The sequence below is a fragment of the Onychomys torridus genome, chromosome 1 (assembly GCF_903995425.1).
Source record: "Onychomys torridus chromosome 1, mOncTor1.1, whole genome shotgun sequence".
NCBI lineage: Eukaryota > Metazoa > Chordata > Mammalia > Rodentia > Cricetidae > Onychomys > Onychomys torridus.
In genome coordinates this window covers 6,820,617-6,962,850 of record NC_050443.1, presented here as the reverse complement: position 1 = coordinate 6,962,850, position 142,234 = coordinate 6,820,617, and the positions used below count along the sequence as shown (strand labels likewise).

General features: G+C 40.4%; 3 protein-coding genes and 1 pseudogene across 4 annotated transcripts; 3 read left to right on the top strand and 1 right to left on the bottom strand.

The window, feature by feature from the left end:
• The first annotated feature begins 4,476 nt into the window (after positions 1-4,476).
• On the top strand, positions 4,477-33,992 carry Znf606 (zinc finger protein 606). Of its 2 annotated transcripts, none has more exons than XM_036189757.1 (7): positions 4,477-4,870; positions 6,113-6,192; positions 7,476-7,532; positions 8,016-8,107; positions 23,180-23,306; positions 23,580-23,675; positions 30,095-33,992. In XM_036189757.1, exons 2-7 carry the CDS (start codon positions 6,162-6,164, stop codon positions 32,068-32,070), a joined length of 2,379 nt encoding a protein of 792 aa, XP_036045650.1. In that variant the 5' UTR covers positions 4,477-4,870; positions 6,113-6,161; the 3' UTR covers positions 32,071-33,992. The 2 variants fall into 2 exon arrangements, with proteins under 2 accessions (XP_036045650.1, XP_036045660.1); XM_036189767.1 differs by having other exon boundaries at positions 4,484-4,635.
• A 6,674-nt stretch (positions 33,993-40,666) lies between these two features.
• On the top strand, positions 40,667-54,373 carry C1H19orf18 (chromosome 1 C19orf18 homolog). Its single transcript, XM_036189837.1, has 7 exons — positions 40,667-41,183; positions 41,291-41,383; positions 43,928-43,969; positions 45,856-45,951; positions 48,452-48,554; positions 52,830-52,990; positions 53,997-54,373. The coding sequence occupies exons 1-7, from the start codon at positions 41,063-41,065 to the stop codon at positions 54,149-54,151; spliced, it is 771 nt and encodes a 256-aa protein (XP_036045730.1). The 5' UTR covers positions 40,667-41,062; the 3' UTR covers positions 54,152-54,373.
• Positions 54,374-94,461: 40,088 nt separating this feature from the next.
• On the bottom strand, positions 94,462-95,407 carry LOC118585337 (annotated as a pseudogene).
• An 8,333-nt stretch (positions 95,408-103,740) lies between these two features.
• Positions 103,741-128,062, top strand: LOC118569286 (zinc finger protein 551-like). The gene is made up of 5 exons (XM_036167001.1): positions 103,741-104,008; positions 119,994-120,166; positions 120,741-120,779; positions 122,775-122,898; positions 124,365-128,062. Exons 1-5 carry the CDS (start codon positions 103,741-103,743, stop codon positions 126,152-126,154), a joined length of 2,394 nt encoding a protein of 797 aa, XP_036022894.1. The 3' UTR covers positions 126,155-128,062.
• Positions 128,063-142,234: the final 14,172 nt, after the last annotated feature.

Here is a 142,234-nt window from a genome sequence, read left to right as displayed (position 1 = left end):
AACTTATTTAGATTGTAATTGATAATTAAATACAGATCAATTAGTCTTATATGATAGTCAAACTTATAGTCATGTTAAGTTTTCTAGGTATACACAGATATATTTCAGATAGACAGGTAATCTTCAAACACTTCAAAGGTCTACAGAATATGGCATTTAAAATATTTTTAAAATTTAGACTTTCTGGACATTGAGACATGTCTGCTCCTGGCAGCACCAATTTACTTCAGAGAGGAAGATGGGCATTGAAGACACTTCATATGGAGTTTATTTTTACCTTGGCAAAAATAGCCATTTGGTCAAGAAACTGTTCTTGCCTGGACTGCTAGATCAACTGGACATGCAGGACCCATAGAAAGGTGGCCATTGAGCTTTGCTTGACAAAATTCAACCCTTCAGGTTCCTGCTTCACAGAGGAAAGTGCCAGACATTCTACAGGACACTGAGAAAAGTGACGGAGAGACTCCAGCCCTGTGTGCTAAAGACAGATGTCTCAACTTTACAAAGGAACATTAGGTGACTGTCCAGACTGACAGCTGTCTCTGTCTACCCTGCAAGACTCCCGAAAGTTGCTTGCATCTTTCTCCCAGATCTCAGGTAATATTATATCCTTCTGAGGTCTTTGATGTGGTTGAAGACTAGATAGTTATAATTTCCTTAGTTATAATAAAAGATAAGTTAGATATAAAACCTTAGACTCACAAATATAAGATAGATAGGATATCTTGTTTAATATTGTAACTGTAATTCTTGCTTAATAATTGTTTTGTTATATGTAATTTTACTATGTAAAAGTTAAAACCTTCCTTTAAAAAACAGAAAGAAAAGGGAAAGTGCTGTGGATATTGCTCTGTGTAAATAAAATGCTGATTGGCTAGTAGCCAGGCAGGAAGTATAGGCGGGACAAACAGAGAAGAGAATTCTGGGAACAGGAAGGCTGAAGTGGAGAGATGCCGCCATGACAAGCGAGATGTAAGGTACTTGTGAGCTATGAGCCATGTGGCAACTTATAGATAAACAGAAATGGGTTAATTTAAGATATTAGAAGTGGATAACAAGAAGCCTGCCACGGCCATACAGTTTATAAGCGTTTGAGTGATTATTTTATATGTGGGTTGTGGGTCCACAGGGGCTTGGTGGCACCTGGAGAGAAGATCTCCTACTACACTAAACTAATAAAGGAAACAGGTGCCTTAAAATAATCTGTCTCTGATAAAGCTTATCTCAGGCAAAAATTAAAAGCATGTTCCAAATCTTTCTCTCTCTCTCTCTCTCTCTCTCTCTCTCTCTCTCTCTCTCTCTAACAATAATCAATATAAGCAGAGTACTAAAGCATTGAAATAATATGGTCACCAGCTTTTAAATTTCCCATGGCTGCTTCTCAATATGTTAAAACATTTTTCTGAGCTCCAGAAAAATCCACCTGGACAGGTCAGCAAGTTCCGGAATCAGCTTAAATCCAGCTAGGCAGGTTGGATCTGCTTCAGATAGTTGCAACCCAAACTTTCCTGGTCTCAGGACTCCCTCTTTCACCCTGGGGACCTCCCAAAAGGAAAATAATAATAATAATAATAATAATAATAATAATAATAATTCCTTTTTCTGAGCTTTTTCTCTATTTCACCAGCATCCTGTCAGACACAAGTAGCCAGAGTCCCAGACCGAGAGGGATGATGGACAGGTCTGAGGCAGCAGACAATAGCCTACCATCCCAGGATGTCCACCATTCCAGGATATCTGTCTACCTCAGAAGCCCCCTTCCCAACTCCCTACCCCCCAAGAGTCAACCTGTAGTGGGTAGCCATTCCAGCCTTGGCTTCGAAGTTCCAACCACCCTTGAGGCTTCAGTAATGGTCACGCCTACAAGGCGGGGCTAAGAGAGGATGCTGAAGACCCAGGATCAAGAGGAGAGGCTTCTCTTGGTTCCAGGACCCTGGACGCTGGAGGTAGGACAAGCAGAGTTCTCCAGAGAACACTGCCAGATTGTGCCATACCTTTCCCAGACCCTGCAACCTATCCCTTCATTTGTAAGCTACCCCACAAAATAAACCCCCCTTTTAACTATGTGGAGTGGCCTTAATAATTTCACCAATATCAACCAAGTCAGCTGGAAGCAGTTTTTCAGGGAAATGACACCCTATTCCTGTTCATCCACTTTTTTCTAATATGAAAAATGTCTAGTGTGTTAGGATTCTACTCTCTCCTCCAGCTGCATAACTGCACATGTGCAGTTCAGTAGCTAAGTAAGGGGTTTTACATCTTACATCTGTGGTGGTATTGTGTTCCCTGAAATATTGTGTGTTCCCCGAAATAAACTATCTGGGGTCAGAGAACAGGACTGGCCACAATATTAAACATGAAGATAGGCAGTGGTAGCACATGCCTTTAATCCTAGCATTTCAGAGACAGAAATACCTCCGGATCTCTGAGTTCAAGGCCACATTAGAAACAGCCAGGCAGGGTGACATTCGTCTTTAATCCCAGAAATCCAGCCTTTAATCCCAGGGAGTGATGGCAGAAAGAGAAAGATATGTAATGTGTGAAGACCAGAAACTAGAAGCATTTGGCTGGTTCAGCATTTGGCTGGTTAAGCTTTTAGGCTTTGGAGCAACACAGTTCAGCTGAGATTCATTCTGGATGAGGACTCAGAAGCTTGTAATCTGATGAAACAAGACCAGCTGAGGAACTGGCGAGGTGAGGTAGCTGTGGCTTGTTCTGTCTCTCTGATCTTCCAGCAGTCACCCCAATAACTGGCCTTGGGTTTGATTTTATTAATAAGAAATTATTTTTTGAGCTGAGGATTGAACCCAGGGCCTTGCACTTGCTAGGCAAGCACTCACTGAGCTAAATCCCCAACCCATTAATAAGAACTGTTAAGATTCCTGCAACATACATCATTTGAGCACTGCATGATTACATAATGCGTGTGGTATGGTCACGCAATCTGTACATGTGTGGTGTAGCTCCATAAGCCCACATGTGCATGTGCAGGGAAATCCTTAAAAAGCTAGTCCCAGACTTCTCCCCCCTCTTCTACTCTCCCTGCTACTCTCTCTCTCTCTCTCTCCTGCACATGTCTTTTACAGGTCTGGTCACTCTCTTCTCCCCCCACCAATAAAGCTCTGATACTGTTTTTTTTTTGTGCCTTGTGACATGTCCTCACAGAGTAACAGTACCACATTTAAAATCAACCGGGAGGCTTACTCCTTTTTTGTCTTCCCTTTGAGTGCCAACATTACCCTTACAAGTCCAATATTACACTTACAAGACCTTTAAATGACCTTCCATCTGGTTTGGTACTGTCTCAGAGGTATGCCTTGCTCATAGCTCATTGAGGTCCAGAATTCTAAGTGACCCCTTGAATTCCCTTCTCTATAGCAACTAGTTCATTAAACATACACACACAATGTCACCACTTCCCCACCTAAACTTTTCAGTGCTTCCCTCAAACTCTGATCCCTCAAAGCTGATCTTCTTGGCTATGCATGCAGTTCAGTTGGTATAGTACTTGCCTAGCATGACCAAAGTCTTGAGTTATATTCTCCACATTGCATAAAACTCATCATGCCTATAATCCCTGTACTCTAGAGGGGCAGGCAAGGGAGTTAGAAGCTCAAGGCCATTTCCTCATCCTGCCAATCTTGGGCATTCTCTAATCTTACAACTTTAAGCCATTTATCTTATAACTTGCTCTTTATCTTTCCCATACTCTTTCCTCTTAACACAGAGAACCATTCTAAGCATCTTTCATTGGTTCATGTGTTTTCTGGAACCACCACTGCTTTTCTGTGATTCCTAACTTCATGTTGCTGGTGCATGCCTAAACCATTTTACTTGCATTTCTTCAGTGTGGTCTTGCCCTCCATATATATGCAACTTCACGTGCCATAAACAGGTCTAACTTGGCAGAGGTTTCTTGGGCTGTTTACTGTTTTCAATTGCTGCTCAATAAATACTGACTCAGGGAAACCCCACAGAGTAATTTGATAATTTAGACTCCCATATGGTTTTGCCACCTTGAAAGAGTGTTGAGACAATCCTTGACGTTCTTCATAGGTAAGTGGGACTTCATAGGCAGGAGACACTCAGAATTAGGTTCTTCATCTAAAAAACTAGGTATAATAACAACCACGTTCTCAATCTTTTCAATATTGAAGTAAATGCTTCCTAGAGATCATTCACCGTCACCAACCTCTGACTTCCAAAGTGGCTACCTTGAAATGCCGTTTTACTGAGAGGCAGACTGAGCTTCCTAGCCGGCCAATCTATTCAAGCTCTTAGGTTCCTAACGGTGCCACGTGAGAGAACCACTCTCCCTTCTTGGCTTAGGAAAGACGCGGAACCCAACAGTCTGGGTGCTGCAGAAGCCGGACTTTGGATGGGGCTTCTCTGAAAAATGGCCTCGGCTGACTTCCGGTAGAAGCACGGACGCGCGGTTCCTTGAAACTACAACTCCCAGTAGTCCTCGCGTTGCTCCCTGGTCGACTCCGGGGGGTGCGGCCGCCATTGTCCGCTGCCGGCTTAAGGCCTTCTTCTGGACCTCAGGGGTGCCGATGTCGTTGTCGAGATACAGGCGGGTCTTGGGAACGGTCACACAGAAGCGGCGCCTGCAGTCGGGGCTGGCTCAGTGCCGGGGTGCGTCGGGAGCCTTCTCTTTTCTCGCCGACTCGGTGCCCTAGTTGGCCTCGACCCTCAGGCTCCGGGGTCTGGGTGCCGGGTTCCTTCAGGCTGGGAAAGGCCGGCCCGAGTGAGCCGAGTAAGCCAGGCCTGGGACGTTGTCCCCGTGCAGGACGGAAGCCAGACGCCCAGTGCAGCAGCCCCAAGCCAGCTAAGTCGCCCCGCAGGGTCGGGACCGGGGGCTGCGAGCCAGGTAAGGCGGGCAGCTCGCTGGAGAGACCCGGTTGCGGAGGCCAGGAAACGCAGTAGCGGCCAGCAAGCTCTTACTCCTTCCCTTCCAAGCAAAGATGCCTGAACGCAGGCGTCCAGCCTATCTTGGGAACGGCCCGGGTTCTTTTAAACTTGAAGTGACACGGAGGTGTGTGTGGCGTGTGGTGTGCGTGTGCGTGCAGGGTTCTTGCAACTTGCTTGCCTTGAGTTTTGGCTCAAATCCTGGGGTATCCAAGTCTCTGTGAGCGTGCAACTGGTTAGTACCAAATATCTCTCCGCGAGGTTCCGAGTCTCACACAAAGACCCGGCATCTGTGCATTTGTAGAGTCTGACTCTGGACTTTTGTCTCTGACGCTACTCCAGGAGGAGACCGATAGTAAGATAGGCGTGAGTCTGAAAAGTCTTGTAAGTGGTTTTTGTTGTTTGGCTTTAACATTTGCATAACGATCACACTTTATCCTAAAGTGTGGGATTCAGTGGATTTGTTGTATAAACTGTGTGCAGCTGTAAACCCCCGCCCCCATTACAGAACTTTTAATTACCCTCTCCCCTGCCCCCCAGGACCCCCTGGCACACATTTAGGAGTCACTTGGTTTCTCCCTTCCTCCAGCTTTAGGACATTAATGTATGAGCATTGTATGCAGGTTTTTCAGCTTTTTTTTTTTTTTTTTTGGTTACATCAACCGAAGAGTTCCATCTAAGTGGAATGACTCTTGGTAATGGAATGACATACACATTTTCACTCTTAACCAGGATTGGTCACCTACCCCACGCCCCTCCCAATCCCGCTCTATGGCATTCATTTCGCTCCAGTTTTGTTCTTTTTCTTGTGTGTGTCTGTGTTGACTATGAGGTTGTTGTTGGGTCTCCATCTTGGCTTTACAGACAGGGTTTCTTACTGACCTATCTGATTTCATTCTATTGATTGGTCAGAAATCCCCAGGGATCCTCTTGTCTCTGCTTTCCCAGTGCTGGTATTACTTGCTGTCCACTCACTGCACCAGGCACATCTGTTTAACATGTGGAACTCAGATCCTCTTGCTTATGGCAAGCTCATCTCTCTAACTCTTCTCTTTTATGTTTGAAATGTAAATTACATTTAAAAGAATCATGCTTCTCAGAGGTCTTTTGTTACCTTTGTGGGTGGGTTCTCTTTGTTCTCACTGGCTCTTGTGTGAGAAAGGACCAATTTTGTCTTTTTTTTTTTTTTCCACTTTGTCTCTAGGTTGGTAATTTCAGTGCTGGGCAGAACCCTGGTTGATTAATCTTCAGGGATGGCAGCCATCAACCCATGGCCTTCCTGGGGTGAGTCCATATCTTGATTTTTCTGTATCTTCCTTACAACAGATTTCTTGTCACTGTAGGTCAGGGCTGAGAGGGGACTGCTGGCTTTGGGAGATAATAGAAGGTCTAGTTGTCTCAGTACAAAATTAGAACTGATTAGGGGTTAAGGGGACATTAAATCATAAAAGACAGCATAAATATTGTATATTTAAAAGTCTGCTTCTGGAAAGGGCCTCTATGAGATATTCCAGTAGTTTATGGGACTCATATAATACATGCAGTCAATTTTTTTTTTTTTTTACTTCTCCTGTGTTTTTCACCTTTAGTATTGTATTTCATTTATATAACATTGATCTGTTTTTTTAATTTATATTTTTATTACATATACAGTGTTGTTGCCTGCATATATACCTGCATGCCAGAAGAGAGCACCAGACCTCATTATAAATGGTTGTGAGCTCCCATAGTGGTTGATGGAAATTGAACTCAAGACCCATGGAAGAGCAGCCAGTGCTCTTAACCTCTGAGCCATCTCTCTAGCCCCATTGATTTTTTTTTTTAAACAATGTTAATAGTGCTATGTGATTGTTTTATCTTTAAGATTTCACATAGCTATTTAGGCAGTATCCTATGTACATAAAAAGCTGATAATGTTGCATCTTATCAGATACTTATTGAGCCATTTAAAGGGTTCTGTTTTTAATTGTCTTGTTGTTAAATCATATTCCATAGGTAGGTGTATTTCCTGTACAAATGGCAGGTTGTGTTGGATTTGTTATATGCCCTTGTGTTATGCAATAATCTTTTTGTACATTGTGAAGCTGTGTCTTTGCCAAGGTGCCTTCTGATTTGTTTAATAAAAGAGCTGACTGGTGGGTAGCTAGACATAGGTATAAGCGGACAGCCAGACAGTAGACCCTGGGAGGAAGAAGGGCAGAGTCTTGGGAGTCAGAGGAGATACCATGAGATGCAGAGCATGCAGGATGAGAAGTATGTACATGAGGTAAGTGAGCCTTGGAGCATGCAGGATGAGAAGTATGTACATGAGGTAAATGAACCTTGGAGCAGCACATAGATTGATAGAAATGGGTTAATTTTAGTTATAAGAGCTAGTTAAAAAATGATCCTAAGCTATTGGCTGAGCATTTATTAAGTCCCTGAATGGTTATTTGGGAGCAGCTGCTAAGACACAGAGAAACTCTACCTACACCCTTGGACTCTGTATAGGACTCTGCTCCTTTTTTCTTTTGTTACCTTTAGTCACTGGGCTTTAGTCACAGTCATAACCTGATCCTTCTCTGCAGGTACTCTCATGGAGCAGTCTTGGGGGATGGCAGCTGCTGACTCTGCTGTTTCCTGGGGTGAGTCACCAACCTGTACCCTGAACTGTGTTGTCTGCTGTGTAATATCTTCTTCCTTCAGGGATCTGCCGTAGCTAGGGTCAGAGCTGGTGACCCAGTAGTTCTTTAGAACAGGAGCTTGTAGTCCATCTCTCACTCTACAGAAAGAATAAAGAGGGGTCAGAAAACTGTTTTCTGGTAAAGTGGATAAAGTAATGATGACATCTCTAGGACAGATAACATGAGAATTAGTGTCTAGACACTTAGGGCTTAGACCCAGAAAGGCTGTGAAAAGTACTTCTCAGGGATGGTGCCTCATAGCATAGGTCAGTGAGGAGTCACATGTTGTCACCTTCTCTGAGTCCCATTTCCTTCATCTAAGTAGCTTTCTTCCTTACCTGGGATGGTAGGAGCAAAGGCAGGGCATAGCCTTCCTCATTTCCATAGGGTACATGAACTTCTGACAGGAAGAGGTGCCTCTATGACTTCTTTTTTCTTTCCTAGCTCTGTGCCCTCAGGATCCAGCATGGTACATAGAGGGAAGCCCTGAGGACAAGGGAAGAAGGGTGGCTGGGCTCCTAGCAGCCCAAGTCCAGGTGAGATGGCACTTCTGCTTTTTCTTTGTTTGTTTGTTTGTTTGTTTGTTTTTTTAAAGATTTATTTATTTATTATGTATACAGTATTCTGTCTGCATGTATCCCTGCCGACCAGAAGAGGGCACCAGACCTCATTTCAGGTGGTTGTCAGCCACCATGAGGTTGCTGGGAATTGAACTTAGGACCTTTGGAAGAGCAGACGGTGCTCCTAACTGCTGACTCATCTCTCCAGCCCCTCTGCTTTTTCTTGAAAGGTCACTGCGTTCCCAAAGGATGAGTGTCCAGGCTTTCTCGGCTACCCTCGTTGATGTGGTTCTTAATGTTCAGCAGCAAGAGCATAGGTCGAGGAGGCAGTCAGTTAGCAGTTCCTGAATGAGGTAGGGGAATCCAGTCAGTTCTCCATGATACAGAGCTTTGCTGTTGCTCTGCCTGTCCACAGAGCTGAGGTACAAACTATGTCATCACTGGTTTGGGAGAGATGAACAATAGCCATTTGACTGGCAGCTCCTATCCCTTTACCTCCTGTTCTTAACTCATGTACTCAGAACCAGATTCAGGCTGATGTTGTGTAGTATACTCCGTGCTTGCTGTGAGAACAAGAACAGATGTGAGCCTTTACCCTGAGGACCTAACAGGCTACTTTCCAAGGTGGTTCACTCAGGTAATGACACTTCACAGCTTTCTTGGGGCTACACATGCTCTATAGGATACAAGAAGCCCAAGACATGGAGGGAAGCCTCTTGTAGCTCAGTCCACTGATATCTTGGGAGAAGAGACAGAGTCTGCATAGAGGTCAGTAGGGGTACAGGATTGTGGAGGCGAAGCTTATCTTGAATAAGTCAAGAGGTAAAAGGAAGGCATCAGATAGGTGTGTCCTGATAAGCAGGGGTCTGGCCTGCCTGTTGCTCCACAGGTGTGCTTGAGAGCCGGGGTGTACTGTATGACTGGTGTCTGCATGCAGACTGATTTTAGGTAGGAGAGGCTAGGAAGAACCCAGGTGGGCTTGCATGCCTGCTGCAGAGCTAGGAGCCTCAGAATTGTTGGCAGCAGGAGGCACTGTGATCCAGAATGTGGCTGGAAAGGTGTGTGGAGTGGAGAGGTCATGAGAGGCAGGCTGCTGTCAGAGAGCTGCAAGGGGTTTGGGGACTATGAGAGCACCTAGGGCAGCTCCCCAGAGAGAGGACAGGAGGACAGTAGTGTTGTGTGGCAGTAGTGCCACTGCTTTCCCTTCTTGCCTGGGCTCTTCATCAGAAGCAGCCACTTGTCTTTTTTTTTTTTTCTTTTAAAGAATATAATAACTGTTGAGATATCTACATACTAGAAAGTTGATCTACATCCTTAAAAAGTTGTACAGTTCACTGGTTTTTAATATAGTCACAGAATGGTGCTTCCAACCTTTAATTCTGGAGCATGTTTATCACCCCAAGAAGAAATCTTGTATCTATTAGTAGTCACTTTCTTTCTCCCTACTTCCAGTCCCAGCAACCACTAATGAATTCTCCCACTCTGGACTTGCCTCTTCTGGGTATTTAAGTTAAATGGAATCATAACATATGACATTTTGAACCTGTTTCTTTCTCTTGACGTATTTTAAGAATTATTAAATTAAAAAGCCTTTTAAAAATTACATTTATTTATTTTTGTATGTGTGTGGGTATACCAATGGAGGTGTGCTTGAGGGTCTGAGAACAACTTTGAAGAGTTGATTGTTTCTTTCCATCAAATGGGTCCCAAAGATTGAATTTAAATTGTCAGGTTGGGTACAAAGTGCCTTTACTCACGGAGCTATCTTACCAACGTCTCCCCCTCTTAAAAGATTTATTTATTAATAACAAAAGTTTTTTATTTATGTGTATGGTTGTATGTCTGTACACTCTGGTCCATTGGTAGAGCAGCCAGTGCTCTTAATTACTGAGCTATCTCCCCAGCCTCTTAAAAATTATTTTTAGAGAGAAAGACAGAGAGAGAGAGAGAGAGAGAGAGAGAGAGAGAGAGAGAGAGAGAAAGAGAGAGAGAGAGGGGGGGGGAGGAGAGAGAGAGAGAAAGAGGAGTGTGTGTGTGTGTGTGTGTGTGTGTGTGTGTGTACACCCAGGTACCAAAGGGTGCCAGTGGAGGGTGTTGAGTCCTCTGTAGCTGGAGTTAAAGGTATTTGTGAGTTTTTGTGAGTTGTCCGATATGGATGCTGGGATCAGAACCTTGGTCTTCATGATAGAAGAGCAAGTGTATTTAAATGCTAAAGTGTGTTTAAACACTAAGCATCTTGCCAGCCTCCATGCATCAGTTCATATTTCAAAATGCTGTAGAGTTTTTTTTCATGGTTCAGGCACAGTTATTTTTTTGTTTGTTTGCTTGTTTGTTTTCAGTTTCTTAAATCTTGAAGTTTCTGAATGATAATTTTTAGAAATTAATTTTTTTAAAACTTAGTCAAATTTGCACTTATTCCTTTTACTCCCTGCTATGAAAGGTAGGAAAAAGTAGTTTGAATATTTTGGTCTTTTACTTGTAAGTTAAAATAATGAAGCAATGAATCAAGCAAAGATGAGATACTAAGATTGAAATGTTTTAAAGTAACATCTCTATTTAACTTTATGCCTTCCCTCAAATTAAAAAGAAAATAATAAAACCTCCTACAGTTTCAAAGCTGACAGGTGAGCTGCATTGAATGTGTGCTGTCACCACATGGCAGTACCGCTGTCCCCAAGAAGCAGAAGGGCCTGGATGGAGTGATGCAGGGTGATGGTTATCTGGCATCAGAACTTTGGTGGCCAAGGCTCACTGCTGTCACAATGTGAACACCATTTTTCAAATCCTATAACAAAATCACCAGCAGTGAAGATAGGCTAAGATAGATGGGTCCCGAGTAAGTGTCAGAGGAACAGAGTTAGCTAGATCAAATGCTACGAAGAAGCCTGAATAATCACTGTGCTGTACTCAATGGTTCTTACATGAGAGTTTCTGAAAATGACTAGTTATTGCTGAGAAAAATAAAACAATTAAAATAACAACACCTTGTAATGTCTGAAGAGTTGTGATTTCTTAGAACATGCTTCTGACCCTCTCCCCAGGTCATTGCTTTGGAATTCTCCCTGTTGGAAACTTGGACTTGGATTTTGATTGTTTTTGTTTTTGAGATCAGGTCTCACTGTGTAGTCCTGATTAGCCTGGAACTTGCTATATAGACCAGACTGACCTTGAACTCAGAGAGATTCCCCTGCCTCCCAAGTGCTGGGTTTATAGGCATTCATACCTATCATCATGGCCAGCTATGACTTTTTAATTAAGCAAGATCTTGAACCCAGTGGACCTGCTGTCCCCATATGGCTCTTTCTAAGTTAAATAATTACTGAAATAAAGCATTTACCTGGTGGAAATATCAAAAGCTGCCATCTCTCAGCTGAATTCATTCTTGGAAATACATCAGTAAAATTTCATCCAGCCCGACCCTAGATCCTGTTCATTCAAGAAATAGGGGAAATAATATTAATGAAATATCCCAGTTTGCTTGAAAATTTCCACCAAAATAGGAAATGATCTCTGTATTGATCCACTGAGAATTTCTGCATGACAATATATTATGCTTGGCAAACACGAGTGGTGTGTACTAATCATTCATGTGTGAAGGTTGACTTTTTGTTTTTTCTGCAAAGAGCTTGTGTTAAACTACCAGGGATGGTAGTGCGTGCCTATAATCACAGCACTTTGGAGGCAGGAGAACTATGAGTTTGAGGCCCTGTCTTAAAAAAAAGTGGTTGGGGCTGGAGACCTGGCTCCATGCTTAAGAGCACTTACTGCTCTTCAGAGTACCTGAGTTTGATTCCCAGCATCCATAATAGATGGTCCACATCTACATGTGACTTAAGCTCCAGAGCATTTCTGGATCTGGCTGGCACTGGCACACAGTGGCATACATTCACACAGGCACACATGCATAAATAAAAATAAATATTAGTCCCTAAACAACAACAACAAACACACGACTGGCTGGTAAGATGGTTCAGCAGGTGGAGTGCTTACCATCCAACAATACTTGGTGGATAGAGAGAACTGACTCCACAAATGTGCCATGGCATATGTCCCATATCATACACAATAATAATAAAAAATTAAAAATGTAAAATAGCCCCAAACAAAATAAAAAGTATTAATAATGAAAGGCCATTTGGGAGGCCTTATGAATGCTCAGGTTCCATGAAGGAGTTCAGATTATTAGCAGTCTTTCTAGGAAGAAAGCTAAGACCTAGCATATCAGCCTTAGGCCCATGGTTTAAATGTGTGGTGAGTGTATAAACACCCTAGAAGTGTTTTAGTATGCCTGGGTAGAGGCACATGGTGCATACAAAGTAGTATATGCAAGAATGTAAGAATTTGAGTTAGACATCTCTGCAAGTCTTTTCACCATATAGAAAATATAAACTGGGCCTGTGAGCGTTACCTGTGTTCAGCAGTCCCACCCTAGTGCCTCAGGCAACACTGAACCCTGCATTTCCTCCTTACTCTTGGTGGTGAGAACATCATTGGAAACTGATGCCTACTGCATAGTATCACTTTCAGCTTCTGTGTTTTTCATTTGCAGTTCTAGACAAAAGATGTTTGTCTTCTTACCTATCCCTGAGGTTGGGCCTCCTGTGGTTCTGTGACCCCTACATGGTATATTCATCAGGAGGGCTCCCTATCTTTACAGACCTAGTTTGATATTTCTTTTTTAATTCTGGATTTTTTTTTTTTTTTTTGACAAGTTCTGCAATTGCAGAAAGAGTAAAGAGGAATTCAAACACCATCTCTGAACAAACAGCTCCTGTAGCCGGGTGTGGTGGCACATGCCTCAAATAATGTGACTAGAGAGGCAGAGACAGACAGATCTCTTAGGAGTTCAAGGCCAGTCTGGTTTGTATATTGAGCTCCAGGTCAACCAAGGATATACAGAGAGACCTTGTCTCAAGGAACAAATGAAAACAACAGAACCAAAACAAAAACCCTTCCCCAACAAAACCCAGGAATTGTTTTACTGTATTGGCTTTATATTCACTCTTTACATAGTCTGCAATCTGTCAGAGCAACTGAACATGGATGGATTCCTTGTATACGGAGTTCATTTTTATGTGTAGAATATATAGGCAATACAACCTATTGAAAGATTTTTGAAAATCTTTGAAAGATTTTATTTTTTTACATCTTATTTTATGTGTATAGGTGTTCTACCTGCATGCTTGTTTGTCTACCATGTGCATGCAATGCCTGTGGAGGTCAGAAGAGGGCAGTGGATCCCCTAAGATGAGTGACAGCTGGTTGTGAGCTGCCATGTGGATGCTAGGATTGAAACCATGTTCTATGCAACAGCAACCAGTGCTATTAACCCCTGAGCCTTGCCTTCAGCCCTACATGTAGTTTTGGAAAAGCCTACTTGGATAAATTTTGAGATCTGTTCTCATTGGTAGACATAAACAGGTCAGGTTGATTTTTTTTTTTTTTTTTTTTCTGTACTGTCAGGTACTGCCCTTAAGTGAATTGCAGCCTAATTGTTTTATGGATGGGCTTCTAAGCCCTCTACATCTGTCTTCCTTGCCATTTTAGCCAAAACTGCCAATGTTCCTGTTATTTCACTTTGTGTACACATGTGACTGTTGCTTATATATGACCCTAGTAGAATTTTACTGGGTCTTGGGATTTAGGGTCTATTTTTCTGATGCTAGTGTTTGTCACCATGATGGTCTCCAAATGCTGAAGCCACTACTCAGCATCCATTCTGAGAGAGAAATATCCATTTTCTTGGATCTTTGCTAACACTTAACGTCAAATCTCTCTCTGTCTCCCTCCCTCTCTCTTCTTCCCTCCCTCCCTCTCTGTCTCTCTGTCTCTCTCTCTCTGATTATTGTGAGGTCAAAAAGGTGCATTACATTAGTTTGGATGTATTTGATTGTAGCGAGGTGGTATTTTTTAGCAGGTATTTTCTTCCTTTTAGCCTCATCCTCCTTAACTCCTAGATTCCTAGCAACCACCCTTTGCATCTGGGTCTTGAATATATACGAACCATCATATATATTTGATAATATGTGTTACTGTCTATTTGTCTTGGTATCTTACCAGTTAAAATAATTACTGATGTTTTGTCAAATGTATGTCTTTGTTTATCGCTGATGGCTTTTCTATCTTTTAAGATACTCCATATTCTTTTTAAAAGTAGTTCTAATCAACTGTCTCACTTATCCAGAGGGCCTGATCCAGTTCCATGGGGGATGTTTCCACTAGTTTGGCTATTTGTCCCTGTGCTTTTTCCTATCATGGTCTCGATATCTCTTGCTCATATAATCCCTCCTCTCTCTCTCTTGCCCATTTGATTTCTGGAGCTCCACCTGGGGTTTGGCCATGGATCTCTGCATCTGCTTCCATCAGTCACTGGATGAGAGTTCTGTCATGACAGCAAGGGTGTTTGGCCAGGTGTTTGGCCATCCGATCACCAGAGTAGGTCAGTTCAGGCTTCCTCTCGACCATTGCCAGTGGTCTTTTGTGGAGGTATCTTTGTGGATTTCTGGGGACCTCTCTAGCACTCTGCTTCTTCCCATTCCCATGGGGTCTTCATTTATCATGGTATCTCTTTCCTTGTTCTCCCACTCTGTTCCTGATCCAGCTGGGACCTCCCACTCCCATAAGCTCTCTTTCCCCTGACCCTTGCCCTCCATTAACCCCCCCCCTCCAGTTTGCTCATGTAGATCTCATCCGTTTTTCTGTCATTGGGGGATCCCTGTGTCTTTTTTTGGGTCCTCTTTACTAGGTAGCCTCCCTGGAGTTGTCAGTTGCAGTCTGGTTATCCTTTGCTTTGCGTCTATTATCCACTTAATGAGTGAATACATACCATGTTTGTCTTTCTGAGTCTGGGTTACCTCACTAAGAATGATTTTTTCTAGTTCCATCCATTTGCCTGCAAACCTCATGATGTCATTGTTTTTCTCTGCTGAGTAGTATTCCATTGTGTATATGTACCACATTTTATTTATCCATTCTTCAGTTGAAGGGCATCTAGGTTGTTTCCAGGTTCTGGTTATGACAAACAATGCTGATATGAACATAGCTGAGCAAATGCCCTTGTGGTAAAATTGAGCATTCCTTGGGTATATGCCCAAGAGTGGTATAGCTGGGTCTTGAAGAAAATTGATTCCTAATTTTCTGAGAAACCACCACACTGATTTCCAAAATGGCTGTACAAGTTTGCATTCCCACCAACAGTGGAGGAGTGTTCCCCTTGCTCCACAACCTCTCCAATATAAGCTTTCTCCAGTGCTTTTGACATTCTGACAGGTATAAGGTGGTATCTCAGAGTTGTTTTGATTTGCATTTCCCTGATGATTAAGGATGTTGAGCAATTCCTTACATGTCTTTCAGCCATTTGAGCTTCTTCTGTTGAGAATTTTCTGTTTAGCTCTATAGCCCATTTTTTAATTGGACTGTTGGTTATTTTGATGTCTAATTTTTTGAGTTCTTTATATATTCTGGATATCAGCCATCTATCAGATGTAAGGTTGGTGAAGATCTTTTCCCATTCTGTAGGCTGTCATTTTGTCTTGTTGACTGTGTCCTTTGCCCTAAGTGAGACAGTTGATTAGCTTGAACTATTTAGGAGGCCCCAGGCTGTGGGATTGGGACCTGTCTTTAGTGCATGAGCTGGCTTTTTGGAACCTAGGGCCTGTGCTGAGACATTTTGCTCAGCCTTGGTATCAGGGAGGAGGGGACTGGACCTGCCTCAGCTGAACTTACCAGGCTGAGCTGAATCCCCAGGGGAGACCTTGCCTTGGAGGAGGTGGGAATGGGGGGTAAATTTGGGGGGAAGGCTGTGGGGTGGGAGGAGGGAGGACAGGGGAATCTGTGGCTGTTATGTAAAATTAAATTAATTATAAAATAAAAATTTTTAAAAAAAGGTAGTTCTAGCGCCAGGCAGTAGTGGAACACATCTTTAATCCCAGCACTCAGGAGGCAGAGCCAGGCTGATCTCTTGTGAGTTTGAGGCCAGCCTGGTCTACAGAGTGAGATCTAGGAGAGGTACCAAAATGACACAGAGAAACCCTGTCTTGAAAAACAAAAACAAAACAAAACAAAAAGTAATTCTATCCTTTATATTCTTTCTCAAGTCTTCTGCTGGATATTGGGTTTCCTACATAAACTACTGTCTGATTTTCTTCCTATGGGTCATATTCTTTGTAGAGTTGGGAGTCCAGGAATCTCTTTCTGCCACCACAGAACTCATTCTCCACTCATTTCTGTCCTGTCTCTTTTTTACAGTCTTTGAATCCTTTTCTTCTAAATAAGTCTGTCCTGAAGCTTCCTGTTCTGTTTTGTATTATAACCGCTTCAGGCTGAGAGCCCGAGAAGAGGCCTTACAGTTGTTTGAAAGCTGGCTCAGTATGGTCTCTGGATTTCTGTCTCCTTGTCCACCCTGTTGTGTCTCTACCTGTATGGCAGATGTTCCTACCTTCTATCTATCGTCATCAAGAAAGGTCTGTGGGACTTCTTGAGAGTCTTATTGGGCTACTGCCCCATAGTTTTGCCTCCTGATTGCTGCTTCCTGCTTTCCTGCCAGTTTCACTGGTTCCATGGGCCTGTGGGCTAGAATCAGTTACTTAGTTCTGCCTTCAGTTTCCTTAGTGCGAAGTGACAGGCATTCCCACCGTCTTTGCCAGACTGAAGATGTTTCTGCTCGTTAGTCAGTCTGATAACCTCCCGTACTCTTAAGCCTAGGGGACCTGTGGAAATTTTGCTCATGTGTTGAAGTGCACTGCTGCTGGTAGCACTACCTATTGGATAGAGTGGCTGGTCAAGCTGTCCTGAGCATAAGCCTTTGCCCCAGCTGTTCCCAGGCTGATTTCTCCTGTCTTTGCTTGTAGCCAGAAGTTTACTTTGGTCCTGCAGAATCTCTCCCACCTGCGTCCTACAGCTGCTTGGTCCCACACACAGGCTTATATTATTTTTAAACTATGGCCATGGCAAGCTTCTTGCTAGCTAGCTCTTATATCTTAAATTAACTCATTTCTATAAATCTATACTTTGCCACGTGGCTTGTAGCTTGCTGGTATCTTTACATCTTGCTTCTCTTGGTGGCAGGTAAGCAGCATCTCCTTGCCTCTCCTTTTTCTTCCTATCTATTTTGATTTTATGCCTGCCTCTAAGCTGCCTTGCCATAGGCCAGACAGCTTTATTTATCAACCAATCAGAGCAACACATTCACAGCATACAGAAAGACATCCACAGCACTTCCCTTTTTTCTTTTTAATCAAAAAGGAAGGCATTAACTTTAACATAGTAAAATTACATATAATAGAACAGTTATCAAGCAAGAATTAGTTATAATATTTAGTTTATTTGTATTTGACAAAATTAAAGAAAATATTTTGTCTTATATTTGTGAGTCCAAGGTTTCATATTTATCTCTTATCATAACCAAGGAAAACAATAATTATAAATATCTAGTCTTCAACTACATCAAAGACCTCAGACGGATATAGTATTACCTTAGTAAACAGGAAGAGCATTGTAAGAAACTTCCAAAAATCTAGAATGGCAAAGACAGCTGTCTGTCTGGACAGTCATCCAAAGTTTCTTTGCAACATTGGGGCATCCATATTCAGCCTACAGGCCTAGAGTCTCTCAGTCGCTTTTTCTGTGTCCTGTAGACTCTATGGCAATCTCCTCTGTGAAGCAACATTTTCCATGTTGATACAACATTTTGTCAAGCAGTCCAGGCAAGAACAGTTTCTTGCCCAAATGGCTATTTTGCCAAGAAGAAGTATGTCTTTGATGCCCATCTTTCTCTTTGAAGTAAATTGGTGCTGCCAGGAACAGATATGTCTTACTGTCCAGAAAGTCTAAAGTGGGCTGCCATTTTGTCCTATTGATGGTGTTCTTTGTCTTACAGAAGCTTTTCAGTTTGATGGGGTCCCAGATATTAATTGTTGATCTTACTGCCTATGCTATCAGTTTTCTGTACAGGAAGAAATCTCCTATGCCAGTTCATTCAAGGCTATTCTCCACTTTCTTTTCTATCAGGTTCAGTGTATCTGGACTTATGTTGAAGTCTTTGATCCACTTGTACTTGAGTTTGTGCAGGGTGATAGATATGGATCTATTTGCATTCTTTTACATGCCATCCAGTTAGACTAGCATCATTTGTTGAAGAGGCTTTCTTTCTTCCATTATATATTTCTGGCTTCTTTATCAATAATCAGGTGTCCATAGGTGTGTGGATTTATGTCTGGCTCTTTGAATCAATTCTGTTGATTAGTGTTTCTTTTTATGTCAATACCATGTGTTTTTCATTACTATAGCTCTGTAGTAGACCTTGAAATTAGGGATGGTGATACCTCTGGAAGTACAGCAAGTGCTTTTGATCACTCAGCCCTTTCTTCAGCCCCCTAATTAAAACAAACAAATGAACAAAAAACAACAAAAGATCTTTAAGTAGAAAAATAGAACATAAACTGAGGATTACCTTTACCTTTCTGTTGTTGCTGCAGCAGATTAATATAAGGTGAGGTGCTTAGAACAATTTTATTCCCTTGTTTTGAACTCAGAAGTCTACAACGGGCCTACATAGTTGGAAGTACTATCATAAATAAGCCTGTAACCTCGGCACTAAGGGAGGTGGAGGCAAGAAGATGAAGAATTGAAGACCACTGGGCGGTGGCAGCACATGCCTTTAATCCCAGCACTTGGGAGGCAGAGCCAGGCGGATCTCTGTGAGTTCAGGGCCAACCTGGGCTACAGAGCGAGTTCTAGGACAGGCACAAAGCTACACAGAGAAACCCTGTCTCAAAAACAAAACAAAACAAAACAAAAGAATTGAAGACCAGCATCAGTTACATACCTAGTTCAAGGATTGAGTTTGAGGCTAGCCTGAGCTACATAAGATCCTGTTTGAAAAAGACTAAAAACAAACTCTGCAAATCAAACAAGACATCACCACCACCATGTATCCAGGATGAAGGGCTGTGATCTTTATGGAGGCTCCAGGAGAGATCCCCCCCCCACCCCCTGCTTTCTTTGGTTTGAATTCTTCCTTTCTTGGACAGTGAAGGCAATACTGGGAATTTAGCCTAGAGCTTTGTGCATGTTAGGCAAGCACTCCATCACCAAGTAGCATCTTTACCCTTCTTTCTTAAAACAAACCTTTCCCACTTCTGCTTCCATCATTATATTTTGGTTTTCCTACCTCTTTCTTCTTCACATATATGACCTTCTGATTACAATGGATCCACTCAGACAGTGCAGGTTACTCTTGTCTCTTAGTTATATATGTAAGTCCTTTTGTTGTTAGGGTAACAGATTTTAAGGGCTAGGATATGGACATCCTTCGGCTCCTATTCTGCCTTCTGTATACACTCATGTTTAATCACCTTCAGCAACATCTGGCTTTCAGTTTCTGCCTTCGACTTGTTCTAACATAGCCTTTTTGTTAAGCTGTAACATTTAAAAAACAAATTTCAGAATTGTATGATCTATCTGTATTTCTAGGTATTTGTTTTAGGATAATTAACAGTACCTTTATCTCACAGCACACCCAGCAAATGTTACCTAATGCTCAGTTTACATTCCATTTTTTTTTTCTCAGTGGTCCCCACCTTATCATAGTCTTATAGTTGGTAGAATCAGGGTCAAAACAAGGTATTCCCATTGCTTATATTTTTTTTATCTGAAGAAACTGATTTCTTACTTTGCCTGATTTTGCTTTCATGACGTCAGTTAAGTGTCATCTCTTCAGTCCCAGGTAGTTGGAGTAGAGGCCTAAGTAGATTCATTTGGCATTTTTAAGAATATTCTTGAGTGCTGTTTAGTCCCGTGTGTGTGTGTGTGTGTGTGTGTGTGTGTGTGTGTGTGTGTGAGGGGGGGGGGGGGGGAGAGGGAGAACAGCTTTTGGGAATTGGTCCTCTGCCTCCACCACTTGGGTCATAGGAACAAGCTTGTCGGCTCAGTGGTAAAAGCCTTTACTTGCAGAGTCATTTCACTAACATTGTGTTTGTTTGTTGTTGATTTTTAAATAAATATTACTTCATTGTAATGACCTCACAAAAACACCACACAGTATTTAAATAAGCACTCGCCCAGTCCCAAACTCTATGTATTCCAATGAACAGTTAGAATAGCTATCCTGAAGCAGTAGAGCTTTGCTAAGGGTAAAACACACCTTAGTTTCGAGACAGGCTCTCTCACTGTCTGGGGCTTGCTGATAGGTTAGGCTAGCTGGCCAATTAGCTCCAGGGATCTGCCTATCTCTGAATCCCCAGTGCCAGGTGCTGTCACACTGATACCTGTGTTACACATCTCTCAGTCTTCTATCGTCTGGGACTCGGTGGTTATTGATAGTTGTCACCAATGGCTACTGTTTGATTAACAGGGTTTGTGAAATCCTCTAATGATTTAATTTGTCTATGTCTGATTATTAGACTTTCTGTTCATTTTTGAACATATTTAAAGGGACAGGAGGTGAATTTGTGGGAGCCTGCAGGGTTGACAGTTGCTAGAGTGTGGGTGTTGACTTTTTTAATTATGTTGAAGCTATTTTGGAAGACACTCCTCCTCCACCCTGCTAGAAACCAGCTTTCTAGAAGATGTGGAGTCAGCAAGGGTTGGGGATGAGGGTGGATATAGACACAATCTGGGGCTGAATTAGGATGACTGCCCAAGTGTTTATTGAAAAAAGGTTACGCCTTTTATACTCAATGGTTTAGCCATAGGCAAGATTGAAAGCAGACTCAATGATTCAGGGATAGAAGTGGCCATTAACTTCATTAGAGCATTTTTCCTGAGACAAAAGCAGTTAAGTTCAGCAAGTATCTAATGCCTGTTATTCTCAAAGGTTCAGTAACTCCACTAGGACCCCTGTTACATCAGTGGAAGGGCCACAAGTTCTTCCTGACAGAGATAAGAAGAATGACTGCTTTTAGCAAACAGGAATTTCCTCAAGCCACTGAGGGAATAGAGGCCTTTATCCAAATGCCTGACCTTGGACTAAGGACTTCTGGGGGGCAGACACTCAACTACAATTTAAGAGCAATTTTTATCCCTCAAGGGGTATGATGGAGCATAAACACTGAGCTGTTCTCTAATTGCCTTCCCTTGTGTCTTAGTATTATTCTATGGGCCTATTCTCCCTATACACTCCCCAAAAGGGAAGGTCCTGATGTCTTACTCTTTTTCCATTATAATGTACCATTCTGATTTTTCTATACTTACTAACTTCAGATGCAGAAACAAAATGTTTCTTTATTCAAGCCAAGCCCAGGCAGGGACTTTGTCCAACACTCCTAGCCCTTACAGTGAGTGAAGGAGGAAGCCTTGAGCACTCGTTACAAGGAGTTTATATAGGAAAAGTTTACATGCAGTGGGTTGCATTTCTCAGGAGTGGACGAGGGGCCTAGGGGTGAGGTAGTTCTTTGAAGTTACTGGCTGAACTGTAAGTGTGAAATTACTAATGGCCGACAGGATGCAGGGTATCTATAGAGACAAAAGTTTTTACTCCCTATGGCCTGTTTCGCTAAGTCCAGGATATTTACATTTAGATTTTTTTGTCCCAGTCCTATTTTTACATGAGTCCAATCACTCTGATCAGCTGGGTTCATTACTCCTCATATCCTGTTTTGCTGAGTCCAGGATATATACATTTAGGTTTATTGTTCCATCTCTATTTTCACATGCGTTTAATCTCTGGTCTGCTCTAAATTACTGGTTAGCTTTTAGATTCATTTGTAGATCAGCAGATACATTCAGATGGGTGCTGACTGTCAAGAGGGCTCCTGATTTTACCCTTCAGGGTCAGGCGTGTCCAGTTATTAAATCTCTAATTTTCCCGTTCCTGGTCTAATCAGGAGGGCACAGTGGGGATATCTGGGTACAGAGTTATCACACTATGTGGTTTCACTGTGGTGGGGAATTTTTTTCCAAATAATTATTTTGTTTAAGGAGACTGCCATTGTATTATGCTTTTTCATCCTTCAAAACCCACACAAAATTTCCCAAAGGAAAAGGCATAAGGGAACTCTCATAACACATACTGAGAATCATTAAAAATGAAAGTTAACAGGTGCTAGAGAATTGTGGTCTGCAATGCTGAAATGCTGGAATTTTGTCAAACAGCAATGCTCGCCATGCAGTCAGTCCACACTACCACTCCATATGGGTTAGGTTGTGTGAGACAGACAAGGGCTGGAAGCCCAGGGTAGTAAGCATGGCCTCTCAGCGTGTTCCTTTTATGACTGTGTTAAAGTTCATTGTGCTTAGATTTTTACACTTCTCTGTCAATTTGTAGAAACAACAGGATCTTTGAAGGAAACAGATCTACAGCAAGAAAAGTAGAGATGGTTTCTGAGAAGGAAGTATGGTATGTTCAGCACTTTTAGGTGCTTCCTGTTGGAAAGGTGGAGGCAGAAATCCACGTTCAGGCTTATCAGTCTCAAAGTAGCAGGGATCTTGGTGAGAGCTTGCTGAAAAGATTTGTCAGTGTTTGTTCATCATCCCTAGATTGTCAGTATAGATCAGCAGCAGTCATGGACTACAGTAAGACTGAATGTGTCAGGGTGTCTGCAGGAGTTGAGTTTTGAGGTTATAAGGAAGTCTGCACCAGAATCAGACGAGAGTTGGGTGTTGAGGGATAAGGCAGTCTTTGCAACAGAATCAAGTTTTTGTGTTAAGACAGTCATCTTATGAAGGTAGAATAAATGCAGTTCTGTTGATTAGAGTAAAAAAAAAAAGTCAATATATTGAAGGATAGGCAGCAAGGGCTGGCTTAGATCAGAGGTTTATAAGATCAGGGTTTTTTTTTTTGGTTTTGGTTTTGGTTTTTGAGACAGGGCTTTTCTATGTAGCTTTGGTGCCTGTCCTGGATCTTACTCTGTAGAACTCACAGAGATCCCCATGCCTCTGCTTCCTGAGTGTTGGGATTAAAGTGAGTCTCCACATCTTGTTAGAATCTTGATAACATCTAGTAAGTCCTTTATATCTTGTCTCTTCTCCTCAAAGGCTGTCAGCCTCATTCTATCCCTAGAAAATTTGGAAAGGTTTGCCTCAGGCTGAGAAGGATCATGTATCTTTTAGGAACCAGTGACTTTCAAGGATGTGGCTGTGGCCTTCACTCAAGAAGAATGGGGGCAGCTAGACATTGTTCAGAGGACTCTGTACCGTGACGTGATGCTGGAGACCTATGGACATCTACTCTCTGTGGGTAAGGCAGAAACTACCCAAATAAATACAGCTGTTTCGTCTGCAATGTCTTCAGCTATAATGTGAAAGTAGTATGATGTGTCTCTAAAGGGCTAAGATGATCTTGAACTTTAAGATTCAGAGATAAAATTCCTAATACTTACAAAATACAAAGGGAGAAGGATATGCATATTCCACTTAAGAGAGCAGTCACAGGAGGAAGAGGCAAGGGGAGATTTCTTTGGCAAATCCAGAGCTTTGTCACCAAAATTACATGTCTTTCCTCCATCTGTAGGGAATCAGATTGCTAAGCCTGAAGTCATCTCCCTGTTGGAACAAGGAGAAGAGCCATGGTCAGTAGAGCAAGCATGTCCTCAAAGCACTTGTTCAGGTGAGGTGAAGCATGGGCATTATTAAATGAGGAACTTTTCTCAAAGTTCTCCTTTTTGATAAATGGTCTAAGGGTAGAGGAGTTCTCTTCTAATACTTCCAGAATCTCCTCTAGGGAGCTTTCTTTCTACTTCTTTTTCTTCCTTCTTCTTCCTCCTCCTTCTCCTTCCTTTTTCCTCTTCCTTTCTATCTTCTCTTCCTTCTCTTCTTCCTCTCCTTTTCTTCCCTCCCCTCCCCTTCTCTTCCCTTCTCTTCTGTTCCCTCCCCTTTTCTCCCCTCCCCTCCCCTCCTGTCCCCTCCCCTGATTAAGAGCAGAGCCTCTCTCATAAGGTTGCAGTTGTGTGTTGAATTTCTCTCCCTTTCTGTCTGCTTTGTGCTTGGTGTTCATATTTGCTGTACTTTCTCTAAGATAAGTTTTCATTTATTTACCTACTTAAAAATTTGCTTTTTCAGTTTCCAAATTGTAGTCTATGGCTTCAAACACTTAGAAAAACAACAAAGAAACAAAAATAGTTTTTGAATATTAGCCAGTGTATTCACATGATTAAAAAAGTCAAAGCTACATAAAATGTATAAGTTTAAATTTCATGTATACTCACTATTCTTTACCTATATTATTATTACTTCCCAATACAGATAATCTTTTATTCTTTTTTCCCTCTTTTACCATGTTTTTGTTGCTGTTGTTATTGTCTTAGTGGTTGTGCTGAGGATTACAGTTAACATCTCTATAATAACCTTACCTGGATTAATACCACTTTAATCTTGTTAGTATTAAAAACATTCTGCTTTTGTGTAGCTTGGCTTCTTACATATTTATGCATTTTATGTTATCAGTATACATTTGTAATTAATGATGTTTTATATTTTTCATTTTCAATTGTTAGAATTCTTAAAATTTTAAATTATATTTATTTGCGTGGAGGTGGGCTGGGGTGGGATAGGTAAGTACCCATGTGGAGGTCAGAAGATGATTTGTAGGATCAGTGTTTTTCTTCTATCATACTAATGTTTCAGGTTGTCAGGTTTGGTAGCAGGAATCACTGAGCCATCTTTCTAGAGCTGTTTTATCTTTAAAATCAGATAAAGAGTTGTTATAAAGAAAAAATGTAATTTTGCTGGGTGTGGTGTCACACACCTTTAATTCCGAGCACTTGGGAGGCAGAGGCAAGTGGATGTCTGTGAGTTTGAGGGAACCTGCCCTAAATAGTGAGTTTCAGGACAGCCAGGACTACATGTGGGGGCAGGGACAGGGGACGGACTCTGCATAAAACAGGAAAAAAAACCAAAATGTGATTTTGCTGTCATGTTATTATGTAATTTCATTATTAGTGTTCTTTGAGTTATTTCTGATTTTTTTTCCATGTCAGACTAAGGAGCTTCTTTTAGCATTTTTAAAAAAATTATTTTTATTTTTAATTTTGTGCATGTGTGTGTGCATGTATGCACTATCATAAGTGAGTCCAGGTCCTGTGGGCCACAAGAATATATCATAGAGATTCAGCTGTGTATTAAAGCTGAACTTTGACCGGCCAAGGGTCTGTCAAAAGGCAAGCCATTTATTATGAATATTTGGTGTTACCCAGCCTTTAATATTCCAACTGTCTTCTGCAGTACCTGCTAAGTTACTAACTGCCCTGATGAGTTTAGGAGACAAGCTGGCTGGAGACGCATAGCTTTGTTTTCTGTGCTAATGAAGCTCAGACCATCCCCTTGCTTTGAGGAGGCCTAGTGGTTCTCCTGAGCATTTTGACTGAGAACAAAAGAGGTTTTTACATATCAATGTGAGAGATAAAACACATTCCTGAGGAATCAGGAAAGGAGGTGCCCAGGGAAAGAAAAGGCAGGCATTTTCTGTAGAGAGACAGAACAGCATGGCAAGAGAGAGGAGAGATGACAGAGGTTCCGTAGAGGGTAAGCAGATCTCCAGTAGAGTTTTCTGAGTGCCAGGAGTGGAGAGTAGCAGAGATGGAGAAAGAGGGTACAGGGAATAAAGATGAGGCTAAAAGCATAGGAGTTAGTTGTTAGCTGGACTATGAGCTGGGGACCTGGACGGAACTGCAGTTATAGAGACCGGATTTCATCCCAGAGAAATAAAATAGATGGATATAGAGCTTGTTATGTATAGAGTTATTCCTTCCTTGAATGCCTGGTGGAACTATAGCTGAATTGATAGAATTTTGTCTTAGAAGAATAAAGTTAACAGACATAAGAACATAGTGTACGTAGATTTTTTTTTCCCTGATAACCCACGCCAGACATAGCATAGGTAAGGGTTAAGGTTAGGGTTAGGGTTCCCTGGAACTGTAGTTATAGATGGTTGTGAGCTGGGAATTGAACCTGGGTCTTCTGCAAGAGTAGTAAGTGCTCTCACCTGTGAACCAGCAGCTTCTGTTCGCATTTCTTGTGGGGGAGGTTTGTTAGCAACAAATTCTAAGGTTTTATCTGGGAATCATTTGATAATCTTAATGGGTATAAAGTTCATGGTTAACTGAATTTTTCATTTTAACTTCCATAGTTTCTAAAGAGTAATAAGTTATAATATTATTGAGGATTGCCTGTGTGAAGAGTTACTTGTCTTTTGTTGCCTCCTGGATTCTTTTTTTTTTGATTTTGACAGTTTAATTAATTATGCATATTCATGTGACCTAAATTGTCACGCTATTTTTAATTAATTTATTTACTTTACACAGTTTCCCTTCCCTCCTCTCCTCTAAGTCCCTCCCTCCTCTCTCCTCCCCTCCCCCCATCTACTCCCCTATTTCTGTTCAGGAAAGGGCAGGTTTGCCGTGACTATCAAGAAAACATGGCATATCAAGTTGCAAGGAAGACTAAGCACCTCCCCATGTATTCAGGCTGGGCAAGGTGACCCAGTATGAGAAGCAGGGTCCAAAAATCCAGTAAAGGAGTCCAACACAGAGTGCCTAGGTTCTGTGGTTGTCAGTTCAGTCTCTGTGAACCTCTATGAGCCCAGGTTAGTTGATTCTGTGAGTTTTCTTGTGGTGTCCTTGATCCCTCTGGCTCTTACAATCCTTCCCCTCTTCTGCAGGATTTCCTGAGCTCTGCCTAATGTTGGTCTGTGGGTCTGCATCTCTTTCCATCAGTTGCTAGATGAAGCCTGTCTGATGACAATTGGACAAAGCACCAAGCCATGTGTATAGCAGAACAATATTAGACATCATTATATTGACATTTTTCCCCCCTCCAGTCATGCTTGGTTCTACCCAAGTTTCTTGGTCACCCAGTCTGTGGATCCTGGTGCTCCAGGTAGTGTCAGGGGTGGTTTTATTCTCTGGGCATCATTTTTAGGCTAGACTGATCATTGGGTTGGCCACTCTCTCAATCTTTATGCCACCCTTACCCCAGCACATTTGATAGTCAGGAGAGACTATAGATTGAAGGTTATGTAACTGGGTTGGTTTCCCATTTCCTCCTCTTGATGTCTTCCCTGGTCATAGAAGATGGCCAGTGGGCTCTGTATGTGTTGTTGCCAGGAGTCTTAGTTATAGTCATCTTTGTAGATTCCTGTGAGATTCCCTTGTACCATGTTTTTACCTGACCTTGAAATGTACCCCCTCTTTCAGTACTCTTCCCCCCTTCCCAATCTGATTGCTCATGTTTCCATCCTCACCTGTCCACAGTCCACTTGAAATCTTTTCTGTTTTCCCTCCCCAGGGAGATCCAGGCACCTCCCCTCCCACAAACACTTCTTATCTGGTTTCTGAGTCTGTAGATTGTAGCATAGTTATCCTTTATTTTACAGCTGTATCCACTTATGAGTGAGTTAATACCATGTTTGTCTTTCTAGGTTTGGGTTACTTCATTCAGGATGATTTTTTTTCTAGTTCCATCCATTTTGCCTTCAGATTTCCTGGTGTCCTTGTTTTTAACATATGAGTAGTATGCTCTTGTGTAAATGTACCACACGCTCTTTATTCATTCCTCGGCTGAGGGACATCTATGTTATCCAGCCATTACAATAAAGCTTCTATGAACATAGTTGAGCAAATGTCCTTTTGGTATAATTGAACATCTTTTGGGTATATACCCAAGAGTGGTATAGCTGGATCTTGTGATAGATTGATCCCATTTTCTAAGAACTTGCCACAATGATTTCCAAAGTAGCTGTATAAATTTGCACTCCCACCAGCAATGGAAGAGTGTTCCCCTTACTCCACATCCTCTCCAGCATGAGCTGTCACTGTGTTTTTGATCTTAGCCATTCTGACAGGTGTAAGATGGAATTTCAGAGTCATTTTGATCTGCATGTCCCTGATAGCCAAGGATATTGAACATCTCCTTAAGTGTTTGCCAACCATTTGAGATTCTTCTGTTGAGAATTCTCTATTTAGATCTGTACCCCATTTTTTAATTAGATTATTTGGTTTGTTGATGTCTAGTTTGTTGAGTTCTTTATGTATTTTTGGAAATTAGCCCTCCGTCAAATGTGGAGTTGGTGAAGATATTTTCCCATTCTGTAAGCTGCTGCTTTGTCCTGTTGATGGTGTTTCTTTGCCTTACAGAAACTTCAGTTTCATGAGGTTCCATTGGTTAAATGTTGATCCTAGTGTCTGCACTATTGGTGTCCTGTTCAGGAAGTTGTCTCTGAGATGACTCAGCCCTGTCACTATTAAAGCTTCTATGAGCATGTTGTTACTCAAGTTTTTCCTTTCTGTTATTCTGGGTATTATATTGTTGGTCTCACCTCAGTTTTCTGCCAGAATTAGTAGGATATGTGTTTCCCCTATTTGGCAAATCAAAGACAAGAACCCCAGCCAGATAAGACAATGGTTTTTCTGGGTTGCTGACTTCTAGAACTATAAGATTATAAATCTGTGTTATGTAACTCACTAAGTATGTGATAACTTATTATAATAGTAGTACAAAATTAATACAGATTCTCTTGATTTTTAGACTGATAACCCAGCCATGATGACACATTGCTAATATCTCTCTCTCTGTCTCTCTCTCTCTGTCTCTCTCTATCTATCTATCTCTCTCTCTCTCTCTCTCTCTCTCTCTCACACACACACACACACACACACACATTCAATTTGGCAGGCATTTTGCTGGATTCAGAAACTGACATTCAGTCACCACAAAAGCCTGCTTAGGATTAGTGGTAGAGCTAGCATTTAAATACAGATGTTCAAACTTCAACTCACTGTGCTGTTTTTCTAGTCCATTTCTTTTGTCACTGCTCTAAAAAATGATTCTCTAGTAGTCACAGGAATTACTTCTCTAGGAGAATCTTTAAACTGTGATAAGATTTCCCTTTGAGCTGTTAAATCTTGCGTGTTTAAATCTTGACTGGACTTTGGAGCAACAATTATTGTCATAGTAGTTTATTATAAATAATATCCTGGCTTAAAATCTTGTTGATACTTTACTTACTCATAACCTTCTACCAGTACTAAGATGGGAAGCAGGAAGACATTATAATACAGAAGTAAATTATAACTATTTAATGAATTAACTATTACTTTCCAAAGGCCTCCTGCATGCTTATTTATTAAGCCCTTCCTTCCTTCCTTCCTTCCTTCCTTCCTTCCTTCCTCCCTCCCTCCCTCCCTCCCTCCCTCCCTTCCTTCCTTCCTTCCTTCCTTCCTTCCTTCCTTTTTTCCATGCATGTTCTTTTGTTAGGGGTATCCAGGACTGCCATTGATTCACTAGGATGGCTTATAGGATTTGAAACTCACTACCATCGGTTTATGGTTTATTACAGTAAAAAGAATAGAGAGCAATATAATAGAGTCCAGAGGAAGCCAAATATAAGTTCCTGCTGATATTTTCACAATGAAGTTATAGATTTCTAGCAAGAAATTGTGATAATCTGTAAAGTTGTCTTCTAGGAACCATGTCTATTAGGAACCATGGGTGAGCTTAAGCCAGTGTGCTTTCTGGAGGTTGATCATATAGGAAGTAGTACCATATGACTGAGATTTCCTAGACTTAAGATCTCTAGAGAGAAAACACATCTTCACTAGAAATGACATTAGTTACAAGCTATCTAGAGAAATTGAAGTTTATTTCAAGGCCCTGAGCATGAAAGGGTATGGTAACATTTACAATATTTCATATTATCAGTTCTCAGGAGATGGCTAAGGCTGAGCCATGAAGCAAGCCAGTTTGGTAATGTGCATGGCTTAAGTAGCTCAGCCCTTCATAGTTAAATTTTCCCTGTAAATATTCCTTTTCATGTAAAAGTACTCCTCAGTGATTTTAGTAGTGTTATTATATACTTTGTTTTGTAGTTATCAATTTTTTACTTTTGACTATTCTCTTATGAAATTTTTCTGGCTTACATATGTGTACTTGAAAATGAAATATACTCTAGCCTTTTCTATAGTATGAATAGTGAATTTCACCAGTGAATCTTGAGATCTTTATGCACTCACAGCTCCCCTGCTTCTGTTTCAGAGTGGATGAGAAATGTTGAAAGCAAAGCATTGGTTCCAGCACAGAGTGTTTTCGAGGAAGAACAATCCAATGGGATGGCATTACAAAGTTATATATGGGATGACCCTTGGCTCTCCAGGCTAGGAGTTTTGGGATGTAAAGACCAGTTAGAAATGTATCACATGAACCAGAGTACAGGTATGAGGCAAATGGTCTTCATGCAAAAACAAGTACTTTCTCAACGAGGTTCTGAATTCTGTGATCTTGGCACAGAGTACAGCCAAAGCTTAAACTTGGTTCCATCTCAGAGAGTTCCTCAATTAGAATATTTCTATAAACCTGATGCACATCTTGAAAGTTGGAGATGTAATTCAGCCATAATGTATGCAGATAAAGTTACCTGTGTAAATAATGATTATGACAAAGTCTTCTGCCAGTCTCTTCAGCCTGTTTACCCTGTTGGAATGCAAACTGGAGATCATTTGTTCAAATGTACTGATGCTGTGAAGTCTTTCAATCATATTATACATTTTGGTGATCATAAAGCAGTACATGCAGGAGAAAAACTCTATGAATATAAGGAATGCCATCAAATCTTTAACCAGAGCCCATCAGTTACTGAACATCCAAGACTTCAAATTGGAGGAAACCAGTATGACTATAAAGAGTATGAGAATATCTTTTACTTTTCATCATTTATGGAACATCAAAAAATTGGTAGTGTAGAAAAAGCATATAAATACAATGAATGGGAGAAAGTCTTTGGGTATGACTCATTACTTGCTCAACATACAAGCACTTATACTGCAGAGAAGCCCTATGAATATAACAAATGTGGAACATCTTTTATTTGGAGCTCTTACCTTATTCAGCATAAGAAAACTCATACTGGAGAGAAACCCTATGAATGTGAGAAATGTAGGAAAGTTTTTAGGAATCGCTCAGCCCTTACTAAACATGAACGGACTCACACTGGAATAAAACCTTATGAATGTAACAAATGTGGGAAAGCCTTCAGTTGGAATTCTCATCTTATTGTACACACAAGAATCCATACAGGAGAAAAACCTTACGTTTGTAATGAATGTGGGAAATCTTTCAACTGGAACTCCCATCTTATTGGACATCAGAGAACTCATACTGGAGAGAAACCTTTTGAGTGTACTGAATGTGGGAAGTCTTTCAGCTGGAGTTCCCATCTTATTGCCCATATGCGAATGCATACTGGAGAGAAACCCTTTAAATGTGATGAATGTGAAAAAGCCTTTAGGGATTATTCAGCTCTTAGTAAACATGAAAGAACTCACTCTGGAGCAAAACCATATAAATGTACTGAGTGTGGAAAGTCCTTCAGTTGGAGTTCCCATCTTATTGCTCACCAGAGAACTCACACGGGAGAGAAACCTTTTAACTGTCAAGAATGTGGCAAAGCTTTCAGAGAACGCTCAGCCCTTACTAAACATGAAATTATTCATTCTGGAATTAAGCCCTATGAATGTAATAAATGTGGGAAATCTTGTAGCCAGATGGCTCATCTTGTTAGGCATCAAAGGACTCATACTGGAGAAAAACCCTATGAATGCAATAAATGTGGAAAATCCTTTAGTCAGAGCTGTCACCTTGTTGCCCACAGGAGAATTCACACTGGTGAGAAACCCTATAAATGTAATCAATGTGAAAGATCCTTTAATTGTAGCTCTCACCTCATTGCACACCGGAGAACTCATACTGGAGAGAAACCATACAGGTGTAATGAATGTGGGAAGGCATTTAATGAGAGTTCTTCCCTTATTGTACACTTGAGAAACCATACCGGAGAGAAACCCTACAAATGTAATCACTGTGAAAAAGCTTTCTGTAAGAATTCTTCTCTGATTATCCACCAGAGAATGCATAGTGGAGAGAAACGCTTTATATGCAATCAGTGTGGAAGAGCCTTTAGTGGTCATTCAGCCTTACTTCAGCATCAGAGAAATCATAGTGAAGAGAAATTGTAACTGAATTGGTCAGAGACATTTCTTTTATTGTGTTTGACAACATACAATAAAAACATACAACATTAGGAGAAAAAAAGAGCCTATAAATATTACCAACAAGGAAAATTTTAACTAAGAATTCAGTAAGACTGTTTCTATTATACAACAGGAAATCTCTTTCTAGAAGAAACCTTAATGAGTGACATGAGTGAGAAGACTAGGGAAAAACCTTTCAACAGTTATGTAGCCCCTATTCAGTTTCAGGAAATTATAAATAAAAGCTCTTAAGCTTCTTATATGGTCCTCAAGGAATCCATATTTGAGCAACATGATTGGGGGAATGAGGCATTCTAACAGTTCTTATTTGTAGATCAGTGTGCATTATTAAGTGCAAGTGTTATGCCAAGAGTAGTGTTTTGACTGGGAAGATACTGCCTAGAATATTAGATGGAAAGCTTTACATTAACATTTTGTGCATAATTATAGAAACAGATTTTGCTATTACAAGGGGAGGGTCTAGGTGCTCTTTAAGGGATAGAATGTGGAATAGTAAATCTGAATTTAAGAAAAAACTAGTGCAGTATTTACTGTCAATCAAGGTTAACCTCTTTAGAAAAGATTAGTAAAGGAGATCACTAATGATATAAGTTAGAAAGGCTATTGCCTAAAAATATGAGACTGAGTTTTGAAACAAAGTATATAGCTAATAATCTAGTGTGTCAGTGTCCATAGGCACTTATCAATGAATTGTGGGCAGTTAGTTTATAATTCTTTTAGGCAATTACTATAAATTATGATTGTGGACACTGGCAATGTGTGTAACAGAATGAACAACCATAAGAAGGACACAATTTTATATACACATCTATTGTAACGTCTAGAAAAGTGTGTTTGGAGAAAGACCTCTTAGATCTATGGAGAAATTAACCCAGTTAATTTGTTTTTTATTTATTTATTTTTAGTTTAGTTTTTGTTTTTGTTTTACAAATACATAAGCACTTACCATGTGCTAGGGTTCATTTTAAATGTTTTTAAAAAATATTAATTTGTTCAATTCCCTTAACTCTATAATGTAGGCATTGTTGCTGTCCCAGTTTTACAAATGGATAAGTAGAAACAGAGATAATTGAGTAACTTACCTAAGGGACACATCTAGTAAGGAGTACAGTTGAGATTGTTTGACTCTAGAGTTTGTGTTTTTAACCACTGTGTTTTCTCACTCACTTTTGTTCAGTGTTTTTTTTTATAAAGATTTAATAATAAAATTCAAGAAAATCCTAAGTAATGAAAAATGAAGTTTTCTGGTTCCTGTGTCCTGAGGGATTTTCCGCTAACATGTGAACCAGGATTTCTTAGGAATATGAACAACTCTGAGAAGGACATGGGATACCACTGGATCCTGGGTTCCATAGAATTCCATGGCTCACAGCTTTGAGGGTTATAGACAGCAGGGCATTGTGACCTTGAATAACTATAAGGACTGTCCTATGTGGGTTCAGAAATTCTCCTGATAAAGCAGAAGCAAGGCTATTTGTTCTTTGACATGTTGGAAATTAGCGCCCATTAGGACACAGTTTTGAAGGTGCCCTCTGAGTTCATTGTTAGCCTTTTTCTTATCTTCTCTACATGAAAAAATTGCTTGATAGGGAGGATTTGGGAAGAGTGTTCTGCCTGAGTCCATCACTGGTAGTGAGGAGGTTCCTTTAAAGGAGAAAAGGAGCAAACTGAATTCAAGGACTCAGGCAAGGATCATTTCTGGATATGCTTCAAAGGTATTGGGTAGAAATTTGCGGGACATATTCATCTAGCCCTCAAGAGTCCAGGACTTCCCAATGGTGAGAAGTAGCATTCTGTGTTCACTTCTGACTCTTACAGCTTCAGACAACTTGGGATGTAACATTTAGTGTCCTCCTTTGCAGGGTTTGATAGTCTCTTAATAAATGTTATAGGAAAAAATAACTGATGGCTTTTATTGTGATTTTTACAATGACTCTTGGAGAAAATAGTAATATGGCCTATTTAAGAGAGTGAAAAAATGTATTTAGAATCATATTGTCAAAATGATATGAATCTTGCATTTTAATATCCCAAAGAAGCCCCGTTTCTCAGATTTCTAGATTCCCAAGGAATTCCATATATTGTATGCAATAGTTCATAAGCACTCTAGCATCTTATTTTATAACCTTATTAGCAAACAGAATTATCGCATAAAAGTGTTTTTAAAAGGGCCTCCAAGGTGAGTCTAAACTAGGAGTCAAAAGTTCTAGGGCTAAGAGTGTAGTACAGGATGGAGGGCTTGCTTAGCTTGTGCAAGTGCAAGGTCTAGATTTTACTCTCCAGTACCTCCTCCAAAGTTCCTAGACTACTGTCCACCTCCTGGAAGGATTCTCTATCATTTCTTATGTATGCTTACATGACACTGGAGAGTCAAGACTATTGGTGGTAGTTTGTCCAGCACTCCTGGGTTCCCTTTTATTATCTTGATTCCAGATTATATATGGTTCAGATCATTGCCCTTCTGACTTGTCTTCCTTTCCTCCCCAACTCAAACCTGCCCAGTCCACTTCCATTCAGTTATTGCTGCTTCAATTTCCTATTTACAGGTCTCAACTGTGCCCATTGTGTCCTGTCCAAGGTGACTGCTTTTTTTCTTCTTTTTACTTTCCCCCATGTAGACTGCTCTCTGTCCCTTCCCTCTAAAACACAGGTTTGACTCATTGTTTCTAGCTATAGTCTTACACTTTGGGCTTATCATCTGCAAATCTTAATGTGTTCTTTTTCTGCCTCTGCATTGACATTATTTTGTATCACTTATTTCCCATTCTACCACATTTTGATAAATCTATGTTCTGATCTTGAAATTCTGGTAGATGCCACTGACATTTATGCCCTCCATCTCCCACAGTGTCTTCATTGTTGTTCTGGTAACCTTCTACCTTGTGTTGAAATATCCCTTACTGTTCACATTGACTGTTGTGTTAGCATCCCATTGATGTGACAAAATACCCAAGGAAAAGGCAGGCAGATTTATGTTGGCTGATGGTTTCAGTCCATGGTCACTTGAGACTCGAGGTGTCATTTGATAAAAACCTGAACATTTGACTCCTATTGGATACTATGGTAAAAGTGAGGTGCGCCTAAGAGGAAGAATGAGAAAGGTAGGGACAGAGAAATGAGATGAAGGGCTTGGCAGGAAAAGAGGATGAGGAACAAATGGACAGGGAAGGTCGAGTTGTGTGGGGACTTGACCATCTTTGAACACAGTTCACCGGGAGATGATTCCTTCACAAGTTTCTTCATCCCAGCACCACCTCTGCCCCCTTCCCCACTGGACTCTATTGGTCCTTGTTTTCCCACTACAGTCATTCCAGCTAGACTCAAGTATTTTAGCAATAACACTTCACAAGAAAGTTGGTTTTTTTTCATCAGTGTTGGGACAGATAAGACTTTTCCTCTCATCTGGTCAGCTGAGCCAGAGTACCTACTAGGTGCATGCGTTGTGAGACATTGAACATAGTCATCATTAAATATCATCCTTGCCATGGAAAATTTGGTAAAGGAAATACTAAATGTGAAAAAGTGAGTGATGCCACCAAGCCCGATGACTTGAGTTCAGTATCTGGGATTGGTAAGGTGGAAGAAGAGTTGACACACACAAGTTGTCCTCTGACCTTCAAATATGTGCAGACATACCAATCCAAAAATTAAAGGTAAGTAATGAGTTCTCTGAAGGGAAATACAGTGAATAATGTATATTAAAGATATAGCACCAGGAACAGGAGAGAAGTGTTTGCATGGAGAAAGATGAGATTCTATAGGATGACTAACTAGGCAAGAAAGGAGTTGGCAGAGCTGGTGAAGTGGAAACTGGTAGCAACTGGTGGCCTTTCACATATGACACAAAAGGCTGGGATCATTTATGGGGGCAGAATATTAGGAGTGTTTCATGTCATTGGATCAGGAATAATGTGAAAGCAATGATAGTAACTTTGAGGTGAGGTTAATCCCTGAACAGGTTTGACTTGTCCTCAAAACAAAGGGGCTCTGCAGAGAACACTCAGACCTAAATATATAGAAATGTGTCCGTCATCATTCCATGATGGATACCCCACAACATTTGATGAAATGACTGGAAATGTCTTCAAGCTGGTGAGACTATAGAGAGCAGTGACTAAAAGTTGGATCATAGCAAAGAACTGGAGCAATAAAAGTCAGAAGGTGCCAGATCCCCTGGTATGCAGGATCTGGAGTCAGAGATTATTGTGAGCTACCATGTAGGAGCTGGGCACAAAACTCAGGTCCCCTGGAAGATCAGAAAATGCTCTTAATTTCTAAGCAATCTCTCTAATCTCAACTGATTCATTAGGAATGTCCTTCAGAGATTCCAAGTATGGTGTCTGCTCAAAATCCTATTCTTCCAGAAGGTTGAGGCAGGATAATCTCAAATAGAAAATTCTGCCTCGAGAAAGAACATCTTTCTGGAAATGATGAAATATCCAGGTGAACTAAAGAGGATGTCTACTGAAATAAATTGAGATGATTCTTCAGGAAGAAGGAAGATAGAAACATACAAATGCAGGAGACAGCGAAGAGAAAATACGTATACTTCCACTCTGAGTGATCAAACACTTGGTTGGGCTACCCTTCCCCTTCTCATTTGGGCCCCAGCTCTAAGGTTATTAGGCATCCCTCTCTGATCTTGCAGCCAATTCACTTCATTGCCATGCTTAAAATTTGTTTCATAGCACAAGTTTCCAGGTAACATGCCTTTTATTTTTGGTTCTTTATTGTTGTCTCTCTTCCCCTATTATAGCATACAAGGTTGTGAACTCCTATGAAAGTTGAGACTTAGCCCTGTGCTCTGTTGGCCAACATAACAGCTATTATGCTGTGTGGGTGTTTGGTGGCATACCATAGCATAAGTAGATTGTTTGGTTTGCTTTTGCAGTTCTAGGGATCAAACCCAGAGCCTTTAGGGTGGCAAATGTTTTACCACCTAGCTACACTCCCAGTTTGTACTGAATTCTTGACTAGGTTTTGTGCAACCTGACCTCTTTAGATCAAGACTCATGATTTTTCCGTCTGCTCCTGTTGCCTATGGGAAGGAGAAAGTAGGGTTGAATGTGAAGTGGGGCCACAGGAAGAGGGGGTTGCAATTTTAGACAGATGTTCAAATGGTGGGAGGAATAAGTAGTCACTTCAGAGGAGAAGCAAATTACCTTGGCCTTGCAAACAGATGTGAGAAGTAGGAGTGAAACATGAACAGTATATGTGGGGTTTCCTCAGTTGCATGGTCTTCAGTCTGCGAGGGCTAGAGAACCTTCGCTTCTGAAGACACTCTTTTACCCTAGCAACCACCCTGCCTTGTGACATCACACAGAGAAAAACGGTATGCAGGTAGAATAGACAGCAGTCATTAGGGAGCATCTGTACTCAGGTGCACCCTCCTTGGAGAAGACTGGAGGAAGGTTTGTGCCACAAAGAGGAAGGGTCTGTGCAGGAGAATTGGATACCTGTGCAGATATTCTATCCAAATTATAAAACAAGCCAAAACCACCAGTTCTGTTTTTCTGAGCTATGAAGGATTGTACTGTTTAACTCACTAATCCTGTGAACCAGGTACTATTTTTTTTTTTTTTTTTTTTTTTTTTTTTTTAGGACTTACACATGAGCAAACTGAAGCTGAGGGGATTTAAGTGAATTGATGAAACTCAAAAATTTAGCTTTAGAGTGCATTGGGGTATCTACAGGTAGGGAGGTCATAGGCCTTAGTGAGGAACCTATTATGATTCTTTTACTAAATGGACATGTCAAAATCTCTTCTTATATCCATATTTTTATATATTAGTGTACTCTCAGCTTTTTTTCAAAAAAGCGTATACAGGCAAGGGTTAATGCAGAGACTCATAACTGGTCAGAGTACTGAGAATAAGTAATGGTGGAATGTATAGTCCTAAATGGAATATCTATATTGCTTCCTCCAAGGCTCAAGAAGCATCATAGAAGACAAATGGAAAGAATCTAAAAATTTGAGGATGGGGAAATATGTTGTGAAATGATGTCTTCTGGACATAATATGGTCATTGTACTCATAAATTCACAGCGTCTATGGTTACCCATACAGGACCCACACAGGATTGGGCCTGAGGGCATTTCATCATTGACTGGGGGAAGAGACTCATGAGGTTCTATTCCTTCCTGAAGAGCTAGAGGCAGTTAGTGGCTGCTTTGTATATGTGTAGAGTTGTGTTGGTTGGTTTTTGTCAACTTGACAAAACTTAGATATATGGGAAGAGTGAATCTTAACTGAGAAAATATGTAAGATTGGCCTGTAGGCAAGTCTGTGGCATTTCTTTTGATTAATGATTGATGTGGGAGAACCCAACTCCCTACTGATGGTGTTAGCCATGGACAGGTGGTCCTGGATAGTATAAGAAAGCAGGCTGAACAACTCATGAGGAACAAAGCTAGTAAGCAACATTCCTTTATGGCCTGTGGTCCAATTTCTGCCTCCAGGTTCCTGTCTTGAGGGCCTGCCGTCTTCCCTGTCAGTCCTTATTGATGATGACATTGTATACTTAGGGCACAGGACTTGAATGATTCAAGCTGTATAACCCAAAAGCTCTCTTCCTGAGGTCTAGCTTCCAATAGTTCCAGAAAGGATTATGCAAGCTACCAAGGGAGGGAAGCAATTAATAGTCCTTACTAGCTGTGATACCTATGAACCACAACAATGGTCAGCATGACAAGATATCCATAAAGGTGCAATAGTGGCCCTCACATATTGGTAATACCAAACAGATGTCTAATCGGACTTAAAGCCCACTCAACAGGAAGGAAAACATGTCTGGTACTAGAATTCCAGCCAACTACCTGGGGCTAGTGAAGTCGTGCATCTTAGATGTACTACTGCCATTTTGCTAGGTCAGCATAATTCCTAACTACATTCTAAATATTGACCTTAAACCCATAGATGATTGTAGTTATCACTTCGAATCAAGGAAGATTTTCATTATAGCCAATAAAGATGATTACAGAAAACCACAACTGGACACACTGCAGAGATCAATGAATGGTGAGGATTCCAGTTCCAGTAGATACATTTATATCACAGTCCCTGCATCTATGGCTCAGGAAAAATCACAGAAGAGGAGCAGAGAATTTGTAACAGACAGGATATCAAGAAGCCTGCTGTGAGATTATCTCTCCTAGAAATTATAAAAAAAACATAAACAAATCCTGGACAATGGTGTTATCAATAGACACACCAACAAGGAAGAGAGAAAATCTTAACAGGATTCTGTCCCTAGACAAAGAGCTATAGGCCGCTAATGACTGCTGAGAGAAGGAGAATTAGCCAGGGATGAGCCCCTTAATTGTTTTATCTGATACATCTAGCATAGCTCCAGGGACAGATCTGATTGGGATCAGTGAGGGAGTGAAGAAAAGACAGACAGATACAGGGACATGCAGAAAAGCTGGCATTGGGTGCCCTCTGTTCTTTGCTGGAGAAAACTCAGCACCCTGGAAGCTAAGTGTGCTCATTATGTGGAGTTGAAATGAGAGGTAGTGTTACTGCATACAGCTGAACAAGGAGGAGGCAGGACTATCATACACGGTTATGGAGGCAGGGTTTCTGTTATATGGATGGGTCAAAGAGACAGAGTTTTCTGATCTTGGTAGGAGCAGTCTCTGGAGGAGAGCAGTCTTCAGGTCATAAACATCTGGGTGAAGAAAGCTTTGGTGGACATTTTCTGCATACACAGTCAACATCCACACTTGGACCAGAGGAACTTCCTGGGCTGGGGTTGTGTGTGTGGGGGAGGAGGGGACTTGCCCTTCTTCAGTAGGTTTGAAGCTCTGAGGTCCTTGAAATGGGCATGCCTATGTCAAGAGCATATACTCATTCACTCAGGTCTTCACTAACTTAGGGCTTTCTTCTCTTCCTCCAGTTATCTAATACAATGTGGTCAGCCCCATTGTATGATCATAAACACAGTAAAACAGACTGAGCAGGTTGTACTTGTATACTGGTCTCTCTCTATTGTCTATCATCTATCTATCTATCTATCTATCTATCTATCTATCTATCTATCTATCTATCAGTCATCTCTAGCTGTCTATCATCTATCTATCTGTCTATCGTCTATCTATCAATCATTTATCTATCTATCTATCTATCTATCTATCTATCTATCTATCTATGTGTATAACATGTATGTACATATATATGTAACAGTAATACATTATATGTAACAAGAAAACAGGATACCAGTTTGAGGATGGGGGGACATGGGAGGAGCTGGAGGGAAGAAAGGGAAAGGGGAAGCGATTTATATTTTAATTTAAAAGTGTATTAAGAAGTTTAAAAAAGAGGGTTGGCAGAGTTATGACCAAAGTACGTTATATATTTGTGTATTTACATATTATATAGTTCTATAAGTATAAGAATTTCTGAAAGAATAAATTAAAAAAAATAAGGTTTAGAATCCAGACATTTTTTTCAAAAAGTGTGCCTGGACTACAATACTGTCTACTGCTTTCTAGCAGCCTTCTAGGTTTTATTGTTGTGATTTATTTTGAGATAAGGTTTCATGGAGCCCATGCTGGCCTTGGACTTTCTAACTTGTTATATGGCTGCTGAACTTGCAACCTCTACCCCCTAAATGCTGGGATTATACATGTGTGGCATGGCAGCTAGCATCTGTCACTTTCTGCTGATTTATCACACTGAATCAGGATTCCTGACCACCTCCTTCCTAATCTGCAATCTCCTGGTCTCTTTCCTGTCTGCCTTACCATAGGACACCTAGCTCATTTAGTCAGTCTCCTTGGCTGCTCTGGTTCCAGGAAGGAATTCCAGGGCCACATGGTAACCTGACCTCATACTGGGAGCTCTAAATCAGAACCCAAACATTCCATGAGAGGCAGAGTGTCTCACTGCTCCAGTCGCTGGGCTGTTAGATAAGTATTTCTTTCTCATGTATGAAAAAGAACTGATAATTTTAGAATAATGAACAAGGTTCAGAGTTCTTCTATGTTTTTATTTTGGTGTTTATTGGAATGCCTACTTCATGTCTCCTTGCCTTATGCAGATGAGCTTTATCCTTTTGGGAAAACAGCAGGCTCACCAGGTAGCTTCCAGCAATGACCTTTCTCATTTCAGGGGGACTAAAGACTTGTTTCTAGGTAAATAAAAGGAAGTTAATTACATTTCACTGCTACAAGTTTTCTTTTCAAGGGAGTATACAGTTACAAACACCAAAAGCACCTGTGGAAAAACCTGGAGGCCTCAGTTCAATAGCTCGAGAAAACATAACCCTAACACCTACAAGTAAGTCATTGCCTTACTTATTGAGGTGAGGATCAGAGCTGGATGGTGTGTGTGTGTGTGTGTGTGTGTGTGTGTGTGTGTGTGTGTGTGTGTTATATGTGTGTGTGCATGTGCATATGTGGGGTTTGTGTGTGTAGTGTGGTGTGTGCATGTGGTGTATTGTATGTGTGGTGTATGTGTGTGTGCATGCGTGTGTGTTGTGTATGTATGTGGTGTGTGTGTGTGGGGGTATATATACATATGTGGTATATATGTGTGTTGTGTGTGTTGTATGAATATGCCTTGAGTATTTGCTACTGGTGAAGTCCAGAGAAGAGTTAGACAAACATTTGAAAGGAAATAAATACTCTGTGCCTCAGTGTGCTTTGTGTTTCTCATTAAACGCTACTGTTTTCTTCCATTGCCTTTCACTTTAATTAGTGTGCATAGCAACCTTGAGTCTATCTCGAGTCTATGAATGACTTCAGTTGTAATTTGCTATACATGTTTCAGTGGTTTATCGAGCTCATGGTGGGCACAGAAGTTTTGCAAAGATCCTGCATTGTTTATAATCCTCTGCACTTTCTGGGCTCATTTTTAAAAATAGGTATTCACTATACAGCCCAGGCTGGCCTGCAATTCAGAACCCTGTCTTGTCAGCCTCCCAAATACTAGAATTACAGACATGTGCCATTTGTCTCCTATGCTGTGGTTTTTAATTTAAGAAGAAAAATCATGGCCCTGGGTTTGGTCCTCAGCTCTGGAAAAGAAAAGAACAAAAACCATTTATCTTTTAACATTTAAATTTGTATTTCTTTTCTAAAAGTTTCGTACATGTATGCAATGTTTCTTAATTATACCCACCCTCTCTCTGTTGCTCCTCTGTACAGTACCGTCATTACATCTCACTTCAAAGCTTTGTGCCCTCCGTTTATACTTTTAATTAATTTTTACAACTTCGGAGACCAGTTAGTGCTTATGTGGTATAGGGTCATCCATCAAGGCATTGGGAACCTAACATGGACAACAATCATAAAGAAAAGTGACTGTCCATCTCCTAATGAATATCAACTTCCAATAAAATCCTCAGTTGGGGTGGGGCCTTGGAAGCCCTTCTTCCTCCATGCTGGAAGTTTTAACTGTCTTGATTGTGTACAGATAATCACAGCTGCTGTTCATGAGTGCAAGAGCCATGTCATGTCCAGAGGATAACATTTCACAACATGCCTCCCATCTTCTCGTTTTCTTGCTCCCCCTTTTCTTCTTCCCCAATGTTCTCTAAGCTTTAAGGTGTGTGTGGTGTGTGTATGTGTGTGTGTGTGTGTGTGTGTGTGTGTGTGTGTGTGTGTGTGTAGTTAATAACAGATATACCATTGTTGGTGGTGGTAACAAAAATAACACACATTAAAATAATATTCTACAATATACCATCTATAGCTGAGCATCTACAGGCATTTGTTTCTATCAGTTTGAACAGTAATGCATCTATGCATTAACCACTGCTTACTGCAACAAGAAGCTTATTTGACTCAGGTTGTGGGCAGCACAAATATGTGTATAAGCATAAGGGAGGGACTAGAGAGATAGATCTGTGATTAAGAGAGCTGGCTGCTCTTCAGAGGACCCAGGTTTGATTCCCAGCACCCACATGATGCCCATAACTGTAACATCAGTTCCAGGGGACCTTTTCTGAACTCCCTGGGCACCAGGCATGCATGTGGTATATCTACATCTTTGTCACTGTCATACCAGTGGGCAGATCTTGCCTGGAAGATCAATATTGTAGCATGCAGAGTGCAGTGCTGGGTGTCTTTTCAACCCCATCAGTGTACATAGCACCTTCCAGCACTTTGAAAGCCAGCCAGCAGGGAAAGAGTTTCCTGTTCAGTTCAAAGTTGTAAGAAATTATTTGGTCAGACTTTGTGGTTCACACTTTAAGACCCAGCACTCAGAAGGCAGGGGCAGATAGATGGTTCTCTTTAGTTCCAGACCCTCTAGGGATACTTAGTGGTACTCTTTCTAAAAAACAAAACAAAACAAAACAAAAACTAACAATGACTACAACAAAAAATGATAAGAAATGACTTATCTTAAAACAGTGGAACCGAACCTGATGATCTCTGAAGTCATGTATTTCTCATAAAAATGGAATTTCACTTTTATATAAGGGAGAGACTATGCCAGTGATACAGTCACATCTCATCTGTGTTTAAGGAAAAGTTATTATTGATGGCTTCACTGACCCTGGCTCCCTGTCTTTGTGATAAAACACAACAGCTTTCAACTCTGTCTTTTCATGCCCTTATCCTGGGAGAGAGTTTCTCAGGTCACATGACTGCAAAATGCCACAGTCACAAAATAAAGCAGGAGATATAAATAGAATACCACGATTTTGGAAAAATTATATGCCTGAAAGATACTGGGATAGATTTATTAACATTTATATTTTTCACTATCTGGAAACCTTGTGTTGACTTCCTTGTCTAGTTTCAAATTATTTCCCCATTTTCCTAAATCTGTCTTAAATCAGTGTCTTCTCTTGGGTCCCCTTCAATGGCCTTCTAGGTAAATCAACTCTGAAGTCCTTAGAATCTCAGACAAGTAAAGGTAAGTGAGGGAACTGGGAGTAGAGGTGGGATCCATGACATTGCCCAGGCTGGTATGATGTGAGGCTCTGGAGGGTACCGGTATGCATGATCACTAGTGTAGACAGTACCTACGTGCAAAGTAGATAAAAGCCATTCCCTTTGAATAGTCCATTTGTGATGGTACCACTTGGTACTCACTAGGGATTAGCAGAGAGGCTATAGACTACAGAGCACAGGCTGAGTAAGAGCTCCAGCTCCCTTTGGGTGGCATAGAATATGCCACCACCCCTCACAGTCCTCTTGCTGAGTTTTCATGGCTTTGTTGCTCTTGGCTTTTCTGCTTGGAGCTTTCTCAAGACCACTTGCCACAGATTTTTTTTTTTCACCACCTTAGAAGTTCCTTCTGGGACTTTCCATATGTGTTAAATAAATGCCTGCCAGGAGTTGATTCCTCATTCAGCATTCTTGTTTTTTATGTTTAATTTTTATTTTTTGAGAATTTCATACATGAGTACTGTAATTATATAATTTTCATCCTCCATCCTCTTCAATTCCTCCCAGCCCCCATCACTCCCTATAAAATCACTTCTTTTAAAATTATTATTGTTATTGCACACACACACACACACACACACACACACACACGTATCCTACTGAGTTCATTGTGCAGTTGGCATGCATATTTGTCTAAGGCTGATCACTTGCGATTGGATAACCAATATGGGGACTAGTCCCTGGAAAATTCAGAATCTGCCTCTCTCCACAGCCATTGATGGTCTTGTAGCTCTTCTCCTCCTCCTCCTCCTCCTCCTCCTCCTCCTCCTCCTCCTCCTTCTTTTGACACAGGGTTTCTCTATGTAGCTTTGCGCCTTTCCTGGAACTCATTTTGGAGACAAGCCTGGCCTTGAACTCACAGAGATCCACCTGTCTCTGCCTCCTGAGTGCTGGGATTAAAAGAGTGTGCCACCACCACCTGGCCTAGTCTGCAACTCCTCTATGGGCTGGGATTTGTGAAATGTTTCCATTCCAGGTTGGTATGTCAACTGGCATTGTCATTATGCAAGTATTGTTTAGGCAACCATAATGTTGAGTCTTTGTGGAAGCATCTTCTCTGTCATGTCTAGAAGACATAATCCCCCAGCAGCATCCTGGTTCTTTGACTCTTACTAGTTTTTCTGCCCTATTTTCTGAGGTATTCTCTTTGTCTTATGTGTAGTTGTTGCATTGTATATGTTCCAGTTCAGATTGAACACCCATAGTCCCTTCACCTTTGTATTTTGACCAGTTTTGGATCTCTGCAATAGTCTTCTCACTCCCTATTTGCAGCAAACTGCACATAAAAATTCCCAAAACCCAGCATCTCAAGCTCTTTCCTCTTGTTTCTTATCTCTACTTTAGTCATTGTCTCTCCACAAGACTACTAATGCCTCCTTTGCCCAGGTCTCTTAGGCCTTCCCTCATGCCCAGGCTAGTGGGCAGTTTTCAGTTCTTATTTTAACTAAACAATCAAGAGCCCATGTTCTTTTTTTCTGCAGTGTTTCATTGTGAACAGTTGAAGGCATACAGGAAGTCTGGCAGACTATAGAGTGGACCCCATGCACCACACATCCCATATATGTAGTTAGTGCTTTACATTCCTATTGTTTTTTTAGGCTTGGTTGACTCCTCCCACTGAGGTCTGAACATCAGGGCATTGTTCAGCTCTGTCAGGAAAACTCTCCTTCCAGTGGATCAACAGGAAGAGAGAAAAGACCAAGTGTGGCACAAAAGGTAGTCACCTCAAGTAGTCAGGCTTCACAGGTGGCTGTCCAATATACATACTTTCCCAATTGCTTTTGTTTAAAAATATTTTTGTATAAGGTAATATTTTGTACAAAAATGATTCTTTTTATTTTTAAATTTCAGGAACATCACAGAATAGTGATACACCCGAGCCGACTGAGATCTCTCATGAGTTCATGGCACGTTCTGCAGTCCCCAGGTCCAACTCTTGGAATGCAGGTATCTGGGATTATACCATGAATTGCCCTGTAGTTTCTTCTTCTTATTGCATCTTACACCTTGAGACCATTAGGGCAATATCTTGATCATAAGCCAAGGTGACACATGGTAGGTGCCTGGTGACAAGAGTTTTTTATCAAGGGTTTAGAATATCTATGGGCAAGGAGTCAGTTTATCTACAGATTACAGGTTGCTATGGGTCAGTAGGTCTATAGGTGATAGGTGTTGTTATAATGACCGGTGGGTGCATCTATAGTATAAGAATGAGGGCTTGAATAGGAGGTGACCACAAGAAGAAAGTCTGGGGTTTAGGAAAGTAAAATTGAAAAAAAATTAAAATTATTGCATTATTAATGAATTAAAATGTTCCTTTGTGTTGGTGTGTATATGGTGCCTATGGATAGATGGACATCAGAGGACATCTTTCATGACTTGATTCTCTCCTTCTACTCTGTAGGGGGATCAAACTTAGGTTGTTAGGTTTGGTGGCAGGTACTTTTTTTTACTGACTAAGCCGTCACTCCAGCCTCAAAATTGTTTCTGTACACATGGGCTCTGCAGTCTCACATTAACATTCTTTTAGACATGATCTTACTATGTAGCCTGAGAGGCTCTGAACTCACAAAGATCCCCTTGTCTCTCCCTGCTTAGTGCTGAGATTAAAGGCATGTGCTAGAATGCCTGGCAGTATTTTTTCTTCTTTGAAAATTGATGTTCATTCAAAGAATAAGAATATGAAGAATAAGAAGAGGAAGAGGAAGAAAAAGAAGATGATGATAAAAAGGAAGGAGGAGAAGGAAGAAGAGGAGGAGGAGGAGGAGGAGGAGGAGGAGGAGGAGGAGAAGAAGAAGAAGAAGAAGAAGAAGAAGAAGAAGAAGAAGAAGAAGAAGAAGAAGAAGAAGAAGAAGAAGAAGAAGAAGAAGTAGAAGAAGTAGAAGAAGTAGAAGAAGAAGAAGAAGAAGAAGAAGAAGAAGAAGAAGAAGAAGAAGAAGAAGAATGCCCATTCCTTGGGTCCCTTCTCTCTATTCTTCAGTTATTTCTCGGGATTCCAAGACTGAAATACTAGCTAGGACTAGGTAGCAGGACAGACCCTCAAATGAGGTCAGCAATGTTGCAGGGCATCTCCACGGTGGAGATGTTGTAGAAAGTATCAGTGTCTTGAAGAGGCCTCTTGTCTTCTTTTATTATGTATATTACTTTTATGTTGCTGTGATATAATACCATGATCCAAATCAATTTATAGGAGGAAGAGTTTGGCTTAAGGCTCCAAAGGAGAGTCTGTAATGGCAGGGAATACATGGCGATTAACATCTAGGACAAGAAACAGAGAGAGAGAGAAAGAGAGACAGAGACAGAGAGAGACAGAGAGGGGTCTTTGACTGAAAATATGATACAGAGTTAGCCTCAGAATTTGTTAAAAATTATTTTTAACTAAAAATTACACAATATATTTTGATCATATTCTTCTTCCCAACTCCTAGATCCTCACCATCTCTGTACCCACCCAACTTCACATTCTCTTTCTCTAAAACAATTCCAAGCCCCCAAAACTAAAACTGAAAATCAAAACTATCAACAACAACAAAACAAAACCAAATAAGACAAAAACTACCCAAACAAAGCAAAAAGCACATTAAAAAGAACCCCATGGAGTATGTCTTGTACTGGCCAGCTTCTCCTGGGCATGGGGCCTGCCTTGGAGTGTGGTTGATATACACAGTGACACTTCATTGGAGAGAGCTGAATTTCCTCTCCCAGCAAGTATCAATCACAAATAAATTCTTGGATAGGGATGGGACTTTGTGTCAACTTCCTCTTCTCATTTCCTGAGATTTTATCTGGTTTAAACTTTGGTAGGTCTTGTGCATGCTGTTATAGTCTCTGTGAGTTCATATGTGTATCAACTCTATTGTGTCTGGAAGAGGCTTTTTTTCTGTGGGTCATCCACCACTTTTACATTTTACAATCTTCCTGTCTCCTCTTCTGCGTAATCATTAGTATTACTCAGCTACAATAACTACAATACTACTTATAACAGTGACGTACTTGCAAGATATGCTGGCGCAATAGTGGCACAATTGTTATAGGAGTAACCAACCATCTTTTGATTGGATTTAAGTTCCACTCCATGAGATGGAGCCATACTTGACACTGCTCCTGTGGCCAAGGACCAGATACTAAACAGGTCATGAGTCCTAGTGGAAAACCTACTACTATTATTCTGCTAATGGAACAGCAATAAAATGACATACTACTATACCCATAGATCAGAGCATCACTTACCTCTTATCAGAGAGGTTTCTTGTGATAGATTGGAATTAACATGGGCACCCACAACTGGACAACATACAGAGACTGAGACTTTGGAGCACTCAGCCCTAAATGGGAGATCTCTAACCTCAGTTCTATTCAAAATTAGGATATCATTTGTAAAAGTATTGTCAATTTAGTGTTTGTTTCCTTTTATTTTGTAACAGACTTCTTTTCTTTCCATTTTTAGTAATAATTCCACGTAGACCTGGTCTTGTTCATGTAATTTCAGTTTCAAGTATAGCCTTTGCTGTTGCCATGATATGTGGACTTATGATCTCCTATATGATACAGTAAGTGTATGCCTCCCCCATTCTTAACTAATAAGGCAGGAAATACACAGGAAATTATTTAGTGTCAGATGATGGTGATGATGATGATGACATTTCTTCTAATTACTAAATTATTATGATCATACTATATTTCCAGACCAGTGTATTCCAAAGTGTGGATTGTTGGTTATGCTAGCGAAGGAGGAGGAGGAGAAGGAAGAGCAGAAAGAGGAGGAGGAGGAGAAGGATGAGGAAGAGGAAAAGGAGGAGAAGAAAAGTAGGCCAGATTGAAATTTAGTGGAATTGAAATATCATAACCTCCCTAGGGTTGGGGTTACAAGTGTGTACCAACACACCTGGCTTTTTATGTGGGTCCTCAGGCTATGGTGACAATCTTTGCTGACTCACTGGTTTTTAGAATTTAAATATTGGAGTGAAACTCTTATCTTTTAAGATAAGATAAAATGTTTTTATTTCTTCATTGAGAATTTCACACAACATACTTTAATCACATTGGTTGGAGCTCTTTCAAAGTGATGTGGTCATTTTGAAACTATTAAGCCAAAGTGGCATCATGCTATTTAGACCACATTCTGATTCAGTCTAGAATTCTATTACATCGTACAGAAACAGCCAAAGAAAGTAGAAACTTCCTTTAAAGTTGATGGCCACCTGACGATAGCAAATGAAGACATTTATAGGAAAGAAACATATTTTTGAGGATTTTTTTTTGACACAGAGTCTCACAATTTAGCCCATGCTAGCCTACAATTTATTGTTATTCTGTTAAGCCTGTGCCTTGAGCTGGGATTATAGATATGCACCAAGATGCTGAGCACAGATTGTTTCCAAATATTTGACTTATTGTGGATTTTTTGGATTCATATCAACATTTGAAAACATTGAATTAAAGTAGTTATCTTCATTCCTGTATGTTTTTGAATCCTCAAAAATTTGTATCTGAGACCAATGCTTCACTCTTTCTGAATCAACATCTTTAATACATATAATGAACTATTTTGTGAGAACAGGTTTTTTTTTTCTTGCCATCTCACAACCTGTATCTAGGATGATACCCCTGCTTTTCCTCTATCGCTGCTCTTTAGAATACAATTAAGCTAATCAACAAAGTATTTTTTATTACCCAAGACACATAGAGCTAGGTGGATCAGTATATCAGGAGAAAGTAAAACACTGCCATCCATTTCCACCCCAAACAGATCCACAGATCCACATACAGAACTGAACTGACAGTGGCAAGTGGGAGGAGACACTACTTCAACTGCAAACTTTAAGGGAATGTTTAAAAATTCACTAATCAGGATATGTCTTAGGGTTTCTATTGCTGTGAAGAGACGCTGTGACCATGGCAACTCTTACAAAGTGAAGTGTTTAATTGGGGTTGGCTTACAGTTCAGAGGTTTAGTCCATTATTGTCCCAGTGGGAAGCATGGCAGCACATAGGCAGACATGGTGCTGGAGAGGTAGCTGAGTGTTCAAAATCTGGATCCTGCAGGCAGCAGGAAGAGAGAGTGACACTGTGCCTGGCTTGAGCACTTGAAACGTCAGAATTCACCCCTAGTGACACACTTCCTCCAATAAGGCCACCCCTACTCCAATAAGTCCACATCTCCTAATAGTTGCCACTCCTTATGGAGGTTTTTTCATTCAAACCACCATATTCCACTCCCTGCCCCCCATAGGCTTGTGGACATATCGTAATGTAAAACTATATTCAGTTTAACTTCAAAAATTCCCAAAGTCTATCAAAGTTTCAACATTGTTTAAAAATTCAAGATTCAAAGTTTCTTTATAGATAACAGTCTGTAATCACCTGTAAAATCAAAATCAAAAAGCAGATCATGTACCTCCCACATACAGTGGTACAGTATATACGTTACTGTTCCAAAAGGGAGTAAAGAGAGCATAGTGAGGAAATACTGGACCAAAATAAGACTGACAACTAGCTGGGCAAACTCCAAACTCTGCATCTCTATGCTCTTCCAATCTCCAACTCCTTTCAGCTTTGTGGACTGCAACACACTTATCTCTCTTTGGCTGCTTCTATTCCCTTTTAGCAACTTTCCTTGGGAGGTATCCATGGCTGTGACATTTCCAACATTTTGGGGCCTCCAAGGCAATCTAGGCTTCTTCACAGCTTCACACAATGGTCTCTCTAGCATTCATGCAGGGACATCTCTGACTCATGCTTAGGCTCAGTGGCTTTCCTTAGCCATGGAGGACGATTCCATAACCCCTTTCTTCTATCCTTGACTCTTTAAGGAAAAACCACATGGCTGAAGCTGCCAAGGTCTGTTGCTTCCTAGGGCTGGAACATGGCCCTTTCATTCAATTACATCTTTACCAGCTTTCTTTCTTGATGGTTTCCTTCACTGCCTAAGCTTGGCTGTTCTGGAACTTTCTATGTAGACTAGACTGGCCTTAAACTCAGAGATATGTTTGCTTTTGTCTCCTCAATGATGGGATTAAAGGCTTGCACTGCCATGCTTGTATTTAGACTTTCTGGAGTTCTTTTTCACAAGTTGGAAGCTTAGCTAGGCGGGGTTTCACCCTGAGGTCACCACTTCCTGAATTCCATTTAGCATCAGGGTTTTCTTTAAATTATTCCCTGGTGCTCCCTTTTCTCCTTGAACTGTGTGTTTTGTGTTTTTAATCTTGCTTAGCTTGCTCCTTTTCATTATAGATCTGCATAGTATTGGCCACTACTAACCAAGCAACAGAGTTAATGTCAGGTTGTTTTGAAGTGTCCTCTGCCAAAGCAGTCAATCCAAAATTCTTCATTTTAGCCTCAGGCAGATTTTTCCTTTTGGACAAGGGCAGAAAGCAGCCATATGCTATGGCAAATTATCACAAGAACTGTCTCTAGGCCACATGTTAATATTCTTCTCCTCTGGAAATACTTGAATTGGCCCTCACAGTTCAAATCACCCTTACCACCACTGTCTTCCATGCTCTTACTATGAATGGCCCAATAACTCATGCTTAGAGTGTTACACTGCTTTTCTAACCCCCAGAGCCCACATTCCTCCAAACAAAAACATGGTCTGGCCTATCACAGAAATGCCTCAGTCCCTGATACCAACTCTGTCTTAGTTAGGTTTCTATTGCTCAAAGCTCAAAGCCTTCCCACCCCACGCCCTTTACACTTTCTCCAACAAGGCCACACCTTCTAATAGTGCCACTTGTATGAGCCTATGGAGACCACTTTTTATTTAAATCACCACAAGATTGAATGATATTTTAATGTAGTGTTATAAAACATCAATACCAAAATAGCCCCAGTTTACAAAATAACATCTTTCTGTATGTGAGCGAGTGTGAGTGTGTTGCTGTGTGTGGCTGGAGGCCAAGGTCTACTTTGGGTGCCATTCTCAGGGGCAGTCCATCTTATTTTTTGAGATCTCTGGCATCTAGAGTTTACCAATTAGGTTAGATGGGTGGCCAATGAGCTGTGGTAATATACCTGTCTCTGTCTGCTCAGTGTTGGGTTACAAGTGTGTACTATCACATCTGACTTTTTATGTGGGTACTGGGGATTGAACTCAGGTCCTCTCAGCCTTGTGTGACAAGCTCTTTGCTGGCCAACCTGTCTGCTTAGCGCCAATTAAGTACAGGATCTATTACTGGGCTAAGCCAGGGTTTTAGAGGCTCTGGAAAAGGAACTATCAGTAATATCCTACATTTATTTAAAATCTTGACATTTTGTTCATTGTGGCTTTCTCAGCATTAATTTTGTTTTATATCATATTGCATTGATAGTGGTTTCTGTTGTAAATTCCTTGAATTTTGTAGCTAGTCTACATATGTAACTCACATCCAGCCCTGCTTTAGTTATGAGGTTTGGGGCTGTCAGAGTATTTGTTGACATGAATCAGCTAGGCCAGATAAGAAATTTGAAGTCTCACATAAATGTATTTTTCTGCCTCTGTTCTCTATCTATCTACCAAACATGTATTAGCAATTCCTCTTCAGTCAAAAATTCTATGATCTTGGCTGTAGTGACGACTGAGGGTTAAGAGCACTCTAGGTTCTTGCAGAGGACTGGGATTTAGTTTCCAGCATCCTGGTTGGGTGGCTCACAATTGCTTGTTACTTCAGATCCAGGGAATCTGATGTTCTCCTCCCTGGTCTTCACAGGTACCTGACACCACCTCCTCTCCCCATTATAAACACACATATAAATGCAACTTTAAAACCTTCAATATAAAGCAGGATGACTCACTGCAAAAAAAAAAAAAAAAATCTGCCCTCACATTCATCTCTATCCTTCTTCAGTCGGCTGGTAAAAGCTGAGGAAAAACAGCAGCTTGCAGCATTGTATGAAAATGTCGAGATTCCACTTTTAGATGAAAAGGAGGTCTCTGAAGGTGATGACCAGGCTGAGTCTGCTGAACCACATCCAGAGAATGAGGAACTGGGGAAGTTCATCGGTTCAGGTGCTTTGTCCTGTCAGATCAAGGATGGGAATGAATGGTGGCTTAGTTTTGCAAAAGAAAATGTAACTGGGATCAAGTAGAGTCGGAGTTAAGGAAGATGGATGTTAACAATGTAGAAATGAACTATTCTCATCAAACCCCAGGGATCAACGGGTAGCTGTCTACTTGCTTGATCCTCAATGTGGGCCAATTCCAAGAACCCATGACAGTGTTTAGGAAAAAAACAACTTTGTTTTGAATGAAACTTTCCCTTGAACATATTGGTGCATTATTCCTGTATCTAGAACATCTATAAGCAGATACTCCATTTGCCTCAGGTTGGTGTAGAAATGGGTTCCAGGTCCATACAACAAAAATCATTTCTTCCAGTGGAAGGACCCTACCTGAGACACAGGCACATTACAGATGCCTACGTGTCATTGTGAGGAGAAGATGCCATAAATACTGCATATGCTTGATTTTTTAAAAGCTTTCAGGTTCAACATGTAAAGCTCAGTGTCTGGTCCCAATGCGGCAACATCCTCCACTTCATTCTTAAACAATTCTACATGTGCCCAACCCAAAAGACAGAGACATAGCAGAAGTGATAAATGTTGCCTACTGAGGCTGACCACCTTTGTAAGCCACAGAAAATATTTGCTAATGTCTTTTTATTACATTGGCTTTAATACATTGAGTATTTTGAAGGGTTGAACATGGAATGTAATAATTTTAAAATTCATACTTTAGCTGAGGGTGGTGGCTCACACCTGGATTCACAGCCCTTGGGAAGTGGTAGCAGGATGGTGAACTCAAAGCCAGCAAGATCTTGTTTCGAAAAACAAAACAAAACAAAACCAAAAACCAAAGTAAAAATTTAAAAATTTTACTATCCTTATTAGGTCAGTAACACTTATTAGTCTCTGATAATGGCTTTATTTTTTTCTATGGTTCCCCTCTCACTGCTTTGTCTTCCTATCTATCTTCCCATTACTCCAACCTCAATAATACAGTTTCTATATTTCAGTTATTAGAACAAAAAGAAGGGAACACATTTTGAAGAAGAAAATGAAGGAAGAGCAAAATCTACTGACAGAAAATACATCAGAGAGTTCAAATAACGCGGACAAAGTGGAGAGTCATGACAACATGGAGAAAGATCAACAAGAGGAGAATGTATGAAAACAGAAGAAAGGTGTAGCATGTGCTAGACAATGTGGAGACCAGACTGCATGGATAACAGATGACTAAGAACATGAACAGGACTTAACTTCAGAGAACCTTGTTTCTTAGCCCTGATAGTCCATGAATAATTATAACTTAAGTAGAATATAGAAAACAACCCAAGTTCATTAATGATGCAGACAAATTGTCAAGGATTTTCTTCTTTGGCTTCAGACCAGAAATAAAGCTTATTCCTTTATTTGAGGGAGCCTTCTTGACTGTGATAGTAAAACATTTTTATTAAAAAAACCTTTCTAAGGGATGTTTCTATCAGATCCAGTCATTTATCTTAATGTTACACATGAAGACTCTGAGGATATCTTAATAAATATAGCACTAGATTGAGACATGGACACCTCTGTTGGTTCTCAGCTCTAATGAGGGAACTGAGGAGCTATATATCCAGTAAACATATGTAGTAGGCTGTGAGTAGCCAAGAGCTGTGGGAAGACAGAAGGGGCCAGTCTCATATAGGTCCAGTCTTTTGACCTTTCAACACAATATTGTCATGTACAAAGTTCATGCTGGAGAATCAAGCGACAAAACAAAATATCACCAAAAAACCCTTCAGTGTCTAAGTACAATTACTAGTGTATTGTATATTTTAGTTAGTACATTGTAAGTACACTGTTAAGTACAACACAACTGTTTTGTGTTGGTTCCCATTCATTGCCATTCTGAGTGCAATTGCTTTGGAAAACAGTCTACTTGTTCCTATAAACACTGAGTTACTACATGAGCCAGCATATCTACTCCTACATATATATGTCTATACAACAATTTGTACATGTTGAGAACAGCATTATACAGCCAAGCATGAGAGCATATGCCTGTAGTCCCAGGACTTGGGAGGTGGTCACAGTAAGACTGGTCTATACAGTAAAATATTAGCACATTAACTGATAAATAGATGCACAAACTCCAACTTACCCATATGATGGACTATTTCTCAGTAATTAAGGGGATGAAGTACTGATGTATACTCCACATATGTGTGTTCATAATGAAAACATTGTACTGAGTGTAAGAAACGAGACACCTATCATGTGATTTTTGCTACATAAAACACCCATAAATGGCAAAGCCTATGTTACAAAGAGTAGATTTGAGGTTCTAGGGAACTGCAGAAAAGGGTTGTATAGGCTTTATGGTTGTAAGTTCCAGTCAATCAGTGTGAATGAAGATTTGAAGACTTATAGAAGTCTTCAATCTTCAATGGTTTCTCACAGTCCCCAATTCTGTAGGCAGTCTTTTTACTGTGGCGATTGTTTCCTTTGCTACATACAAATACAGTCCTTGAAGGGCAGCTGTTCTATTGTCAAATTTTCTTGGGCCCAGAATATGTCAGTAGAAGACAATATCCAGCTGATAGTTGTTCCAATAGAACAAGCTGTAGACCCTATTCTTCCTGTTTTTGTGTTCCATGGCTCTATTTCTTAAATCAAGTTTCCAGGCAACTCCATTCTGAATCAGAAGCCAGATCCCTGATTCTGTAAACATGTACTCAGTTCTTCTGTTTATCAGTCACATATTTTCCTGTGGGCTATTTTCTCTCAAAAATGTATCAGGCACTTAACTAGCATTTCCTTTCATGTGGTTGGCATGGAACAGAGGTGGAGGAGACAAAATATTTTTTGGGGGGCAGAATATTTCTGCACATCATGACAGTTTGGATCTCTCAAGGGGTGTTCCTCATAGGAGGCCCTTCTTGTGTGAAATGTAGCTTAGTCTCAAGAGAAATTTTGTATTGGCTGAGAACAAGCATCATGGGCTGGAACTATACATTGATGGAATATTTGGGAAACAATTTATAGTTCACTACACATCTTCATCAACACCTTATGCAGCAGATTTGAGAAAAGAACTTCAAAAGCAAGGTGGACAAGGACTCTTTGCTGAACAGTTGCAGATTCCAAGTGTCTGAGAAGTCATCTTCTAGCAGAGAGGCTGGGAAGGACTACTTCCTCAGCTCAGAACTTTGCTGACAACAGGTTACTCCTACAGGGAAGAAGTCCAATAACACATCTGAGAGAGGACTGGCCTTTTCCACTGTGAAAGAGTCATTAAAACTTGGGAGAGTATGTAAACATTCAGGGAAAGATGTTACAGTACAAGCTGTAGCTTTAGTGGTTATCTAAGAATTCATACTTCAGAAAAGTATATGAATATGAAAAATGCATCAAATCCTTCAAGCAAAGGCCTAGCCTCATTACCCACAAAGAAGTTCACATGGGAGTAAGACCCCATCAGTGTGATGAATATGGACGATTACTTAGTAGGAAGTATGACATCTTTAGAGAGAGAATTCACATGGGTCTTAAGAGTGTAGTGAATGTGGGAAATCCTTTCTCTAAGGGTGCTACTTTTATTTTTGATTATTTTTTATTTATTCTTCTCTCATATTTTATTCCACTGCAGATTTCCCCTCCTTCCTCCTCTCCCAGACCCTTTCTCCCCTAGATCCACTCCTCCTCCGTTTCCCATCAGAAAAGAGCAGGATTCTCAGCAATATTAACCAAACATGACATAACAAGTTACAATAAGATTAGGCACATACTCTCATATCAAGGCTGGACAAGGCAATCCAGCATGAGGAAAAGGGTCCCCAAAGCAGGCAAAAGAGTCAGAGATACCCCCACTCCCACCATTAGGAGTCCAATAAAAACACCAAACTAATAGCCATACCATATTTGCAGAGGACCTAGGTCAGACCCATACAGGCTCCCTGATTGTCGCTTCGGTCTCTGTGAGTCCCTGTGAACCCTGGTTAGTTGATTCTGTGGGTCATGTTATTGTGGTGTCCTTGATCTCCCTGCCCCTATAATCCTTCCTCCCCTTCTTCCATAGCATTTCCCATGCTTAGACTAATGTTTGGAAAAGTGGTTACTTACTAAACACCAGACAGTTCATACTAGAAAATGACCTTATGAGTGTAACAAATGTAGGAAATTTTTCACATAGAAGTCCCACTTCTAACACCAGAGAATTCATAATGGTGTAAGATCTCATGAGTGTGATAAATGTGGAAAATTATTTAACAACAAGTTCATTCTCATCATAAATGAAAGGGTTCATGCTAGAGATAGGCCTTATGAGTCCACTGAATGTGGGAAGTCCTTTAGCAAGCGCTTTCCTCTTGCTAGTCATTGGAGAAAGGCTTTGTGAATGCGGTGGATGTAAGATATCCTGTAGCTACCATTCTAGTTTATTAAACATGGAAGAGTTCACACTGGAAGGTACAAGAAGCATCAGGACACTATATAGACTTGGTGAGAAAAGAAATTCCCCATGGTACATAATCAAACCATTAAATGCACAAAACAAAGAAATAACACTAAAAACCTGCAAGAGAAAAGGACCGAGTAACATATAAAGGCAGACCTATTAGAATTATACCTGGCTTCTCAATGGAAACCCTAAAAGCCAGACCCTAAGTGCCTGGGCAGATGTTCTACAGACCGAAAGAGACCACAAATGCCAGCCCAGACTACTATGCATGGCAAAACTTTCAATCACAATAGATAAAGAAAATAAGACATTGCATGATAAAACCAATTTAAGCATTATCTATCTATAAACTTAGTCTTACAGAATGTCCTGGAACGAAAACTACATCATTAAGAGGTTAACTACAGTTCCTCCTCTTTCTTGACATTTGGGAGTCTTGGAGCTCTACCTGGGGCCTGGCCTAGTATCTTTGCATCTACTTCCATCAGTTATTGCATGAGAGTTCCAGCACGACAGTTAGGGTGTTTGGCCATCTGATCACCAGACTAGGTCAGTTCAGGCTTTCTCTCGACTATTGCCAGTAGTCTACAGTGGATGTATCATTGTGGATTTCTGGGGACCTCTCTAGCACTTTGCTTCTTCCTCTTCTCATGTGGTCTTCCAGGAATCAATTGTCGGGAAAGAGGAGGGACTGTAAGAGTGTGAATTGTTGAGACCAAGATTGGAAAAAGCACAGGGACAAATAACCAAACTAATGGAAACACATGAATTATGAACCAATAGCTGAGGAACCTCAACTGGATCAGGCCCTCTGGATAAGTGAGACAATTGAATAGCTTGAACTGTTTGGGAGGCACCCAGGCAGTGTGACTGAGACCTGTCCTTATTGCATGAGCTGGCTGTTTGGAGCCTGGGGCATATGCGGGGATACTTTGCTCAGCCTGGAAGGAGGGGACTGGACCTGCTTGTACTGAATCTACCAGGTTGAGCTGAATCCCCAGGGAAGTTTGGCCCTGGAGGAGATGGGAATGGAGGGGAGGGGCTGGGGGGAAGGCAGGGGTGGGGACAGGAGGGGGGAGGACAGGGGAATCCATGGCTGATGTGTAAAATTAAAACACAAATATAATTTTTAAAAAAGATAAAAAAGAGGTTAACTACATCCAAGAAATACAAGGAATAAATAATACCAGACCAGAAAATCAAAAGAGAGGAATTACACACACACACACACACACACACACACACACACCCCATGCCACTACCTCCATCACTACCTCACCATCGCAACGTCAAAATAAGAGGAATCTAAAAATGCTTCTGGATATTTTTTTAGTGCCAATAGTCTGCATTCTCTAATAAAATGACATAATCTAACAGAACGAATGTAAAACAAGATCCATCCTTCTGCTGCTTCCAGAAACATACCTTAACATTAAGGATAGACATAACCTTAGATAAAAGGATGGAAAAAGATTTCCAAGCAAATGGACCTAAGAAGAAGGCTGGTGTCGTCATTTTGATATCTGACACAATATACTTCAAACCAAAACTAATCAGAAGAGATGGGGAAGGACACTATATACTCATCAAAGGAAACATCCACCAAGAGGACACCACAATTCTTTTATTTTTGTTTTTGTTTTGCCTTTGATTTTCTAGACAGGGTTTCTCTGTGTAACAGGTCTGGATGTCCTGGAAGTCACTTTGTAGACCAGGCTGGCCTCAGATTCACAGAGATCTGCCTGCCTTTGCTTCCTAAATATTGGAATTAAAGGCATGTGTCACCACTGCCCAGCTGACATCACAATTTTTAACATCAATGTCACAAACACAAGGGCCCCCAAGTTTATAAAAGAAACATTACTATAGCTAAAATCACACATTGACCCTCACACACTGATAGGGGGAGATGTCAATACCCCACTTTCACCAATATATAGGTTACCCAGATAAATACTAAACAGACAAATGCTAGAGCTAACTGACTATAAACCAAGTGGATTTAACAGAACATTTCACACCCAGACAAAAGAATATATCTTCTTCTCTGCACCTCATGGAATGTTCTCTGAAATTGGTCACATACTCAGACATAAAGCAATGAGATATAAGGCTAAGGATACAAGAAAATTGAAATAACACCCTGCATCCCACCTGACCACCACAGATTAAAGCAGGATATCAACAACAATAGAAATAACAGAAAGCTTTGAAACTCATGGAGATTGAACAACTATCTACTGAATGAAAAATGAGTCAATAAAAAAATTAAGAAAGAAATGAAAGACCTTCTAGAATTGAATGAAAATCAATATACAAACATATGGAACAAAACAAAAGTGAGTCTAAGAGGCAAAATCATAGCATTAAGTATCTACATAATAAAAAATCAGAGCTATCTATACTAGTAACTTAACAGACCACCTGAAAGCTCTAGAACAAAAAGAAGAAACCACACCCCAAAGGAGTAGAGGCAAGACATAATCAAACTCAGGGCTGAAATCAATAGCAAAGGAATACAAAGTATCAATAAAAACAGTTGGTTCTTTGAGAAAAATCAATAAGATTGACATACCTTTATCCAAATTAATTTAAAGGTGGAGAGAGAATATCCAAGTTAACAAATCAGAATTGAAGAGGGGGACATAACAAGAGACACCAGGGAATTTTACATAATAATAAGGACATTCTTTAAAAACATGTATTCCACTAAATTGGAAAATATAAAAGAAAGGGTTAATTTTCTTGAGGCATACTACTTACTAAAGTTAAATCAAGATCAGATAAGCAATTTAAATAGACCTACCACCCCTAATGAAACAGAAGCAGTCATTAAAAGTCTTCCAACAAAGAAAATCCCAGAGGCAGATGGTTTTATTGCAGAATTCTACCAGACTTTCAGAGAAAAGTCATTGCCAATTCTCTTCAAACTATCAACAAACTAGTAACAGAAGGAACATTGTTCTATTCATTTAATGAGGTCACAGTTGCCTTGATACTCAAACCACATCAAGACCCAACAAAGAAAAATAATTACAGACCAATTTCCCTTATGCACATAGATGTCAAAATTCTTAATAAAACACTTGCAAACCAAATCCAAGAACACATCCAAAAGATGATTCACTGTGATCAAGTAGTCTTTATCTCAGAGATAAAGATGCAGAGATGGTTCAACATATGTAAATCAATAAATATAGCTCTCTACATAAACAAAATGAAATGACTTAACAGTATACCTAAAAGCTCTAGAAGAAGAAGAAGCAAACTCACCCAGAATGAATAGACACCAGGAAACAGTCAAATTGAGAGCTGAAATAATAAAATAGAAACAAATAGAACAAGACAAAGAATCAATGAAACAAAGTCTTGGTTCTTTGAGAAAAGCAACAAGATAGACAAGCCCTGATCATTAAATTCTTCTGTTCAGGGCCTAGAGAACCATGCAGAAGAGGAGGTGGGAAGAGTATAAGACGTAGAGAATCCTGGATGGATCTGGAAGAAAGGGGAAGGGTGAAGAACTTGTAGGAGTAGTGAGAGAGGAAATCATAATGAAGATATAGTATGTGAGAAAAAAAAAGTTCAATAATACTTTGCTCGGCCTGGAAGGAGGGGACTGGACCTGCCTGTACTGAATTGAATTGAATCCCCAGGGGAGTCTTGGCCCTGGAGGAGATGGGAATGGAGGGGAGGGGCTGGGGGAAAGGTGGGGGCAAGGGCGGGAGGGGGAGGACAGGGGAACCCATAGCTCATGTGTAAAATCAAAACACAAATATAATAAATAAAAAAAGGAGAAAAAATGTTCAATAAAAAGGAAAAAATGAGGATAAATATCACAAGGTGACCACATATCAGTTGGATTATATTCCAATTTCAAGCATACATGGAGCTGAACCAGATTCTCTCACATAAGATTTTGCTCTCTAGCTGAGATTCATGTTCTTAGTGTTTCAGATATTTTCCTTGATATTTGTGTCATTCTCCCTAGACAACCCTTGAAGCTAATAACTAACTTACTCAGTGCACAACTGTTTTCCAGAGATACTCTCCAGTACTTGTCTATATCGCTACTGTTCTTACTGGTGAAACCATCACTTTTCAGCAGGGAGAACAGATCATGGGATCCAGACTCTTCTCAGTGTTCATGTGGTGTGTTGGAATTCTGACATTGGAGCACCATGCTGGCAGTGGTGTCAATTTAGTAAGTAAATATTATTCACAGAGAAGATCACCTTTTTAGAAGAGAAGAGTTCCCTCAGCAGTACTGAACATCATTTCACATGTTTGTGGACTAGATTGTTGGTTTGTCACAAGTGTAGTGTCAGCCCCTTGAGAAAGTTCTACAAGCTCTAAGAGACCACAGATACCAGTCCAGATTACTATACCCAGCAAAACTATCAATCACTATAACAGAGACAGAAAAACATTTTATGATAAAAAAAAAAACTAAGTATTTCTTTCACCATTCCAGTTCTACAGGAGGCACTAGAAAGAAAACTTCAGTCTGAAGAAAAGGTTAACTATAGCCAAGAGGACACAAGGATTAAACAATCAAAGAAGTTAATTAAAAGAGGGAATGAAATCTCATACTACAATAGCAAAACATGAATGAATAAACATTGTGCATTTATAACTCCCAATATTAATACTCTCAACTCTCCTCCCAAAGACATGATTTAAATTTTGGGTTAGAAAGCATGATCCATCTTTCTGCTGCATCCAAGAAACACGTTACTCCATCAAAGATAGACAGCATCTTAGTTTAAAAGACTAGAAAAAGTTATTCCAAAAAAATGGAATCAAGAAGCAAGCAGGAGTAGATATTTTACTGTCTGGCAAAGTAGACTTCAAACCAAAACTAATCAGAACAGATAGGGAAAGACACTACATACTCATTAAAGAAAAAAAATCTACTGAAAGGATATAGGGAATTTGAACATGTATACACCAAACACAAGGGCATCTAGTTCATAAAAGAAACACTACTACAGCTTATATGATGTGTTGACTTTCTCATAATCACTATGAATGACTTCACGATCCTACTGCTGCTCTGTCTGAGGATTTGAGTTTAGTTACTAACACCTACACCAGGCACCTTACAATTCCTGGAACTCCAGCTGGTGGTCCAATGTCCTCTTCTGGCCAGAAACATTTGCTACTCAAAGAGGCTCCCCATTACCACCCATTTTATACTACAGAATACTTTATTTTACATTAATATTACATTTAATTTTTTCCATTTTTCCTTAAGAAATTTTCTACTCACTCTACACACCACCCACAGATCCCACATCCTCCTTCCTCCCATCTCCCAGTCTTCCCTCCCAAGCCACCCCACATTCCCATGTCCCCCAAATCAAGGTCTCCCATGGGGAGTCAGCAAAGCCTAGGCAGGTCTAAGTCACTTCCCACTGTACCAAAGCTGTGCAAGGCGCCACACCACAGGTACCAGATTCCCAAAAGCCTGACCATGCACCAGGGATGGATCCCGATCCCCCTGCCTGGGTGCTCCCCAAATTGTTTGAGCTAAACAACCATCTTCCATATCCAGAGGGCCTAGTCCAGTCCCCCACCAATGTCCCTGCCTGTAGACTCCCTCCTCTCTCTCATCAATTGGATTCCTGGAGCTCAGCCTGGTGCCTGGCTGTGGATCTCTGTATCTGCCTCCATCAGTCTCTGGACAAAGGCTCTATGATGATAGGGTATTTGCTAGATCAGTCACCAGAGTAGATAAGTCCAGGCACCCTCTGGACCACTGCCAGCAGTCCAAGGTGGGGTCATCCTTGGGGGTTCCTGAGAGCCTCCCCATCACCCTGCCTCTTCCTTTTCCCATGATGACCTCATCTATCATGTTATCTTCCTCCTTGCCCTCCCACTCTGTCCCTGTTCATCTTGAACCTCCCATTTCCCTATGTTCTCATTCCCCACTCCTCGCCCTCAGCAACACCCGCACACCCTATTTGCTCATATAGATCTCATTCACTTCTCCATTGCTGGGTCATCCATGTGTCCCTCCTAGGGTCTTTTCCTGTTAGCTAGCCTCTCTGGAGCTGTGGGTTGCAGTGTGGCCATCCCTTCCCTCATATCTGTTGTCCACTTATGAGTGAGTACATACTATGTTTGTCCTTCTGAGTCTGGGTTACCTCACTCAGGATGGTATTTTCTAGTTCCATCCATTTGACTGCAAATTTCTTGATATCATTGCTTTTTACTGCTGAGTAGTGCCCAATTGTGTTTATGTGCCACATTTTCTTTATCTGTTCTTCAGTTGAGGGACATCTAGGTTGTTTCCAGGTTCTTGGTATTATGAATAGAGCTGATATGAAAATAGTTGACCATGTGTCCTTGTGGTAAGATTGAGCATTCCTTGGGTATATGCCCAAGAGTGGTATAGCTGGGTCTTGAGGAAGACTGATTCCCAATTTTCTGAAAAACTGACATACTGATTTCCAGAGTGGCTGTACATGCTTGCATTCCCACCAACAGTGGAGGAGTGTTTCCCTTTCTCCACATCCTCTCTGACATAAGCTGTCTTCAGTGTTTTTGATCTTAGCCATTCTGACAGGTGTAAGATGGTATCTCAGAGTTGTTTTGATTTGCATCTCCCTGATGACTAAGGATGTTGAGCAATTCTTTAAATGTCTTTCAGCCATTAAAGATTCTTCTGTTGAGAATTCTCTGTTTTAGCTCTGTAGCCCATTTTTAATCAAATTGTTCAGTATTTTGATGTCTAGCTTTTTGAGTTCTTTATATATTTTGGATATCAGCCCTCTGTCAGATGTGGGGTTGGTAAAGAACTTTTCCAATTCTGTAGGCTGTCATTTTGTCTTATTTACCATGTCCTTTGCTCTATAAAAGCTTCTTAGTTTCTGGTATGCCAGACTTTGTTGACTACTATGGGAGGCCTTACCCACTCTGAGGAGTGGATGGGGGCAGAGTGGGAGGGAGGTAAGGAGGTGGGAGAAAGGGAGGGAGGGGCAACTGGGATTGGTATGTAGAATGGAAAAAAATTTTAATAAATAAACATATTTAGTAATAAAAAAAAGGTTAAACAGGCAAAAAAAGCTTCTCAGTTTCAGGAGGTCCCATTTATTAATTGTTGCTCTCAGTGTATGAGCTACTAGTGTTATATTTAGGAAGTGGTCTGTGCTGATGCATTCAAAACTACTTCCTACTTTCTTTTCTATTAAGTTCAGTGTAACTGGATTTATATTGAGGTCTTTGATCCACTTGGATTTGAGTTTTGTGCATGGCAACAGATATGGATCTATTTGTGATCTTCTGCATGTTGATATCCAGTTATGCCAGCACCATTTGTTGAAGATGTTGTGCCAGTACCAAGCTGCTTTTTATTACTATAGCTCTATAGTAGAGTTTGAGGTCAGGGATCATGATGCCTCCAGAGGTTGCTTTATTATACAGGATTTTTTGTTTTTTCATATAAAGTTAAGTATTGTTCTTTCTAAGTCTGTGAATAATTGTGTTGGTATTTTGAAGGGGATTGCATTGAATCTGTAGATTGCTTTTGGTAAGATCGTCATTTTTACTATGTTAAATCTACCTGTCCATGAGCATAGCAGATCTTTCCATTTTCTGATATCTTCTTCAATTTCTTTCTTCAGAGACTTAAAGGCTTTATCATACAGGTCTTTCACTTGCTTAGTTAGAGTTACCCCAAAGTATTTTATATTATTTGTGGCTATTGTAAAGGGTGATGTTTCTCTGATTTCTTTCTCGGCCCATTCATCATTTGTATATAGGAAGGCTACTGACTTTTTTGAGTTGATCTTGGATCCTGCCACTTTACTTAAGGAATTTATTAGCTGTTGGAGTTCCCTGGTAGAATTTTTGGGGAATTCTATCATGTATACTATCATATCATCTGTATACTATCATATCATCTACAAATAGTGAAAGTTTGACTTCTTCTTTTCCAATTTGTATCTTCTTGATCTCCTTTTTGTTGTCTCATTGTTCTAGCTAGAACTTCAAATACTATGTTGAATAAGTATGGGGAGAGTGGATAGCCTTGTCTTCTTCCTGATTTTAATGGAATGGCTTTGAGTTTTTCTCCATTTAACTTGATGTTGGCTGTCAGGTTGCTGTAAATTGTCTTTTTTATGTTTAGGTATGTTCCTTGTATTCTTGATCTCTCTAAGCCCTTTATCATGAAGGTGTGTTGGATTTTGTCAAAGGCTCTTTCAGCATCCATTGAGATGATCATGTGGTTTTTTTCTTTTAGTTTGTTTATATGGTGTATTACATTGACTGATTTTCATATGTTGAACCATCCTTGTAGCCCTGGGATGAAGCCTACTTGATCATGGTGGATATATATATATATATATATATATATATATATATATATATATATATATATATATATTTTTTTTTTTTTTTTTGATGTGTTCTTGGATTTGGTTAGCCAGTATTTTATTGAGTATTTTTGCATCAATGTTCATGAGGTAGACTGTTCTCTAATTCTCTTTCTTTGTTGCATCTTTGTGTTGTTTGGGTATCAGGTTGACTATAGCCTCATAAAAGGAATTTGGCAACATTCCTTCTGTTTTTATTGTGTGGAACAATTTGAAGAGTATTAATATTAGCTCTTCTTTGAAAATCTGGTAGAATTCATGCTGAAACCATCAGGTCCTGGGCTTTTTTTGGTTGAGAGACTTTTAGTGAACATTTTTATTTCCTGAGAGCTTATTGGTCTATTTAAATAGTTTATTTGACCTTGATTTAACTTTGGTATGTGGTATCTATCCAGAAAATAATCCATTTCTTTCATATTTTCCAATTTTGTGGAGTACAGGTTTTTGAAGTATGACCTGATGATTATCTAAATTTCCTCATTGTCTGTTGTTATGTCCCCCTTTTCACTTTTCATTTTGTTAATTTGGATGCTCTCTTGCTGCTTTTTGGTTAGTTTGGATAAGGGCTTGTCTATCTTGTTGATTTTCTCAAAGAACCAACTCTTTGTTTCATTGATTCTTTGTATTGTTCTCTTTGTTTCTATTTTATTAATTTCAGCCTTCAATTTGATTATTTCCCAGTGTCTGTTTCTCCTGGGTGAGTTTGCTTCTTCTTGTTCTAGAGCGTTCAGTTGTGCTGTTAAATCACTAGTGTGAGATTTCTCCAACTTCTTTATGTGGGCATTTAGAGCTATGAACTTTCCTCTTAGCACAGCTTTCATAGTGTTCCATAAGTTCTGATATGTTGTACATTTCTTTTCATTGAATTCTAGGAAATCTTTAATTTCTTTATTTCTTTCTTGACCCATTGGTGATTTAATTGGGCATTATTCAGTTTCCATGAGATTATGGCCTTCTGTAGTTTTTGTTGTTGAAATCTAACTTTAAGCCATGGTGGTTTGATAAGATACAGGAGATTTTTTTCAATTTTTTTGTATCTCCTGAGATTTTCTTTGTGACCAAGCATGTGGTCGATTTTGGAGAAGGTTCCATGGGGTGCTGAAAAGAAGGTATATTCTTTTGTGTTAGGTTGGAATATTCTGTAGATATCTAAGTCCATTTGAGTCATAATGTCTGTTAGTTCGCTTATTTCTCTGTTAATTTTCTGTCTGGCAGACCTGTCCATTGTTGAGAGTAGGGTGTTGAAATCTCTCACTACTAGTGTATGAGGTTTGATGCGTGATTTAAGCTTTAGTAATGTTTCTTTTACAGATGTAGGTACCCTTGTATTTTGGGCATAAATATTCAGAATTGAAACTTCATCTTGTCAGATTTTCCCTGTGATAAATGTGTAATGTCCTTTCTGATCTATTTCAATTGATTTTAGTTTGAAGTCTATTTTATTAGATATTAGGAAAGCTACACCAGCTTGCTTCATAGATCCATTAGATTGGAAAGTCTTTTCCCAGCCTTTTATTCTGAGGTAGTGTCTGTCTTTGTCTTGAGATGTGTTTCTTGTATTCATCAAATGGATGGATCTTGTTTTTGTTTCCATTTTGTTAGCCTGTGTCTTTTTATAGGTGAATTGAGACCATTGATATTAATGGATATTAATGACTCGTTATTGTTAATTCCTGTTATTTTTTGATGGTAGTGTTGTATGTTTCCCTTCATCGGTATTTGTTGGCATGGGACTATCTCTTGCCTGTGTTTTCATGGGTGTATCTAAATTCCTTAGGTTGGATTTTTCCTTCATGTGCTTTCTGTAGGGCTGGGTTTGTGGAGAGATATTGTTTAAATCTGGTTTTATCATGAAATATTTTGTTTACTCCGTCTATGTTGATTGAGCGTTTGCTGCGTATAATTGTCTGGGCTGGCATCCATGGTCTCTTAGTGTCTGCATAATGTCTGTCTACAAACTTTTGGCTTTTATAGTCTCCATTGAGAAGTCAGGTGTTGTTCTTATGGGTCTGCCTTTATATGTAACCTGACCTTTTTCCTTTGCAGCTCTTAATATTTTTCTTTATTCTTTATGTTTAGTGGTTTGATTATTATGTGATGAGGGAAGGTAATTTTTGGATCCAGTCTATTTGGTGTTCTGTAAGCTTCTTGTATCTTCATAGGCATTTCCTTCTTTAGTTTGGGAAAGTTTTCTTCTATGATATTGTTGAATATATTTTCTGTGCCTTTGAGTTGGTATTTTTCTTCTTCTTCTATCCCTATTATTTTAGGTTTGGTCTTTTCATGGTATCCCAAATTTCCTGGACATTTTGGGTCACAACTTTATTGGCTTTAGTGTTTTCTTTGACCAATGAATCTATTTTCTCTACTGTATAATCAGCACCAGAGATCCACTCTTCCATCTCTTGCATTTTGTTGGTTATGCTTGCATCTGTAGTTCCTGTTCTTTTACTCAGATTTTCCACTTCCAGCATTACCTCAGTTTGTGTCTTGATTTCTTGATTTCAGATTTCAAATCTTGAGCTGTTTCCCTCTTTTTTTTCATTGATTTCTCTTGGCTTTTAAGGGATTTACTGGTTGCTTCCCATTTTTTGTTTGACTTTTCCTCTAATTCTTTAAAGGAATTTTTCATTTCCTCTTTAAAGATCTCTATCATCTTCTTTAGGTCATTTTTTTAAGGTCAATTTCTTCTGTTTCTTCTGTGTTTAGATGTTCAGGTCTTGCTGATGTAGGTTCTGATGGAGCCATGGTGGGTTTTTTGTTGTTGGCTGTATTTTTGCACTGGTGTCTACCCATCTCTTTCTCCACTTGGTGCAAGCGGTGTCTGTGTCTGAGGGAAGCTCTCTTGTTCTGATTGATACTCTTGGTCCAGTGGGAGCTCTTGGTCTAGTCAGTGCTGGATGGATTTTTTGTCTCAGGGTGAAGCTCTTAGTCCAATTGGTCCTTGTGGGCTCTGTCTCAGGGAGTAGTTGTAATCTTGGCACATGGGGCGGTTGGGAAGGATGGGGCTTGTGGGTTACAAGGTCTGGTGGGGGATGGTGGTAGTCTGACCTGTCTGCAGTAGGTCTGCCTGCTGACTGGCCTCTTAATCCAACCGGGTGCTGCTGGTCTCTCTCTCAGGGAACAGTTGCAGTCTTGGAGAGTGGGTGGGATTTGGGGGAGGTGGGGCTTGGGTTACAGGGTCTGATGTGGGATGGTGGTAGTCTGACCTGTCTGCAGGGGTCTGCCTGCCTGACTGGCCTGAAACTGGGACTGCAATGGGTAGTGGTATAGGGGTGCAGGGTTATGCTGCTGGACCCAAAGTCTAGGGGCTGGGTTGTTCAGGTGTGAGGAAAGACTCACCTCTTAGTCCAATGGGGTGCTGGAGGTCTCTGTCTCAGGGAATGTTAGGGACCAAGATTTCAGGAACCAAACATGAACCATGGAAAATACTAGCTAAGCCAGAGAATAAGTCATAAACCCACTGCCTTCCCCCCTCTCCCAGGGCAGTAACACCTGTTTGCTAACTGGAGGCTCCCAAAGATAAGAACATTCCACAGTCAGGTGCCATGGCAACCGAATGTAAAGAACATTCCATGGTCAGGAAGCCTAGCAACAGAACAAATGGCCCCTGACCAGTCACCTTAGCAGACTTCCTGCAGTTGCAGGACCTGCACGTCTCCGTCTCCCACATACTGCATGCCTTCCACATCCTTTCTACTTCCCGCCTTCCTGCCCCTTCCCCTCTTATGCTATATAAGCCATGTGGAGGAAAATAAAGATTGGTGGCTTGATCAGAATACTGTCTTGCTGTCCGTCTCTTCGTGTTGTCCTGTCCTGTCATTCGCTCCCACAGGTGGGTGGCCCCCCTTGACACCCCGCTGGCCGGGGCAAGGGAACAGTTGCAGTCTCTGATGCCTTCTTTTCATGTAAAGAACTTACTGTCCTACAACACATTGAATATCTTATATATCATTTGTCATTTTCCATTTTTCTTGACCATGCTCTCCACAAAAGAGGAGCCAGAATCTTTGCCAGCTTTAAAATCTTTATTTATTTATGTAGTTGCTTACTTACTTGCTGTGTGTGTACATATGCCACAGCTCATGTGTGGAGATCAAAGTGCAACTTGTGTGAGTCTGTTCTTGGCTTTGACTCAGCAGGTCCCAGGGAGTAAACCAAGGTTGTCAGATTTGGAGGCAAGTGTTTTATCTGGTGAGCCATGTCCCTGGTACCAGTATTTTTCTTGCTGCATCTTGTAAACCCAAAGCAACTATGAGACACACACTAGGTGTCTAATCATGCCCCTAGAATCTGCAGATGAGTTTCTCTAAATGTACTTCTGACAGATCATCATTTCTTGTCTTTTTGGTTAAGATCAATTGTCATACCTAGCAGCTCACTCTTACCCATTGATCCTCATCTTCCCTCTTCTAGATATTCATGGTGTAGATTTCACAGGACTGAAAAATAACCACACGTGAAGTGAAGCCCTCAAGTGACTAAGATACACAGCCCAACTTACTCTCACTTCCTAACCTCAGTGCCCTCATCTCCCTTGTCATTTCCACCTGGTGTTTTTCAGCCATCTCAGCTGGTGTTTGCTCAGTAATCCCCCTGCCCTGCCCTGATCCATCACTAATAACTCTAATCCCTTTCAGGGATTTGAACACGGTGCAGATGTTTTTCTGAGATGATTTCTAATCTCCATGCAGACTCTGTCGTGACACTGAAGGGTGAAATGATAATCACCTCCCAGCAGGATGACCTCACTGTGTGCGAAGCCTTTATCTCAGGGATGAAATGCCCTCCTGTGCACACACTCTGTGTGTGACTGAGGTGGCTACTGGTAAGTTGTTGCCTTCTTTTCTGATAGATTTTTTTCCTCTGAAAATGTCTCAAGAAATATGATGTAGAACCACAAAATTTTTGAGACACATTCTAGGAATATTGTCCAGAACTGACCAGGAACCTGTGAGCTCATATGATTCACTTATTTTAGCCTACATGTGTGCATGACTATCTAGGATAACTAAAACATATATGGTAGCATGCTGTCTTCAGTTGGATCTGTGAACATGCCTCTCAGTGTTTTCTTACAGATCTATACAACAATACACTCTCTTTTTTTACTAGCCGTTAGCTGTAGGATGAATCATAGTATGTCAATTATTTCTTTTTGGAGACTCTTTTACAAATGTGATTAAATGTCATTAAAAATTGACTAACACATTTCCAGGATTCTGGGGCAGGAAGAATTACAGTCCTTAGATATATTACCTGTGACTCTAACATGTCACCAGAGTGGCAGTACCTGGATAGCTCTCAACCCACTGTACCTATCACCTGTCCAATGAGATTCCAAGGCTGTCACCTAATCCCATGTCCAGGCAGTGGAAACAAACAGGGTCTGCTCTGGACAAGCAGACTTGAGAAGGAACATTTTCCTGTCCTTATTCTAGAATTAAGATGTGTCCAGCTTATTTCTTACTTGTGTGTCCACAGGGAACATTTAAACACAGAAAAGGAGGAAGCTGTTTGTGTTTCTAGGAATGACTTCAGTTGTTAACTGGTAGCTAAGATCTGACATCTTAGCATGTCTGGGATTGAGAGAGTATCTTGTTTTGGTGTGTTATTCTAGTGCCCAGACTTCATTCCTCGGGATAGCATGACAAGATTTTTGTGCACTTACCTGAGTGTTCTTTTTCTTCTCATCCTGCACTTTTACCCCATTGTTGGTAACACTGGAAATAATGTTGTTTTACTTATGGCAAATCGGTTTTCTTTGCAATACCACGAATTGATTCTGGAGCCTTGTGCATGCTGGATAAGCGTTTTATCATTGAGCCATATGCTTAGCCCTTTAAGAAATTCTGTCACAAGCATGTTTTATTGTTTTGCATTTCCTACTTTATCTCCTCTGTCCTTTATCCAGATTGTAGTATTTTCCAAAACCTAATAATGGCTGTTATGTAAGGTATTAGTATAATAGTAGAAATTTTTGAACACATAAAAATTTCTTACAAAGATACTTATTTTGAAATTTTTGGACTTATTGATTTTACTTCATGTGTTTGAGTGTTTTGCCTTCATGTATGTCTGTGTAACGTGTATGTTCTGAATTTTCGTGGATGTCAGAAGAAGTCACTGGAGTCTCTGGAACTAAGCTCTGTTGTGACCCACTGTTTGGGTTCAGGAGCTGAGGATGTGACCTCTTCAGGGACAACAGTGTTCTTAACTGCTGACCTATCTCCTCTGTCTCTAGTTATAGCTCTTTTTCTTTAACTTATTTTTTGCTATTATCATTTAATTAAAATGTTTTCCCTTTACCCAACCATCCTATGTTCCCTCATCGCTCTCCTTCAAATTAAATGGCCTCTTTCAGTGTTATTTTGTTGAAGGTGAATTTGGTAAAAAATATTACATTTTAGGTGATGTTTCTATCATCTTCTTTTTTTGGTGGGGTATGTTTGTTGATTTGATAGTTCATTTATTTTGAGACAAGGACTCACTGTATAATCTTGGATAGCCAGAACTTGCTGTATAGCCCAGGCTAGTCTCTATATCAGAGATTCACTGCCTTTGCCTCTTCAGTGATGAGATTAATGGTGCTCTCTATCATGCCTGGCTAGTTATTTTTTTAAGATTAACTTTTAGATTTATGAGTTATATTTCACACAAATTTTAGTATTATATATGTTTAAGAAAAATCTACTATTTGCATATTAATATACTTATTTCTTCCAATTTTTGTTTGTGTACTTTTGTGTGCATCTGTGTGTGGTTTTGTGCAGTGCCTATGAAATACAGAGGAGTTCATTGGATCCCTGACAGCTTGAGTTACAGGGTATTGTGGACTGCCTGAAGTGAGTCCTGGGAACTGAACCCAGATCCTCTAGCTGAGCATGATGTGCTCTTAACTACTGAGCAATCAGTCCAGTCCCATTTTTATAGTTTAAATTTATTTGTGTTCATGTGTGTATGTATGTATGCATGCATGTATGTATGTGCCATTTTTTGAATGTGGAGATCAGAAGAAAACTTACAAGAATTTTTTCTTTTTTTCCACTCTGTGGATCCCATAGAATAAACTTAGTCCATCAGGCTTGGCAGTAAGAACTTGGCCTTCTGATCCACTCACCATCCCCTCAAATATACTTCTAATCTAAACAAGAAGTAAGATCAGCTGTGCTGACCTAGCTTTGCGTTGTCTTCTTTGCATTGTTTATAGGCTCACACATGGGATAATTTTTCTTCAAATTATTTTTTTGTGTGCCACATGTTAACCTGCATGAGTTTATGAGCACCACATATATCCAGGAGCTCACGGAAGTCAAGGGCATTGCATCCCCTGGAACTGGAGATGCAGGTAGTTGTGAGATACCATGTGGGTACTAGAAATCAAACACAGATTCTCTGCAAGAGCAGGCACTTCTCTGAACCTTTTGTCCCCCGTAAGAACTAATTTTAGAGACTATAGTTTATTCTGATCTTTAAAAGATACACAAATTGAGGTGCATACTTGCAGTCTTGCTTCCTTGGTTTTGTAAATAATGGTATTTCGTCAAAGGGAAGCAGCAAACAGGATGTCCTCACCAGGCAATGCCAGTTCATTCCAGCTTTCAGTGACCAAGGAGGAGAGCTTCCAGTTTTTGTGGCTATAAATAATGCTGTAAGAAGACCCTGTGCAGCATTTACAAATGATGTGTGTGTGTGTGTGTGTGTGTGTGTGTGTGTGTGTGTGTGTGTTTCCGAGACAGGGTTTCTTTGTGTAGTTTTGGAGCCTGTCCTGGAACTTGCTCTGAAGTCTAGGTTGGCTTTGAACTCACAGAGATCCACCTACCTCTGTCCTGGAGTGCTGAGATTAAAGGTGTGCACCACTACTACCTAGCTTAAATGGTATGTTCTTAATTCACATTTAAAATGTATTTTGTGTGGAAAGTCATTTCTTGTTGTCTTAAAGCAGCATATTAGTTATTTTTCTGTTGCTGTGATAAAATATCATGACAATGCAATTTAGAGGAGAAAAATGTTTATTTTGTCTTTAGGTCCAGAGAAGCTAAGTCTTTCTCTGTTCCACTTGCCAGCTCCCAATTAACCACATGAAGACTTCTTATTTATTATGAATGCTCGGCCAATAACTTAGGTTTGTTTTTACTTAGCTTGTATAACTTAAATTAACCATTTCTATTAATTTACTCGCTGCAACAGCTCATGACTTCTTACCTTATCTCCTACATTCCATGCTTCCCCTACATCCAGCTGGCAACTCTGCCTTCTTACCAGCATTCCGTCTGCCCTGAAAATCCTGCCTAGCTATTGGCTATTTAACTTTTTCATTAAACCAATCACAGTGACATATCTTCACACAGTGTAAAGGAATACTTTATAGTTCCTCCTTTTTGTCTAAATAAAAAAGAAAGGATTTCTAACTCTCACATAATAAAACTATAAACAATTAAAACAATTGTCAGGAAAGAACTACATTTACAATGTGCAGTCCACTTTTCTTTGGTATATTTGGAGAAAACACTCCATTATGTATTCTATCTTGATGAGTCCAAAGCTCTACACCTAATTACTTTTTATCATACCTAAGAAAAACTGCAAGTATAACTACCTAGTCTTCAACTCCATTAAGACTATAGAAGGATATAATATTACCTGAGTAAACAGGAAGTACAGTGCAAGCCCTTTCCAAACCTATAGAAATGACATATACCTGGCTGCCTAGACAGTCACCCAAGGTTCCTCTACAGTGTTGGGCATTCATTTTAGGCCTACAGCCTAGAATATCTGGCAGGCTCTTCTATGAAGCAAGAGTTTTGAAGGATTGACCATCTAGTCTTGGCAAAGTTCAGCAATTGCTTTCCTGTGTGTCCTGCAGAATGTCTGGCAGACTTTTCTATGAAGCAGGAATTTTGAAGGACTCTTCCATCTTATCATGGTAAAGCTTGACAGTCTTTTGCTTTTATGTCCTGCTTGTCCAGTTTGTACAGCATACTCTCAGCAGTCAAGGCAAGAGCAGTTTCTTTGGCCAGTGGCCAACCTTGCCACAATGAAAGCAAACTCCATACAGAGTTTCTTTGATACCCATCATCCTTTTATGAAGTAGAGTGGTGCTGCCAGGGCAGAAATGACTCTCTGTCAAGAAAAGCCCTATGTTATTAAACATCTAAAATTCCATATTCTGTAGGTAAGTCTTTGTAGTGTTTGAAGACTATTTACCTATCTAAATAAATCTGTTTTACCTTGAAAACATACCTATTAGGACTAGAGGTTTGATTATTATAGATGACTATCTGCTAACCTGCATTTCTTAATTATACTTTACATATTTAAATGAGCTGCGTAAGCACAATACCCCAAACAGTAGAAATAGACATTTAGTATAACAAAAATAACTTTAAATTTGTATCAATATACCAAAATCCATACCAATGTAAAATATTTGAGATTAATAGCTGTCTTTTATCCTATATTAAATTTTTATATCACCCTCTAAACATTGACAAACATCCATAACCCAACAAATAACCAAACAATGTACCTCATCTCTTGGGAATATTGGAGTTGTGTTCTCCAGACTGCTTCCTGTTTTCTGGGGATGCTGGAGTCTTTAAGGGACTCTGAAAGTTTTAGAACAATATTCACGTCTTGGCTAGAATAGTCTTCAAGGCTGGACCATCTCAACCAGCAGGCTTGAAGCTGTTCTGCATGTAGATCTTTGAAGAATTTGTGACAGAGGCACTCTGAGAGCCTGCATCACCAGGGCCACCCATTTTCACTGGTATATGGTTCTCTTGAACTGAAAGCAAATAAATTTTAAAGGTAACAGACATACCTCTATTAATACAGGTATACTCGGTGTGTTGTACACAAGGCAGCCAAAGATGATTTTTTTTTTTGTTTTATGTTTGATCAGGTAAACATATTCATCATCTATCTTGAAGTTTTTCTAGGTTTATTTCTTTATGTGGATAGCCAGGATTTTCAAGGGATCTTCCCTGACCATATTTGATCCTCTTTAACCTTGAATGTATCCACAGCCTTTCATTTTCTGTGGAACCAAAAGCATAACCTTTTTTTCCAGCCCAACATATTTTTTGACTTCCATTTTGAAGCTAAGATATTTTAAAAATATATAGGCTGCCTTAATTCAGCAGTTTCTATAATCCACTGTCTGCCAGCAGCTATTATTTGTTCATTAGCAATCAAAAAATTCAAAGACAACACAATAGCACATAGGATTCAAACTCCCTGTGTATTTCTCATCTCAACATAACTTACTCTTTTTTATTACTTTATTCTTTCTTTAAAGACTTTATTCATTTACTTATTTATTTTTATGACTGTCAGTATACTCTTTTTCTTATTTTTTTTTAAGACTACACATAATGTTAAACATGCTGCAACCTGTTTAGAGTTTTTTTTTTTTAACCTGAACCTGCTTTACTGCATATCTGTAATTTTTTCTGTTTTCATGAGCAAAATCTTAACCTGCCACATAGTTTAGCTCATGGTGAGCTGGCAGCTCAAGCCAGCAGAGTATGGCTGGGAGATATGTGTCCATATTGTGGCCCACCTGAGAAAATGCAGTATTAGGAAACCCCATATATCTCCATTTTTGTTTTAAGGTTTCTCATGTCTTACATAGAAATACGGGCCTGGGACTTGGGCATCATTTGTAGCAAGTCTTTCTCTGTCCCACCTGCCAGCTCCCAAATGACCACATATAGACTTCTTATTAATTATAAAATTTCAGCCAACAGCTTAGGCTTGCTTCTAACTATCTCTTATAACTTAATTTAACCTATTTCTATCAATTTGCTTCCTGCCACATGACTCATGGCTTGTTACCTCATCTCCTTCATGTCATACTTCCTCCATGTCCAGCTGGTGACTATGCCTTCTTATTCCAAGCATTCTCTCTGTCCTAAAAATGCTGCCTAGTTATTTGGTCATTTAGCTTTTTATTAAACCAATCACAGTGACAAATCTCCACACAGTGTAGAGTAATATTGCAGAACGTAAGTCTGTCATGGGGTGGAGTATTGGTGGAATTATTAAGGCCACTCCACGTAGTTAAAAGGGAAGTTTATTTTGTGGGGTAACTTACAAATGAAGGGGTAGGTCACAGAGTCTGGCAAGGTAGAGGGTAGTCCGGCGGCGGCGTTCTCTGGAGAACTCTGCTCGGTCCACCTCTCGCGTCCGGCCTCCCGGAACCAAGAGAGTGAGTTCTTCCCGATCCTTCGTCTTCTGCTTCCTCCTCTGCCCCGCCTTGTGGGTGTGACCATTACCGAAGCCTCAGTGGGGGTTGGAACTTCCAGGCCAATGCTGGGATGCCTATCCACTACATCTCCCCCTTTTGTCTAAATAAGAAAGTTCTAACCTAATACAAGACTATATACAAAGAGATGGTTATCAAATATTGTCCAGGAGTAATGAGGGATAATGACCTAGATAAGTTGGAATTACAATAAGTACAAACAATATCAAGCAAAAAACACATAGTAAAATCCAGGGAAGTCTAGGGCATGGATAGGTGGCGTGTTACAAAGATCATTCCAAAAGGTGTCCTATCCTAAAGAACCTGAGTCTAATACCTAATATATCCTATCTAAGATATTATATATGTATATATACTAAGTTGTAACTATAACTGCTAATCTCCAACCTCATCAAAGACCTGAGAAGGAATATAATAATATCTGAGAAATGAGAGAAGGACGCAAGCAACTTTCGGGAGTCTTGCAAGAGTAGACAGAGACAGCTAGCAGCCTGGACAGTCACCTAATGTTTCTCAGTATCGTTGGTGCATTCAAATTGGCTACAGGCCTAGAGTATCTGACAGACCATTTTCAGAAGCAGGAATTCTGAAAGACCATCTTACCCTGTCTTGGCAAAGTATAGTGGTCGCTTTCCTTGTGTCCCACTTGTCCAGAAAGGACAGCATTTGTATTGTCAGCAGTTGAGGCGAGGGCAGTTCTTTGCCCAGTAGGCCATTTTGTGCCAAGAAGACAAACTTCCAAATGGAAATGTCTTAGAAGCCCAACATTCTCTCGGGATCAAATTGGTGCTGCCAGGAGCAGTTATGTCTCATGTCAACAGAATTCTAAGTTATTTAAATGCCATGTTCTCTAGGTCCATGAAGTGTTTGAAGATTACCTGTCCATCTGACCTATGTATTTATAAATCTGGATAACCTAACTAACATAATTATAGAGATGACAAGCATAGGTGACAATAACTATGTAAGTCTTATCTACCTAAACAACCTAAGGACTAAGCTTCCTATAAATAAGGCAAACAGTCTGTGAGCAGATGTACAGTAAAAGGACAATGACTTTAAATTGTGACAATACACAAAATAACTTTAACAGAGGTAGGAATGTATAGTGCAATATGCAATATGATAATAATCCTAAATATATATCAGTATACAGAATATCTTAAACAGAAGTAGAACATACATACAGTATGACAGATATAAATTCACATTTGTATCAATATACAAATATTTCACATGAGAGTAAAAATATGTGTACAATATAACAAACATAGTTCTGTATTTGTATCAATATACAAATTATCTTAAATAGGAATGTAAAAAGTTTATAATTTTATCAACATATAAGAATTCATAACAGTGCAAAGGCTGCTATATTACTAAATTTGTTTACTAATGTATATGACAGTCTACCATAATATCTTATACCTATTCATTCCATTTCTTCTTTTCCCATTTTTTTTTTTTGAGACATATTTTCTTTCCTTAAGGAGAGTACTGAGTTTAACAGTTTTTTCCACCCCCAACCCTAGAACCATAACCCTGAGAAATATGAACCTTAGGGAGAAGGGGCGTCGTTTTCTTAGAATTGAGTGCTAGAGGAATACACAGGTACTGCTCCTCAATCTTTCCTGATAGACTGACTTTCTTACTAGAGGGAGTGATTCTATCCTTAAGTGATATTATGTGTCTGGTCCTCATGGCCTGGGCCAGTGGTTCCATGGTCCTTGTCCTGCATAAACACAAGCATCTAGTCCAGCACATTCATAGCCACAGCCTCTCCCAAAGGCCTTCCCATGAGGACAGAGCCACACGAACCATCCTGATCCTGGAGACCATGTTTCTTTCTTTTTACTTTTTGGCTTTCATCCTATCACTTTGGATAACCCAGACTGTGACCCCAAGCCATTGGCTGCTGAACACCTCTGTGCTGATGTCCTTGAGCTTCCCCACACTCAGCCCCATAGTGTTCAATTTCAGTAATACATGTGTCCCACATTTCTGCTCTCTCTTTTGGACAAAGAAAACAAACAGTCCAATTACAGTCTCTGGGGTTTGAGTTCCCTCCAGGATATGTCAACTTTAGTCTAATTACTTTCTCTTGATATTTGTAGGTATACATGCTTGTTATTGTGCCTGTTTCTCTGTAAAAACTTTGAGATTTGATATTATTAAAAGTGATAATTATTGTTTCATCCTTCTTGTTAGACTATGTGTAAAACTTAAACAAATGACTATTCAGTTTTTTAAAATCCCATACAAATACCATACAAATCTCCAAATGTTCACACCCTAAAGACTAAGGCCATTGGATTTTGAGGTCAAGTACATCCTTTACTACTTAGTCAGTTAGATCTCAGCCTAGGCTACATGAAACACTGTTTTCTGGACAGTGGTGGCACATACCTTTAATCCCAGCACTTGGGAGGCAGAGGCAGGCAGATCTCTGTGAGTTCGAGGCCAACCAGGTCTACTGAGTGAGTTCCAAGACAGCGAAGGCTACACAGAGAAACCCTGTCTCAAAAAACTTGATGCAGGGGGAGTGGCTTGGTCCTACCCCCATATGGTGTGCCAGCCTGTGTTGACTACTCAAGGGGGGGACTTTCCCCTTATGAGGAGTGAATGGGGGAATGACATGAGGAGAAGTTGGGGGGATGGGAGAAGGGAAGGGAGAGGGAACAGTAGTTGGTAGGTAAAATGAAAAAAATTAATTAAAAAATAAATGCATAACATGAAATGTAGTACTTTGCTAATTTTGTTCAAACTAAGTTGCTTTAAGTACATTCTTTTTACCGTGGAGTCATCACAGCCCTCCAGTCCTTGAACTCCTGATACTCCTGTTTCTTTCTTTGGAGAGCTGGAATTATTGTGTACATGCCATCACAACAAGGAATAACTGAACTGACTAGTAAAGGGCTTTTTGTTTTGTTTTGTTTTGTTTTGTTTTTTTGACTTTTTTGAGACAGGGTTTCTCCGTGTAGCCTTGGCTACACACAGTGGGAAATGATCTCTAAAAAGCCAGTTCATACACCCAGTAAAGGTGCTGTTCCCATTTCGAGGGGCACAACAAACAGATCAAGCCACACAGCTGTTATCCTGAGTTTGGGGAGGGAGAGAGAGGGAAAGCAATGAAAGAGATATCTTGACAGAATGAGCCAGTATGGAGTTAGGGAGAAACCTGGTGCTAGAATAATCCCCAGGAACCCACAAGGATGTCCCCAGATAAGACTCCTAGCAATAGTGGAGAGGGTACCTGAACTAGTCTTCTCCTGTACTCAGATTGGTGACTACCCCAATTGTCATCACAGAACCTACATCCAGTGACTGATGGAAGCAGATGCAGAGACCCACAGCCAAGCACTGAAGAGTTGAAGTTGAAGAAAGGGAGGAGAGATTATAGGAGCAAGGGGGAGGGCGGTCAAGATCATGATGGGGAAAACCACAGAGATAGCTGACCTGAGCTAGTCAGAACTCACGTACTGACAGCTGGGGAGCTGACATGGGACTGAGCATTATGTATATTTTACCACAGTAAAAAGGCCAGCATAATAATAATTACTTGAAAATTGAATGAAATCATTTGTTGGAGAGGGACTAAGCTCCTAATCAGGGCATTATCGTGAGGAGCTTGGGAACACCTTTCAATGTAAATGAAATCATTGTCACAACTCTATTACTGCAGAAACTGCTGCTGATTTTGGTCACTCAACTTACTGTTCAAAACAGTTTATTCTAGGTATTAGATTAAGAAGGACACTGGAGAAGAGACAGAAGTCTTATTCTTTCCTTTGGCTTCAATATTCCTCAAAGGTCAGGACTCCTTCAATGCAGATGTTAGCACAGCCTGTGATGATGCAAACTTGCCATTCTCCATTTCTCTTTATTCTGCCTCCATTTTTCTCTCATATTTGGGTCTTCTGCTTTGTTCATTGATCATTGACCTGCTTTTGTGACAGTACTATGCTGTTTTTTTTTTTAATTTTCAAAATAGCTCTGTAAGATTGACATCTTTATGCAGAGATCCACAGCCAAGCACCAGGCCAAGCTCAAGGAGTCCAGTTGAAGAGAGAGAAGAGGGATTTTATGAGCAAGGGGCATCAAGATCATGGTGGGGAAACCTACAAAGATAATCAAACCAAACTAGTGGGACCAATGGCTGTGGAGCCTCCATGGGACTGGACTAGGTCCTCTGCATAGGCAAGACAGTTGTTTAGCTTGACCTGCTTAAGCAGCCCCTGGCAGTGGGATCAAGATCCATCCTTGGTGCATAAGCAGACTTTTTGGAACCCAGTGCCTATGGTGGGACGCCTTGTAGAGCCTTGGTGCAGGAGGAGGGGCTTGGACCTTTCTCAACTGAATGTACTGGGCTCTGCTGACTCCTCATGGGAGTCCTTGCTTTGAAGAAGGTGGGAATGGGGGATGGGTTGGGAGGAAGGCTGGGGGAGGTGCAAAGGAGGTGGGGGAGGAGAGGGACATGTGTGGTTGGTATGTAAAATGAACAGAAATTTCTTAATAATAAAAAAAGAAAGAAAAAAGATTTACACCTTTAATGGTGATCCCTCTAGCACCATTCTTTTTGCTCAGGATTACCTTGGTAACTCAGGAACTTTTGTGGTTCCATATGAATTCTGGATTTTTTTCCTGTTTCTGCGAGTAGTGTTGTGGTGATTTTTATTAGGATTGTGTTGAGCCTGTAACTTTACTTTGGTAGTAGGGTCATTTTCCACAATATGTTATTACCCATTCATGACCACAGAAGGTTTTCTAATCTTCTAGTGTCTTTCTCTACCTTGTTCTTTAGAAATTTGAAATGTGACTATTAGAGGTCTTTCACCCCCTTGGTTAGGATTATTCTCAGAATAACAGAAGCAAAGCAGCACAGAAACCATGTTCATCAGGATGGATCAGTCAAAAGACAGATAGGGCAACCCATCAATAATTCTTAAAGATGGGTCTCAGTACATATACCTAGGAACGCAGATGCAGCTTCATTTGATTATCTTTGACAGCCTCGGGGGTTCCCCTAAGGGACCTGCATTCAGACCAAACTGAGAGTTTGAGCTGTAGGGGTGAAAGGAATTTTAGGACTGGTTTGTATGATTAGGACACATTTTGTTTGTTTGTTTGTTTGTTCTTGAGATGGGATTTCTCTGTATAACAGCTCTTACTGTCCTGGAGTTTGCTCTGTAGCCCAGGCTGGCCTCATATTCACAGAGATCCACCTGCCTCTCCCTCCTGAGTGCTGGGATTAAAGGTGTGTGCCACCACTGTCTGGCCAATAAAAGGACACTTTTTAATATATGCATGAGAGTTAAAACAAAAATGCTGCTCAAAATGATATGATAGACAGATGAAGGAAACAAAGTGAGAGGATGAAAAGAGTAGGGAGTCATTTTAGTATTTATCTTTAGGTTTGATTAAACTCTATAAAAATTTTAACTTTTTTATGTTACCATTTAATTTAACACTCACATTTCTTATTTGATGTGCTCTGTATTATGAAATAGTTATTTCATCAGGCATTTTGAAGGTCCTTTTACATTTTATTAAAGTAGGCTATTTATTTGGTTGTTAAGAATTATTGCCTAGGACGTTATTAAATATTTGAAAGGCTGCCATATCCTGATATGTGGCTTCTCCACTGATGTAGTACATCAGATCTTGCTGAATTAAAGTACAGGTTTTAATGGGAAGAGCATTCCTGGGTGGTCACAGGGGGAGAGAAGAAACCATGAGGGGAAACCTCAAGGCTGCTCCTGAGGAGGGGGCATTAAATACATTCCAGAGGAGGAGCTGGTGCTTGGTTGGCTTTCTTTGGGTGGGGTCTGGAGAGGGCAGCTTCAGGGGAGATCCCCAACAGTATTCAAGATAAACCTATTTGAGGGTAGTAAGTGTGTCTCCCCATTTCCCCAAATACTTGTTAAGTTACTAGTTAAAACACATAATGATGCCTAGAATACCAAACATTTTCTCCCTTTTGGAAACCTTGGTGTGTGTGTGTGTGTGTGTGTGTGTGTGTGTGTGTGTGTGTGTGTGTGTATGTGGTGTTTTTCAATTCTTCTGAGAAATTGTCTGTCTATGCTAGCTAGGAAATATGGTTTTTTGTATCTTTTTTTTCATACAATACATTTTGATCATGCTTTTTTCTTCCCATAATTTCTCCCATATCCTCCAAACCTTACATACCTCTTCTCTGTGTGTATTTTATTAAAACAAAACAAAACACAAAACAATAACAAACAAGAAACACACACACACACAAAATTCCACAAAAACAGAAATCAAAATAAACAACTAAAATATACCAATAAAACAAATGATGGCCAAACAAAACAAAATAATTTTTAAAATTTACAAAATACTGGTGACTTTATTTTGTGCTGGCCAACAACTCCTGGATGTGAAGCCTGCCCTGAAGTGTGGTTAATACATACAGTGAGGCTCTGTGGTGGTTTGAAGGAGAGTGGCCACCACAGGCTCTAGATTTGAATGCTTGGTCATTATGTGAAAGGATTAGAAAGTGTGGCCTTGTTGGAGGAAGCACATCACTGGAGGTGGGCTTTGAGGTTTCAAAAGTCCATTCCAAGCCCAGAGTCTCTCTCTTCTTACTGCCTGCAGATCCAGATGTAGAACTCTCAGTTACTTCTCCAGCACCACATCTGCCTGCATGCTGCCATACTTCCCACCAAGATGATAATTAACTAAAACTCTGAAACTGTAAGTAAGCCCCAATTAAATGCTTTCTTTTATAAGAGTTACTGTGGTTGTGGTGTTTCATCGCAGCAACTGAACTCTGACTAAGACAGACTCCACGAGAGAAAACTGATTTTTTTTTTTTATCAGAAGGTATCAAGTATAGATAACTACTTGGTTAGGGATGGGAGCCCATGTCCACTTGCTCCTCTCAGTGTTAGAACTTCATCTGGTTCAGAACTGTGCAAGCTACCAGAGCCTCTGTGAATAAGTTCATAAGTGCTTCAGTTCTATTGTGTCTGGAAGACATTGTTTCTTCAGAGTCATTTATCCCCTCTAAGTCTCACAATCTTTTTTTCTCCTCTTTTACATAGATCCATGAAGCTTGAGCTAGTTATGGGTCTCTGTGTTAGTTCATATGTACTGCAAGAAGCTTCTCTGATGAGGACTGAGTGATGGGTATAGCAGTATGTCACTAGAAGTCATTTTACTGCTATGCTCCTTTAGCTGAATAATAGAACTAGATCATTCATTGAAGAAGGCAGATTTGCCAGCTGGATGCAGAGGAAGCATGGCATGTAGGAGATGAGTTAAGAAGCTATGAGCTGTTGCAGCAAGTCAATTAATAGAAATTGGTTTATTTAAGTTAGAAGAGGTAATTAGAAATGAGCCTAAGCTATCAGATGAGCATTGATAATTAATAAGAAGTCTCTATTTGATTATTTGGGAGCTGGCAGGAGGAACAGAGAAAGACTTGCTACAGACTCAGCTCTTCTGGACCTAAAGACAAAATAAACACTTTTCTCCTCTAAATTGCATCATCATGATATTTTATCACAAGAACTGAAAAGTAACTAATATGCTGCCTTAAGACAACCAGAACTTGAAATCAGGGATGGTGATGCCTCTAGAGGTGTTTTTATTGTACAGGATTGTTTTGGCTGTCCTGGTTTTTTTTGTTTTTCCATATGAAGTTGAGTATTGTTTTTTCCAGGTCTGTGAAGAATTGTGTTGGTAATTTGATAGGGATTGCATTGAATCTGTAGATTGCTTTTGGTAAGATTGCCATTTTTACTATGTTAATTCTACCTACCCATGAGCATGGGAGATCTTTCCATTTTTTGATATCTCCTTCAATTTCTTTCTTCAGAGACTTAAAGTTCTTGTCATACAGGTCTTTTACTTGCTTAGTTAGAATTACTCCAAGGTATTTTATAGTATTTGTGGCTATTATAAAGGGTGATGTTTCTCTGATTTCTGTCTCAGCCTCTATATATAGGAGAGCTATTGATATTTTTTAGGTGGGGGGGGGGTAAGCTTGTATCTTACCACATTACTGAAGGAGTTTTTCAGCTGTAGGAATTCCCTGGTAGATTTTTTTGATCACTTATGCATACTCTCATATTATCTGCAAATAGTGAAAGTTTGACTTCTTCCTTTCCAATTTATACCCCCTTGGCCTCCTTTTGTAGTCTTATTGCTCTAGCTAAGACTTTGAGTACTATATTGAATAGATATTGGGAGAGTGGACAGCCTTGTCTTGTTCCTGATTTTAGTGGAATCGCTTTGAGTTTCTCTCCATTTAATTTGATATTGGCTGTTGGCTTGCTGTAAATTGCCTTTATTATGTTTAGGTATGTTTCTTGTATTCCTGATCTCTCCATGACCTTTATCATGAAGGGGTGTTAGATTTTGTCAAAGGCTTTTAAGCATCTAATGAGATGATCATGTGTTTTTTTTCTTTCAGTTTGTTTATATGGTGTACTAAATTGACAGATTTTTATATGTTGAATCATCCTTGCATCTCTGGGATGAAGCCTACTTGATCATGGTGGATAATTTCTTTGATGTGTTTTTGAATTCAGTTTGCCAGTATTATATTGAGTATTTTTGCATCAATGTTTATGAGGGAGATTGGTCTATAATTCTCTTTCTTTGTTGCATCTTTGTGTGGTTTGAGTATCAGAGTAACTGTAACCTCATAAAAAGAATTTGGTAATGTTCCTTCTGTTTTTATTGTGTGGAACAATTCAAAGAATATTGGGATTAGCTCTTCTTTGAAATTCTAGTAGAATTCAATGCTGGTCCTTGGCTTCTTTTGGTTGGGAGATGTTTAATGACTGTTTCTATTTCCTTAGGGTTATAGGTCTATTTGAATTCTTTATCTGGTCTTGATTTAATTTTGGTATGTGGTATCTAAAAGAAATTTTCCATTTATTTTAGATTTTCCAATTTTGTGGAGTACAGGTTTTTGAAGTGTGACCTGATGATTCTCTAAATGTTCTTGTCGTCTTTTGTTATGATTCCCTTTTCATTTCTGATTTCGTTAGATTTGGATGTTCTCTCTCTGCCTTTAGATTAGTTTAAATAAGGGCTTGTCTATCTTGTTGATTTTCTCAAAGAACCAACTCTTTGTTTCCTCAATTCTTTGTATTTTTTTTCAAATGTGAAGTATATTTCTTTTTTTTAAGATTTATTTATTTTATTATGTATACAGCATGTATGACCAGAAGAGGGCACCCGGTCTCATTACAGATGGTTGTGAGCCACCATGTGGTTGCTGGAAATTGAACTCAGGACCTCTGGAAGAGCAGCCAGTGCTCTTAACCTCTGAGCCACTTTCCAGCCCCTTTGTATGTTTTATTTGTTTCTATTTTATTGATTTCAGCCCTCAATTTGATTATTTCCTGGCATCTATATATCCTGGGTGAGTTTGCTTTTTTTTGTTCTAGAGCTTTTAGGTGTGCTGTTAAATTGCTAGTGTGAGATTTCTCCAACTTCTTTATGTGGGCATTTAGTGCTATGAATTTTCCTCTTATTATTGCTTTCATAGTGTCTCATAAGTTTGTTGTTGTATTTTCATTTTCATTGAATTCTAGACAATATTTAATTTCTTTCTTTATTTCTTCCTTGACCCGTTGGTATTTCAGTTGAGCATTATTCAGTTTCCATGAGATTGTAGGCTTTCTGTAAGTTTTGTTGTTGAAATCTAACTTTAAGCCATGGTGGTCTGATAAAACACAGGGGGTTATTTTTTTTTGTATCCATTGAGATTTGCTTTGTTACAGAGTGTGTGGTCAATTTTAGAGGAGGTTCCATGGAGTGCTGAGAAGTTATATTCTTTTTTTTTTGTTAGGGTGGAATATTCTGTAGATATCTATTAAGTCCATTTGAGTCATAACATCTGTTAGATTCCCTTATTTCTCTGTTAAGTTTCTGTCTGGCAGATCTGTTCATTGGTGAGAATGGGGTTTTTTAGTCTTTCACTGTTAATGTGTGCGGTTTGATGTGTGATTTAAGCTTTAGTAATGTTTCTTTTACAAATGTGGGTGCCCTTGTCTTCGGGGCATAAATGTTCAGAATTGAGACTTCATCTTGGTGGATTTTTCCTGTGATGAATGTGTAATGTCCTTCTTGATATATCTTTTGATTGATTTTAGTTTGAAGTATATTATATTAGATATTAGGAAGCTATACCAGCTTTTTAAGTCCATTTGATTGACAAGTCTTCCCAGCCTTTTACTCTAACATAGTGTCTGTCTTTGAAGTTGGGGTGTGTTTCTTGTACGCAGCAGAAGGATGGTCTCTAATTTCATATCCATTCTGTTAGCCTGTGTCTTTTTATAGGTGAATTGAGTCCATTAATATTAATGGATATTAATGACCAGTGATTGTTAATTCCTGTTATCTTTTGGTGGTAGTATTGTGTGTTTCCCTTCTTTGGTATTCATTGGTGTAGGATTATCTATTGCCTGTGTTTTCATGGGTGCATCTGACTTCCTTGGGTTAGAGTTTTTCTTCTAGTGCTTTCTGTAGGGTGGGTTTGTGGATAGGTATTGTTTAAATTTAGTTTTGTCTTGTTCAGTCAGTCTATGTTGATTTAAAGTTTTGCTGGGTGTAGTAGTCTGGGCTGGCATCCATTGTCTCTTAATGTCTGCATTACATCTTTCTAGGAACTTCTGGCTTTCAGAGTCCCCATTGAGAATTCAGATGTTATTCGGATGGGTCTGCCTTTATAAGTCACTTGGCCTTTTCCTTTGCTGGTCTTAATATTCTTTCTTTATTCTATATGTTTAGTTGTTTAGTTATTATGTGGCAATGGAGATTTTTTTTTGGATCTAGTCTATTTGGTATTCTATAAGCTTCTTGTATCCTCATAGGTGTTTCCTTCTTTAAGTTGGGAAAGTTTTCTTCCATAATCTTGTTGAATATATTTTCTGTGCCTTTGAGTTGGTATTCTCCTCCTTCTTCTATCCCTATTATTCTTAGGTTTGGCCTTTTCATGGTATCCCAGATTTCCTGGTCATTTTGTTTTATGACATTTTTGGCTGTGGTATTTTCTTTGACTGATGAATCTATTTCCTCTATTATATCCTCTATGCCAGATATTCTTTCTTCCATCTCTTGTATTCTGTTGGTCATACTTACTTCTGTAGTTCCTGTTCATTTACTCAGATTTACTATTTCCAGTATTCCTTTGTTTGTGTCTTCTTCATTGTTTCTATTTCAATTTTCAGGTCTTGAACTGTTTTCTTCACATGTTTGAATGCCTTTTCATGGTTTTCTTGGCTTTCTTTAAGGGATTTATTGATTTCTTACAATTTTTTGTTTGTCTTTTTCTGAAATTCTTCAAGGGAAATTTTCATTTCCTCTTTAAATGCCTCTATAATCTTCATAAAGTTATTTTTTTATTTTTTATTTTTGGTTTTTCGAGACAGGGTTTCTCTGTGTAGTTTGGCACCTTTTTCCTGGAACTCTCTTGGTAGCCCAGGCTGGCCTCAAACTCACAGAGATCCGCCTGGCTCTGCCTCCTGAGAGCTGGGATTAAAGGCATGTGCCACCACTGCCCAGCTCATAAAGTTATTTTGAAGGTCATTTTCTTCTGTTTCTTCTATGTTGTGATGTTCAGGTCTTGCTGTTGTAGAACCACTAGGTTCTGGTGATGCCATATAGCTCTTTATACTGTTTCATGTATTTTTGCACAGGTGTCTACCCATTTCTTCCTTCAATAGGTGCAAGAGGTGCCTGTGTCTGCGTGAGCTAGTCTCGGTCTAATCTGTGCTTGCTGTGTCTGTGTCTCAGGGGGCCACTCTGGGTCCAATCTTGGTCGATTGGAGCTGGTGGATTCTGTGTCTCAGAAAGCCACTGGAGTCTCAGGGGCTGGGTAGGTTTGGGGTATGGCATTGGTCTTGTAGATTGCAGGTACAATGGGGGATTTCTGTGGGGAAGCCTGCCTGCAGGAGTTTTCCCTGATGGCTGGCAACTGGGGCAGCAATGGGTAGGGGTTCTTGGTGACTGGCTGCATCCCTGATCTTGCTTGCATGATCTTTCAGGGGTGTGATCTGATTATCAGGGACTAAGATCTTAGAGAAAACTGTAACTCTTCTTATCTCAACAATTAGCAATTGCCAATAGTTCCATAGCTAGGGTAGAATTTAGTGTCCATCTTAATTTTGTCTAATGGTTTTTTATTTATTTATTTTTTTTCTGGCTTCGATCTGCACAGATCTTGTGCATGCTCTCACTGTTAGTTTACATGTATAGGTTCTCTGCTCTGCTCAGAAGACACTGTTTCCATATCCACCACCTCTAGTTCTTAAGTTTTTCCAGGCTCTTTTCTGTAATGATTTCTGAGTCTTTTGTGGAGGGGATATGATAGAGAAACCCTGTTTAAGGATAAGTGTTATCATGTAGTCTCTTATTCTCTGCACCTGGACAGTTATTGGTCTCTGAGTTAATCATCATCTGTTGCAAATAGAAGCTTACTTGATGAGGATTGAGAGATAAGTTATTCTATGGACATCGCAAGGGTTTGGAGTTAGTTAAAAACTCTGTTCATTTAGTGGAGTTAAAGTAATAGATTTTCTGTTGAGGCATATGACCTGTCTTGCTATGGGTTCTTAGCCCAGTAATGATGCCAGGCATGGATTTTAGCCTTTGGAGCAGGAATTAAGCCCAATCAGAAAGTGGTTGGTTATTCCTATGATGTTTCATCACTATTACACCAGTGAGCATGTCCAGATCAGTCATTGTTATTCTGCACAGTATCATAGCTGGGTACAATTAATGATTACTTTTCTGTAGGTTTGAATGCAGCCACACAGCCTTCTGCCCTCTGTTCTCACCTACAGTTGTTCTTTCTCTGCTTCTGATCCTGCTTTTAGAGCTGTGCTGTGTCTCCTAGACACTTTCTCACTTGGATAAAATTATATTAGCTCAGAATGTAGTTTTAGTTTTAAAAACATTTGATAAACTAGACAAAGAAAGATTTGAAGTAAGTGTGTGGGGAAGAGAATGTGGGTGAGAAAGAGAGAGAGAGAGAGAGAGGGGGAGAGAGAGAGAGAGAGAGGGGGATGGGGAGGGGGATGGGGAGGGGGAGGAAAGTGTGTGTGGGTGGAGGGAAGAAGGAAAGGGATCTCAGGGAGAGGGGGGGATCATGAGAAGGGAGGTATTCTTGCTGGTGTGAAATAAAGTGGATGCCATGAGGGAAAAGCAAAATTGGGGACTAACAGGGGGAAGAAATGGACCATGCTGAGAGTGAGGGACACTGGAGGGCAGGAGCAGGAAGAAATCAAAACATAATGATACATATGTACAAAATCAGCTATTTTCCATGCTAACCTAAAAAAATCCTTAACTTTTTAAATTGTGAGACATCCATACAATGGGTAAAAATTTTTCATTAAAACATTTGAAAGAAATAGACATCAAAGAATGGATTGTTCACAGTGTAGAAGAACTCAAAACTGTGAAACAGTCCTACAACACTGATATGGACTGACAATAACATATACCAATAACGTAAAATAAGGGTAAAATTGTACAGCTCCACTACCAACGTGTCAAAAGCAGAGAATACACAAAATGATTACTTTTCTTCTCCATTAGTGTAAATAGAACTCCGCTGCACTGTGACATTTAGCCAGTAGGAATGAAGCTTCCAGGTCAATGCAGCCTGATTTCTCCATCACATTCTGGAGGCTAGCCCTGAGCAATGGCAATTCCAAGTTCTATTTTTTTGAACTAGTACAACTTTTGATTATTAGTTCTCAAAGATTTTGTTGTTATCAGTGGTGGTCGTGGTTTTTGTTTTTAATGTTTTGAGTTGCTTGGGTCTGACATGGTAGCCCAGGCTAGCCTCAAATTTACCATCATGTCCATCCTGGCCTCATATTCACAACAATCCTTCTCTCTTTGCTTGAAAGAGTGGTAGATTTATTGTTTTACAAGACTATCTTAGACAGTTCTCAAATTTCCACCAAATTCTTCTCTAAATGATACTCACCTAATATAGATTTCTACTATCTGTGAAATCACAGACCCTATAACCCCAACAACCCATCCCATTCTTTTATATAATCCAACTATTCAGACACAAATACATGGTTCAACTTTCCCTCAGAAACATATAAATTATTGAAAAGGAGAAGTGGAAGAAGAAAAAAGTAGTTCAATAGTTTTAAATATGATTAGATGAGAACTGCATGATCTTAAAATCATGACAGGAAAACTTTCTTTTTATATTGGGTAAAATTGTTTATTTCTATTGATTTCAATGAGTATGGTCCTTATTTAAATTCTTATTTCCTTTATTTCAGATGATGAGAAATAGGTTTTTGTATTCTCAAGGTTATGTCCCATTTCTTATGTATATCCTGCTGTTGTGAGACCAGTCTTCAGTAGCTCAGGAATTGGAGAGGAGCCATGGAGTCAGAGAACTAATCACTCAATTAACTTTTCTATTTCAGAGAGTTAAACTTAATTCTCTAGGCCAGTGATAAAGGGTAACTCACTCTCTCTCTCTCTCTCTTTCTCTCTCTCTCTCTCTCTCTCTCTCACACACACACACACACACACACACACACACACACACACCCCTTTAGGGTCTCTCTATCATCTCTCTATCTTTATTTTTCTTTTACATCATATACTTTCAAGCAATAAACAAATTACAATGTGATTACAATCTAATTGTCAAGGGAATAATTATAATGAATAGAGATGGAAAGCAACATGTTTTTCATTTCCCATACATGATTAAACATTTTATGTATTTCACGTGAAAAGCCAATTGTCCCCAAGAACCTACATGCATTCATGTCCAAGCAACTTGTTATAGATTAACAAAGTAAAAGTAGGCAAGGTATTTTCTCAGCCCATTCTTTTATCAGCAGGCTGCATTTTGTGGTTACAAAGAAAAGATAGATAATTTTATTACTTATCTCAAAAGGAAATCATATAAAAATCTTAAAGGATCAAAAATCTAAACTTTTACATATGAAAATCAGTCATTTGTTCTTTAAGTCCTCAGGGTACATACCCATTCATCAATAATTTTTTCTTATTAAATCATATCAGGAAGCTGAGGGCAGAAATGGGTACAAAGAATCACCTTTGATCACTAATCCATCCTGTCAACAACAGCCAGGCTGTCATTGTTTTTGTTCCCTGACCTCAACGAATCCCTTGCTCAGCTATTAAAAATGTCTTTCTGAGCTTTAAATTGTTTCCTAAGATGTTTTATCTCAAAGCCATTAACAAAAATATCTTAACCTAAGCTTGAGTCATTATTTAAAGTTTTGTTTCAGCTATGATGCACACCGACACCTGTGAAGACATCTCCCAACATTAAGATTTAAAGAACTTGAGCTAGCCTAGCCTATGGGACTCAGTTGTCTTTCTTAATCATTAACCTAAGCCACAGTCTATATGGCTTCTCAAGAGAAAAACATTAGTCCAGCTGTGTGACACTTCCTTGTTCCTATTTTCTACCTTCTGCAGCCCCTTCTCTACTAGGGGCAGGGACAACACAATATCCTACCTTTACCTGTATTAATTTCTCCCACTAAACTAACCTCTATCATAATCTCTTTCTACATCTGTTAAAACCCTTACTCATCAAAATTCTATTTAAATTAACACTATTAGTGTATAAAATCATCACTTCAATTAAACAGTTCAGCTTAAGAGGAAATCACCTTCATAAGAATCCACAGGTTAAAATGCCCAGTAGAATGGGATATTTCCATGAGATAGTCACTCTCTACATTAAAGGCAGTGGTGATCCCAAAGCTGAAGACCTTGGGGCCTTGCCTAGTCAAGATTCACCCATCAGTGCTTTGATTCTTGGTGGGCCAAACTCCCAAAGCTCACTTGCCAACTGCTGCTCCTCTGACATGATCACTGGCAATATACAATGTTGAAATCCTAAGCATGTCTTATCACCTAAGTTAGAAAAAACGATTACCCCATGCCACATAATATTGAAAGCTCTGGGGGATCAGCCTGAGTTGAGAGCTTCCCACAAATTTTGTATTATTTACCATAACCTGCCATCAGGAATTATAATGCTCATGCCACAGCAATGTAAAGAGAAAAAATGTCCCCAGAACTTTACTCCATTTAAATATGATGTAGCCTTTATGATCGTCCATGTGATCTTTATCACTATAATTCGGGATGCTATTGAATTGCTTGTCTTAGTTAATTTTCTCATTATTCTGACAAAAAACAACTTAAGATGGTAGGAGTTTATTTTAGCTTGCAGTTTCAGGGTACAGTCCATTGTGGGAAGGAATCATGGAATCAGGAGGTTGAGGCAGCTGATAACATGGCATCTATAGACAGATAGCAAAGAGAGATGCATGCCAGTTCTCAACTTGCTTTCCCCAGTTTATTTAGTTTAATCAGAGGACTGATGGCTGTGCAGAATTAGATTGGGTCCTCTACCTCTGTTAACCCAGCTTAGAAACTTCCTCAAAGATGTGTCCAGATGTTTGTTTCCTGGGACTCTAGATCCTGTCAAGGGGACTATCAACATTAACTCTCACATTACCTAATATTTTCTGGTCCACAATGAGGCTAAGAATTGCATGAAGAATAAAAGAACATATGAATATATTAATGAACAAGAATCAATAGAATTTGGGACACAGATAAAAATATATTTTCTCATGACAGGGAAAATCGAGTGGAGATAAAGTGGGCAAACACTGATAAGTACAATGAGACAGCAAGGAGACATGTTGTAAAAAATGTAGAGGTTAATCTCCATAGCCTTGGGTTGTTATAGGCTGCCATAGGGAATCCTAGGGTACAAGCAACTGAATAGGAGGTGACAAAGGTGCACAGCAGGATTGGGATGAGTAGGGAAGTCTCTGGCTTCCATCAGAAATCAAGGAAACAATGGGTATAGCAAATATGCATCACTTGACTTTTCTTCCCATAGAGGAACCTGGAAGTGGAGCCACAAAGCCACATCATAAGATCAGATAACATCAGCGAAGCCAAAACATGAATAAATACAGTGTAGCTGGTCACACAAATATGTTGTTCTCAATATGTCAGAAATCTTGGATTATTCTTTGCCTTTCTGTTCTCTCTTTCTGTTGAAGCAGTGGGACAAGAAACCAGCCTGTGCCTGCAGAGAAATTCATACCTCAACAGCTGATTGGATATCTTGAAGCAAAGATACTCTTCAGTACATGACGATTCCTAATTTCATATATTTTGAATGAAAACAGAGAAATCTTAATATCATAGAACTGTTTAGCCAGCATTACATAGCTGTAACAACTGTCCATGTTTATTTTACAGAGTCACTGACTTTTTAAATAACACTTGGTCATATGTGAGGTTAAATTCAATAAAGGATGAGAGAATATTTGATTTTATTATAACACACTAGTCACCATGTTAAATTACCTTCTCCTACAGCAGGGAAAATGATTCTTGGGAGCTGATTTGTTATTATGGAGGAGGATGAAAGGGCAAAACGTGGAGAAACTTGTGTGTAGGAATGTAAATATGTTGATTATCCACAGCCTTGGATTGTCAAATGCCACAGTATATATAACTAATATGAAGGACATTGAGTAGGAGAGGACAAAGGTACAGACAAGGGTCAAGATGGTTTTTGTGGCTCTGTCTTCAGGTGAGACTCTGAGGGTGTGTTGTGCACTGTGGATGTGCTGTAACTGACTCTTGTGCCTACAGAGGATGCTCACCATGAAGACACTGGCCCAGATCACCAGACATAAGTACAGACCATCAGTGAAACAAAGCAAGGACAAATGTAGTAAAGTTACAGTATTGCCAAAAACAATTGCTGAGCAGTACCCCAACTTGATTTTCTTAGTAACGTTATTGTTATTATAAGGATCAATTACACCTATAGTTGTTCTGCTGTTTAGAAGAGGATGTACAAGCCAGCTGAGTGAGCAGGACAGAACTATGTACTTTGAGACTGAGTTTTTAAGTTTCATCCACTTGGAGTTGCTGGGGCTGATTGTAATTGCTTGGAAGCAACTCATGAGGCAGGTGCAGTGGAGGGAAATGCCCGGGCCACTCGTTTACTGTAGAGAGTGAGTTTACATAAAAGGTCACCCAGGAGGAATTGCCCAGCTGTACCATTATGTGTGGAATTACCCCTGAGATAATAACCAAGGAATTGGCTAAAGTCAAATGCCTTAAAATATGGTCTTTGGGCATCAGACTTTTCCCAATGAATACAGATGTGATATAAGGAAGAAGAATTGACCAATTGCCAAGAATCCCAACAGCTGTTTGAGAAAAGAACAAAATCCCCATCGGCAAGTTCTCAGGAACCATGTTCTTTGCACCTGAAACAGACAAATTTAACCTCATCAGTACACTCGGGAAGAAAACATTTAAATGTATATTAATTTTTAGTATCTCAAATTGTATCACTATATCACCATTGTTTCACTTATTGTTTCCTCCACTGATCAATTTCTAGAAAGATTTTACATTGATGTAAATTTATAGTGAGATCAGTCACAATTTTGATGACTAGATAAGAAACTTTAATGATAGAGACCCTTAAGTAGCCTCAGGTTTTCAAACTTCTCACCATAAATAAAAATGTATCACGCACACACACACACACATACACACACACACACACACACACACACACACACACACACACACATAATTATTGTTGTCTTTGTATGTCTCATTCTTGAAGATGATTCTATGAAGATATACCTGTGTATCTATCACAATATCAGTGAGATTGCACCAGCCTGGATACTGATCAATAGATCAATGGGTACTGAAAATGTGGTACATCAATCCTGGAGAGGTGGTTCATCAGCTAACAGCATTTGCTCCTTACTGGTGGCCATGTCAGAGGAACAGCAGATGGCAATTGGCTTCAAGGGATCGGTCCATCAGAAAACAAAACCCTGGTGGGTGAGTCTTGGATAGACAAGGCCTCAAGAGCCTCAGCACCAGAATGTTCCTTGCTACTGCTGTGTCTCTGGTGGGTGAATCTTGGATAGGCAAGGCCTCAAGAGCCTCAGCACCAGAATGTTCCTTGCTACTGCTGTGTCTTTGCATGTCTGTCACTGCTGTTTTGTCTTGTATCTGGCATGGTGTGAATGGGTGTTGGGGGATCCCCACTGCCCTTAATACAGTATTATCATTTCTTGAAAATATCCCATTCTACTGGGCATTTTTGCCTGTAGATTATTATGAAGATGATTTCCTCCTATGTTGTGCCATGTAACTGAAGCAATGATTTTATGCAATAATAGTGTTAGTTTAAATAGGATTTTGATGATTGAGGGTTTTTAATAAATATAGTAAGGCATTATGATAGAGGTTAGTTAAGTGGAAAAATTAACATAGGTAAAGGGAGAATAAAATGTTGCCCCTGCCTCTGATAAAGCAGTGGTTGCTGAGGATATAAACTCAAACAAGGAAGTGTCACACAGCTAGAACACATGAATTCCTCTTGAGGAGCCATATGTACTGTGGCTTAGGTTAATGATTAAGAAAAACAACTAAGTCCCAGTAACACAGCTACTTAAATTCTATATGGGAGATGTGTTCACAGGTTTCAGAGTGTATCATAGCTGAAACAGAGTCTTAAAATGACTTCAGGTTATGTTAAGATGTTTTGATAATAGCTCTGAAGTGAAAAACCCAAGAAGACAATCTAAAGTTTTAGAAAGGCACACAGCTGAGTTACAGATTCATTAAGGCTAGAGATAAAAAACAAAGCAGCCCAATTATTATTAGGTGACATACTTTTCTTGCTAGGATGAGTTATTGATCAAAGGCAATGATTAATTCCTTGTGCCTATTTCTACCCTCAGTTTCCTGATATAAAAAACTGTTGATTAGTGGGTATGTGCCCTGAGGATTTAAAATAGAACTGACTGATTCTTTTTCATATATAAAAGTTTAGATTTGTGATTTTTCTATCATTTCTTATAAGATTACCTTTTGAGATAAGTAATAAAATAATTGGTCCTTTCTTTGTAACTACAAAATATAGCCTGCCAGTAAAAGAACTGGATAAAAAATACCTCGCTTGCTTATACTCTGTTAATCTATAACAAGTTGCTTGGACATGAATGTATGTGGGTTCTTGGGAAACTTGTTTTTCACCTGTAATACGTAAAATGTTTAATCATGCAAGGGATATGGAAAACATGCTGTTTTTTACATGTATTAACTATAATCATTCACTTCAAAAATAGAATGTAATCACATTATAATTTTTATAGTGCCTGAAAGATTTGTTAGGGTGTGTATATAAGCTCTAGAAGAAAAATAAAGACAGAATACAGAAGAAAGAAATGTTCAAGACAGTATGTGTATGTGTTTTCCCTTATCCCCTCAGATAAAAGTCTTAGTATGCTGACTCTGTGGATCCCCTTTATGTCTGGCACTGTTGGAGACTGGTCCTCATGGCATCTGTAGCTGCTCTTCTAGAGGACCAGGTTTAGTTCCCAGCAATCATATGATGCCTACAGCTGCCTGGAACTCCAATTCTAGGGGATCTGATGTCCTCTTCTGACCTCTGAGAGCATAAGGCATGCACATGATACACAGACACACATAATAAAATAAATAAATTTATAAAAAGGAAAATGTAGTAACTGTATAGAATAGAATGTTATTCACCTGTAGATAGAAATGATATTATGAAATTTGTAAACAAATTATTGGACTTAGAATTTATTATATTGTACAATGTAACCCAGATTCAGGAACACAAATACTGCATCTCTCTCATTTTCATGTTTTAGCTTTTAATATCTATTAGTGTGTCTGTATCTATCTATCTATCTATCTATCTATCTATCTATCTATCTTGTATCTATCTATCTATCATCTATCTATCTATCTATCTATCTATCTATCTATCTATCTATAGTGAAAGTGTGGCTATAGGGCTTGAAATTAGAAAGATAATCTCAGGAGAGGAAAAATGGGTCTGGAAGACATGATGGTGGGCCAACAGAAGACACATGTATAGTCAAGGCAGAAAAGCAGCTGCTGAAGGTAGAACAGTGCAGGAGGGGAGTGCAGCGTGGGAGAGGAGAACCATCAAAACTAATTACAATTTCTAAGGCATAGCAAGAACACACTGAAGGAACATACATGAAGGAACCTTGCTCTGCTGCATCAGTGGAGTGCTAACGTGAAGATGATAATGTGGAAATGATACGGGCATATGGCAGTCAGTGGTCAATGATTGAGAGTCACAGGGATCAACTTGTTTTCTTCCTGTTGGTGAAAAACCATAAAGGTCATGCTTCAGCTTGGTATGCTTTGTTTTTGTTGTGTGTGTGAATTTTGAAGCTCTCTTAGTAATGGCAGCTTTTGATAGGCGATTTTTCTTTTGAGAGTGGCTGAAACCCTGTATTACAGCAATGATGATAGGGTTGGAGAATTCCAAACATACTCCAGTATCCTTTTCAAAAGTGGGGGATACAACTGTTCATCCACAGTTACTATCGGTGTGTCTCACACATGACAAGTGAACATATAGTGCAAGCCTAGGTGGAAATTTTTACTGGAAAAAGAAAGCAATAAGACCAAATATCTGTCTTAACTCAAATTACCTAATCCACCAAGATACAAGGCCATGTTCCAACATGTTGGGGTTACCATTTGTGAGAGTGGAAAAAAAAATTGAATGATAAAAATGCTTGCTTTCATTGCTTTTAAAAAAATTAATCCTTTATGTTCATATTTCATTAATATAAAAGAAGTGAAAAAGATTTTGCTTCCAATAGGTCTCTGGTGTTTCTCCTGCAGACACACAAAATGAAGTTTATAAGTAAGTTGGCGCCACCCATCTAGAAAACATAAACCATGTTCCACACAGTGTCATCAGTTGCCAAGTGTCTGTCTGAATGCAGTGCCTCCCACAGGCAGAGTTATTACAGTGACCTGCTGGTGTACATTATAATGTTGGTGTCTCCACAATGTGAAGATACAACATGAAATGTTAGCCAGACAGATCTAACCATCAGTTAAAGAGACAGAGTCAGAAATTGTACTACAAAGGTTAGGGTTTGAAACTGTATCAATGCTTGCACAACTCTGTCTTTGAGGAGCTAGCTGAAAAATTATAACAGAGAAAGAGGGGAATAAGAGGGAAGAGGGCTAACATGGGACTATGAGAGTCGGTATCTATCAAGTTAACATCTTTGAAAGGTCAATTCAAGACCAGCTCCCTAATCACCCAAGGAACATCTCTGACTTGAGCCAGCAGGGGTTGTTCCTTGACAGAATCCTTAGGAGGAAAACTCCAGGGGATCAGACATAAAGAAGATAGAACAGGTGGGCTTAGGAGGTCTTGTGCAGGCTACATCTTATGGCAAGCAAGCTTATAAAGAAGTACAGCATCTTGTATGCTAATTTCAGGGTAGAAATTGGGCAAAATTAGAAGAAAGCTAATCAAACAGAGTTGTACAAGCAGATCATAGAATACCTCAAAGGCACCACAGGCCCTAGATTGATTACTCCAGTTTCTTTTTTTCCAGGGGTAAAAGCCAAGTTTCCAGGAACAATCTTAACTCTTAAGGCCCTGGTCCCAGCTCCAGACTGGCCTTGCCAAGTCTGCTCCTCTGCATAGAACTAGGTTTCTTTTGCGCTTTCATCAGGACTTCTGAGAGGTCTCAAACCAACCTACCTTTCAATATATCTCCATATCATGATGCCATGAATATATATGCACATGAAGAAGATTCCAGTGTAGATTCCATGTTTTTCATGGTATAAGAAGATACTCCTCGTGGTTCTTCCTCTCTCTTTCTTCTACTCATAGATGTTTCTACTAAGTCACACACTTGCTTAATAGAGCTGTGGTAATGAGCTGTTATGAGGTAGAGAGAGAGAGCAATCAAATACATTGTGTAGAACGAGAGACTTAACACAGCACACTAGCCTGAAATTAGACAGGGAGAAGGGAATAAGACAAAATATATTGGTTTATAGGGTAAAAACCTTCAGGCTATTGAGCAATGTGGGAAAATCCAATAAGGTAATAGACACTGTATTCAAACCAGACAGCTCTAACGAGTCAGATTTTGTGATAAATACCATATTTGGGATCAGTCATTTCACCAGCCTGTAATAATAAGCAATTAATTCAAAAGAATGGGAAACAGAATATGTACACAGAAAATGAAGAATCTAGAGACAAAATAGTTCGTTGGTAGACATATGGCTCAGTACAAAATTTCTTCAAGAATATGGAGGAAATGTGATAAAAGGCCCATCCCAGAAGTTGAATGCCAGTAGTCTACCTGGCATACTTCCAAGGAGAGCTCTCCAAAAATTTATTTTGCAAAGCCAGGAAGTGTCTTTCAGCCTGGGCATCAAGGGAGTTTGAGAAGCTGTGTCTGTAATTGTAGTGGATTCACATACAGAGGGAAGCACTCAGAAGCAACAGTTCCCAGAATGCCCTGCTGCCTTGCTCCCCTGCAGTGTTCTTTGCTTGTGCCTGGTCCTGTCTAGCCCATGATGCTCTTTTTGGGGTTTTGGAAGTGACAAGACTCCTCATCACCTTTTTACTTGAACCCTGGGCTCATGTCCTAAAAGTCTCAGACTACACCAGGAATGGTCAGATCTACACCAGTCAACAGTTAGCTTTCCCCTTTGGTTTTCAATTAGGACTCGTCTTTACAGTTTTCCCGATGAGGTGCTGAGGATAGCAGTAACTGTGTTTTCTCTGCCATCCCCTAAACTGATGCAGAAGGGTATTTATTGTCTCAAACTTTTGAAAAAGTAACTGAAAGAATTCTCTGTTGCTATGTTATTTTACACAGGGATTCTGATTTAGTCTGCAAGGAGAAGAAACAGTCAGTCACACTGTGTTTGAGCTTGCCTGCCAGCCTGCCTGCCTGTCAATCTGGATGCTTTTGTTTGCATTTATATTTATATTATATAGAGAGATGTGAATGGTATTGATGTATCACAAGATAGAAAGGGACCCTTTGGAGTTTGTAGGAGGCATCAGTTTGCACTGAGTGGGAAAAGCAGGAGACAGTCCATCCCTTGCCAGCAAGAATAGCTCCCATTTTATGTAATTTCAGGATCTTACTTCAATACTTAGCAATAGTGACCTTCCCTTATTCCCTTCTACCTATAGATTCTCCAGTCACCTGTGACTTTATATAAATAGAAAATGTACTTACAGTGTACTCTGTGAAACACAGAAGTTGTTGTAGTGGGTGTTGTAGTGAATGACCGAGTCTGTCTTGTTGAGATGAGACTCTGGTCCCTCACTTAGAGGCTTATAATTCCCTGGTCTTCTTCCCCATAGGAGCTGTGATTTTTACCTCCAGATCCATAACAGCATCTACATGGGGGATTAAGAATACCTTTTCAACAGCCTTGCTCCACTTACCTGTAAATGAAAAAAAATACAGATTAAGACAGCAAATCCACAGAAGCAATTATAAAGAGTTGGGAAGAAAACTTCTGTGTGAGCCCTTAGAGTACACAGGATGTCACAAGGGGAGCCACACAAGTCCTATGCTTGGGGTGGGAGGAGGCACAAGGCAGTTATATGGTTCTGTCTGGATTTAGACAGACCTGACAGCTTTTCTTCAACACCTAATATCTTGGGAGAGTTCAGAAGTTAGTAACTAGCACTAAGGGGCATTAAAATAGGAGATTCCACAGATCTCTTGTATCTCATTTTCTTAAAGTATTTTTTTATTGAAAATAGATTATTTTCTCATACAATATATCCTAATTATAGCTCCTCTCTCTCTCTACCCCTCCAAGTTTTCCCACCCCCAGATCAACTCTCTTTCTGTCTCTCATTAGAAAAGAACAAGTTTTTAAGAGATAAAAACAAAACATAATAAGATAAAGCAAAAACCATCCTATCAAAGTTGGACAGCCAAGCCACTAGTTAACTAAGAGATCCAAGAGAAGGTACAAGAATCAGAGACCCACTCATTTATATATTTAGGAGTCCCATAAAAGTACTGTGCTAATAGTTACAATATACACAGAGGACCTGGTGTGGACCCTTGCAGACCCTGTGCTTGTTGCTCCAGTCTCTGTGAGCTCATATGCCTCATACTTAGTTGATTCAGAGGGCCTTGTTCTCCTGGTGTCCTCCATCTGTTCTGGAACTTACAATGTTTCTGTCTCCTCTTCCACAGGATTCCTTGAGCTCTGAGTGGGGGGGATTTGATGGAGACCTCCAATTTAGACTCTCTCTCAGCATGTGAGTCTCTCCATCTTTTTCCATTTGCTGATGAAGGAAGTTTCCTTGACGATGGCTGGATAAGGCACTGATCTGTGAATTTAACAGAGTATTATGAGAAATCATTTTATTAATATTTTTATACCCATAGTTTTTGGTTTTACCTTAGGACTCTGGGATATCTAGTCTTCGGTTCTTGGATTCCCAAGCAGGGTTGGGTATGGGTTCCTTCTCATTGGAGTGGGCCTTAAGTCAAATCAGACATTGATTGGCTACTCCAACACGGTCTGTGCCTGTGTTATTCTAGTGTATTTTGCAGGCAGGACAGATTGTAGGTCAAAGGATTTTTGGCTTGGTTGGTTGGTGTCCATGTTTCTGTTTTGGTACCCTACAGAGTACCTTCCCACCCAAAGAGACTAGAATATGGGGCTGAAAGCTGCATGTAGGCACTAGAATGTCTCTCCATGTTCAATGAGTTGTGTGAGTGTTGTCCTTGGCAATGAGACCTCACTGTCAGTTTTTGAAGAGCAACAAGTCTTTGTATTAATAACAGCTTGAGTTGTTTGGGGATTTCCATAGGACCCCCTTGGCCAACAACCCACCTGCATTTTACCCAGTTCTGCCACTGGAAGCCTCCCCTGGCTACAAGAGAGGGCCTGTTGAGACTCCATATCACCCATTACTTGGAGTACTTATTAGAGTCATCTTCATACATTCTAGAATGTTCCACTGCACTAGGTTTCCACACCACCCCCCAATTCTAGCTATCTCTCTCTCCACTCTCTCCTTCTACTCCATCTTGCCCCCAACCCGGTACCCCTCACTCCTGTTCCACCATCTCCCAGTCTGCCTGAAAAATCTATTCTATTGCCTATTGCCCCTTGCAGAGAGATCCACATTGTAGTAGGTAGCCATTACAGCTTTGACCTGGAAGTTCCAACCCCCACTGAGGCTTCCGTCATGGTCACGCCTACAAGGTGGGGCTGAGAGAGGATGTTGAAGACCCCGAGTTCTGGATGCCAGGGATCTCTTGGTTCCCTGGACGCTGGAGGTAGACTGAGCAAAGTTCTCCAGAGAACACCACCGGACTGCAACATACCTCTCCCAGACCCTGTAACCTAACTATTCATTTGTAAGTTACACCACTAAATAAACCTCCCTTTTAACTACGTGGAGTGGCCTTAATAATTTCACCAATGTAGAGCAAATTCCAAAAGCCTGGGTGGCTCCCATCCTCAGCTTCCTCCCCGGCTGGCTGGCAGGTACTTGAAGCTGCAGGGTACCACAGCTTCTTAAAACCAGGAAAAACCTACACAGTTCTATTCCTGAAAAGGAGCTAATCTGGTCTCAGTTCCACAGGAAGTTTAGCCCCCAGACCAGCAAAACCCCAGAGTGAGGCGTTCCCCCTCCTCCCTGAGTGCCGGCGCCCCGCCCTAGCCTGAGGCTTCCACAGTTTCACCTAGTTAAAATAGACAAGGCACTGTCCCCGATGGCAGCACCCTACAGAGGACACAGAGAGGGCCTAGAATCGAGCCTGCTGGCAGACCTCCTGTCTGCAGAGGCAGAGAGGGGCCTAGAGCAGCCTGGAACTCTCCACACCCTGAAGCTCCAGGGAGTCACCATAACAACTGCCTACCTCCGCCTCCTGCCTGTGCTCACTCTGTGGCCAGCCAAGGCATTCAATAGGACCTGTTTTGGAGCTTTACCATGCCTCCTGCAGCTAAAATGTGCTACTACACCACCAAAACCACAAAAAGGTAAGATAGACAAACCAGCATCTTATCAAGTAAAAGTACTTGATAATTTTACACCTTAAAATTCACTAACAAATTTTGAGTAATTCTTGTAATGTGGCCTACAACATTACCTCACAAGAATTTAAAAACCTTTTTGCCTGTATGATGAATGACATTTTCCTGAAAATATATGACCTTCCTAAGGCATATCTGGTCTGTACCATTTTGACATTTATTGTAATAATTCACACAGTGTTCAAACACTGGTTTAATAATAAGAACAAAGATGAGTCATTATTGGGACTGATACAGACTTTAAAAGATAGCAATGAAGGCTTACAGAAAAAGATTCTGTCTATGGAATCTGCTGGCCAGGAATTACAGGCTTTAAAAGATAGCAATGAAATCTTATAGAAAAAAGATTCTCTCTCTGGAATCTGCTAACCAGGATTGACAGGTTTTCAAAGATAACAATGAAGGCTTACATAAAAAGATTCTCTCTCCGGAATCTGCTAACCAGGATTTATAGGCTTTAAAAGATAACAATAAAGGCTCAGAGAAAAAGATCTTTCTCTGGAATCTGCTAACCAGAATTTAAAAAAGAGGCTTGTACCCAAAATTGATTTTATTCATAATAATAATAATATTTAATAGATAAAACACTAACTCTCCAGAGTGAAGTTGTGGCTACTCAGACACTATATGAGGAAAAAAGATTATCATTAATTGATAAGATAAGGTCCATGGAATCATGTGTTTCAAAAGAACATAAAAACTTCCATGATTCCATGGGAAATCTGGAATCCCTTACAAGAGAGGAGGTTTACTCCCTAAAATAGACCCTGGTGCTCATTTGTAAGCCCTAGAGGAAACTCTCAGTAAACATGACAAGGGACCTAATAAGCAGAAAGGCAAGACCATACAGGTTGTAACATCTCCAAATGGCTCTCATACAGTGGCTTATCCTGTTATCACCCATGAGAAGCCAACAGATGACACACACCCCGAGCCATATATGACATATACATTACAACCAATTTCAACAAGGGACTTAAAAAATATAAAGGAAGCAGTAGTTAAGTATGGGATACACTCCACATATGTAAGACAGATGTTAAATTCGTGGTCTACCTCACATAAAATCATTCCAGATGACTGGCATCAGTTAAGTTCAGTTGTTCTAGAATATAGCCAGCAGTTACAGTGGAAAAGCTGGTTGAGAGAAGAGGCAAAAAAATTAAAACAACAAGGTAAACTCAAAGGTTTTGTGATCTACCAAGATCAAATACTTGGTGAGGGAGGTTTTGCTGACAGGAATGTACAAGCCACTTATGATGAGCATACAATATCCCTGTGCCATACAGCAGCTCTAAATGCTTGGGAAAAAAATTCCAGAACCAGGAAACCCAACTGAGGTATACACAAAGATATTTCAGGGATTGCATGAACCCTTCACTGATTTTTTACAAAGTCTGAACACAGCTATAACAAAAGTTGTGTCAGATAAAGAATTAAGAAAAGTATTAACTGAGTCCTTGGCATTCGACAATGCTAATGCAGAATACAAAAGAATACTTACACCATTAAAGATCAGATCAACTCCTTTGGAAGAATGGATTCAATATACTAATGGTATTGAGTCTTTTAACTACAGTAATGAGGCTTGGATAGGAGAGACAAATCTCAGAGGTGAAAGAAAGCCCGATGGTATCAAATGTTTTAATTGTGGTACACCAGGTCATATAAGTAAAAACTGTACATGGGTTACTCCTAGAAGTAATACTCCTTCTAGGAATAGCCTAAACAGGAGACCCCAACCACCTCCTGGATTATGTAGAAGATGTGGCAAAGGCCGACATTGGACCAGTGAGTGCAGATCAAAAATAGATATACGAGGCAACCCTTTACTGGCAGGAAATGCCTCAGGGGGCCTCTTGCAGGTCCCCAAATCAAATGTGGTAAGAACATTCCCAGCCACTGTGGAAGACATTCCTTTCCAGGACAACTGAATAAACCAATGCCTAATGTAAAAACCAATACTGCAATGGATGATAAAACAGTTCTGATAGATGAATCAAAGTTTACAAAGAACACAATAAAACAAATATTTTGACAGACTTCCATAAATGAACAAAGACCAAAGCTTAGAATTCAAATTAATGGCTTGGTTCTGGAAAGCCTGGTAGACAGGTGCAGATGTGACTATAATTACACCAAAATCATGGCATCTGAATTGGCCTCCTCAAGAGGTAGATGTCCAATTCCTAGGAATTGGAACCCTATCTCAGCTAAAACAGATTTCAAGAAGGGTTGAATGCATAGGGCCAGAAGGACAGAGAGGAAGGCTAAAGCCATATGTAGCAAATGTAACAGTAAATCTTTGGGGCCGAGATCTGTTACAACAGTGAAATACCCAGATTAATATTCCTACACTCTCAAAAAAAGAATAAAGATCAATGCATGTTTCTAGGAATAATATCATAACATGCTATAAAAAACAGTCACCAACCATTCAGGCTGTACACAAACAGAACACAACTACTGTTAAACTCTCAGAAGTACCAATTGCCTTACCTTTAAAATAGCTAACTGATAAACCTGTCTGGGTTGGACAATGGCCTTTGACAAAAGAGAAGCTACAAGCTTTAGAAAAGCTGGTTCAAGAGCAGTTAAATGCTCAACACATTAAAGAATCTAACAGCCCTTGCATTCTCCTGTATTTGTTATTTAAAAAAACTCTTATAATTGGAGAATGCTGACAGAGCTGAGAGCTATTAATAAAGTAATTCAGCCAATGGGCTCCCTATAGACTGGGATACCCTTGCCCTCTTTGCTACCCAAAAAATGGCCTGTAATAGTTATTGACTTAAAAGACTGTTTCTTTACCATACCCTTACAAAAAATGAATTATCTTTTTCAAGGTCTGTAAAGACTTCTTTTGGTGGAGGCTATATGCGTCTGAGCTAGGTCTTCTGCATATATTTTATGGTTTTATAGTTTAGTGTTCTTGTGGGACTCCTAATAGTGGGAATGGGAGTATCTTTGGCTCTTTGGACTGCTCTTGGGACCTTTTCCTTCTACTTGGGTTGCCTCATCCAGCCTGCATCTGAGGGTTTGTGCCTAGTCTTACTGTAACATGTCATGCCATGTTCAGTTGGTATCCCTCAGAGGCATGCTCTTTTCTGAAGGGAAATGGAGGAGGAGTGGATCTGGGGGAAGATGGAAAGCATGTGTGCAGTAACTAGGAAGAGTGGAGGGAAGGGAAAAATGTCTTTGGGATGTAATGTATAATTATAATAATAATAAAGTGACTTGTGTTGGAATTTTGATGAGGATTACATCAAATGTGTAGATTGCTTTTGGTAGGATGGCCATTTTTACTGTGTTAATCCTACTGATTCATGAGTGGGGGGGGATCTTTCCATCTTCTGATATCTTCTTCAATTTCTTTCTTCAAAGACTTAAGTTTTTATCATACAAGTCTTTCACTTTCTTGGTTAGAGTTACCCCAAAATATTTTATATTATTTGAGGCTATTGGGAAAGATCCTGTGTCCCTGATTTCTTTCTCAATCCATTTGTCATTTGAATCAGTGGGCTACTGATTTCTGTGAATTAATTTTGTATCTAGCTACTTTGTTGAAAATGTTGATCTGTAGAAGTTCCCTGGTGGAATTTTAGGGATATATATATATAATCATATCATCTGCAAATAAGGATACTTTGACTTCTTCCTTCCCAAATTATGTCTCCTTGATCTCCTTCAGTGATCTCATTGCTCTAGTTAAGAATTCAAATACTGTATTGAATAATTTGGAGGGAGTAGAGAGCCTTGTCTTGTTCCTGATTTTAGTGGAACTGCTTTGAGTTTCTCTCCATTTAAGTTGATGTTGGGATGTTGGCTATGTACTTGTTGTAAAGCGCCTTTGTTATATTTAGGTATGTTCTTTGTATCCCTAATCTATCCAGAACTTTTACTATGAATGTGTGTTAGGATTTTGTCAATGGTCTTTTCAGCATTTAGTGTGATGATCATGTGATGTTTCCTTTTAGTGTGTTTATATGGTGGGTTACATTTATTCATTTTCATATATTGAACCATCCCCGAATCTCTGGGATGAAGCCTACTTGATCATTGTGGATGATCTTTTGAATGTGTTCTTGAATTTGGTTTGTAAGAATTTTATTGAATATGTTTGCATCCATGTTTATAAGGGAAATTGTTCTGTAGTTATCTTTATCTGTTGGGTCTTTATGTGGTTTGAATATCAGAGTAACTGTGGAGTCATAGAATGAATTGAACAATGCTTCTACTATTTCTATTTTGTAGAATAATTTGACAAGTATTGATGTTAATTGTTCTAGGAGTTTGTAAGTTTTTTGTTGTTTCTGTGCTGTTGATATCCAACTTTAATCCATGGTTTTCTGATAGGATTTAGGGAGTTATTTAAATTTTTTGTATCTGCTGAGATTTGCTTTGTGACTGAGTAAGTGGTCTATTTTGGAGTAAGTTCCATGAGGTTCAGAGAGGGATATGTATTTATTTGTGTTTGGATGAAATGTTCTGCAAATATCTATTAGGTCTATTTAGATCCGTTCTATTAGTCTGTGTCTTTTCTTTGAATTGGGGATTGATTCTGTTGATACTGAAGGATATCAATGACCAATGACTGTCGATTCTTTTCACTTTATTTTTGCTGCTGGTGTATATGTGTTTGTTTTTGAGAGTTTATGTGTGTGCCTTCCTTCTCTTGATTTTGTTGGCATGAAATTTTTTGTTCCTTGTGTTTTCTTGGTTTCAGTTAACCTCTTTCAGTTATAGTTTTCCTTCTAGCACATTCTGTATGGCTGGATTTACAGATAAATATTGCTTAAATTTTCCTTTACTTTTAATTCATTTTACATACCAAAGATCACCATCTTCTTTCCTCCTGCCCCTTCAGCCTTCCCCTCCCAAACCACCCCCATTCCTTTCTACAAAAATGTAAGGCCTCCCATGGGAAGGTACATTTAGTAGAGGCAGGTCCAAATTCCTCCCCCTGCCTCAAGGCTATTTGAGGTGTCCCATCATAGAAATGGGCTCCAAAAAGTCTGCTCATGTACCAGGGGTGGATTCTTATCCTACTACCAGGGAGCCCCTTAAGCAAATCATGCTACACAACTGTCTTTCTATGCAGAGGGCCTACTTCAGTCCCATGCAGACTTCAAAGCTGTTGATATAAATTTCATGCATTCCCACTAGTTTGGTTTGGTGGTCTCTGTAGGTTTACCCATCATAATCTGGAACAGAGATGGAGTGGGAGAACAATGAAAGAGATATCAGATAAAGGGAGACATCATGGGGATAGGGAGAAAATGGGTGCTAGGGAAGTTTCCAGGAATCTACAAGGATGATCCCAGATTAGACTACTAGCAATAGTGGAGAAGGTACCTGTATTGGCCTACCCTGGTAATTAGATCAGGGAATACCCTAACTGTCATCATAGAGTCTTTCTCCAGTAACTGATGGAAGTGAGAGAAGAGGGATTTTATGAGCAAGGGGCATCAAGATCATGATTAAAAGTTTTGCTGAGTATAGTAGCTTAGGCTGGCATCTGTGGTCTCTTATAGTCTGCAGCACATCTGTACAGGCCTTTCTTGCTTTTAGAGTCTCTATTGAGAAGTCAGGTATAATTCTAAAAGTTCTGCTTTTATTTTGGTCTTTTTCTGTGCAGCTTTAAATATTCTTTCTTTGTCCTATATGTTTAATGTTTTGATTATTATGTGGCAAGGGGACTTTCTTTTCTGGCCAATCTATTTGGCATTCTGTATGCTTCTTGTGCCTTTGTAGGCATCTTAAGGTTAGGAAAATTTCTGCTGTGATTTTGTTGAAAATGTTTTCTGTGCCTTTGGCCTGGGTTTCTTTACCTTCATCTATTCCTATTATTCTTAGATTTGGTCTTTTCATAGTGTCTCAGATTTTCTGGATGTTTTATGACAAGTGTTTTTTAGGTTTGACATTTTATTTAACCAATGTATCCATTTATTCTATTATGTCTTCAAGGCCTAAGATTCTCTCTTCCATCTCTTGCATTGTGTTGGTGAAGCTCACCTCTGAGCTTCCTGTTCTAATTTCTAAATATTCAATTCCCAGATTTCCCTCAGTTTCAGTTTTCTTTTTATATTCTATTTTCATTTTCATGTCTATGAACAGTTTTATTCATTTCCTTCTACTTTTTTTTGTGTTTTCCTGGTTTCCTTTAAGGTATTTATTCATTTCATATTTAAGGACCTCTATCATCTTCAAACAGGCTGTTTTAAGGTCTTTTTCTTGTGTTTTAGCTATGTTGGAATATTTAGGGGCTGTTGAGGTAGGATTGCTGGGCTCTAGTGGGTACATATTGTCCTGATTGTTTTTATGGTAGTATCTATGCAACTGGCTCTGGGATTGGAAATTACAAATTTAGGTGCTGATATCTGGTTTTGTCTTTGTTGGGTGAGTGTTTTGTTCCTTGGTTTCTGTTTCTTCTCTAGTCCTTAGGAGATCATGGTGGCTGTTGCCTGGAAGGAAAATTTCTGTGGACCTGATTGGTGTGACAACCCGGGGTTCTAGGTAAAATATATTTCTGTGTAGTGGGAGCTGACACTTAGGAGTGGGGATAGGCTAGGTGTCTGAAGGTGTTTAGAAGAGCGAGGAAAGCAGAGTGTCCATCAGGGCCTGCTTATTTAGTCTCCTTAGAATAGGGGTAAAAGAGAGTGAAGAGATTTCATCTTAGAAGATCTGCATTAGAACGTCTGGGATGACAATTGGGCATTGGATCTGGAGAAATGGAAGGGGAAGGCAAGATCTGTGGTCAGTCTACCCTACCTGCTTTTCTGGCAGAAATGGCCTATGTGTTAACAGGAAGTGTCTGTTGGAGTTGGGGGCTAGGATGAAGCAAAGAATGGGAATAGGGAGGTTATGAGGGGAAGGTCTGTGGGATCTAGAGGAGATATAGATGGGTGGGAGAAGAAGGCTGCAACATGTGTTCTGTTGCAAAGCATGGGATGAGACTCGGGGTTGGATTTGGAGAAGATGAAGGAGTGGTAACTGTTCAGTTAGCTTGCCTATTTTCCTGGCTTGGGCAGCTGGTGTGTTCTCAGGAAACTGCTCCTATTGGAGGCAGGGATAATAGGATGAGATGAGGGAAGGAAAGTCCAAGAAGATTTCTGTGGTCCATTTCAGATGGGGTCAGAGAGGAAAGGGAGACCACAGCAGGTGTTCTGCTATGGAGCTGGGGATGAGACTGGGTGTAGTGGGTAGCCATCCCAGCATTGGCCTGGAAGTTCCAACCCCCACTGAGGCTTCGGTAATGATCACGCCCACAAGGCGGGGCAGAGGAGGGAGCGGAAGACCGAGGATCAAGAGGAGGGCTCTCTCTTGGTTCCGGGACCCTGGACACTGGAGGTAGACCGAGCAGAGTTCTCCAGAGAACACCGCCGGACTGCGCCATACCTTTGCCAGACCCTGCAACCTACCCCTTCATTTGTAAGTTATCCCACAAAATAAACCTCCCTTTTAACTATGTGGAATGGCCTTAATAATTTCACCAGTAACTGGGGGACTGGATCTAGAGGAGCAGAAGAAAAGGTGAAGATCTTCAGTCAGTCTATCTGCTTCTCTGGTAGGAGTGACCTGTGTTCTAGCAAGGAGAGCCTGTTAGGAGTTGGGGGCTGGAATAAAGCAACAAGGGGAGGGAGGGGTGCTGGAAGGGGAGTGTCTGTGGGATCCAGGAGAGATCAGGGTTGAGGATGCTTACACAGGTGTTCCGCTGCAAGCTGGGGATGAGACTGAGGGACTGGATCTGAGACACAGAGGGAAAGGGAAAGATCTGTAGTCAGCCTCCATGGTTCCTTGGAAGAAATCCCATGTTCATTTTTTTTTTTTTAAGTCTAGCAAGAAGTGTGAAGCAATAATTGTCATTTTTATTGAATCCCAAAGATTTTACAGATTAACAAGCACAACAAGCATGTAATCCTACTAGTATTGGGGAAAAATAAGTATATTAAAGTTTGCATATCCTGGAGGGAATTCAAACCCCAGGGACCATAGTCCGACTGTTTGTTTTCTTTGTCCAAAAGAGAGAGCAGAAATGTGGGACACACATATTACTGAAATTGAACACTATGGGGCTGAGTGTGGGGAAGCTCAATGATAACAGTACAGAGGTGTTCAGCATCCAGTGGTTTGGGGTCACAGTCTGGGTTATCCAAAATGATAAGATGGAAGCTAAAGAGTAAAAGGAGAGAAACATGGTCACCAGGATCAGGATGGTTCGTGTGGCTCTGTCCTCATGGGAAGGCCTTTGGGAGAGGCTGTGGCTATGGATGTGCTGGACTTGATGCTTGTGTTTATGCAGGACAAGGACCATGGAACCACTGGCCCAGGCCATGAGGACCAGACACATAATATCAGTTAGGGATAAAATCACTGCTTTTAGTAAGAAAGTTAATCTCACAGGCATGGTTGAGGAACAGTATCTGTGTATTCCTTTAGCACTCAGGTTTTTGCTATTCTTTAGGCCAGTGATTGTAGAAACAGGGATATTGAGCACAAGCTGTGGGATCCAGCAGAGGAAACAGCAGGTACCAATACATTTTGAGGATCTAATTCTGAGGTTCAGCCACCCAGAAGTATTGGGGTGAAGCTTAATGGCCTGAAAGCCACTGAGGAGGGAGGTGGTGCTGAGGGAGGCCCCTCTGGCTACTCTGTGCAAATAGAGGATAAGTTTGCACCCAGTCTCCCCCAGGAAAGATGTCAATCCAAAAGTGGCCACTGTCTGAGGGATCCCTTTGGTGAAAAGAACCAGAGTGTTCGATATGACCAGCTGATTGACAATCAAGTTTGTGGGTCTCACCACTTGTGCACTAAACACTGGAAAGTTATACTGATGAAAGAGGAAGGAATTGGCAAGGATTCCAGCAGTGGTCTGAATGAGGAACATCATTCCCCAGTTTAAGTTAATGGAAACCAATGCATCCATTACCAGGAGGGGCTGGGAGTTTGCTGTATTTCAATCAGAGAAACTTGCAGATGGATTGTTAGCTGTGTTTGTCTGAATGATATATGTCCTCCATAGATATGATATTTGAACAATTTCTTTCCAGTTAGCGGCACTGTTTATGACTTTTATGAATCCTTTAGGAGATGGGGCCTGGTTGGAAGAAGTCTATCAGTGGAGGGAGTGAAGGAGCCTTGAGTGTGGATGGCCTGGCCCCTCTTACTGCTGTTTTTCTTGTTTGTGTTTAGTTCTCTAGTTTCCTGCTCCTCCCTTCTTACTGTCCCTCTCTCTTTTCCCCTCATGATATATTATCCTTCTGAAACCACAGGGCCATATAAATTCCTTTCTTCTCTAAGCTGCTATCTGTTCTAATAGTTTATCATAGCAACAGGCAAAGCAACTTAGCTTACTATCACATATAGAAATGTCTTTTCTATCAAAACCAATTTTTGTTGTGAATATGAACATTAAACAGATCTTTAGTCAGTGGTGACACACTGGAAGTTCTCCACTCTAGTCACTGGAAGATTCAGTGGATTGGCATTGCCCTGACAATTCTGTGCAGCTGTGGACAGCTGAAGAAGTCCCGTCAACTTTTTCCCTTTGAGGAAATGCCAGTATTTACAAAGCAGAGAAATCATAGATTGCACAGGCGTGTCTCTCTTCTTTTATCTCTAAAAAGTGAAAGTGAATCAGAAAATCACAAATACCTTTGTGAGAGACAGTAAGCAATGCAGAGAAGACAGCATGAAGCCAGGCTGCCACAAGGTACCATACTTCTCATTTGCATTCAAAAGCATGTGGCTCAGTGGGTACAGCTGATGCCAAGCCTGATGATCTGAATTTGATCTGTGGGACCTATGTAGCAAAACAAAGTGTTACAAGTTGTCCCCTGCCCTCCAAATGAACAACATGGCCTATGCACACACAACCATGTCTATTAAAAATGTAAAATGAGGCTTGGTGTTTAAGAATACTTCATACTTTTCCAGAGGACCCGGATTTAGTTTCCAGCATACACCTTGTTAACTTCACAAGTCCCTGCAATTCCAGCTACAAGGGTTTGTCTGTCTCTTATGGACTCCGTGGGCACTGCACTCAGGTGTACAAATGTGTGCATGCACACACACACACACACACACACACACTCATGCACACACACACACAGCACATAAAAAGAAAAGAAATACATCAAAGTGCATTTTTCTTAAACATATATATTGCCAAAACTTGTGTCAAGAATAGAAAAATCATAAACCTAAAATTAACCTAAAAAATAAAGAACCAGCCAGATACAAATCGTGGTGTGCAGGAGGCAGAGGCAGGCAGATCTCTGAGTCTGAGGCTAGCTTGGTCTACATAGGGAGTTCCAGGCCAGCCAGGGCTTCTTGTTACCCTGTCTCAAGAAAATACATCAAATAAATAAGCAAGCTTAATCTTATAGAAGAATTCAGCATTAATCTAGTAATGAGGTGTTATTTATATTGAGTTTAGGCAGAATTATCTTAGCATAATTCCCTAGCAGTCAATAATGGAATAAAATAAAAGTAAAAATTTAGGTGATAATACTGTAAATTATTTCACAAGTACATGTTATATGTTCTGTATGTTTCATATACATACATAGATTTTAAATACCTTCCTTTTTGCCTTTTAGATTTTGAGACTAGCTCATACTTTATAGCCTAGGCTGACCCCAAGGCCTGAGTAATCTTTGTCTCTATCTCCAGAATGGTGGGATTACAGGTGTGGGCCACCACACTCATCTTAAATACACATCTTACCAAAAGCAATAAGAACTTGTGAAAAATAAAAAAGTTGACTGTACATCTAAGTTAGGAGGTGGAGGAACACATACAGAACCTCCGCACAGGAAACCAAACACGGCAGGAAATTCACTGTATGTGTGTATATGGAAAATCAGAATCCCAATAGCAGCAGATGAGATATTTATGTATCGAATAATAATTGAAGTCTATTAAAAGAAATTAATGTATATGAACTACACATTTTGATACTATTAAGACAAACACCTAGGGCTGGGATATAGCTCAGCAATTGAGCACTTGCTTAGAATGCACAAGGCCCTTGGTTCAGTCTTATTTATCACACACACACACACACACACACACACACACACACACACACAAAACCTCTAACAAACACTGAATGACAAAAACAGAGGCAAGAAACTGACATTGAAGGAGTTATAAAGAACAAATAATGGGTAAATTACGGTTCATTTTGTACAGTAAATTCTTCTTTTTGTGTTAACGTATGAGACAAAATTAAAGAATTTAGTTAGAGCTGTTCAGCTGGCATTATTTAAGGTAGAACCAGATCAATCCATGAAATTCAGTATACAATATGTATCTAATATAATGTGATGTTAAATATATGATGTTATTAAAATAGAAAGTTTGGCCAAGTGGGGTGGAATCTGCCTTTATTTCTAGCATGCCTGAGGCAGAGGCAGCAGATATCCACCGGCTCAGAGCTGGTCTATCTGCACAGGGAGTTTCAGGCTGGTCAGGGCCACATTGTGAGAACCTGTCTCAAATGTAACCATTCTCATCCAAATGAATGATAGGAAAAAAATCTCTTAAAAATAGTGGGCCAGGCGGTGGTGGCGCACGCCTTTAATCCCAGCACTTGGGAGGCAGAGGCAGGAGGATCTCTGTGAGTTCGAGGCCAGCCCGGTCTCCAAAGCTAGTTCCAGGAAAGGCACAAAGCTACACAGAGAAACCCTGTCTCAAAAAACAAACAAAAAATAGTGGTTTTCCACATAATTAAAGTTAGCATCTATCAAAACAAGAATTATCTTTCTTTTGGTAACAGAATTTCACTTGTTTAAAAATGAATGCTTACATTATAATCAGTTATATAAGTAGCGCTAACTTTTGGAAAGTATGAAAATGTAGATAAAGTACAGGTGGGTTAAGAGAAGAAAATGCTAAAAACTGAAATGTTTCCAATATATACACAAGCTTTCTGAGACAGGTTCTATCCAGGCGCTGTCACTCTGGTCATGTGTAATATATCTAAGGACTGTAAATCTTCCTGCCCCAGAATCCTGGAAATTAGTCTTAGTCAATTTTAATGACATTTTGTTTGTGAAGGATACATTTACCTTCATCACAAGGGTCCTAGGAAGTTTCCATAGCAATGGAATCAGTGGTGTCATAAAGCTCATCCTGCTCCCCAGAGCCAGTAAGAAAGGAGCGAGGCTGTATGGTTGTGTGGATGTTACAGAAAATGCCCAGAGGTGAATTCTCAGATCTATGGCAGCATGCTACCGCAAGCTTTTAAATCTCCTGGCCAGCCTGGCATACTTGTAGGCTGAACAAAGTACATCATTTCAAACCCACAGTTCCTGGCTAGCTCTGAGCAATTTTGTTACAGCCTGTCTCAAAAAGTTTGCATATTCATACTATATTTTTAAAGATTTACAGAGAAATCAAACTATCAGAAAAAAAAGGCGACAACTTACCAAGTGTGTTCGCTGGGGCAGTAGCCACCTCAGTCACACACAGAGTGTGTGCACAGGAGGGCATTTCATCCCTGAGATAAAGGCTTGGCACCCAGTGAGGTCATCCTGCTGGGAGGTGATTATCATTTCACCCTTCAGTGCCATGACAGAGTCTGCATGGAGATTAGAAATCATCTCAGAAAAACATCTGCACGGTGTTCAAATCCCTGAAAGGGATTAGAGTTATTAGTGATGGATCAGGGCAGGGCAGGGGGATTACTGAGCAAACACCAGCTGAGATGGCTGAAAAACACCAGGTGAAAATGACAAGGGAGATGAGGGCACTGAGGTTAGGAAGTGAGAGTAAGTTGGGCTGTGTATCTTAGCGACTTGAGGGCTTCATTTCACGTGTGGTTATTTTTACATCCTGAGAAATTTACACCATGGACACCTAGAAGGGAGAAGATGAGGACTGGATAGGAGTGAGTTGCTGGATATGACATTTGTTCTTAGCCAAAAGGAATGATGGTCTGACTGTCAGAAGTGAATTTGGAGGAACCGGCATTCACAGATTCTCATGTGTGCTGCATGTTGGTTTTGGCATATGGAATTCATCAAGAAAAGACTAAGGCCAGAGAGACGGCTTAGCTTGTGAAGACATTGCTGCCCAGCGTTATAATCTGAATTTGATCCCTGGAACTCACACAGCAGAAGGAAAACACTGACTCCCCAAGTTGTTTTTTGACCAGTGTGTGTGTGTGTGTGTGTGTGTGTGTGTGTGTGTGTGTGTGTGTGTGTGTGTGTGTTTCTCACATGCATGTAAGAATGTGCCTCACAAGCATGCCTGGTGCCTGCAAAGTCTAGTAGAATGCATTGATTCCCTGAACTGGAGTTATAAGTGTTTGTTGGTGCTGGGAAGTTTGTTGGTCCTCTTTAAGAGTGTTCTTAACCACTGAGCCATTTCCCTGGCCTCTGAATCTGGCTTCTTTTCTTTTCTTTTTTTTTTTTTAAATTTATTTTACCTACCAACCACAGTTCCCCCCCTCATTCCTCCTTCCACTCCCCCAACCCCCAGAATCTGTCTTCTTTAAGACAGTCAGTTACTTACATGGTAATTTGGCAGTTTTGGAACTTGTAGTTTCATATTTAATGGGTGGAATAATCTAGGTCTAAAAGTAAACACTGGGCAATAATTTAGTAATGATAACCCCACCTACCTAACATAATTTCTTCTGAGGAGAGGTTTGGAAAAAGTTGTACTATGTAATGCAGAAAAATTTCCAAGTTTGGAGATGTCAGGAAAGTCTCTTATTTCCATGTGGGTGTTTCCTAAGATTTTATGGCTCATAAGAATATCCTGGGGGCAGGCCAAAAGGAGAACAGTGGGGGGATGAGGTAAAAAATATTCTGTACAAATAGTGTATTTTTGGAGCATGCATACTTATTCTCTCTCTGCTGTTGGCTATGGATGTGATTAGCTGTTCCAGATTCATGTTTTAAATTGCTCCAAATGTTTGACCATAAACTGGAATTAGTGACAGGATCTCCATTTAAGGAACTAAGCATGACGGGAACTTTGTCATTGGCTGGTTGAGGAAGATGCGATGGGATGTCTGTATTGTTATGCCTTCAGATGACTGGTGAAGCATCATTCACTATGTTTATGAGCACATCTCTGTCTGTGTAATACAGACTAAGCAGACAGGCACTAGGTATTATAGACGCTGCCACTGCACTCCAGATGCCCTGGAAGTTGGGACAGGAGTTCTGAAATATTGAACCAAACTCTCAGAGGACTAAAGTCCCAGGTTTCTTAAAAAAAAAAAAAAGTCTGTGAAAAGAGTGTTTGCTTGCATGTATGTGTGTGTACCATGTATGTGCAGGTGCCCAAGGAGACCAGAAAAGGTGTTAGATCCTCTTGAACTGCAGTTACAGATGGTTATGAATTGCCATTTGGATGCTGGAAACTAAGCCCAGCCCTCTGCCTTTAACTGTTGAATTATCTTTCCAGGCCCCAAAGACAAATATTTTAATAAGTATTACATTGTATTTTTTTAAAACTAAGAATTAAATTGTGTAAGCATAACCTTATGAGTCATTTCATCAGGATTATATACTAGGCCACATCTGACAATGAATTCCAATTTATTTTTTAACTTTAATTTTATGGGTGTGGGTATTTTGTATGTCTGTGAATCATTTTTTTGTAGGCCTGGTGCCTGCAGAGATCAGAAGAGGGAGTTGGACCCTCTGGACCTGGAGTCACAGAAAGTTGTGAGCCACCATGTAGTCACTTGGAATTGAGCCTGGTTACTCTGCAAGAGCAGCCAGTGCTCTTAACTGATGAGCCCCAAATCCCAATTTCTTGACCTAACTGTATTTGGGGTAAATGTGGGTATATGTACAGTGAGTATATAAATTCTTAAGGCAACTGTTTCTTTGGATGTTGAGTAAGAAATATTAAATACAAAAATCAGTATGGACCTATGCATTGGATACCATCACTAGAATATAGGCACGAAAGCCTCTGTCTGAGGAAACAGGAGGCAACGATGTTTCCTCAGCTTCTGCTCTAGGGTAATATAAACACCCCTCTTTATCTTCCATGTCATGTACCCAATTGACATTTTTCTTTGCCTTGTCATTACTAAACATACAGAGAGTTACAAATTTTGTCACTAATGCTTTCAATTGAAAGCATTTAAACAGCAATAAGAAAATGTTCATTATAGCCTAGTCAAGAGCTTGTGCACACACACACACACACACACACACACACACACACACACACACACACACTTAATGGATTTCCTTCGAGAGAACTTATGAAGGGTACTTACAGGTGCATGGGTGCACCATAAGTATCTGAATCACCATAAAGTCCTACCTCATTATGGGTATGTATAACAAAGTGTATACTGCGTCTAAATTACTTTATGGAATATATCCGTTTGAATCTGTTTCCTTTGTAGCCTCTTGATGCCCAATGGGTTTCATGGTTTCTGAAATAAGTTACCAGTCATAGAGATGATCAGCCATACAACAGATCCCAGAATTCCGGGGACAGATTTATTTATGTATCTTCCCCTCTTCTGGAAGCTGTAGTCACCAACTCCCCCCAGCATGCCTGTTTTCTTTAAAACTAAGTCCACAGGAGTCAAGGTGGGGGGTGGGATACCTTCCTGGGAAGCTGTGGAAACTACATTTCCCGGGATGCAATACGCACGCGAGATGTTGGGGGCTGGGTTGAACCAATGAAAATTTGGCATTTATTTTTATTATTATTTTTATTTTTTTTTTTGTGTGTGTGTGTGTGTGTGAGTGTGTGTGTATATGTGTGTGTGTGTGTGTGTGTGTGTGAGAGTGTGGTGTGTGTGCGTGCGCGCGCGCGCGTGCGCGTGCGTGCGCGCACGTGTAGTTTGTGCCTGGAGCTGGACTTCCGGCGTGTTCCTCCTCTTGGCGGTCGTTTTGGCATTTCTGGGGTTTGTTTACCTAGCTGGAAGCTGGGGCGAGGTGAGCGGTCTGGCCTGGAGGAGCGCAGGGAGCAACGCTGCGGACAGAGGCCCAGCTGAGGCCCAGCGACTCTGCCTACGTGACCCGCGCCGGCCGGGAGGAACAGACCTCGGCCACCCGGTCCTTGCTCCCGCTGCGGAGTCCAATGGCTGTGGCCGCATTCCCGGACCCGGCGCAGGTAAGTGCTGCATCCTGCCTGTCTCACCTGAGTGCTAGATCCCGGAGAGAGGCCTCAACATGACCCTGCAGTTCATAGCTGGTGTCCCGGGCAGAAGATGCTGTGGGTGGAGGCGGGTAGCCCCCATTCATAACATCTGTGTGCTGGGTTTGTGACTGTTGCAATGTGCAAAGGCCTGGAAGGGGCTGCTGGGCAGAGAAGATACGGAGTCCTGGTGTCCAAGTGCCTCCAGAAACAGTTGTGAGGCCGAGTGGCACCTGAGGAATTTGATTTTAATTCTTAGGACCCTGGAACCAGTGAGAATTGTGAACAGTGACCATGTCCGGAAATAGAGTTGTAAATTTTCCAAAAGTTACTCAGAGGAAGAACAAACAGGAAGAGACGTGATAGAGAGTCGAGTGCTTGTCACAGCTAAGATTCAGCACTGTGGACCCCAGCCAGCATAGACAATCTTCAGTCATCCCAGCCCATCTAGCCCCAGGGTGGGCAGGGCCACACAGTGACTGGAGCCTGTGAGATGAAACCTTCATGTGGTCGCCTTTTATCTATCTATCTATTTATTTTTTATTTTAAGGTTCCCTTGACTTCAGAACCAGTTATGGGGCCAGGCCTGGTAAGTGGAACCTGCCATAACCCCCATCCTACCTATACAGATTTTGGTTTGCCATGTCCAGGAAACTAACCGTGGAATAAGGGAGATATTACTGTGTTGATGACACTCATCCTGTGGAGACCTGAGCAAATGTCTATACATCTCAGATAGGGAACCCAAGGAAGGATACCACCAAAGTCAAACTTGGTGAAAGATTTTTTTGGGTTACTTATGGGAATGTGGGTCAGGGGTTACTTCCAGGTGTAGAAATGACTCAGAGATAGCTGTGTTAACAAAAGCCCACCCAGCATGGGTTGATGACTCATGAAAGCTGGAACCCTGGAGCACAATGTACAGCTTGCTGGTGGCATGACAGGTTGTAGTGTCTATTCCAGGCTTCACAGCTAACTTGGTTTCTTCAGCTATTTTTACTGTTTGTATAAACTTGGGCTGAAAGGGGCAAGTATGTTACTACATAGCACAAGCTGGCTTTGAACCTGTGGCAGTCCTCCTACCCCAGCCTCTCAAGTGCTGGAATTATAGGCATTAGTCAATATACTTGACTCCTGGCTTCTACTAGTGATTTGGTTGGTGAGGTTGAACCAAGGAATAGCATACGGTAGGGTACCGTCATTACTGGGTTGGGGCTGTTTTGTAGTGGGGTCTGTGAGAGGTTTGAGGGGGTATGTTGGATCCTGTGTGAATTTCCTATGGACTCTTTGGATCTTGTGTGCTGAGTACCCAGTGGGTCGGCCAAGGAGCTGCACTCAGTGTGTAGCTGTGGTTGTATGTGAGCAAGGATAGAGAGATATGTGGAACAGAGTCCTGTGCACGTGGGTTGGAAATGTAAACTGATGACCTCAAAGCCCTCGCATTGAGGACATAGGAATAAAGGTTGCAAATCCTTGTTTACTTGTATGTAGGATGAAGGATGTGGAGGACTTCAGGCCAATTCTATGGAAGTAAAGCATGCAGCTCTATGTCAGGGCTAGAGTTAGGCGATGCTTATTGTCCTTCTACATGTTGGTGCTGTGCATGGGTAGTCAGTGATCATTGAGACTGAGGGAGACTGGGAGTAAGTGGTACTCAGGCCTCATATTTGCTCATGGCAGGATAGGATTGGATGGGAGATATACATTACCTTGGATGCTTCAGAAGGAAATGGATCATATATTTTTTTTTTTCCTATCATGCAGGGCTGTGTGATCTTTAAGGTTGTCATGGTAGGAATATAGTCATACAAGGAAAATATGATTCAAAGTGCTAGGTATGGGTCTGGGGAAGTGGCTCAGTGGGTAGAGTACTTGCTTTTAATGTAGGGCGACCTGAGTCCAGATTTCTAGCACCCATATAAATTGTACATACAGGGTGGGGGGGGGGAGGCATAGGGACTGAGGGTGGGGAACAGAAACAGGGAGATCTCTGGAGTTCACTGACTAGCCAGTCTGGTTGAAGTGGTGGGTTCCAGGTTCAGTGAGAAGACTTGTCTCAAAAAATAAGGTAGTTGAATGTGACACCCAACATTGACCTCTTGCCTCCACGAATGAATGTATACTTGTGTACAGAGTGCTATGTGAAGAGGTAGTGTGAACTGATTGCCCAGGAGCAGTAAGAAGTCATAGGATAAAGAGGGAACCCATGTTCCTTGGGTCTGAGGATTTCTAGGGTCCTCAGGGATATTTTCTGACAAGTCAAAATTCAAGTTAGCCTATTCTTTCTGTGCCCACTTTTCTCTCTGACCAGTATCTGTGACAGCCACAGCATTGGCAGGAGTGGGTAGTGGCCTTCATCTTAGGCCTAGAGGTTAGATTTTAGCTCTATGTTTATCTCCCCACATTTCTGTGTAAGGGCACGATATCAGTGAGCGGAGTGGGCATCAGTGGCATTGGGTAGAGTGTCTCCTCTGATATGAGATGGAAAGGATAGTAAGCAAGTGATGTATATTGGGGCAACAGGATGTACTTGGATTTCTGAAAGAGACACTGATCATATGATAAATTGTTTTCATTGTGATAGGGTGTGACCTTTGAGGATGTGGCCATTCACTTCTCCCAGGAAGAGTGGGTGCTCCTTGATAAGGCCCAGAGGTTCCTCTACTGCAGTGTGATGGTGGAGAACCTTGCACTTGTGGCTTCTCTGGGTAAGGTCCTTGCATCCCTCCCAGTGTCCTAAGTGGTTTCTAACTTGACTTTCTACCTGAGAGTGACTACTCTCTCTGGAGTTATAACAACTCAAACGTTCTCTCTGTTAGGGTGACTGTCCACATCGAAAGCATTCTACGCCTTGGTTCCTGCCTAATTACAATAGCTGTCATTTCTTTCTTTTCTTTTTTCTTTTCCTTTTCTTCCTTTCTCTCTTTTTTCCCCTTTGAGATAGAGTCTTTCTCTATAATCCTGGATATACTAGAACTCACTATGTAGACCAGGCTGGCCTTGAACTCAGAGATCTGCCTGCCTCTGGCGCCTAAGTACTGGAATTAAAGGTATGCCCCAGGCTTAGTTGTTATTTCTTTATGGCTGCCTTTGTGAGGAATTGGCAGCATTGTAATGTTTATTTTTAAATGAACCATGGGCTATTCTTAAAGGACCCTTCAGTGTTTAGTTCTGTTTTCTTCCCATATATGATTTTATGTTAAGTTGCTATGAGTTAGTACTGGTAATCACTTGCTTTTTCTTTTCTTCCTCCTCTTCTCCTTTTTTTTTTTTTTAAATTTGTAATTTTTATGTCCCTTGTGGTTAGGGCTGCAGGGAGGGTCTTGGTTGCCTCATAGAGTTGACATTACAAGATTGTCTTAGAGGAGACCTGGACCTGGTAATAGGCACCCAGGGGAAGGCCTGATCCCATCATACCAGGAACCAGTAGAGTGCCCCACAGTGTTTGCGTGAAGGGGTCACCCATCACGTCTCATTTCTGCCTTTACTTCTCTGTGTTTACTACTTTGCCAACTTGTGATTCACCAGTGACTTCTGGCTCTTGGCTACCTTGATGTCCTTGCATTCTTAGTTTTGACAAATGGGGCCATGAGGCACTTACATAGCTTTAATTAGCCCTTGATCACTAGCTACTTAGCTTCATTTGAGGACTTTTGCCCAGGGTAGCCTCATTTCCAATAGGAAAGGACCCGCTGCTGGCTGCTGGCTGCTGGCTGCTGGCTGCTGGCTGCTGGCTGCTGGCTGCTGGCTGCTGGCTGCTGGCTGCTGGCTGCTGGCTGAGGAATTGTTTGGAGACCCTCCTTATCCTTCCTGTGTCCTATCCTGTGTCCTCTGTCTAGTGTGATGTACCCTGTCTATATTTGAAACAGTTCCCTAAGCCCGTCTGCAGCTCTTTTGCTCTTAGAATAGTCCAGTGGTTTCTTCTCCTTTTTTAAAATAGTTTTTAAAAAAATTTTTGGTGATAAGCTCTTAGCTGTGTAGCATGAACTAGCTCAAACTTACAAGCCATCAACATCTTGCCTTACATTCCCAAGTGTGTAGAGAACAGGTGTAATTGAAGTCCAGCTGTGTCATCGTTTGCTGTGTCTAACTTCCCTTTGTGATGGGCTTTTCTCTCTCCGCTCATGTCAGCATCATTTCATGAGCATTTCAACTTGTATTTCTCTGATTTCAGGTTCCAGGCCTGGAATAGGGGGTGAAGAGGTAACTTCTGAGCATGATGTACCTATAGATGGAGTGATGTCTAAGACAAGTCCATCTACCCAGGAGACTCATCTCTGTGAGGCACCTGTCCCAGCTTTGGAAGATGTTTTGCACCAGGCTGAATTCCTTAGCACACACCCTGTGCAGACATTGTACTTGGACAGAACGGGTATGAAAAGCTCCGGTTTGAATGAAGACATTAACCAGCACCAGAAGAGTTACAGTGGCGAAAAGCCCCGTGAAGGGAAGGCTGACATGGCTTCACTTACGCCAAGCTGCAGACCCCATGGGTTGACAAAGCCATTCATCGTTGAGAAGGATGGGGAGAAGGCCCTTGCCTCCATAGGTTGTCTTCAGCAGCAGGCCACTTGTAATAGTGAACAGCCTAACAGTAGTGGCAAGTGTGGGGAAGCACTTTTGAGTGGAGAAACACTTAAGTACAGCGAATGCCAAAAAGGTTCAAGCGACAAACATATGCTTGTTCAGTGTCAGAGTGCCTCCCCTGAAAAAAGGCCCCATGAGTGTAGCAAGTATGAGAAAGCCTTCTCCTGCAATTATAAACTTGCTCAGCACCAGGAGAGTCGCACCAGACAAAGGACGTACGAGTGTAGTCAGCATGAAAAATCCTTTAGCAAGAAGTGTCAGCTCATTGCACACAGTAGAACTCAAGAAAGGCCCTATAAATGTACTGAATGTGGAAAGGCCTTTATCTATAAATCTGAACTCATTTACCACCAGAGACACCACAGTGGTAGAGTACATTATGAGTGTGTGGAATGTAGAAAATCCTTTGCCTACAAATCCAACCTCACTGAACACCAGAGAATCCACACTGGGGAGAGGCCTTACCAGTGTGAGCAATGTGGGAAATCCTTTAGACAAAACTCTAGCCTCTTTAGACACCACAGAATTCACACTGGAGAGAGGCCTTATGAGTGCTGTGAATGTGGCAAATCTTTTAGACAAATCTTCAATCTCATTAGACATAGAAGAGTCCACACTGGAGAAATGCCTCATCAGTGCAGTGACTGTGGGAAGTCCTTTAGCTGCAAAGCTGAACTCACTCAACATGAGCGAATTCACAGTGGGGAAAGGCCTTATGAGTGTAGTGAGTGTGGCAAATTCTTCAGGCAGTTCTCTAACCTCATCCGACACCGGAGAGTTCATACTGGTGACAGGCCTTACAAATGCAGTGAATGTGAAAAATCCTTTAGTCGCAAATTCATCCTCATCCAACACCAAAGAGTTCACACTGGAGAAAGGCCTTACAAGTGTGGGGAATGTGGCGCATCCTTCACCCGGAAATCTGACCTCATCCAGCACCAGAGAATTCACACTGGCACAAGACCTTATGAGTGTGAAGAATGTGGGAAGTCGTTTAGACAATGCTCTAGCCTCATTCAACACCGGAGAGTTCATACTGGAGAGAAGCCTTATGAATGTGTTGAGTGTGGGAAAGCCTTTAGTCAGAGTGCTAGCCTGATTCAACACCAGCGACTGCACACTGGAGAAAGGCCTTATGAATGTAGCGAATGTGGGAAGTCTTTTAGCCAAAGTGCTAGCCTGATTCAACACCAGAGAAGCCACAGTGGACAAAAGCCTTATGAATGTGGCGAATGTGGCAAACTTTTCACCCACAAGTCTGACCTAATTCAGCATCAAAGAGTTCACACTGGAGAACGCCCTTACGAGTGCAATGACTGTGAGAAATCATTTAGCCGTAGGTCTAATCTCGTTCGACACCAGAGAGTTCACACCTAAGAAACTTCTTTATCATGTAAGAAATGTGCTGTTTAGTGAGTTAGTGTAGTAACACTAGAGGAGACTAGCAGCCCTCTCTGAGTTAAAAGAGAATTCATATGGGCTTCAAAAGTGTGGGTGATTTCAGAGATGTGGGAAATTTTGAGGAGATTCATTCAGTTTCTAGTATGCCCAGGGCCATATCCTGATTTATGCCATTGACAGTGTCTGTGGTAGAAACCCTATCACCTTTGCCACCTGAAAGTTTGATATTATGAGGATAAGTACCTCTCCCGAGTGCTCAGAGATGCAAACTTCTGTACTCTGCTGTGGCCTTCACTTGGAGACCCCCATTCCCTTTAAGTCAGGAATCTTGTTTGGAAGGTGTGGTCTGAGTTGTGCTTTCAGCTTTGCTAAGAAAGATTACCTTGTTCCAGGGAAGTTTCGTTTTCATACTGTGCTAGTGATGAATATTTCCAGGTTCTAATTCGCCAACTTGGAAAATGCTTGCTGCATATAACCTCTGACTTATCTTTTAGAAAAGATAGTTTATTTATGCTCCTTTAATCTTGAAGGTTCTGTTCATTTTGTGGTGTGACTTATCAACTGACCTATGATGTCAGCATTAAGGGGTGGACCAATTTCATAGATATCCTTACTTTCTATGTTTTAGAAGGTATGGGACAGCTGCAAGAAGCAGCTGTATGGAGTATTGGTCTGATTTTCATGGCTGCCCCTGCCCTCAGAGGTAAGACTGTTGGGTTTTCTGTTCCTGACTTACTGAAGGTGCTATGATTTGTGAGGTTAAAAAGTCCTGATGAAGAGGAGAATTATGACAATCCCAGGTGCTTCTGTAAACCACGTGAACAATTATATTCACCTTTCCACTGGGATGTCATATAATTCTTAGTATTATTGAGGATAATCTCTTCTGTAGGCCTTACATTGGAGCCATTTGCTGTAATGTTTTGCAGGGCAGCAGTTTGTGACTGGGACAGGAACTGAGTTCATAGATATGGAAATAATCTCACATTTTCTTTATTGTGAGTGTATGTGTGTTGGTGTGCATGTGCCATGGCAGTGTGGACATCAGAAGGCAGCTTTTCGAGATGATTCTGTTGTACCATGTGGGTTCCAGAGATTGGATTCAGGTCATTAGGCTTTTGGTAAGTGCTTTTCCCTGCTGAGCCATCTCTCTGGCCATGGAACAAGCCTTTACTAAAAATTCTCCCATCAATGTTTCAATGACTCTGTGTGAGTAAAAGTCTCAAGATCTGTGTGGCTGTGGTTATTGTCAGGGAAAATAGTGAGACGTTTTTTGTGGATTCCTGTATTCTTCTCTACCTAGGGCTAAAGCTGTACAGGCCAGAAAACAAGAGGGGAAAGATGGTTTTGTGGGGTGGGGTATAATTCTTACCAATTTGTGATTCAAGGGGCAGTAACTTTCCTACCAAGATTGGCTGCCAGTGGAGCAAGGCTGCACTTCTGAGATTCTGAGAAGAAAGAAGGTGGAATTCAGATTAGTTTGTGAAAAAATTTCGAGAACAGTAGGGCATCTAGGTATATTGTTTCAGGCTACTTTTTATAGCTTCTTTTATGTATCATTTAATGTAAGTGGTACTAAACAGAGTACATGGCATGGCACTGTGGCATGTACTGTGTTCCAGTTTCTAGGAAGGTTGAGGAATGAGGAGTCTGTGGGCCCAGGAGTTGTGGCTCAGTGACGCCAACACAGCACGACTATGGCTCAAAAAACAAAACGCCAGTTGGTGAAGTCTTGAAGTCATTTCAGTTATGAAAACATGTATTTGTCGTCAGTATATTTACAGCATGCACATTTATTGTCTTGAGATTTCCTACCTCGCCTGGCAAACGATGCTTTTGTTTTGAAATTAAACTATTTTATTTGTGTGTTCTTCCTGCATGTCTGTCTGTGCACCACATGCATGCAGTGCCTGTGGAGGCCAGCAGAGGGAGTAGGCCCTCTGGCAGCTGGCATTGCAGATGGGTGTGGGCTACCATGTAGGTGCTGGGAACTGAACCCAGCTCTTCTGGAAGATCATCTAATGCTCTTAACTGCTAAGGCATCTCTTCAGGCCCTGATTTTTTGTAAACAACAGATTAGTTTACCTTGTTTGGAATTTTAAATTATTGTCATCATAACACGTATGCTCGTGTATGTGTAGATACATTGTGTAATTACTTCAAGATTCAACAATGATTCCTGTATGAAACGTTGTTATTGTTGCTGAGTAACATTTTGTGTGGATCAACTGTTTGTTTAATCCATTAATTTATTTAGAAAATTTCTTTACAGATTTTACATATTATAAATAAAGCTGCTGTGAATATTTCAGTTTTTATATGGCTGTGCATTTTAATCACTTTGTGTTAGTGACTTGAATGTAAGACCAGAGTTATGGATGGATATTTTAAGAAGAGTTCAGGAAATGCCAACTCTGATGTGTTTGCTCCCTACTGCATTCTTACCAGCAGTGTGTGAAAGTGGCTGTTCCTTTCCATCCCGGCGTGTACACCATGTGGCTAATCCTTGAAGATTTTACTCTACTGAGGGCATTGTGACATTGCACTGTGTATTTCATTGCATTTCCTTAAGTATTCTGAAATACAACACCAGTTTCAGATGTTTAATTGCCGCTTGTACATCTCTAATAAAATGACTTCACATATTTTTCTTAATTTCCTTCAGTGAGTTTGTTGTTGTTATTATTTTGAGACAGGGTCTCTGTATGTAGTCCTGGCTATTCTGAGCTTGCTATGTAGACTGGCTGGCCTAGAACTCAGAGATCCTCTGCCTCTGCCACCCTATTTCCTTACTGCTGGGATTAAAGGTTTGTGCCACTATGCCATGCCCAAATTTGTTTTAACAGATGTGACAGAGTGTGACACCCCAATAAACTTATCTTTGGGTTGTAGGACACAACAGCCATTATATTAAACATAGAGGATAGGCAGTGGTAGCACATGCCTTTAATCCTAGCATTCCAGAGGCAAAGATCCATCTGGATTTCTGAGTTCAAGGCCACACTGGAAAGAGCCAGTGATGGTGACACACCTTTAATCCTAGCACTTGAAATCGCCTGTCTTGCTTGGGAAGGACACACAACTTTAACCCCAGAAAGTGATGGCAGGAAGCAGAAAGGTATATAAGGCGTGAGGAATAGGAAATATAGGCTTTTTAAGCTTTTAGGATTTTAGCAGCAGTTCAGCTTCAATTTGGTTGAAGACTCAGAGGCTTCCAGTTTGAGGAAACAGGATCGGCTGAGAAGTTGGCGAGGTGAGATTAGCTGTGGCTTGTTCTGCTTCTCTGATCTTTGAGAATTCACCCCAATATCTACCTCTGGGTTTGTTTTTATTAATAAGACCATTTAAGATTCATGTTACATGTGTGTGTGTGTTTTTTTGTTTTTGTTTTTGTTTTTTTTTTTCCTGTGGGAAGGGTGAAAGATAGGGTTGTGCCTGGTGTAGTGGCCCATACCTTTAAACCCCAGCACTAGGGAGCATGAGGGAAGAGTTTGTGGTGGTTTGAAAGAAAATGGCTCCCAAAGGGAGTGGCACTATTAGGAGGCATGGCCTTGTTGGAGGAAATGTGTCACTGTGGGGGTAGGCTTTGAGGTCTCTTTTCTCAGTCTTCAATCTGTGAAATTCAGTCAGTTGACTTCCTGTTGCCTCTGAGTCAAGATGTAGGACTCTCAGCTCTAGCACCACGTCTGCCTGCATGCCACCATGCTCCCCGCCATGATAATGATAATGGACTGAAACTCTGAAATTGTAAGTGAGCCCCCTCAATTAAATGTATTTATAAGAGCCATGATGTCTCTTCACAGCAATAAAAACCCAAATGAAGACAGACTTGGCTACACAGCAAGACCCTTGCAAAGCAAGTTAGTTGAGGCTGAGAGCTAGCTCAGCAGGTAAAATGCTTCCCATGAAACCAGAAGACCTGATTTCGATCTCAGGGCCCTTGTGGTTGAAGATGAGATGCGTTTCCTGTAAGTTGAGCCCCAGCAGCATGCTGTGGCACATGCAGTCCCCAGGAAACAAATGCATAATTAAAAAATTGGTTTATAATGAAGAGTTCCTTCAGTTAGATTTTACTGAAAGGTTTTGTTTTTGTTTGTTTGTTTGTTTGGTTTTTTTGGTTGTTGCTGTTTTTCCCCCACAGGTACACATACTCTTCCTTTAGGTGTAAAGAGACCAATGGAAGGGGTGGTGACTATTATTAGAGCCTCAAAATTAGAACCCTGAAAAGAGTCAGTTGAAATCCAAATGCGGAAAGTTACCACTAGTCATCATTCCTGCTGTGCTCCCATTCTGAGGGGGAATTTTAGGAAGCACGGCCCAGGATTCACAAAGTAAAGCAATAGAGTCTTAGTCATATGTCAAGACCACCAAAGGTGTACCCCTACCTATCCCCAGTTGTTCCAGAAATATAAATTCCTGAGTTGCCCCCAAAGGCAGGTGGCAGAGAAGGGGAAGGGCCAGGCTCAGAGCTGGAGGCATGGGACTGATTGAGTACTGTGGGCACACAGTAAGGTGTTCCTGGGTGTGCACTTTAGCTAGGTGGCTCTTGGTCCATAAATCCATTGTGCTCTTTTTTTGTTTGTTTTGTTTTTTTGAGACATCGTTTCTCTGTGTAGCCCTGGCTGTCCTGGAACTCACTTTATAAACCAGATGGCCTTGAACTCACAGAGATTTGCCTGTTTCTGCCTCCTGAGTGCTGGGATTAAAAGTATGTGCCACTACCAGCCCTCTTCCGCTCCTTAACACTGTCCCCTTTTAGCTCTTTTGGCATCAGGCCTCAGGGCACTTTTGACTTAGCAAAACAAACCATTGTTAGTACCATGTTGTAATAATTCTCCATGGAGTCCATCTCATTTCACTTACATTGTCAGTTGCCAGTATTCAATTTGGGGGATATAGATGTATCAGGTTATTTTCCCCCCATATTAACAAGGATTCTTTTCCTAACAAGAAAAAATATTTTTAGCTTTTTGTGTATGAATGTTTTGCCTGCATGTCCGTCTATGCACCATGCTTGGTCAGTGCCCCCTTAGGCTGGAGTGGGCATTGGATCCCTGTGGTGATTGATATTTTATTTGTGTCTCCCAATGAAGTTTAGGATCAGAGGTAAAAGACAGCCAGTATATTAAACATAGAAGTCAGGCAGTGGTAGTACATACCTTTAATCCTATAACTCAGGAGGCAGGGATCTGTCTGGATCTCTGTGAGTTCAAGGCCACACTGGGAACAGAGCCAGGCATGGTGGCACACACCTGCTGTGGATATCGCTCTGTATAAATAAAAAGCTGTTTGGCCAGTGGCCAGGCAGGAAGTATAGGCGGGACAAGAGAGAAGAGAATTCTGGGAAGTGTAAGGCTGCGGGAGAGACACTGCCAGCTGCTGCCATGAGAAGCAACATGTAAAGACACTGGTAGGCCTCAAGCCATGTGGCAAAGTATAGACTAACAGAAATGGGTTAATTTAAGATAGAAGAAGTAGATAACAAGAAGCCTGCCACGGCCATACAGTTTATAAGTAATGTAAGTCTCTGTGTGCTTACTTGGTTGGGTCTGAGAGACTGTGGGACTGGCGGGTGAGAGAGATTTGTCCTGACTGTGGGCCAGGCAGGAAAACTCTAACTACACACACCTTAAATTTCAACACTATTTAACCATAAAAGTCTGGAGGTCTGTACAGACAGAGAGGAAGTGACAGAGCTAGGCAGGAAGAGGAAGTTATGTAGCTGGGCAGAGAGGAAATGAGATGGCAGAACAGAAAGGCATATAGGCATGGATATACAGGAAGCAGGTCTCTTTGGAAGCTGTGGAGTTGGTGAGGTGAGGTTAGCTGTGGCTTTTCCTATTCCTCTGATCTCTCAGGTTTGAACCCTGATATCTGGCTGTGGGTTTTTTTTTAATTTGTTATTAATAAAACTGTTTAGCAATTCGTCTACAGATCCCCTGGAAGTGGAGCTGTAGATGGTTGTTAGCCACTATGTGGTGCTGGGAATCAAACCTAGGTCATTTAGAAGAGCAGCCAGTGTTCTTACCATTGAACCATTGCTGCAGACCCATTGCTAAGGGCTGTTCATTACATATCAGCTGTCTGTGAATCTAAGACATTTAGAATTCCATAAGTTTTGGTTTCAGCATCTCTGTTCACAGGTTTTATTCCATATTTAATCAGCTGCTCGTCTGTGTAGACTAAATATCATTTTATCATAAAATGAGCCATTCCTGCTTTTTTTTTTTTTTTTTTTTTTTTTTTTGTTCAAAACCAACATCTATTACCTTGGCAATCAGATTTCTGAAATTTTGTCACTTTCTCACATTTAAAAAAATCTGAGGCCTCACATGGTTCATATTCCTCCTCTTATTTAATAGAGATATGCTGTGTTAGTCACCTTGCTTTACACTATGTGTTTTCTATTGCCCTAATCTATGGTCATAACACACAAGGTTTATAAATTGAGTGCGAACCTATAATAAACTTTCATGAGGGGAAACCCAGGAGTAGTATTCTAATCTTCTTAATGTGTTGTTGTTCATGGCAAGATGAGGAAATAGTCTTCATTTAAATCCAAAAGAAGATTCCCTAACTTTAAATTTACATTCTCACCCTCACCCCATCATCTCTTTCCATCTCTCCCTCACTCTCCTCTCATTTCATTTTTGGCTTCTTAAGAAAAGAGTTAGGCAAGCTTTGATATGCTTGTTAGACTTCTTCTTTCAATGCAGTTGCTGATTACATTTGTTCTTTTATTTGGCCTTTCACCTTCGTGTGTGTGTGTGTGTGTGTGTGTGTGTTTGTGTGTTGTGTATAGGCCAAAGGTTGATGCTGACTGTCATACTCCATCTCTCTCTACCTTGTATTTTGAGACAGAGTCTATCTGACTGTACTTGGAGCTCACCCATTCTGCTAGGATTGCTGGCCAAGGAGTGTCAGGGGTCCACCATCTCTGTCCTCCATTAACACTAGGGTTACAGACTTGTACCACAATGCCAAGCTTTTATGTGGGTGCTGGGGATCTTAACTTACATTCTCTAGGTCCCATTCCACTTATCATGTTAACATATTATGGAGTTTCTCTTCCCTCATCTATATAGTTGGTCTTTTCATTTTGTTCCACAGTTTCTCTCTCTCTCTCTCTCTCTCTCTCTCTCTCTCTCTCTCTCTCCCTCCCTCTCCCTCTCTCTCCTTTCTTTTTCTTTCAAATTTAATATTATTTTTCTTGTGTTGTCTCATTCCCCTACTTTGTCTTAAAGACTTCATATTCTATATTTCTATATTTGACTTGGTCCATTCTGCTTCTAAGGCTTTCCTCTTGAGTTTTGATGTGGAGTTTTTCAATTCCATCTCCATTTCATTTTGAGTTCTCTTCAGTGTTTTTATCCTTGTATTGAATTCAACTTTCAAATACTGGATTGTGTTTATCATTTCATTTTGCCTAATATTTGTGGGTTTTTTTGGATATCACTCTACATGTTTATTATCTTTAAGTTCATTTAGCTGTTGGTTTATGTCTTCTTTAAACTCCTTGAGTTTTTTTAAAAATAAAGTTCCTGGCTGTCCCTTTAAAGATCTGTATCCTGCAGATCAACTAGGTGATTCTCACTGAAGAACGTTTCTATAAAACTGGTGGATGCTGAAGGGCACATGCTGTTTTGATCTTCATATTGTTTGTACTTTTGCAATGAGCCCTGTGTATGTGTAGTTTTTTGTTGTTGGGTGTGTGTCTGATGTGGACACAGGAAACTGGGCTATACACAGCATGTGCTTCTTGTCCCAAGCCTGGAAGCTGGAAAGAGACTCACCAGCCCGGGCCAGTGGACTGGGTGTGGGACTCAGTCTTGTCTGAGTGTTGGACTGAATGCAGGATGCTTAGGAATAAGATGACTGACTCAGGAGTCTGGGCTGGAGCACAGGATGTGCTTGCCTGGTTGGACCTAGACAATGGCTGTGGCCTAGGAGAAGGGAATATGTTCTGGCAGAGGAGGAGGGAGTTTGTTTTTAAAAAGGTAAGTTAATGATATGGGGACTTATATAGTTAAGGCTGGCCTAGAGCTCACTATGTAGTTGAGAATTACCATGAACATCTGAAGCTCCTGCCTCTACCTCCCAAGGGCTGGGATTACAGGTATGTTCCATTAATCAGTTTATGTGGTACTGCAGTTCAAGCTCTGTGCTTGTATATGCTATGTACTCATTCTACCAACTGAGCCATATCCTCAGTTGGTAGATTAATTCTATTAATGTTCTATTAATTCCAACTGTGATTTACTCAATTGAAACTTTCAGCCAAATTATCTGACTAGCTCTGTTATCATAAACAATTTTTTGTGTTATTTTAAACTCTCTATATTATTGGATACATGATAGCTCCTTTTTCCTAAACTTGAGATTTATTTTTGCAAACATCACATAAGAACACTGGCTCCTTGGGCTAGAGAGATGGCTAAGCTGTTAAAGGCTAGGCTCACAACCCAAAATATAAGAACACTGGCTCCTTGCAGATTCGAAACCAGGACACGTCATCAGTGCACAGGATCTACACTGATGATTTATGGAAGCATTGGATTGTTGTGGTGACTGATATGGAGCCAGAACTGGCTTGAAGATAGACCTGCAACCTAGGTATGGGATTTGGTTTGATCCTTGATCTTAGTATTTGACCTGCAGGAATTATGGACAGCCAGAAACATGCTTCCTGAGCCTGCAATAAGGGATGTTCAAGATTGCTTGGTGCCGTATCTGTGGAATTGTCAGGACTGGGTGTGTGTGGTGTACCTCTTGAACTTGGACATGTTTTTACTTGTAACTCCTCCTTATGGAGGTGCTTGCGAGCAGACATGATGATAGTTTTGCACAATTGTGGTTTCAGTAACTATTGTGGTCTTGTTTCTGATAAATGGAGATCCCTGATTTGCTTCAGAACTTAGATTTGGAACACTTCCAGCATATGTATTTTTTTTTTTTTTGTCAAAGGATCATTTTACAAATACTGTAATCAGTTTGTTCATGTTCTAAAAACAATTGCACTTCTAGCATATGTAATTTTTTGTCAAAGGATCATTTTACAAATACTGTGATCAGTTTGTTCATGGTCCCCGGAAAACAATTGCATCATACATTAAAAGAGATGAGATGGCAATGGTAACCTCGCAAGTCCACATTGTCAACTCGAACCCCAAAGTAAGACTTTAATTATGACAATAATTTCATAACAGTCCATATTTTGAATGGTCAAAATAGAAATAGAAAGTGCTACCCAACTTTAAAATGCATGCTTAACCACTAAGAGAAAAATTCATATCTTACAGCAGTTGACATAAAAATTCAACAGAGAATTAATCCTTGATTGGCATAGTGAGATATACCCATAGGTACGATGGTAACACAAGGGTAAAATACCAATTTCTGGTTGGATTTAGGGCTTGCTTCTCAAGAAGAAATACATGCCTGATAATGCAAATCTGGCCAAAAGCTCACAGGCCCCATGGATGAAATTATTGCTATTATTTTTCTAAGTGGACATAGTGTCAAACTGCCCTTTAAATCCATACATCTATATTCCTAGATTAGTTCTACATTCAGAACTCATCACAGGGGTTTCTTTGTACTGTGAAGGTGATTATCGCACTGACCAAAGTGCAGTAAATAAGTGTTTCTGTAATGATCTGTCACAAATGGGATATCTGTATCATCCTCCTCACTGCAGAGTTCAGGTAACATCATGGAAAAGGGGTTGGAAAGAGTGTAAGCGCCAGATGTCAGGAGGGATCAGAGAAAAATATGATCTGTTGTCTATGACAGGACCACTGCACTCATGAAATGACAGCTTGGTTGCCTGCATGAGATCTGTACATGATCAGGTTACTCAACATTCTAGCATAGGAAGGGGTTCCTGAGAGCCCAAGCTCTAACTGAGGAGCTATGGACAGTTCATGGCTTCTTGGTTGAGAGAGTTAGGTTTCCTTAAGGATGTGACCCCTAGTATGTCAAGCAAGCTCCAGTGGATGGACTTGTACACCTATGAGTATATGGAGAACAAAAATTGGATTTGGTGGGTTGTAATAACATGGAGGACATGAAATTAGGAGAGGTCGGGAATGTAGGCGTAAATCTAGAGGACTTAGGAATGAAGGTAAGGTGGAAGAACATGATCAAAGTGCATTATATATATATATATATATATATATATATATATATATGTATATGTATGTATATATATATATGTATGATATTCTCAAAGACTTAATAAAAATTACTCCAATAACTATAATCTGTTCTGAAGTTTGTATCAGCCAACATATGCATGTGTGCACTACATTCCACTTATAAGGAATTTCAGAGCAAAAACTCTAAATGAGAAGCTACACATTTAATTATTTAAATTATTTTATAAACATGGAAAGGAGTGCAGTATAATTCATAAAAAATGAATGACAACTGTACAGTAAAAATTAATCTGTCTTTTAGAAAATGTTGTTTAAAGAAAGGAAATAAAGATTATCTACTGCATCTGCTTTTTTCATGCATATTAATTCAGTTTTTCTTCAGAGTTAAAAAATCTCCAGGGATGGCTGGGCATTGGGAAAAGCTCTCAGCCTGTCCCATATTCATCAAGGTCATGCAACCAATTTCATAGTCTTAGCATTGTCCTTTTGTGCCTTCTGTATCCCTTGTAACACTGGAGACTCACAGTGATGTTTTCTTCCTAATTACTCCTAATTGCTTCGTTAGATTTGCTCTGGTGATGGGGGCATCTTTGCACTGACATGTAATTGGTGGAAAGCCATTTAAAAGTGTTCTCAACCCCCTATGTAGATGGTGATATGGATCTAGATTTAAGCTGGAAATCACTCCTGTAGTAGAAAAGGAGACCTGGGAATAATACACCTGCAACTCAGGACCCAGAGTCTCATCTCAACACAGGACAGACTCAGCCTTTCACCCCAGCACTTGCTAATCTGTCATCACAAAGCATGCAGATGACGATTATTTTCATGTCACCACATAGATAATCATAAACTTGAGGCTTACATGGCTAGGGGACTTGATTATATTGCTGTGAATAGAATTATTTATTAAGAATTGAAGATTGTTTACTGCTGGGTACAAAGGAGCCTGTTGTACACCCCTTCCTATAAAAATCTAATCACTTGTACAAGATCACAAACATTATCCCTCATTAAGTTGGAATTCTTTTCCTTATTTAATCATTCTTTCTTTTATTCATTCATTCATTGCTTCCTTTCCTCTTGCAGTTTCATTCTATACTTCATTAAAATTTGTGAAATTCTACCCCTACCCAAGAAGCTATTTACAATTGAAACATGCTAGGAGAAAAAAAAATCAATTTTCTTCAATGGAGTGATACTGTGTATATTAACCACACTCAAGGGCAAGTTTCATATCAGGAAGAGTTGGCCAACACAGATGAGACACTATATTATTTCAGTAATTTTTTTCCCATTTGCTTTTGTTGTTTCTAAGAAGGAGAAAGAAAATAAAGTACAGTGGTTAGGGAGTAGGAGAGGATTAGAAAAGATTTGAGGAATGTGGAAGATTATAAGAGAAGCCCTCTTGAAAGTTGGGAATCAATCTACCTGAAGATCCAGGTATGCTACTCTTGGTCATATACACACAGGATTACTCATCCAACAACAAGAATACTTTCTCAACCATATTAATTGTGGCTTTATTCCTAAAAGCCAGAAACTGGAAGCAACCTAGTTCTCCTTCAACAGAAGAGTGGGTACAGAAAATGTGGTACATTTACACAATGGTATATTACACTGCTGTTAAAAAATGACATCAAGAAATTTGAAATAAAATTGATGGAACTAGAAAAAAATATGAGTGAAGTAACCCAGGCCTAAAATGATAAATATGGTATGGATTCCCCTACAAGTGGATATTAGCCAACAAGTAAACAATAATCAAGCTAGGAAAAAAGGAGTAGTCTCAGAGTGACACATGGAGCTCCAGGGGAGGGAGAAATAAAATGGGTTTTACATGCAGACTGAGTAGGTAGAAACAAGAGTCAACCAATGAGGTGGAGAGGGAGATGGGGTGCTTGGAGAGAGTGCAGGGAGAGACTTGGAATTCTGGGCATTTTGAGGTGGTATGGAAAACTAGTACAGTAGAAACACATTGGAATTTATATGGACAATCCTTTGAGGACTTCTACTAATGGGGGATTTAGAGGCTCAACTGGCCATCTCTTGTCACCATGCAAGGCTCCCAGAAGTTGGACTAGGTTATATTTAATTGAGTTGTTGGCCAAGGGGGTCCCATGGAAATCCCCAAACAACCCAGGCTCTTGCTGACAAAGGGCTGCTCTCTGCACACTGAACTCTGAGGTATGAAGACAACAGCCATACAAATCACTGAACATGGAAAAAGTGAGCTGGTGCCTACATGGAGCCTTTACCCCTACATTCTAGACTCTTGGTACAGGAAGGTACTCTGCAGGATACAAAAAGAGCAATATGGACACCAACCCAGCCACAAAACCTTTGACCTATAATCTGTCTTGCCTGCAAAATACGCTAGGGCAATTGTGACACAAACTTGTGGGAGTAGCCAACCAATAACCCGACTAGACATAAAGAGCACTCCTCGAGAAGAAGCCCATACCCAATACCATTTGAGTAAGCAAGAACCAGAGAATAAGTGGCCAGAGACCTAGGATAAAATCAAACACCAGTGGTTAGGAAAAACGGTATTAATACAAATGACTCCTAATGATACTCTGCTATTCTCATAGAGATTTCAACACTCAAAATTTTCAGTGTTGTGGTTTTAGAGGACTTTAGATTTCAGAATTTTTAATGACTGAACATCATGCCTTCTTTGGGATTATGGCATTTAGGGTTCTGTGTTTTGTGCTGAGATCAAGGGTCTTTTGAAATCAAACCACAGTCTTTGTGGTTCAAACTTGAAGATATTAATTTCCAGGTATATAGTTCAAACTAACAAAGAGAGCACATGTAGGAAACCAGTCAGGTGCCTATGGTGGTTTGAATGTAATTGGCTCCCATAACCTCATGAGGAGGGGCACTATTAGGAGGTGTGGCTTTTGTGGATGGATATGGCCTTGTTGGAGGAAGTGTGTCATTGTGGGCTGGGCAGCCTTTGAGGTTTTCTGTAACATGGACCTGAAAAACTTGTATTAATAAAAAACCCAGAGCCAGATATTGGGGTAAATTCTGAAAGATCAGAGAGGCAGAGAGCAAGCCACTAGTTCTCACCTCTACAAAATCCTCCACCAAAAGAAAGCAAATTCCTATTTCCTCATGCCTTATATGCCTTTCTGTGTCCTGTCATATTACTTCCTGTTATTAAAGACGTGTCCTTCCCAATGTTGTAGTTTGAATATAATTGTCCCCATAATCTCATAGGGAGTGGAACTATTAGGAAGTGTGGCTTGGTTGGAGTGAAGTATGGCCTTGTTGGAGGAAGTGTGTCATACTAGGGGAAAGCACTGAGGTTTCCTATGCTCAGGATACCACCATTGTGTCAGTCAACTTCCTTTGCTTGCAAGATGTAGCACTCTCAGCTCCAGAACCACATTTGCCTGCATGCCTCCATGTCATGGTGATAATGGCCTGAACCTCTGAAACGTTAAGTGAGCCACCCCAATTAAATGTTTTCTCTGTAAGAGTTGCTGAGGTCATGGTGTCTCTTCATAGTGATAAAAAGTCTAACTAGGACAGTGGCACAGAATTTTAATTCCAGCACTTGGGGTACAGAGGCAGGTGAATCTCTTCAAGTATGAAGCCAGACTGGTCTACAAGGCAAGTTCCAGGACAGCCAAGGCTATAGAGAGACACTGCATCAAAAAGACAAAATAAAAACAATATAGACTAGTACAAAAGAGGTTGTTTGAAGTTGTGGAATAGCTCTGGAACTCCAGAACTAGGGAGGTAGAAGTCATAGAATTGAGACAAGGTCATGGTCAATTTCTTAGTGAGGTTGTAAGCAGACTGGCTTCAAGACACCCTTATGCAAAAACAAAAAAACACCAAAAAAAAAAAAAATAGAAAAGGAAAGAAAAAGATGAAGGAAAATGAAACCACTCATTTGTGGCCACACCATTTTAATTTCTCCCCAGAGTAGAGTCCTCAAATCATATCTACCAAACATCATCTTTTCCCGTAAGGAAATACAGGTGCCTCTCTCTGCCTACACAGCTGAGCCTGATTCAGCCTCTCTTTTCTATGTAATGTTGCAAACACCTTCTGAGAACTGCCCTCTGTCTAATTCCACTGCCAGAGGTTTTCCCCTCTTCACTGCAGTGTGTGGGATCAAAACTATGGAAATCAGGAACTTCTAACAAGTTTGGAATGAACACTATATGAGAAGACAGGATGAGAATTCCTGGGAGATGGATGCCAGTCTTGATACTCCCTCAGTGTGGTACTGTCCCCTTTCACTACACTGACTTGCAACGCTTGCTTAGGATGTGATTTCTTTCCAGAGAAGCATCAAGCATTGCATGTGAGACACAGAACTGGGCCTGAGTTAGGATTCCATCTGTGACTGAACCATCTGGAGAGGTTAATTTCCTGTTTTGTTTTCTTGCTTGTTTTTGCTGCTGTTATTTATACATCTGTCAGGTAACAATGAAACCAACTATAATGGTTAATTTTTAGTTTTTTTTTTTTTAACTTTAACCATGTGTCTCTTCTCTTTTTAATTCATAGCTTTTATACATCCACAAATTGTTGAAACAGATCCTTAAGTCACAAGTCAGATATGGATCTGTGATGGTTGTCTCTTTCTGAGGATCCTCACCAGAATGGCTTCAGTGTTCAAAAAATCTTTTAAGCCAGAGCCACCAGCAAATGACCTTGAATTAGACAATGCAGAGTTCATTCCAAGCCAGTCTGGAGAAGAAAGCTCTAACTCCTCAGGTACACAGCTCAACTTCCCTCCAAATAATTGTGCAAAGCAGGGTTGCAAAGATCCTGGGAGATGTTTCCCTCATGGTTGTAGCCAGAAAAGCAGAGCAAGGAGCAGATGATTTCTCAACTGCTCTTGGAGTTGTTTCTCAAAACTGGAAACTATAAGGACAAGCTTTCCTTGAAAGAGAAGTGGGAACCAAGTAGCAGGAACACTGGGAGTTTTGCGGAGGGTCTCTCTGATGAGTGCTTAGAGCCTCCTGTCAAGGTGAGTTCCTGGGGTGAGAGATGGGTAAGTCAGGAAGACAGTCCTTTGCATTTGGCAAGAAGTACTGAGAAGGTGTTGTAGATTTTATCATTCATGAGTTTTTCCAAAGGAAATGGAGGGGGGAAAAGGTTAGTACATCTAGATAAAGTAGTTTCTGATTCATTGAAACACAAGGGAGTTTTCTTCATTAAAGCACTTGGGAGAAAGGAGTGATGAGCAACTGCCAGTCTGCTGTGCAAACACTCTACAAGGGCAAGTCCCCAGTGTACCAGGGGTAGACATGATGAAGTCACTACACAGTGACCCCACTAGCTGGTCTTGAACACCTCAATCTCATTTCAGCATTTAGGTAGCAGCGGGAGGCCATTACCTCAGCAAAACAGCCTCCTCCACCGACACCTGCATGTTTCACTCAAGTGCAGTGTTCTAATAAAATGAAGTTAATCATCAGGAAACTATAGGCACTGTGTAGAGAAAGCTTAAAGACAGCAGGGATCCTCGTCAACACCTGCTCCAGTCCATGCTCTCCTGTTGTCTGCATGGGCCAGGTTCTATTTCTAAAGTGAAGCTGCCTCAGCAAAATGGAGGCTTTTCAACTTTAACACTGTTGAGAAGGGGAAGACTGTTCGCAGCACCCTTGGGAAAGATCCTGAGGTTGTGCTTGGGTCTAATCAGGTGCTCACAACTGACTGACCAGTGCATGGTGGTGGTGATGGGGATTCCTAAGATGAAACAATTTGTTTACAAAAGCAACAGATTTCAGAGTTATGTAAAAATCCTAATAATTTCCAAAATTACCTTTATCTTTGATACAAAAATAAAGATGCTACCTCCTTTAGTTCAGTTTCCCACAATCACCTCTAAAACAGCAACAAATTCAGGCTCAAAATCTGCTTTTCA

Bases quoted from the DNA above. Each gene is read 5' to 3' on its own strand.
- Znf606 (XM_036189757.1), top strand. From the start codon at position 6,162: ATGGCAGCCATCAACCCATGGCCTTCCTGGG. The intron at 6,193-7,475 runs GTGAGTCCATAT...CCTTCTCTGCAG, and splicing joins CAACCCATGGCCTTCCTGGG to GTACTCTCATGGAGCAGTCT. The intron at 8,108-23,179 runs GTGAGATGGCAC...TGTATCTTTTAG, and splicing joins TCCTAGCAGCCCAAGTCCAG to GAACCAGTGACTTTCAAGGA.
- C1H19orf18 (XM_036189837.1), top strand. From the start codon at position 41,063: ATGAACAAGGTTCAGAGTTCTTCTATGTTTTTATTTTGGTGTTTATTG. The intron at 41,384-43,927 runs GTAAGTCATTGC...ATGGCCTTCTAG, and splicing joins CATAACCCTAACACCTACAA to GTAAATCAACTCTGAAGTCC. The intron at 48,555-52,829 runs GTAAGTGTATGC...ATCCTTCTTCAG, and splicing joins ATGATCTCCTATATGATACA to TCGGCTGGTAAAAGCTGAGG.
- LOC118569286 (XM_036167001.1), top strand. From the start codon at position 103,741: ATGGCAGCACCCTACAGAGGACACAGAGAGGGCCTAGAATCGAGCCTG. The intron at 104,009-119,993 runs GTAAGATAGACA...GGGCGAGGTGAG, and splicing joins ACCACCAAAACCACAAAAAG to CGGTCTGGCCTGGAGGAGCG. The intron at 120,167-120,740 runs GTAAGTGCTGCA...TTTTATTTTAAG, and splicing joins CATTCCCGGACCCGGCGCAG to GTTCCCTTGACTTCAGAACC.